This window comes from Lutra lutra, chromosome 12 (genome assembly GCF_902655055.1).
Source record: "Lutra lutra chromosome 12, mLutLut1.2, whole genome shotgun sequence".
NCBI classification, from domain to species: domain Eukaryota; kingdom Metazoa; phylum Chordata; class Mammalia; order Carnivora; family Mustelidae; genus Lutra; species Lutra lutra.
Genome location: NC_062289.1, coordinates 72,416,452 through 72,560,630, shown reverse-complemented (window position 1 = coordinate 72,560,630; position 144,179 = coordinate 72,416,452). Strand labels below are relative to the sequence as shown.

The 144,179-nt window shown below is 39.0% G+C and overlaps 1 protein-coding gene and 1 pseudogene across 3 annotated transcripts; both read left to right on the top strand.

The window, feature by feature from the left end:
* Positions 1-14,544: 14,544 nt before the first annotated feature.
* LOC125082595 (HIG1 domain family member 1A, mitochondrial-like) lies at positions 14,545-14,898 on the top strand (annotated as a pseudogene).
* A 12,919-nt stretch (positions 14,899-27,817) lies between these two features.
* Positions 27,818-114,958, top strand: HORMAD2 (HORMA domain containing 2). 3 transcript variants are annotated; one of them, XM_047698375.1, is made up of 11 exons: positions 27,818-28,001; positions 36,409-36,496; positions 43,516-43,657; positions 45,966-46,029; positions 46,627-46,663; positions 51,092-51,112; positions 51,897-51,923; positions 57,864-57,931; positions 61,152-61,300; positions 61,470-61,723; positions 113,972-114,958. In XM_047698375.1, exons 2-11 carry the CDS (start codon positions 36,446-36,448, stop codon positions 114,074-114,076), a joined length of 918 nt encoding a protein of 305 aa, XP_047554331.1. In that variant the 5' UTR covers positions 27,818-28,001; positions 36,409-36,445; the 3' UTR covers positions 114,077-114,958. The 3 variants fall into 3 exon arrangements, with proteins under 3 accessions (XP_047554331.1, XP_047554332.1, XP_047554330.1); XM_047698374.1 differs by having other exon boundaries at positions 27,830-28,001; positions 61,149-61,300; XM_047698376.1 differs by lacking the exon at positions 51,092-51,112 and having other exon boundaries at positions 61,149-61,300.
* Positions 114,959-144,179: the final 29,221 nt, after the last annotated feature.

Genomic DNA, 144,179 nt, shown 5'->3' with positions numbered 1-144,179 from the left:
TGGCTCAGTGGGCTAAAGCCTCTGCCTTCGGCTCAGGTCATGGTCCCAGGGTCCTGGGATCGAGCCCCGCATCGGGCTCTCTGCTCGGCGGGGAGCCTGCTTCCTCCTCTCTCGCTGCCTGTCCCTCTGCCTACTTGTGATCTCTGTCTGTCAAATGAATAAAAAAAAATTTAAAAAAAAAAAAAGAAATTAGGGAATCGAATCCATTTACAATAGCACCAAAAACCATTAGATACCTTGGAATAAACCTAACCAAAGAGGTAAAGGATCTATACTCTTTTTTTTTTTAATTTATTTATTTATTTGGCAGACAGAGATCAGAAGTAGGCAGAGAGGCAGGCAGAGAGAGAGAGGAGGAAGCAGGCTCCCTGCTGAGCAGAGAGCCCGATGCCGGGCTGGATCCCAGGACCCCGGGATCATGACCTGAGCCGAAGGCAGAGGCTTTAACCCACTGAGCCACCCAGGCACCCCAAGGATCTATACTCTTGAAACTACAGACACTTATGAAAGAAACTGATGAAGACACAAAAAGATGGAAAAACATTCCATGCTCATGGATTGGAAGAATAAACATTGTTAAAAGGTCTATGCTGCCCAGAGCAATATATACTTTCAATGTCATCCTGATAAAAATACCAATGGCATTTTTCAAAGAGCTGAAACAACCATAAAATTTGTATGGAACCAGAAAAGACCCCAAATCACCAAGGAAATGGTGAAAAAGAATAACAAACCTGGGACATCAAGTTGCCTGATTTCAAGCTATATTACAAACCTGTGGTCACCAAGACAGCCTGGTACTGGCACAAAAACAGACACACTGATCAATGGAACAGAACAGAGAGCCCAGATACGGACACTCAACTCCATTGTCAACGAATCTTTGACAAAGCAGGACAAAATATCCAATGGAAAAAAGACAGTCTCAGGGCGCCTAGGTGGCTCAGCGGGTTAAAGCCTCTGCCTTCGGCTCAGGTCATGATCCCAGGGTCCTGGGATCGAGCCCCACATCGGGCTCTCTGTTCAGCGGGGAGCCTGCTTCCCCCTCTCTCTCTGCCTGTCTCTCTGCCTACTTGTGATATCTGTCTGTCAAATAAATAAATAAATAAAATCTTAAAAAAAAAAAGTGCTTTAAAAAAAAAAAGAAAAGAAAAAAGACAGTCTCTTCAATAAATGGTGCTGAGAAAATCGGACAGCTATATATAAAAGAATGAAACTTGACCATTCTCTTACACCATACACAAAGATAAACTCTAAATAGATGAAAAACCTCAATATGAGACAGGAATTCATCTCCTCCTAGAGGAGAACATAGGCAGTAACTTCTTTGACATTAGCCATAGCAACTTAAGCAAAAATGAGCTTTTGGGACTTCATCAAGAGAAAAAGCTTCTGCACAGCAAAGGAAACAATCAATAAAACCAAGAGGCAACCCATAGAATGGGAGAAGATATTTGCAAATGACATTACAGATAAGGGGGTGGTATCCAAGATCTGTAAAGAACTTCTCAAACTCAACACCCAAAAAACAAATAATCACTTCAAAAAATGGGCAGAAGACATGAACAGACACATCTCCAAAGAAGATTTACAAATGGCTAACACACACATGAAAAAATGTTCAACATCATTAGCCATCAGGGAAATTCAAATCAAAACCATGCTGAGATACCACATTACGTCAGTTAGAATGGCCAAAATTAACAAGGCAGGAAACAACAAATGTCGGAGAGGATGTGGAGAAAGAGGAACCCTCTTTCACTGTTGGTGGAAATGCCAGCTGGTACAGCCACTTTGGAAAACAGTATGGAGGTTTCTGAAAAAGTTAAAAATAGAGCTACCTTATGACCCAGCAATTGCACTACTGGGTGTTCACCTCAAAGATACATATGTAGTGAAAAGAAGGGGCACATGCACCCCAATGCTCATAGCAGCAATGTCCACAACAGCCAAACTGTGGAAGGAGCTTAGATGCCCTTCAACAGACGAATGGATAAAGAAGACATGATCCATATATACAATGGAGTATTACTCAGCCACCAGAAAGGATGAATACCCACCATCTGCATTGACATGGATGGAACTGGAGGGGATTATGCTAAGTGAAATAAGTCAAGCAGAGAAAGACAACTATCATATGGTTTCACTTATATGTGGAACATAAGGAATAGCATGGAGGACATTAGGAAAAGGAAGGGAAAAATGAAAGGGGGGAAATCAGAGGGGGAGATGAACCATGAGAGACTATGGACTCTGGGAAACAATCTGAGGGTTTCAGAGGGGAGAGGGGTGGAGGATGGTGAGCCTGGTGATGGGTATTAAGGAGGGCACATATTGCAAGGAGTGCTGCGTGTTATATGCAAACAATGAATCAAGGAACACTATATCAAAAACTAATGATGACTAACATAATAAAAATTAAAAAGAAATAAAAAATAAAGGGGCACCTGGGTGGCTCAGTGGGTTAAAGCTTCTGCCTTCAGCTCAGGTCATGATCCCAGGGTCCTGGGATCCAGCCCCATGTTGGGCTCTCTGCTCAGCGGGGAGCCTGCTTCCCTTCCTCTCTCTCTGCCTGCCTTTCTGCCTACTTGTGATCTCTGTCAAATAAATAAATAAAATCTTAAAAAAAAATTCTTAAAAAAAAGAAATAAAAAATAAAAAGGAAATAAATGCTTGTTACTAAGCTGAATAAGTAAAAAATACATTTTTAAAAAAATACAATTATTATTATTATTAGCCCATCTGTCTGGCATGTGATAGAAAAGTTTGTAAAAAATGTATCAGAGGGACGCCTGGGTGGCTCAGTTGGTTAAGCAGCTGCCTTCGGCTCAGGTCATGATCCCAGAGTCCTGGGATCGAGTCCCACATCGGGCTCCTTGCTCGGCGGGGAGCCTGCTTCTCCCTCTGCCTCTGCCTGCCACTCTGTATGCCTGTGCTCGCTCTCTCTTCCTCTCTCTCTCTGATAAATAAATAAAATCTTTAAAAAAAAATGTATCAGAAATACACCTAGTGCACAGTTAGCCTTTTTTTTCTCCTTTGAAGAGACAGAGAGGGGGCAGAGGAGGAGGGGGAGAGGGAGAGACAGAAGCCCAAGCAGGATGGAGCCCAATGCAGGGCTTGATCTCACAACCCTGAGATTACAAACTGAGCTGAAATCAAAAGTCATATGCTTAACCAACTGAGCCAGCCAGGCAACCACTCCCTCCTCCCCACTCCCAACAAGGATTAACTTTAAGCAGACATCTTCAAAGAGGATATAAGTTGGTTTCTTCAGTAAACACCAGTGTCACTAAGAACTCCAAAGACACAGTAACAGTGCTGCTCAGAATGTTTAAGACTAGGCTCTTAACAGTAACTTTACATTTCTTTCTTTTTTTTAAGACTTACTATTTATTTGAGAGAGACAGAGAGAGACAGAGCATGAGTGGAAAGGCCAGGAAAAGGAAGAATCTGAAGCAGACTCCACACTGAGTGCCGAGCCCAGCATGGGGTTTGATCTCACAACCCTGAGATCGGAACCTGAGCTGAAACCAAGAGTCAGATGCCAAACCAACTGCAGCACCCAGGTGCCCCTAATTTTACACTTCTTAACTGAAAAATCTTTTAAATTTCTTACCCATTACTGTTCTAAAACTTTACTTTCTCTCAGACTCCCAGATCACACTTAACCCTCTTACTCTAAACAGATGAACTCTGAAAAAGAGAAAGAAAATACTTCACGCCCTCTCTCCTCTGCCTTCTTCTATCATCTGCACTCTATCCATCCCTACCACCTTCAATAATGTCTCAGAGGATAAAGCACCCCCCGATTCCCATGTCAGATATTCTGGACTAATTCTCTCCCTCTTCCTCTAGGATTTTATACCATAAGTCACTCTCCACACTATCCTTTCAGCAGACACTCTTTTGCCACAAGATTATTCCTAGTTTACAAACATGTATGTGTCTTCTCCAACCTAAAGCCTTGAATCTTTCTGGAAAAATTTTACTTGGTTAGGAAAAAGACAATGATTAAACCATATTTAGAAATAAAACTGGTATTGGGGTAGTTTAAATCTAAAAGATGGTGAGCTAGAAATGAGTTGTTCAGTTTAGGTGTTTCTACAGTAATCAGGGTAAGAAACAACTGGGACCTGAGCTAGAGTAACGCCATGAGAACAAAAGGAGGGACTAAAAAAAAAACTATGCAATTAAAACTGACAGACCTTGGAAAATGATTGAATGTGGGACAGAGGGACAGAAAAATAGAATAATTTTAAAGCAGAGATTTCTTATAGCCACCCATAATAAAGAATACAGATTTTATAGAATTAGTTTGGGAAAGTCACCAGATAAATAGCAATAACAAACTCTGGTGGGGGGTGGCCTGGTTTTCAGAGCTGCCACATTATAATATTTTAAAATGTCCGCTTTTCACCAAAAATTACAAGACATGCAAAGAAACAAGAATTATAACCCATATATACACACACATAAAAAGCAGTCAAGAAAAACTATTCCCGAGGAAGCCCAGACATTATACTACACAAAGACTTTTTAAATCAGTTCATAAAAATGTTTAAAGAACTGAAGAAAACCATGGACTACAGAACTAAAGGGAAGTATGAGAATGTTGTCTTACCAAATGGACAATGTTGATGAAGGGATAGAAATTTTATACACACACACACAATCTCTTTCTCTCTCTGTCTCTCTCTCTCTCTCTCTCTTTCTCACACACACACACCCCAAATAGAATTCTGGAGTTAAAAAGCAAATAGCTGACATGAAAAATTCACTAGAGGGCTCAACAGCATTTTGCTGAGAGAAGAATCAATGATCACTTGAGGTTATCTGGTCTCCCACCAAAAAAATCAATCAATAAACAGAATCACAGAGTACTGTGGCACATTTTAAGTATACTCATATATGCATAATGAGAGTCTCAGAAGGCCGAAAGAAAAAGAGGAAAAAAAAGTATTCAAAGAAATAATACCAGAAAACTTCTCAAAGTTAAAGAAAAACATGCATCTATACATCCCAGAATATTAACAAACTCCAAAAGGATAATATCAAAGAGATCTACACTTAGACACCTCATAATCAAACTACTGGTAGTCAAAGACAAAGAGAGAGAGAATCTTGAAAGCAACAAAGAGAAGCAAATCATCACACACAAGATATCCTCAATAACAGTAACAAATGACTAGGATGGCATATTCGAGGTAATGAAAGACTTTCAAACTAGAATTTATATCCAGGAAAACTAATCTTCAAAAACAAAGGAGAAATTAAGACATTTCCAGATAAACAGTTGGAGAGAGAACCAGTCACTATCAAAACTGCTGTACAATAAATATTAAAAGGAATCCTGCAGGCTGAAATGAGACGACACCAGATAGTAACTTAGATTCACATAAAGAAATAAATAAAACTTTGACCAAGGTAACACACAGATAACTATAAAGACAATATAAATGTATTTTCTGTTTGTAAATTCTTTCTCCTATCTGATTTAAAAGACAACTGTGGTAATTAAAGCTGTGTTGCAGGTTTATAATGTTTATGTATAATGTGTATGTGGGATAATTAACAGCATAAAGGTAGGGGGAGGAAAAGGAACTACATAAGAGCCAAGTTTTTGTAAACTATTTATTTTTTTTAAAGATTTTATTTATTTATTTGATATAGAGAGAGAGAACACAAGTAGGTAGAGAAGCAGGAAGAGAGAGAGAGGGAAGCATGCTCCCTGCTGAGCAGAGAGCCTAATGCGGGGTTCGATCCCAGGACCCTGAGATCATGACCTGAGCCGAAGGCAGAGTTTCAACCCACCAAGCCATCCAGGTACCCCTTTTGTAAACTATTTAAATGAAGTTGCATTAATCTGAACTAGACTGCTATAAAGATACTAACTGTAATCCCCAGGAGACCACTAAGAAAATTAAAAAAAAAAATAACCAAATGACAGGAGAATGAAAATGGTACACTAGAAAATATCTACCAAGAAGACAGTAATGGAGAGAAATAGAAGAATAAAAAGATAAGACATGTAGATGGGGCACCTGGGTGGCTCAGTCAGTTAAATGTCTGCCCTCGGCTCAGGTCATGAACTCAGGATCCTAGGATCAAGTCCAGAGTCAGGTTCTCTGCTCGGTGGGGAGCCTGCTTCTCCCTTTCCCTCTGCCTGCCACTCTGCCTAACTGTGTTCCCTCTCTCTTTGTCAAATAAAAAATAGAATCTTTTTCTCAAAGATTCTATTTATTTATATTTTTCTTAAAGATTCTATTTATTTATTTGACAAAGAGAAAGACAGCGAGAGAGGGAACACAAGCAGGGCAAGTGGAAGAGGGAGAAGCAGGCTTTCAGCGGAGCAGGGAGCCTGACAAGGTCATGACCTGAGCCAAAAGCAGATGCCTAACAACTGAGCTACCCAGGTGCCCAATAAATAAAATCTTAAAAAAAGATATAAGACATAAGAAAACAGTAAAATGGTAAACATAAATTCTACCTGTCAGTAATTATATTAATTATAAATGTAAATGGACTGAACACTCCAATCAAAAGGCAGAGGTTGCTCTTTTGAATGGATAAAAATAACATGACTTAACTATAGTCTATCTATTAAAGACATACTTCAGAATCAACGACACACATAGATTGAAGGTAAAAGGATGGGGAAAAATGAACCATACAAACAATATTCAAAGGAGAGCTGGAGTGACTATACTTATATCAGACAAAGTGGACTCTGACACAAAAAAAACTGTCACTAGAGATAAAGAATGACAAAAGTAAGTCAATTCATCAAGAATATATATAATTATAAACATATACCTACCTAACAACAAAGACTCAAAATACATGAAGCAAAGAAGTATAGAAATAAAAGGAGAAATAAGACAACAATAAGTACCTTACTTTCAATAATAAATAGAATTAGACAGAAGATCAACAAGGAAACAGAAGACCTAAACAACACTGGAAACTAACTAGACCTGAGGGACATCTGAAGAACACTCCACTCAAAACATTAGAACATACATTCTCAAGTACACATGGAACACTCTAAAAAACAGACAGTATGTCAGGTCTTAACACAACTGTCAATAAACTTAAAAGGACTGAAATCACACAAAGTATGTCCTCTGACTATAATAGAAAAAGAAATAAATAACCAAAAGGAAATGTGAGAAATTCACAAATATGTGGCAATCACACAACACACTTCAAAATAACAAATAGGTCAAAGAAGTCATTAGGTAAATTAGAAAATACTCTGAGGTTAATGAAAACAAGAACATAATGTGCCAAAATTTATGGGATGCAGCTACACACTTAGAGGAATATTTATTTACAGCTCTAAGTGCTACATTTTAAAAAAAAGATTATTTATTAATTTGACAGAGATCACAAGCAGGCAGAGAGGCAGGCAGAGAGAGACAGGAGGAAGTAGGCTCCCTGCTGAGCACAGAGGCCAATGTGGGGCTCAATCCCAGGATCCTGGGATCATGACCCAGTGGAAGGCAGAGGCTTTTTTTTTTTTTTTTTAAATTTATTTTCAGCATAACAGTATTCATTGTTTTTGCACCACACCCAGTTAACGCAGAGGCTTTAACCCACTGAGCCACCTAGCGCCCCTCTAAGTGCTACATTAAAAAGAAAAACCTCGGGGCACCTGGGTGGCTCAGTGGGTTAAAGCCTCTGCTTTCGGCTCAGGTCATGATCTGGGATTGAACCCCGCATCAGGCTCTCTGCTCCGCAGTGAGCCTGCTTCCCCCTCTCCCCCTCTCTGCCTGCTTGTGATCTCTGTCAAATAAATAAATAAAATCTTAATAAAAAAAAAGAAAAACCTCAAATTAATTACATACATAACTTTATACTTTAAGAAAATAGAAAAAGAAGTGCAAACTAAATCTAAAGCAAGAAGGAAGAAATAATACATTTTAGAGCAGCAATAAATGAAATAGCAGAAAACAATAGAAAAAAAAATCAATGAAATAAAAAGGTGGTTCTTTGAAGAGATCAACAAAATTGACAAATTATTAGTTAGAAAGACCAAGGGGAAAGAGAGAGAAAACGCATATTACTAAAATCAAAATGAAAAGAGGGACAGTATTAGTAACCTTACGGAAACAGATTTATAAAATAATTTTATGAACAAACGTAGGCTAACAAATAGGATAAACTAAAAGAAATACATAAATTCCTATAAAGACCCAAACTACTAAAACTTACCCAAGAAGAAAAAGAACATCTAAATAGGCCTATAACAAGCAAAAAATTGAATCAGAAAACTTCCCAAAAGAAAAGCTAGGAACCAGGTGACTTCGCTGGAAGTGTATTGAATGTATAAAGAGGAGTTCACATACTCTTGCAAAGTAATAAGAGGAAAGAACATTTCCTAGCATGTTTAAAAATCACAAAAAAATTAGAGATTGATATTCCTTATGAATATAAGGTGAAAAAGTCCTTAAAATGTACTAGCAATCTCAATCCAGCAATATATAAGATTATGCACCATGACCAAATGGAATCTATCCCAGGATTGCAAGGTTATTTCAATACATGGAAATAAATCAATTTAATACATCATGTTAAAAGCCTAAAGAACAAAAGCCACATGATGATCTCAATATATGTTACCTTTCATGATGAAAACATTCAACTTACAGGGAAATTTCATCAACCTGATTAAGGGCATCTATGATAAACCCCACTGAACATTATACCTGACGGTGAAAGACTGGATGCTTTCCTCTAAGATCAAGACAAGACAAAAATGTTCACAGCTCTATTGTGACAGCTCTATTCAACACAGTACCAGAGGTGGGGTGCCTAGGTGGCTTAGTCGGTTAAGTGGCTGACATTAGCTCAAGTCATGATCTCAGGGACCTGGGATAGAGTCCAGCCTGGGGCTCCCTGCTCAGTGGGGAGTCTGCTTCTCCTTTTGCCCCTCCCCCGTTTGTGCTCTCTCTATCTCAAATAAGTAAATAAAAATCTTTTAAAAAATAATATCTTAAAAAAAAAACCAAACTAACCAAAAACAACACTAAAAACCACAGTTTCAGAAGTTATAGCCAGGCATTAGCCAAGAAAACAAAAGGCACCCAGATTAAAAATAAGTAAAATTATCTCTATTTGCAGATTACATAATCTTTATGTAGGAAATCCACACAAACATCTGTAAGAATTAATAAGCTATTTCATCATGGTTGCAGGATACAAGATCAATACATAAAAGCTAATTATATTCCTATACAGTAGCAGTGAATGATATGCAAATGAAATTTAGAAAACAATCCCCCTTATATTAGCATTATTATAGACTGAACTGTGCCCCAAATCATATATTAAAGTGCTATCCCCAATGTGACTATTTGGAGATGGGGTCTTTATGAAGGTTTCTGGAGATAGGGCCTTTAAGAAAGTAATTAAAGTTAAATGAGGTCAAGGGTTAGGATCTAATACGATAGGACTAGTGTACTTACAGGAAGAAGAGACACCAAAGATTGATCTCTCTCTCTACAGATGCACAGAGGAAAAGCCACATGAAGACACAGGGAGAAGGTGGCCATCTGCAAGTAAAAAAGAGAGGTCTTGCAGAAACCAAACCTGCTGACACCTTGACCTTGGTCTTCCAGTCTTCAGAACTGTGAAAAAATACATTTCTGTTGTTTAAGCCACCCAGTCTTTGGTTCTTCTGTTATGGCAGTCCAAGAAGGCAAACAGAAGGATCAAAAAGAATAAAAAATTCAGGGATAAATTTTAAAAAGTAAATTTAAAGAAGTTCAAGACCTATAAACCAAAAACAACATCACTGAAAGAAACTGAAGAACTAAATAAATGGAAAGATACTCTGTTCATCGATTAAAACAGCAATACTCCCTAGTCTAGATCCAATACAATCCCCATCAAAATCCCAGTTGCCGTTTTTGACAACTGATTCTAAAATTATTGCAAGGGACCCAGAATAGCCAAACAATCTTGAAAAGAATGAAGTTGAAAGTGAGAGACTTCCAACATCCCTGATCTCAAAACTTACCACAAGGCTATAGTAATAAGGACAGTGTGGTAGTGGCAAAAAGTGGACATATATATCAATGGAAAAAAATATGAGCACAGGAATAAACCCTCACAATTATGGTCAATTAATTTTTGACAAAGAAGACAAGACAATTCAATGGGGAAAGAACAGTCTCTTCAACAAATTATGCTTGGATAAGTGGATATTCACATACCAAAAAAAATGAAGTTGGAGGGACGCCTGGGTGGCTCAGTTGGTTGGGCAGCTGCCTTCGGCTCAGGTCATGATCCCAGCGTCCTGGGATCGAGTCCCACATCGGGCTCCTTGCTCATCGGGGAGCCTGCTTCTCCCTCTACCTCTGCCTGCCATTCTGTCTGCCTGTGCTTGTTCTCTCTCCCTCTCTCTCTCTGACAAATAAATAAATAAAATCTTTAAAAAAAAAAAATGAAGTTGGATCTCTACCTCACATTATATATGAAAATTAATTCAAAATAGCCTGAAGATCTAAATATAAGTATAAAATTCTCAGTAAAAAGCACTGGCACAAATCTTTATAATCTTGGATTGGCAATAGTTTCTCATATATGACAGCAAAAGCACGGGCAACAACAACAACAACAAAAAAATCAAAATCGTCTGTGTATTAAAGGACATCATCAAGAAACTGAAGATAACCCACTGAATAGAAGAAAATATTTCAGAATTATATACCTGATGAAGGATTTGTATCCAGAATATATAAAGAACATTTACAACTCTACAAGAAAAACACAAATAACCCGATTTTAAAGTGGGCATAGGATAGAATACACATTTCTCCAAAGAAGAAATACAAATGGCAAGGAAGCACATGAAAAGATGCTCACCACCATTAGTCACCAAGGAAATGCAAATAAAAGCCGCAATGGCATATCATTTCATACCATGACAACTATTAAAAAAAAAAGCTGGGGGGATGGAAATGACGAGGCAAGAATGCGAAGAAATCAGAACCCTCATACACTGTTGATGGGAATGTAAAATGGTGCAGCTGCTTTGGAAACAGTTTGGCAGTTCCTCTAAAAGTTAGATATTAAGAGTTACCATATGATCCAGCAATACCACTCCTACATGTATACCCAAGAGACATGAAAACATATACCCACTCAAAAACTTGCACACAAATGTTCATAGCAGGATTATTCTTATTTATTTAAAATTAAAGTACAGTTGACATATAACATATTAGTTTCAGATGTATGATATAGCGATTCAACATTTATGTACATAATAAAATGCTCACCATAGTAAGTATAATTACCATCTATCACCATACAAAGTTATTATAGTATTTCGGACTATACTCTCTATGCTTCACTTTACATCTTCATGACATATTTATTATTGGAAGTTTCTACCTCTTAATCCCCTTTACTTATTTCACTTCATGCATTCCTCAACCCCACTCCCCTCTAGCAACCACCAATTTATTCTCTGTATTTATAAGTCTGTTTCCATTTTGCTTTATTTGTTCATTTATTTATTTATTTATATTCCACATATAAGTGAAATCGCACAGTATTTGTCTTTCTTGGATTTGTTTCACTTGGCACAATATTTTCTAGATCTGTCCATGTTGTTGCAAACGGCAAGATTTTATTCTTTCAATAGACGAGAGGGGAAGATGGCAGCAGAGTAGAAGGACTCTGGGCTCACCTTGTCCCACAAATACAATTAGATAATTATGAAATCATCTGAAATAGCCCAGACATTGATCTGAAGACTGGCAGAACAAACTCCACAACTAAAGGCAGAGGTCGGTCACATGGAAGAAAGTAGGAAGTGTAGACACACGGTTTGGGAGAGAAATGTATTGTGGCCCCTGCAGTAGGGAGGGAGCTGTGGTCAATGAGAAGGGTGAGAGACAGACTAGCATACAGGGGAGTGCACAGGGATAACATATCCTCATAGCAATTGGCTTGGAAAGTGGAAGGGCCCAAATTTCATAAATTCTTCCAACCACCAGGGCTTAAGCCTGGAGTTTTAAAGGTCAGTGTGCTTGGGTTTGGGAGAGCTCAGAGGACATTGGGGCTGCTCTTGGAGAAAAGGCAAGGCAAACAGCCCACAGACATTTGGCATGGAAACAATGATCTGAAGGGCGCCTGGGGCACAGAGTGGGGAGGTTAAACTGCTCACCTTGGAGCATGTCCCAGGGTGGCAGCATTCACAGAGAGACCCCTCCAGGAACAAAGGAACTGCCTGGGGCATTTCCCTTCTGCTTCCCTTGGCATAACCACAGTACAGGGACACCTATGTGAACCCAGCACAGACACACCCTACCTAGCTTGCTTACAAGCTCTGCAACCCCCATGGTCCAGAAGAACCACCCCTCCTAGTCACAACTGCAGTTCCAGTGCAGCAGGTCCCCTCCCCAAGACAACTAGCCCAAACCCCTGCCAACACCATGTCTCCTGACCCTGGAGTTTTGTGATGCCCCAGTTCCAGTGGCAGTGGAAACAAGTCTCATTTCACAAGCAGACCAGAGTACACCTATTTAAAGCGTACCACTCTCAAACCAGGGACCAAACATTGCCTACAACAGGCAAACAGAGCCTCTGTAGGTAACTAGCCTGAAGGATAAAGTGGCCAGGACATATTATCAGAGTGCATGCAGCACATATTGGAGACACTCCCAGAAGGGTGACATACTGGGGAACAGGAAACACTACACTGCAGGACCTCTTTCTTCACAAAGCCATTACTCTCAAGAACAGGAGACATAGCTAACTTTCCTAACACAGAGAAACAGGCATAAAGATTTAGACAAAATGAAAAAACAGATGAATTTGTCCCAAATGAAACAGAACAAGGCTACAGCTAGAGATCTAAGTGAAACAGATATAAGTAACATGTCTGATGGAAAATTTAAAGCAATGGTCACAAGTATACTCACTGGATTTGAGAAAAGAATGGAGGCTATCAGTGAGATCATTAACACAGAGATAAGAAATAACACAGCAGAAACAAAAAGCTCGATAAATAAAATGAGAAACACACTTGATGGAATGGAAGCCTAGAAGAAGCAGAGAAAGACACAGTAATGGAAAGTAACCAAGCTGAACAAAAGACGGAAAAAAGAATTATGCAAAACAAGAACAGACTTAGGGAACTCAGTGACTCCCCAAAACATAGTAACATTCAAATTATAGGAGTAAGGAGAGAAAGAAAAGGGGCTAGAAAATTTATTTGAAGAAATAATAACTGAAAACTTCCCTAACTTGGGGAAGGAAAAAAAATATCCAGATTCAGGAGGCACACAGAACCCCCTACAAAATCAACAAAAGTAGATCCAAACCAAGACATAGTGTAATTAAAATGGCAAAATATAGTGATAAAGAAAAAATGTTACAAGCAGCAAGACAAAAGAAGACAGTTATATACAAAGGAAACCCCATAAGGCTATCAGTGGATTTTTCAGCAGAAACTTTCTAAGCCAGAAAGGCATGGCATAATAAATTCAAAGTGCTGAAAGGGAAAAACATGCAGTCAAGAATGCTCTATCCACCAAGGCTATCATTCAGAATAGGAGAGTTAAAGAGTTTCCCAGACAAACAGAAACTAAAGGAGCTCATGACCATTAAACTAGCTTTGTAAGAATTATTAAAGGGGATGCTATTAGTGGAAAGACCAAAAATAAAGTATGAAGGTAGGAAACACAAAAGAAATAAAAAGAAATTTTTTTTTCCTTTTTCTTAAAGATTTTATTTATTTATTTATTTATTTATTCATTAAAGATTTTATTTATTTGAGAGAGAGACACAGCATGAGAAGGGGGAGGGTCAAAGGGAGAAGCAGACTCCTTGCCGAACAGGGAACCCGATGAGGAACTCGATCTTGGGCCTCCAGGATCATAACCCGAGTCAAAAGCAGTTGCTGACCTGAGTCACCCAGGCACCCCAAAGATTTTATTTGAGAGAGAGAGAGAGAGCATGAGTGCACAAGCAGGAGGAAGGGCAGAGGGAGAGAGTCAAACAGACTCCTTGCAGAGCAGGGAGCCTGAACTGGGGCTCCATCCCTGGACCCCAGGATTATGACCTGAGCCAAAGGCAGACACTTAACAGACTGCGCCACCCAGGTGCCCCTAAAAAGAAATATTCCTGTAAAAGAAAAAATCACTCAAGGAACTCACAAAATAAAAGGTTGTAGAATAGGACACTATTTATCTAAAATGTGAGGAGGACAGGAGTGAAGAATAGGTTCAAACTTAAACAACTATCAATTTAATACAGACTGCTAAATGCAGAAGATATATACAAAACATAATGGTAACCACAAATCAAAAACCATTAAAAACATGCAAAGAATAAAGAGAAAGAACTCCAAATATATGACTAAAGAAAACCAGGAAACGATGAAAAGGAAAATACATGAGAGAATCAGAGAAAATCTTTAGAAACAGTCACAAAACAAGTAATAAAATAGCAATAATATGTATCTATCAATAACTACTTTTAATATAGGGAGCCTAAGTCCTGTTATTATAGGAGGATTCTTCAGTCACTATGTCAACTGGCATAGATGTTTTCCTTTCTTCATATGATGAAGATCAGGGATCTAAACTTATCCGAAAAGTCAGAGGCACCGTATGTTCCCGCTGGAATCGTGGGGTTTGCAGCAATCGTTACAAATGGGTTATATAAACTGAAGAGCAGGGGAAATACTAAAATGTCTGTTCACCTGATCCACATGTCTGTGGCAGCCCAAGGCTTTGGTGTGGGAGCAATGACTCTCAGTATGAGCTATTCCACGCATAAGGAATTCTGGGCAAAGCCTAACCTTAGAATAAGAGAAGCTCTCTTGGTTTTGTTGGTGGTGCTGCTTTAATTAGGCATCTCATATTGAGTTTATATGTTTATGATGAAAATAAATCATTTGAATGGGTCACACAATTAACACAGTAATTTAAGTATTGGCCTCCTTTCTTTCAAGCTTGATCTGCCTGGTAACCAAATTACTAGTGACCAGGTAATTAGCTAGGTCATTCAGGAGAGTTAAATTAGCACATGTCACTTTTAAATGTACTTGATAGTGGTAAAATATGCTCCTTCTTAAACTTTTCTGATCAAATCAGTTATAAAGAGGACAATTTGCCAATCCTGAAGTACTTCCAGTTGCTGCAGAGTATCACAGCTGCAGATATCACATGCTTTTGATGTTATGTAGGAATCCTGTTTAACTGTGTTCCGCCTGTTCTGCAGACTGATTGAGTACTTCAGTTTTTAGGGCCAGTTGGCCCTTAACCCTTTCAGAACAGAGGATGGAATATAGTATTATAAGCTTCCCCACAACCAAAAATACGTGTATTTAAACCAAACCTAAAAGCCGATAACAGCTGCTTAGAAGGAGTACTTATTTCAGAATCATACTTATAAACATGAGAATAACTTAACTGTGGATCCCAGTTTAACTTTTTTGTAATTGCAGTTATACTTATGCTGCTATTGTAGTAGAATAATTTTTAAATGTTATCTTGAAAAATGTATATTTTAAGTACAAATGCAAAGGTTAAATGAAAAGTAACTTTTTAAATGTAAAAAAAAAATTACTTTCAATGTAAATGGACGAAATGCTCCAATCAAAAGACACACAGTAACAGAATAGATTTAAAAAAAGGGGCGCCTGGGTGGCTCAGTGGGTTAAAGCCGCTGCCTTCGGCTCAGGTCATGATCCCAGGGTCCTGGGATCGAGCCCCGCATCGGGCCCTCTGCTCAGCAGGGAGCCTGCTTCCCTTCCTCTCTCTCTCTGCCTGCCTCTCTGCCTACTTGTGATCTCTGTCAAATAAATAAATAAAATCTATAAAAAAATAAAATAAAATAAAAAATAAAAAAAAAAAGAGGGCGCCTGGGTGGCTCAGTGGGTTAAGCCGCTGCCTTCGGCTCAGGTCATGATCTCAGGGTCCTGGGATCGAGTCCCGCATCGGGTTCTCTGCTCGGCAGAGATCCTGCTTCCCTCTCTCTCTCTGCCTGCCTCTCCATCTACTTGTGATCTCTCTCTGTCAAATAAATAAATAAAATCTTTAAAAAAAAAGAAAAACAAGACTCATCTATATGCTGCCTACAAGAGACTCACTGTAGACCTTAGGACACCTGCAGATTGAAAGTGAGAGGAATGGAGAAACTTCTGTCATACAAATGGATGTCAAAAGAAAGCTGGAGTAGCAATACTTATACTGGACAAAACAGACTTTAGAATGAAGCCAAAAAGACGAAGAAGGGCACTATATCATAAGGGGTCAACCCAACAAGAAGATATGAGGACATGCACCCAACATGGGAGCACCCAAATACATAACACCATTAATAACACACAGAAAGGATAATAATACAATAATAATAATACAATGACAGTAGAGAACTTTAACACCCCACACATAACAACAGACAGATCAACTAAACAGAAAATCAGGGGTGACTTTGGCTCAGATCGTGATCCTAGGGTCCTGCAATCGAGTCCCACATCAGGCTCCCCCTGCTCTCTGGGGAGCCTGCTTCTCCCTCTCCCTCTGTTGCTCCCCTTGCTGAATAAATAAAATCTTAAAAAAAAAAATCAACAAGAAAACAATGGCTTTGAATGACACACTGGGCCAGATAGATTTAACAGATATATTCAGAACATTCCATCCTAACAGCAGAATACATATTCAAGTGCACACAAAACATTCTTCAGAATAGATCACATATTAGACCACAAAACAGGTTCCAACAAGTTCAAAAACATGTAAGTCATACCACGCATCTTTTCTGACCAAACACTATGAAACTAGAAGTCAACCACAAGAAAAAAATCTAGAAGGACCACAAATACATGGAGGTTAAATAGCAAGCTACTAGACAACTAATGAGTCATCCAGGAAATAAAAGAAGAAATAAAAAGTACATGGAAACAACTGAAAATGAAAACACAATAGTTCAAAACCTTAAAACAGCATACACCACAGAAATACAAGTATAAGATAATGTTATGAAAAACTACATGCCAACAAATTGGACAACCTAGAAGAAACAGGTAAGTTCCTAGAAATATATAAACTACCAAAGCTGAAACAGGAACAAACAGAAAATTTGAACAGATGGATTGCCAGCAAAGAAACTGAATCCGTAATCAAAAAACTCCCAAGAAACAAAAATGCAGGAGCAGATGGTTTTGCAGGTGAATTCTACCAAACATTTAAATAAGAGTTAAGGGCGTCTGGATGGCTCAGTGGGTTGAGGCCTCTGCCTTCGACTCAGGTCATGATCCCAGGATCCTGGGATCGAGCCCTGAATCGGGCTCTCTGCTCAGCAGGGAGCCTGCTTCCTCCTCTCTCTGCCTACTTGTGATCTCTGTCTGTCAAATAAATAAAATCTTTTAAAAAAAATAAAATAAGAACTAATACCTACTCTTCTCAAATTATTCCAAAAAGTAGAAAAGGAAGGAAAATTTCCAAATTCCTTCTATGAGGCCAGCATTACCCTAATACCAAACCAGGTAAACAGACCACAAAAAAGAGCTACAGGCCAATATCTCTGATGGACATAGATGCAAAAGTCCTCAACAAAATACCAGCAAATCAAATCCAACAATACATTTAAAAAAATCATTCAGGGTGCCTGGGTGGCTCAGTGGGTTAAAGCCTCTGCCTTCGGCTCAGGTCATGATCCCAGAGTCCTGGGACCGAGCCCCACATCAGGCTCTCTGCTCAGCAGGGAGCCTGCTTCCCTTCCTCTCTCTCTCTCTCTCTCTCTCTGCCTGCCTGTTTGCCTACTTGTAATCTCTGTCTGTCAAATAAATAAACAAATAAATCTTTAAAAAAAATCATTAAAAAAAATTCACCACAATCAAATGGGATTGATTCCTAGATTGCAAGGGTGGTTCAATATCTGCAAACCAATCAATGTGATACATCACATCAATAAGAAAGGATAAGAACCATATGATATTTCAATAGATGCAGAAAAAGCATTTGACAAAGTACAAGAGTCATTCATGATAAAAATCCTCACCAAAGTAGGTTTAGAAGGAACATACCTTAATATAATAAAGGCCATCTATGAAAAGCACACAACTGACATTATCTTCAATAGGGAAAAACTGAGAGCCTTTTCCTTAAGGAGAGGAACAGGCAAAGATGCCCACTCTCAACACATTTATTCATCATAGTACTGAAAATCCTAACCACAGCAATCAGACAACAAAAAGAAATAAAAGGCATCCAAATCAGTAAGAAAGAAGTAAAACTTTGACCATTTGTACATGACATATCATACATAGAAAACACAAATGATTCCACCAAAAAGCTGCTAGAACTGATACACAAATCCAGTAAAGTCACAAGAAATAAATAATATACAGAATATACAGAAATCTGTCACATTTCTATACACCAATAATGAAGTACAGAAGGAGAAATTAAGGAACCAATCCCATTAACAACTGCATTAAACGTATTAAGATAGCTAGGAATAAATCGAACCAAAGAGGTAAAGCCCTGTACTCTGAAAACTATAAAACACTGATGAAAGAGATTGAAGATGACATAAAGAAAGGAGAGACATTCCACCCTGATGGATTGGAAGAACAAATATGTTAAAGTGTCTGCCCAAAGCAATCTACATATTTAATGAAATCCTTATCAAAATACCAAGAGCATTTTTCACAGAACTAGAACAAATAATCCCAAAGTTTGTATGGAACCACGAAAGACCCCAAAGAGCCAAAGCAATCTTTAAAAAGAAAAGTAAAGATGAAGGCATCACAATTCTAGACTTCAAGTTATATTACAAAGCTGTAATAATCAAAACATATGGGGGCGCCTGGGTGGCTCAGTGGGTTAAGCCGCTGCCTTCGGCTCAGGTCATGATCTCAGGGTCCTGGGATCGAGCCTCGAGTCGGGCTCTCTGCTCAGCAGGGAGCCTGCTTCCCCCTCTTTCTCTGCCTGCCTCTCTGCCTACTTGTGATCTTTCTCTCTGTCAAATAAATAAATAAAATCTTTAAAAAAAAAAACATATGGTACTTGCACAAAAATAGACACGTAGATCACTAGAACAGAACAGAAAATCCAGAAATAAACCCTCAATTCTATGGCCAATTAATCTTCAACAAAGCAGGAAAGAATATTCAATGGAAAAAAGACAGTCTCTTCAACAAATATTGTTGGGAAAACTGGACAGCCACATGCCAAAGAATGAAACTAGACCATTTCTTACACCAAACACAAAAGTGAATTCAAAATGGATTAAAGACTTAAATGTGAAACCGAAACCATAAAATCCTAGAATTTCTGTGACATCTGCCATAGCAACTTTTTTTCTAGATAGGCCCCACAAAGGAAGGGAAACAAAAGTACAAATAAACTACTGGGATTACATCAAAATATAAAGCTTCTGCCCAGGAAAGGAAATAATCAACAAAACTAAAAGGCAACCCACAGGGCAGCCAGCTCTTGATTTCGGCTCCGGTCATGATCTCAGGGTGATGAGATCAAGCCTCCAGAGGGCTCCCCACTCAGCAGGGAATCTGCTTGAGATTCTCTCCTCTCCCTCTGCCCCTCCCTCTGCTTGTGTGCGCTCTAAAATAAATTTTAAAATTTAAAAAAAAAAAAAAAGGGAATCTATGGAATGGGAGAAGATATTTGCAAATGACATATCTGATAAAGGGCTAGAATCCAAAATATATAAAGAACTAAAACTCAACATCCAAAAAAGAAAAATCCAATTTAAAAATGGGCAGAAGACATGAACACATTTCACCAAAGACGACATCCAGACGGCCAACAAACACATGAAAAGATATTCATCATAATTTACCCTGCTGGGGGGTGCCTAGGTGGCTCAGTCAGTTAAGCCTCTGCTTCTGGCTCAGGTCATGATCTTAGGATCCTGGAATCCTAAGTCCCATGCTAGGCTCCCTGCTCAGTGGGAGACTACTTGCCCCTTTCCTTCTGGCCATCCCCCTACTTGTGCATTCTCTCTCTCTCTCAAATAAATAAATAGAATCAGGGGAATGCAAATCAAAAGTACAATGACATAGCACCTGTCAGAATGGATAAAATCAACAACACAAGAAACAACAGGTGTTGGCAAGGATATGGAGAAAAGGGAACCCTCTTGCACTCTTGGTGGGAAGGCAATCTGGTGCAGCCACTGTGGAAACATTATGGAGGGTCCTCAAAAAGTTAAAAATAGAACTACTCCATGATCCAGCAATCACCATATGGAATATGTACCCAGAGAATACAAAAAACACTAATTCAAAGGCATACATGCACTCCTATGTTTTTTGCCGCATTATTTACAAACTATGGAAGCAGCTCCAATATCCATCGACAGATGAACAGATAAGGAAGATGTGGTAATATATATACCATGGAATATTATTCAGTCATTAAAAATGAATGAAATCTTGCCATTTGCAAAAACATGGATGAAGCTAGAGGGTATAATGCCAAGTGAAATAAACTGGTTAGAACAAGACAAATACCACATGATTTCACTCATATGTGGAATTAAAAAAAAAGAAACAAATGAGCAAAGGGGAGGGTAGACAGAGACAAACCAAGAAGCCAACTCTTAACTATAGAGAATAAACTGATGATTACCAGAGGGGAGGCAAATGGGGGCATGGGTGACACAGGTGATGGGGATTAAGGAGTGCACTTGTTGTGATGAGCACCAAGTAATTAAAATAAAAACTTTTTTTTTTTAAGATCTTATTTATTTGAGAGAAAGCGAGGGCATGGGGGGGTAAGGGGCAGAGGGAAAGGGACAAGCAGACTCCCTGCTGAACAGAGAGCCTGATGTGAGGCTTGATCCGAGGACCCTGGGATCATGACCTGAGCTGAAGGCAGACCCTTACCTGAGCTACACAGGTGCTCCTAAATTAAAACTTAAAAAAAATTTTTTTACTCTTTTCTCCACATCCTCATTAACACTTGTTGGTTTTTTTGCTAATAGCCATTCTGACCCATGTGAGGTGATATCTCATTATGATTTTGATTTGCATTTCCTTGATGACTGGAGATGCTGACCATCTTTTCATGTGTATCATGTCCACCTGTATATTTTCTTTGGAAAATGTATATTCAGGAGGATTATCCTTAATAGCCAAAAAGTGGAAGCAAGCCAAATGTCCATCAACTTATGAAGAGATATACAAAATGTGGTATATCCATGCAATGGAACATTATTCAGCCTTAAAAAGAAATGAAGTCCTGATACATGCTATAACATGAGTATCATACTTTTAATTTTACACTAAATGAAAGAAGCCAGACACAAAAAAGCTATATATGGTGGGATTTCCCTTATGTGAAATATCCAGAATAGTCAAATCTATAGAGGCAAAAAGTAGATTAATTGGGGTGCCTGGGTGGCTCAGTGGGTTAAGCCGCTGCCTTCGGCTCAGGTCATGATTCCAGGTCCTGGGTTCGAGCCCCACATCGGGCTTTCTGCTCAGCAGGGAGCCTGCTTCCTCCTCTCTCTCTGCCTGCCTCTCTGCCTACTTGTGATTTCTCTCTGTCAAATAAATAAATAAAATCTTTAAAAAAAAAAAGTAGATTAATTGTTGACAGGGGCTAGGGGAGGAAGAAATGGGGAGTGACTGCTAAAGCATGGGGTTTCTTTTTGGGGTGATAACAATGCTCTGGAATTAGCGGTGATGATTACGCCACTTTATAACTTTACTAAAAACCACTTATTTGTACACTTTAAAGTGGTGAATTTTGTTTATATGTAAATAAAAGGTACATTTAAGAATGAGGATGTTTTTCTGTATGTATACTAGAATAAAAGCTAACAAAAAAAGACACTGATTTCAAATTAGGATAAATGGAAAAATAATACTAACAGAAATAGAAATTTGCAATGCATCTTTTCAAAGATCAACCCCATTATGTATAATTTGAACATACCCAGTACATCACTGGGATTATCTGGGATTCTTCTAACAACATATATGCATTCATTCGATGTGTGTTTATTGAGCATATCATATGTATAGGCACTCTTCAACAAAGGGGGAGAGATGCCCACAGATTATTGATAAGGTCATATTTTGAACTCTTTCAATGCAACTTAATATAGTAAATCTCTCTGTGGTGTGTACTGACGTGACCAAAGTTAATGTAGACCCTGGCACATTTGAGAATACAGCTTTCACAGGAATCTGGCTTTCTGGGACAGTTTTCTTAGGTGTAAGTCATAGAAAATCTCTAAATGATGTCTCCTTGAAATTCTTTCTCCCTCCCATTTTTAAAAGCTCTGTAGGCAATCTTCCTGTAATACCTTACTCACTTTCCAGTTGTTAAACTTTTTTCTTGGCAGAAAGGAATTGCTTTTTGTTTGTTTAATGAGGAGAGATGTTAGAAAAGCCTGCCCTGGGGGCACCTGGTTGGCTCAGTCAATGGAGCTTGTGACTCTTGAAGTCAGGAGTTTGAGTTCCACCTTGGGTATAGTGATTACTTAAAAAATAAATAAGTAAAAAAATAAGTAAATAAAGGGGCAATTATTTACAAAAAGAAAAGAAGAAAAGGCTGCCTTAGAAGTCTTATCCTTGCATTCAATTTGCTCTAAGGTCATTAAGTATTCTGAATCTTGAATTAAGGACCTTCAACCAGAGGTCATTAAAACTTAAACAATTATCATTGGGTTAGTATAAACTAAGAGAAGAAAAAAGGATCCCATAGGGCTGAGGCTACACGATGGTCTCACAGGAGTGTTAAACAATGTTTTTGGTAACTGTCATTTTCCAAACATCAAAATGTGTAGAAAGTAAAGGGCTTCAAAATATAGGCTATAAATACTGCAGTAAATTTTGAAAGTCACCTCGACTCAGATCTCGGTGCGGATGTACCAAGTAACAATCATGGAAAGCCAGTTTAAAATCTATTTCATGGGGCGCCTGGGTGGCTCAGTGGGTTAAGCCGCTGCCTTCGGCTCAGGTCATGATCCCAGGTCCTGGGTTCAAGCCCCGCGTCCGGCTTTCTGCTCAGCAGGGAGCCTGCTTCCTCCTCTCTCTCTGCCTGCCTCTCTGCCTACTTGTGATTTCTCTCTGTCAAATAAATAAATAAAATCTTAAAAAAAAAAAATAAAAAAAAAATAAAATCTATTTCATTTGAAACCTTTTCTATTAAATGATACACATTAGGAGGCATAAAATAATTCTACATGTCACCAAAACCTCATAGTCAGCAGAAAAGAAAACCAAGTAGCCAAATGAGCATTTCTATAATGTTTCAGAATTATTACCTTCCTTGACATCGTGTCTTAGGGTCAGGGCACTCAAGCAGGCAGCAGCTTGTCACTTATAGCCCCTGTCATTTCCTGTTCCAGTTCATTAAACCCTATGTTTTCCCCAGAAACATACAACCCACAAGGAGATTCTTCTGCCAGTTAGAAAAGATCAATTCAAAAGATGCAGAAATCAATATGCAACTCTGAATGGGCATGAAGGCCATAATAAATTGCCACCTACACACGGAATTATATTTTGTAGATTGTCAGTGTGTGGGCAGAAGCAACAGAAGCTTATGTTAGGATCTTATAGTTGGGCTTATTTTATATTGACAGGCTTATTTCATACTGACTGGCTTCTCTTTGGCTGCCAAAGAATGGATCACATTCAAAAGTTAAAGCCAAGTTGGCAATCCTTTCTTTTTGCCTTTCTCTCTAAAAATTACTCTAAACAGGGGCGCCTGAGTGGCTCAGTCTCTTGAGCACCTATTATCGGTTTCCGCTAGGGTCAGGAGGGTCTCAGGGTCTTGAGATCAAGTCCTGCCTAGGGCTCTGTGCTCAGCGGGGAGTCTGCTAGAGATTCTCTCTCTCCCTCTCCCCTTCAGCCCTTCCCTCTACCCCTCCACCCCCGAGTGCAAGCGCACACACTCTCTCAGATAAATAAATCTTTTTAAAAAATTAATTCAAAAATAAAAAAATAATTACCCTAAAGAAGTTAGGCAACATAGCCAGTTTATACATGGAGGCCTGATTCAAAATTTCAGTTCTTTTTTTTTTTTTTTTTTTTTTTTTTTTTTTTTTTTTTAAAGATTTTATTTTATTTATTTATTTGACAGAGAGAAATCACAAGTAGGCAGAGAGGCAGGCAGAGAGAGAGGAGGAAGCAGGCTCCCTGCTGAGCAGAAAGCCCGATGTGGGGCTCGAACCCAGGACCTGGGATCATGACCTGAGCCGAAGGCAGCGGCTTAACCCACCGAGCCACCCAGGCGCCCCCAAAATTTCAGTTCTTTAAGTCATTTTGCCTCTCTTCGCAGTGATACTTAAAATTCTAGGACTCCAGAGTCACATTCATAAACACATTTATAAATACCACTGACCCCCCCCCAACATACCACATGACTAGTACATGCCCCAATGGAGACTAGAATAAAATAACACCCTACTGTGGAAATGAGGGCTGGCACTCTCCTTTTAACCATGAATAAGGCATTTGGGATAGCTAAGACAACATTTAGCTTTCAAAAGCATGCTGCTACCAGGAATGGAAAGAAAGGATCTTACACCTCCTTTTCTTTCCTAAATCTAAAGTGGTGGGCAAAATGTCTACATTTACTGGTTTGAAACTGTCAAACCATTGCCAAAGAATGAGCAAAGCAAATTACATACACATGCTCTCCTCCTAAAATGCTACCTCCTTTGTGAAGCTGTCTCGATTCATTATCTAGCATGCATAGCTTTCTTCTCTACATCCTGTCTTATAATTTATACTTCGACTGATATTTGCATTAATATTTTCTCAATGAGTAATGTGTTTACAGGTATCTTCTCTTACTAAACTGTAAACTTCCACAGCTCAGAGACCAAATTATCATCTCTCTGGTCCCTAAAATGCGAAGCAGAGTGATTTATAAATGGCAGGTGCAAAATAAATGCTTGATGAATGAATAAATATGGTGGTGTTATGATTGGAAGTTACGATTTAAGAGTTCTAATAAAAGTTGAAAGTAAATACGGTAAAGAAAGCACCCTTCTTTTCTCTGTATTTGGTATCATGATTGTGTACACTGAAGAGGGAAATGCATCTAAAGATGTCCTCTTGAAAATACATTTTATATTCAATATGTCTATTTTTGACAACCTTCAAGTAAACTATCTTTAGGAGAAGACTGTCAAGCTCACACTGAACTTCATCAGGAAAGTTCCAATCAGTCAGAAAAATAGTATCTACTTCCTATGACGAAGAGTGCTATTAGAGGCCTCAGAAAAAAACTGCAAAATCCTAACAGCTGAGAGCATGACGCCACAAGACTCTACCAACCAGGTGCTGCCTATCTAAACTGATAAAGAAGAGAAAAAGAAGAAACCCGGAATTTAAATGAGAAGGAAAAATGGTCTTTAGTTCTCAAAAAACAAGGGCTTAACTAGGGACTGATTAATGAGGAGTGACAACTGTTTCAGGTACACAGAGTTAAGAAGCAGCACATGTGTCTAAAGAGAGAAAGGCAATGAAAATCATCTCAACTAAAAATTCCCTTCCCCACTGTTTTAATTTGTTTTGCATGTTATCTTACTATTGGATACAGGGTTTGGCCAAACTTTAACAACTGGTTATTTGGAAATTTCTACACAATGATCGATTTCTCCCACAATGTGCATTTTTTCCTTCCAAAACAAACAAGATACTTTGCTCTGACAGGGACAATCTCCAGGCTCTTATTGAAAGGTACAAGAGAAGATGGGTGACTGAATATCATACAACACTTTTGAGTTCTTTAGGCCATTATCCCCTGGGGTAGATTTAATCAAAAGATGAAGAGTACAAGTTCAAAAGCTTTTAGTTGACAAGAAGCAAGTCTTTGGCTTGGGATTTTTGTGTTTCAGTTGTAAGTCAGCTTCATAGAAAAGTAATCAGAAACTAGACTGACCAGAGATTAGAAAAGAGCCTTGAAATGAAAGGTGTGAGACCATGGGTCCTACTTGTGATTTGGTCTCTAACCAAGTGTAGGGACTTTGCACAAATTACTTAAAACTCTGATCTGTAAAGTAAGGGACTAGACTAGTAACTCCTAAAGCCCCCTGTGGCACTCTCCATTTTTCATTGTCTAATATTGTTCCTTAAGTCATAGACTGGTTCTTTCAACTATATGAATACCTTCAAAGAACATAATAAAGGACAGTTTCTGCCCTCAAGGAATGGATAAGTCAGTGAGAAAAGTGAAGACTCTACTCATAGCTTCTAGGTGCTCATTCATGCATTCAAGTTCTAAACAAAGGTCACAAGGAGCCCAGCAGGAATGAGAATGAAAAGGAGCAGAAGACACTCCATGGAAGCTCTTAGAAGGAAGAAAGGAATTTACTGTTTCAGTCTACCAATGCTTATTGAGTGATCCCTCTGTATCAGGCACTGTGCTGGGCACTGAAGAGCCTAGAGCGACCCAGACAGATCAGGCCTCTATTAAAGCTTATTTGCATTCTTAGTGGTGAAGAAAAACAGATTAGCAAATGAATGAAATCCAGATTGTGATAAATTTTAGGAAGGAAAACAACAGTAATAAAAGAGGGTGGGGTGGGATGAACTATCATTAGCATAGGGGTGAGGAGGAAGGCTCTTTGGAGACAGGAAGCTGACAACCCAGGGCAGATGGGAATGAGGACAACCAGCGTGGAAGGAAGTGGGTAAATACTGACTCCAAAAGGGCTGGAGCAGACAGACCATCTGCCAGGCTGGAGCTTAAACAGCAATTACTTCTGGAAAGTTTAGGATTTAAAGCAATCATTCTCAACCAAGGGCGATTTTGCCCCTCAGGGGATACCTGACTGCATCTGGAGACATTTTGGGTTGTCACAATGTGGCAGGGAGAGTACCACTCCAGAGGTTGAGAAAACCTGAACTAAAGAACCATTACAGCCCAAATTATGGTTTTTGTCATTCTGTTATTAACCCATGTTTTTACCAACTTGGGTCTTTTTTCCTTTACTGCAGAAACAAAGTAAAAACGGGTTTCAAGTGGGCCCATGCTTCAGCCACTCTCTAAGAAATCCCACCCCAGAGGTTCAAGGGACTCCGCGAACCTTTGAAAAGCTACACAAGGTAGTGACTATGCGCGGGAAACGATCTGAAGAAACCCACCACCCAACTGCTCACGAGGGTCACCCCTGCGCGGAAGGGACTGGATTAGGCGCGGTGGAAGAGGAGAACAAAGTCAGGTTTCATCTGCGTAATTAAAATCGATGTTCAATATAATGCAAACTGGGGCCCATGCTACGGAAGAAGTGGAGATGCCTCAAGGATTAAAACCTCTGCCCCAAGACCTCTAGCTCCTGCTGCCGGCTTCCGCATTAACACCCGTTCCCCAAGGTTCTAGACGCTTCTTCCCTCACACCGCCCTGCGCTGGCCTCCGACCTCTCTGCCCCGACCTCTCTGCCCCACCCCCTCGCCCCGGTCCGGGTCCCAGTCCCAGGCTCTCTCACCTGGCCCCGCCCGCGTCGACCCTAGGCCCCTCTAGGCCCGCGAGGGCCTCCCTGCCGCCGCCTCACCTGGGCCGTCAGGCGTCTCCCCAAGCTGTCCTCGACGTACCGGTTTGCCCAGGCAGAGCGGCCAGGAGCCGAAGGCCTCGCCAGGGTCTGTGGGTGGCGTCACGAGCCCCGCGCGGGTCCCTTAGGCCCGGGAGCGCGGGGCCAGCCCTCGGAAGGGCGAGAAAGGCGGCAGCAGAGACGCTGCGCCGGCAACCCGAGGGCATGCGGCCGGGAAACCCGGGCGAAGGAGGCCGGGCTCGGAGGACGCTGACGCTGAGGGGGCCGGGCCCATGAGGGGTCCGTTAGCGGCCGCTCGCCCTTTTTTGCATATTCATGAAGCCAAACGGGGGGGACCGCCCAGGAGGCAGGCAGCGGAGAGATCATGAATTATTCATGATAAGCGTCTCATCCCGCCCAAAAAAGACCTCGTTGACTATTCATGAGCCCGAGAGGGTTTGGGCTGGAAAAGGCCGTTGGGTAGCCACCCTTCTGAGAGAGGCGTCGACGAGCTGAGGTGAGGGCTGTCCAGACGCTAGGGCTCCGGAGAAAGAGGGCGCTTGAGCGTCGTCAGTGTCTAGGCTTAGGTTAAATTTTTTTCTTTCCTTTTCCTTTTCCTTGCGGCTTTTAAGTTTGATGTGAAAGTATTTCGCTGAAGCCCGAAGTACTCTGAGGAGAAACGGGAAGGTGGGGGCTGAGGAAAAAGACAAAGGGAAGCTTCTAGATAGCACCCCACCTCCTCCTTCAATTCCCGCCCTCAGCGCTCGACTTTGAAAAATTTCACATGTAACGGGGGGCTGGGGAGCGGAGATGGGGGGAAGAGCAGAGAGAATAGTAGTGGGAACACCGCATTCCCGCTATCAAGGTAGCTGTTGTATTCAGATTTGGGTGGAAAGGAGTGAGTCTTGGTGAGGAAGCAACAGCGGTAATTAGCGGCCAAGCAGTGGGTGAGGCCAACGATGTCTGTTTATTGCTGGAGGTCGGGAGTGGAGCTTTGGGGTGATCTTGGCTAGGTCAGGTTTTCTCCAGCCATGGATTTGTTCTGCCAAATCAATGCCTGGCGCAGACCCAAGAGGTGACAGAGCTGGGGATAGGTCCCCACGGAATGACCTCGGCTCCTTTGCTACCTTTTCCAGGACGTGCCATTTAATCTCCGTGGACTTTAGTTCCCCAAACAGTACAGGGGGAGAAAATGTCTTGAAATGCAAGATCAGCCAATCACCGACTTGTATTCAAATGTGCAGCGCATGGGACGGGGTGTGCAGTGCACGGTGCACTTGGCTGGTGAAAACGGAGATAAAGCACGGTTCTTGCCCCTACAGGAGTTTTTTATTTAATTAGGCTGAGTCTAATTTCTCCCCCACTGGATCATCAGTCTCTTGAGATGTGAGCAGTATTTTACATCTTTGCAATCCTACATGGTGCCTGGCACATTGTAGTCACCCAGTAAATGTTGAATGAATGAATAATTGAAGTAGCCCGAAGAAGATATTAAAAAACCAAAAGAGCATGAACACATATCCAGTTAATATAGTGGAAACCATTTTCTCTGAGTGAGTGTGGAAAAGGGGAATTAGAGCCAAATGGGATTTGTTAAAATGGCGAATAATAACTTAACAGAAGCAAACTCTGTGAAACCTCTGATTAACTGGGTGACCTCTGACAAACCAATTTCTTTTGTTGGACTTCACTTTCCTCTTCTTTATAGTTTTATATTTTACATTTAAATCCATGACCCATTTTGAATTAATATTTGTATATAGTGTGAGAATTAGGTTGAGAGTTTGTTTTGGGTTTTGGGTGTTTTGTTTTGGCCTATGGATGTCCTGTTGTTCCAGTACCATTTGTTGAAAAGACTATCCTTCCTCCACTAAATTGACTTTCCTTTTCTCTAAAATGAAGGGATTGGATTATATATTTCTTCTTTCCCTTCCAAGTCTATGACGCTGAGCCCATATATGTCAAAATGTACTTTCTTTGTGTAAAGCTGTCCTTCGTATCAGGCAAGAAAGGTCACCTAGTTGCATTTTAGAATCCAACAATTAGATATTGTTCATTTGATAGAAGGGGGATTTTCTTGTTAAAAAAGTGGTGTTGGAAGATTGGAGAAGATGTGTGGGGAGCATTAGAAAATCAACTATTACTGTCTTTGTGCAAACATAATAAAACTGGTTTATGCTTCACTCAGAATGGCCAAAGGCAGGGGGCAGGGAATAGCTTAGGCTTTAATATGCTGAACAATAGCTGGTTAATCTTTATCTGAATCTTGGATTCACACGTACAAGGGTAAAATAGTAAGCAATTGTATCACCATTTTAAATAGGGCAGTTGAGATGCAGGTCAAGAGGTAAACCTAGCATGAGTCTTTATCTGAGAAAGCACAGAAATCTTACCTCCTTCTCCAAATCATAATTCTTGTCACAGAGTGGACATATCAAGCATTAAAGTGAATGATTATTTTTTTTTAAGATTTTTTTTTTTTTTTTTTGTCAGAGAGAGAGGGAGAGAGAGCGAGCACAGGCGGACAGAATGGCAGGCAGAGGCAGAGGGAGAAGCAGGCTCCCCGCCAAACAAGGAGCCCGATGTGGGACTCGATCCCAGGACACTGGGATCATGACCTGAGCCGAAGGCAGCTGCTTAACCAACTGAGCCACCCAGGCGTCCCAAAGTGAATGATTATTGATGCCCTGTGAAGTTTCAGATGTTTGTGGGTCAAATACACAAATATATATAAGTGAAAGACAGTTGAAAGTTAGAGTTCTGCTCTTAAAATCCATAAATATGAAATCTCTCCTAAGCTTTTAGATAATGAGTTAGAAAAAGGTGATAAGAAAACATCAGAGTTATTCTCTGAGAGTACATGATCTGTAGTGTCATACCTCCTGGGGCTGTCAGCTTGTGAGCTTTCAAAACTAAACAAGAGTTTGTACTTGAATAGAAAACTTCCACAAAACACCTGCTCAAAGAGAAAACAACAGTAGCAACAGAATAATTAGAGGTTGAAAAGAGCCTGGTTATTTAAAAAAATTATTTAGATATGTTTTGCTTTTCTAAAGCAAGCTCATTCTAGAACAACAGAAAAAGACACTACTGTGTTTAGAAATAAGCAAGCAAGCAAGCTCTGCAACTAGGAAGACACTGGTAGTGCATCATTTTAAATGGAATGAAACAAAAAAGGAATTTCATTTTAGGGAGTCGTTGTAGAAAACCCCTAATTTGTGAGTCAAAGTTTCTTGAATTTTATTCTCAGTTCTACCACTAAGTGTTTGACCCTGAGTAAGTCAGTTGACTTCTCTGGACCTTGATTTCCTCATCTAGAAAATTAGATGTTTGTATTAGATGACATTTAAAGCTCCTTCTATCTCTAATAATTTGTAATTCTTTTCTAGATACTTAATACTTCCTTGTTCTTGTATTAACTCTCTATTGATCCAGCAAATATTTATTGAGCATCTATTTTGTTCCAATACTGTGATGGTGCTGAGGATTCAAGAATGAGCTGAACCAGATATAAGAGGTCATACATTACATGATTCCATTTATATGAAATGTTCAAAATAGGCAAATCCAGAGAGATGAAATGTAGATCAGTGGTTGCAAGGGGCCAGGGAAGGGGGACTGGGAAGTGATTGGTAATGGGCGTGGGGCTTCTTTTTAGGATAAGAAAAATCTTTTGGAATTAGTAGTGATGGTTGCAAAACTATGAATATACTAAAACTCACTAAATTGTACCTTTAAAAAAAAACAACGTAAAAAATAAAGAATGAGCTAGACAGACACAACTTTACCCTCATGGTAGCTCACAGGCAGGGTGGGATGGATGTATAAATGCAACCATGATAGTGTATATGTTACAATGGGCACATAACCCAACTTGGTGGTGGTGGCGAGTAAGGAAATAGTTCCTTGAGAACATTATACTCCATATCTAGGAGATAAGTAGGAATTGAGAATGGAGGAGAAGGTTTCAGGCAGAAGGATTATTGCAAAAACCTGAAAGCTGGAGAGAATATGGTTTAGGGTAACGAATGTTGATAAGAATAACTGATGCATAAAAGTGTAAGGGAAAATGGTTAGAGATGTGCCTAGGGAGGCATGATGAGCCAGATCTTGAAGCCACCTTAAGGAGTTTTAATTTTATCCTGAGGGCAGTGGGGAGCCATTGAAGAATTTCAGGCTACAGAGTTACATAATCAAGTTTGCAATTTAAAAAGAAAACTCTGGGGGCACCTGGGTGGCTCAGTGGGTTAAGCCTCTGCCTTTCGCTCAGGTCATGATCTTAGGGTCCTGTGATTGAGCCCCGCATCGCATTGGGCTCTCTGCTCAGCAGGGAGCCTACTTCCCTTCCTCTCTGCCTGCCTGTCTGCCTACTTGTGATCTCTGCCTGTCAAATAAATAAATAAAATCTTTAAAAAAAATTAAAAAAAGAAAAAGAAAACTCTGGCTGCAATACAAAGGACAGACTGGAGAAGGGCAGAATCAGTGACCAGCAGACTGGTAGCAAAAGATGAGGCTAATCTCATCTAAAGCAGAGATAACAACAACTTGTGTAAAGTGAGGAATGGACACATTTGATAAGTATTAAGAAGACTAGATGTGTAAGTGAGGGAGGGTCAGGGTTGAGTCATAGTTTTTAGGCTTGAGAAATTAGGTATTTGATGATGTTATTTGCAGGAAACATTGAGCTAGGGAACAGGAATAGGTTTTGGGAGAAAAGAATTGACATTTAGATGTGTTGGGAACATCAAAGTGGAACTGTCTCGTAGAGGTACAGATCTCTAACTCCCCAGAAAGACCTGGGCTTCTGACATTTAAGAATCATTAGAATGAAAAAAAAAAAAAAAAAAAAAGAATCATTAGAATGGATATAGTAATTAAAACAATGAAAATGTATTTGTTCATCCAGGGAGGGCTTGTTTAGAAGTAGGAAGAAGAAGGGGGAAAAAAAAAAAAAAGGAGCTCCTAGTACAGAGCCCTGAACACTAAACACTCAAAAATGTGCAGGGGAAAAAGTGTGAAGTAGAGAATGAGAAGGAACAACTAGAAGGCTGGTAGAAAACTAGGAGTTCAAATACTAACGTAAGATTTTAAAAACTAAATATGCTTTGTTACTTATAATGAAAATATTTGTCAGTGTTCCAAGTGCCCCATAAGTCTATGACTAAGTCCTCACAACAACCCTATGAAGCAGGTACTAGGACCGTCCTTATTTTACAGATGGGGACACTGGGGCACACAATTTGCCCAAGATGAAATGGTAAGTTAATTGCAGACTGAAATTTGGCTGTAGGCAGTGTGGGCTCCGGAAGAGTGTGTGTACTTAACCATTAGGCTATGTATGCTCTCCAGATGAATACATGCCCCCATAAACACTGTAAGAGCCCTGAGAAGTTGGATTTATTGTCTCTATTTTACAAAAAGGAAACTGAGGTCCAGAATGATTGGGTGAGTTAACTAAGTCACAGAGCTACTCAGTAGTTGAGCAGAATATGGGCCTACGTTCCTTAACCCCAAAGCCTCTTTCTACTATGTTATACTACTGGTTATTTCTCTCTTCATACACACATATATGTATATAAACTTTAACTTTACTCATTTTATGAATATTAATTTCTTAGGTATTTACCAAATGCTAATATGACTAGCTTTGAATCCTTTCTCAAAAGCGAGTGTCGTGGGGGACCTGGGTGGCTTAGAGGGTTAAGCCTCTGCCTTCGGCTCAGGTCATGGTCTCAGGTTCCTGGGACTGACTCAGGATCCTGGGATTGAGCTCCCCATCAGGCTCTCTGCTCAGCAGGGAGCCTGCTTTCCCCTCTCTCTCTCTGCCTGCCTCTCTGCCTACTTGTGATCTCTCTCTCTGTGTCAAATAAATAAATAAAATCTTTAAAACAAAAAATAACAACAACAACAACAAAAAAAGCACGTGCCCTGATTGCCTTGGAGTTTTCAATGATAGTATCAGTTTAATCCGGGTTATCTGTACATTCCAGTATAGATGTAATAATGCATTATGTTCTAATTGAATGATGCTTTTTTCAGGGCTTGATTCTCTCTCTCTTTTTTAAAGATTTTATTTATTTGACAGAGAGGGAAGAGCACAGAGGGAAAGTGAGAAGCAGACTCCCTGCTGAGCAGAGAGCCTGGCCCTGGCTGAGGGCTCGATCCCAGGATCCTGGGATCATGACTTGAGCAGAAGGGAGACACTCAACCAACTTTGCCACCCAGACACCTCAGGGCTTGATTCTCTAAAAATGCCACCAGAATGTTTTATGACCAGAGAAAAAAATTTTTAAGTTTATTTATTTGAGTAATCAATATACCCAATGTGGGACTTGAACTCAAAATCCCAAGATCAAGAACTGCATGACTGAGCCAGCCAGATACCCCCTTAGAGAAATTTTTTTTTTTTTTTAATCAGTGTAGTGGGGCCCCTAAGTGGCTCAGTTGGTTAAGAGTCTGACTTGTTATCTCAGCTCAGGTCTTGATCTCAGGGTTGTAAGTTCAAGCCCTGCATTGAGCTCCACACTGGGCATGGAGACTACTTTAAAAAAAAAAAATCAATGTAGAAATCTATTTTAAAATTCTTATTATTATTATTTATTGTTTCTAAGGCTAATAACTACCCCAGTAGGAGGCATTTATATGGTTTAATGGGCCAGAACTAGAGCTTAAACTCTTGTAGTTACTTATTTTGCTCATTTTATTACTTGAAGTTGCAAGAGAAACAGTTTCTGTGTTGAGTTAGATTTGAAGGTTATACATAGAAATGAAGGTCATATTCTGAAGTCAACAAAAGATACCTTGGAATCTTTAAGGACTGGACTAATAAGTGGTTTTCAGTGTCCTGTAAGATATTGTATAAGAGTGTCCCCTAGTGTTGCTCTGAAGAAATTGAGAGAAATTAAGTAGTACTTGTTTGTAATCTCTATCACCATCTTGTGGCAGCGTCCTCAAATAATTCTGCCTTCTTTTATTTGCAAAATCATCCAGAATCTTGCATTAATCTATACACCAAAAAGGTCACAGGCTATCCTGCGAGATCCAGAATGGAATTACTTTAGATGGGTTATTTTACAAATATATTGGTCAGAACTACATAAAACCTTGAAAAGAAGCCACAGCATAAATTAAATTAAGGTCTTTGAAAAGAAAAAGGGAAATTTGCTACTTCTTTTTTTAATGGTAGTGAAGCAATAAAAGTGAACTGGATGGATTTTTTTATAACTTAAAATAGAACTTTGTTCTGTTTGTTTATTTTATCTTTATTTTTGTTTAAGATTTTATTTATTTGATGGAGAGAGACACAGTGAGAGAGGGAACACAAGCAGGGGGAATGGCATGGGGAGAAGCAGACTTCCTGCAATGCAGGGAGCTTCATGCAGGGCTCGATCCCAGGACCCTGGAATCATGACCTGAGCTGAAGCCAGACACTTAACAACTGAGCCACCCAGGTGCCCCCTATTTAATTATTTTTTTACTAAACTCTACCCCTAACGTGGGGCTTGAACCCATGACCCCAAAGATCAAGAATCACATGCTCTACCAACTGCGCCAGCCAGGTGCCCCAAAATTAGATGTATTTTTAACATTAATATTTTTATTGTGTTAAAATGCACTTAAAATTCACTACCTCACCCATTCTCAAGTATACGATTCAGTGGTACTGAGTGCATTCATGGTGTTATGCAACCATCACCACTATCCATTCCTAGAAAATTTTTGTCATCCTGAACAGAAACTCCGTGCCTTTTAAACATCCAATTCCTTCCACCCTCCAGCTCTTTGTAACCTCTGTTCTTTCTGTCTCTATGAAGTTGACTACTTTAGGTTCTTCTACCTCATATAAGTGAAATCATGCAGTATTTGTCCTTTTGTGTCTGGCTCATTTCATTTAGCATAATGTTTTCAAGTTTTATCCATGTTATAGCATGCATCAGATTGTTGTTCCTTTTTAAGGCTTGTATATATCATTGTACATACCACATTAAAAAAAAACGTTTAACTGTTGATGGACATTTGGGTTGTTTCCACCTATTAGATATTTTATTTTATTTTATTTTTTAAGATTTTTATTTATTTATTTGACAGACAGAGATCACAAGTAGGCAGAGAGGCAGGCCGAGAGAGGAGGAAGCAGGCTCCCCGCTGAGCAGAGAGCCAGATGCAGGGCTCCATCCCAGGACCCTGGGATCATGACCCGAGCCGAAGGCAGAGGCCTTAACCCACCAAGCCACCCAGGCACCCCCACTTATTAGATATTTTAAATAATACTGCTGTGAACATTGGTGTACAAGTATCTGTTTGAATCCCTGCTTTAGTTCTTTTGGTTTATACCTAGAAGTGGAATTGCTGATTAATATGGTAATTCTGTTTAACTTTCTGAGGAACTGCCATACTGTTTTTTAAGGCAGCTGTATGATTCCCACCAGCGCAGAAGGGTTCCAATTTCTCTACATCCTCACCAACATTATTATTTTCCATTTTTGGGGAATAGCCACCCTAATGGTGTGAAGTGTAAATCTTAACATTTGAGTTACCTTTGAAAACCAATAACCCATAAAGTTAATTCAAGAAATGTTTTTGAGCCTCTGCTACATACAGAGTACAGTTGGACTCTAAGAGAATAACAATGATGAGTAAAGTACATTGTTAAATCTGTAGGTGATTTACAATTTATTTTTTCTTCTCCAAATGTATGTGGGAACAGGCAAATCAACCTAAATTATCACTGGGTGGTTGAAAAAACTAATCCAGAGCCCTTATGCTAAATTCATAGAAAATGGGTAGTAGAGATAAAAATGTTCATTAAACGAATTTTCCAAAGAATACAGTAAAATGCTAATTATATGTAGGTCTTCTTTGGAAAATTCACAAAAAGCATTATGTTAGGCAAAGTCTCTAATTTTTCTTTTCACCCCCCACAGGTTTGACCTGTCAAAAGAATCCTGATACATTATTACAATGGCCACTGCTCAGCTCTCTCACTCTATCAAAATTCACAAAGCATCTAAGGTAATTACTAAGAATTAAAAGAAAATCAATGGCTATTTCGTAAGTTAGTTCAGAATCATGACTTTAATCTTTGGTGTTTTTTTAAAACAGCAGTTTTATCAGTTAATTGGCACATAATATTTTGTCAGAGTATGTCTACATTTTAACTGTGTAATGGGCTGAGAATGTTCAAGAAATTAGGATACATTTCTACAAAGTAACTGGGTGCTTATTTCATGTTTATATATTTAGATTTTCTAGAGTGAAAGAAATCAGAAACAAAAAAGATGTTTAAAGAGAATTTTTTTTTGTTAGACATTTACTCTGAAGCAGTTAGGAAATTTCTGATAGGTACTATGATATAATTATAAGAACTGAGGAGAGAATACAGAGAGGAACTTGGAGGCTGGGACCTTGGGGTAACATGCCAAAGCCAAGGAATCTTTCTGGGTTCACAAGGGCAGATTTAACTTACCCCCAGACATTCATTAATGAATCATGCATTTATTAATTGAGAGCTCAATATTATATAATATATGTATTTACATATATATATATATGTGTGTGTGTGTGTTTCTCTATATATAAGATGGTGTTATTCTCTGAGAGAATAAAAAAAATCTTTATCTTCTAGAAGTTTAGAATCTGACAAGGGAATTATGATTTAGAGGAGTTAAGCCAATTTACAAAGCAGTATATGTATTTACATATATGTGAAAAAGAGTAAAGCAATACAAATAATAGGAATTTAGAGATTTTGTATAAACTAAAATGGTTTGTGAATTACTCAAGGAAATGTGACTGAAGGTGGACTTTGAATAATGTAAAGGATTTGAGTAGAGGAGAGAGAATTCTATGAGGAAAACCTACCAATGTGCCTTGGCTCAAAATGAAAAATGAACATGGCATATTTTAGTAAATAATGAAGAATCCATCCTTATTGGAGTTGAGAGACATCGTGTTGGACAGAAGTAGGAAATAAAGTTGAATGGGAACTTTGGGTACAAATTAATATGGATCTTAAAAGCCAAGCTAAGGAATTTATGCTTTATTCTTCAATCAGTAGACAGTCAGTGGGTTTGATCAGTAAAGTGAATAAAACAATTGTTTTAGGAATATTAAGCTGTACCAAAAAAGGGACAAGATTAAGGTTGAAGGAGAATTAGGGCAGAGAGAAAGCAGTCATCTTTCTGGCTCAAATTCAGTATACTCACTGGATTCCTGATCTCGTTTGGTTTCCTAAGTGGCTTCCTTCCTAGGGGAGATGCTGAGCTGGATATATGAATTGCAATCAGTTTGACAGTTATTTTTCTCACTATAAATTAACAAATTGAGTTTTTGATGTAAACAGATCTTTGTAGTTTGGGTTGTATGAACTACTTTTCCCAGGAAATTTTAAGTGACTGTATGATTTTGCTATTTAATATTTAAAACAAGAATAGCAATTATAGAAGCTAACATTTATTCAGCACTTACCCTGTACTGGGCACTGTGCCACAGGCTTTATATTATTATTTCAATTAAACCTCACATTAAGGAGGAAACTGAAGTGCAGAGAAGTAAAGTTAACTTGTCTTAGGTGGTGTAACTGGACAGCTAAGCAGTCAAACATCACTTATGTCATTAGCTCACTAACTTGTTAAAATAATTTATAATAGTGTTTTTTATTATCAAGTCATAGTATTTTCATGTATTAGACATTTTTTTTAAAGATTTTATTTATTTATTTGTTAGAGAGAGAGAGAGAGAGAGAGAGAGCGAGCGAGCGTGGGAGCACAGGCAGACAGAGTGGCAGGCAGAGGCAGAGGGAGAAGCAGGTTCCCCGCGAGCAAGGAGCCCGATGTGGGACTCGATCCCAGGACCCTGGGATCATGACCTGAGCCGAAGGCAGCTGCTTAACCAACTGAGCCACCCAGGCGTCCCTGTATTAGACATTTTTTTAAAAGATTTTATTTATTTGACAGACGGAGATTACAAGTAGGCAGAGAGGCAGGCAGAGGGGGTGGTGGGAAGCAGGCTTCTCGCTGAGCAGAGAGCCCGATGCGGGGCTCGATCCCAGGACCCCAGGATCATGACCTGAGCCGAAGGCAGAGGCTTTAACCCACTGAGCCACCCAGGTGCCCCTCATGTATTAGACATTTATAAAAACATTGATGATGACCCTTAAAGCATTAGATCATTGAGCTAAGAAAAAAAAATCTCTGGAGTATAGAGAAATAATAGAACTCTAGAGGGCTTTTTCAACTATTGATCTTCATTACTACAAATGGCTTTTTAGATCCTATATTAAAAATAAGTGTCTTTATACTTTCAGGTTATTTAATTCTACAAATGGTTATTACATTCTACAAATGGTTATTACTCAAGTATTGCCTCTAAGTTTTGGCAAGTTTTCAGTAAGTTACTATATATGCATGCCATGCCAGCTATTACTCAATTACTCAAAGGAACTGTAATTTCTCAGGATCTGTGAATACAAAAACAATTTTCTGTAAAAAATTTATTTTTTTTTTTAAAGATTTTATTTATTTATTTGACAGAGAGAGATCACAAGTAGACGGAGAGGCAGGCAGAGAGAGAGAGAGAGAGGGAAGCAGGCTTCTTGCTGAGCAGAGAGCCCGATGTGGGACTCGATCCCAGGACCCCGAGATCATGACCTGAGCCGAAGGCAGCGGCTTAACCCACTGAGCCACCCAGGCACCCTGTAAAAAATTTAAATGCACACACATACACATATGCACACCACATATACACCTAATGTCCTTCAGCTTCAATTTTTCCTACTTCTATATAGCTTAATATTAATTACTAAAATAATTATTTTACTCACTCTCCTGATCAAATCCACTGACTTTCTACTGATTGCAGAATAAAACATAAATTCCTTAACCTGGCTTTTAAGATCCAGACTGATTTGTCTCCAAAGTTCCTTCCATACTGCAAGAGTAATAATTTTATTATATATTTTTAATACCTGAATATAATATAGTTTGATCATTCATTTGCCACTATATGGTGTACCAAAGAAGAACAAAGCTTATAGAGCAAAATCTAGCAAAGACTAGAATGTCTTTGGAGTATAGAAGGCTTTTTTGGGGAGTGCCTGGGGGGTTTAGTTGGTTAAGCATCTGACTCAGTTTCAGCTCAGGTCATGATCTCAGGATTGTGAGATTGAGCCCTGTGTTGGGTCTGCTTGAAATTCTCTCTGTGTACCCCCCCCCAAATAAATGAATCTTAAAAAAAAAAAAGGGTTTTTTGGGGTACATGACTGTCTCAGCTAGAAGAACATGTGACTCTTGGTCTTGATGTAATGAGTTCAAGCCCAACACTGGGTATGGAGACTACTTAAATACATTTAAAAAAAAGAAAGAAAAACTTTTGGGAGCTCCTCTTCATCAAAGGCATATTTTTGGGTAGTACCTGCCTCTAAGTAACAGAATTATTAAAACTTCAACAGCTGAAGCTTTTTAATATAGTAAAAAGAGCTCTGAATTTGATTAAGATAATCAGAGACTTAACCATCCTGACTTCTGACAGTATAGAAATAGTAGTTTCATCTACTTTCATATCTTAAATAAATGAAGTCAATAGTAGTCACTTGTATCTGGTCTCTTTTATGTATGAAAATCATCAGTATTGTTAAGTATAGTTATAGATCATTCATTCTCATTTCTCTATAGTATTCCGTTGTGGGAATATGTTACAATTTGTTTATCCATTGTTTTGTTGATGGGCATTAGTAATTTCCATTTTGGGTCCATTATGAATAATAGTGTTATGAATGTTCTTTTGGTGAGGAGATGTATGCGTATCTGTCAGGTGTATACCTACGAGTGAAATAAGGGTCATGGAATACGTGTGTATTTAGCTTTAATGGATACCACTGAGCAAATTTTCCAAAGAGGTTGTGTTCACTTATTATGCTCCTATAACCAGTGTTTAAAAGTTTGACTGATTCACATCTTTATCAACATTTGGTATTTTCTGATTTTTAAAAATTTTAGCCTCTGTGTTAAGTGCATAGTATTATTTCAGTGTGGTTTTAATGTGCACGTCCCGGTGACGTTTGAGCACTACTTTTTTTTAGGTCATGGGAGGGATTGAGAGAGGGAGAGAGAGAATCCCAAGCAGGCTCTATACCCAGCACAGAGCCCAACATGGGGCTCAATCTCACAACCCTGAGCTCAGGACCTGAGCTGAAATCAGGAGTCAGAGGCTTAATCAGCTGAGCCACACTGGTGTTCCATTTGAGCACTATTTATTGGCCATTTGGATATCCTGTTTTGTGAAGTGTCTATTCAAGTCTTTTGTCCCTATTTTTCTTTTTGGCTGTCTTTTTCTTAGTGAATTTTAGGAGTTCTTCATATATCCTAGATATGAGTCCTTTGAAGATGTATGTATTGAGAATATCTTCTCCCATACAAGTTGCCTTTTTGAACAAAAGTTCTTAAGTTTAATATAATCTAATTCATCGATATTTGGAAAATACTTTAAAATGAAAATGTATTGACACAATACCAGCTGGAGTTCATGAGACATATTTTGTGCTTGGATTAAATAAGAGAGCGAAAAGCAGTCTCAGACTAATTAATTGTGACAAAAATGATCAAATTTTTAATTTTTATACATGTATGTAGTCAATACTAGATATGACAAACAAGTTGAAATGATAACTCGAGATACAAAACAAACTATCAACAAATACTTTATTTTATTTGGTAGACAATTTTTTTTTAAGATTTTTAAATTCATTTTAGAGAGAGAGCAGGGTGATGAGGGGCAGAGGGAGAAGAAGAGAGAATCCCAAGGGCATTCTTGGGGAGCCCGATGTGGGGCTTGATTCCACAACCCCGAGACCACAACTTGAGCCAAAACCAAGAGTTGGCATTCACCTGTCCCTGCCACCCCAGTGCCCCTAGATAATTCTTATACACTGAAGTAAAATTCACGCATCTGTCACGTCTTACGACATTCCTAATATAGCACACCATTTCTTAGGGCAGACTATCCAGTCATTTAAGAATAACTGTATAGGGGCACCTGGGTGGCTCAGTTGGTTAAGCGACTGCCTTCGGCTCAGGTCATGATCCTGGAGTCCTGGGATCGAGTCCCGTATCAGGCTCCCTGCTTGGCAGGGAGTCTGCTTCTCCCTCTGACCCTCCCCCTTCTCATACTCTCTCTCTCAAATAAATAAATAAAATCTTTAAAAAAAAAAAAAAGAACAACTGTATATGGGTGGGTCGCTCAGTGGGTTAAGCCTCTGCCTTCGGCTCGGGTCATGATCCCAGGGTCCTGGGATCAAGCCCTGCATCGGGCTCTCTACTCAGCCAGGAGCCTACTTCCCCCTCTCTTTCTGCCTGCCTCTCTGCCTACTTGTGATCTCTCTGTCTGTCAAATAAATAAATAAAATCTTAAAAAAAAAGAATAACTGTATATATTTTTCAATATATCATACACACACATATAAAATTTAGAAGAAACTACTGTTAATATTGATACATTTTGTGAGAGGCTGACATTTTATAGAACCTTAATATTCTGTTGAACTCTAACTTAAGCAAAGCACAAAAGTATGGAGATACATGGTGGTAGAATAGTAAATGAATAGTAGTTACATACAACTAGGGTAAGGTACACAGGAGGTGATAGGGAATAGGGGCAGAGGGCTGGGGTGGCAGATGAGGCAGGAGAGTTAGGCAAGGATAAGTCTTTGATAGTTCTTAGTGCCACACTAAGGTACTTGAACTCTATCTTACATGAATACTAGTCATGTCATAATAATTTTGTATTTTTTTTTAAGATTTTATTTATTTATTTGACAGACAGAGATCACAAGTAGGCAGAGAAGCAGGCAGAGAGAGAGGAGGAAGCAAGCTCCCTGCTGAGAAGAGAGCCCGATGCGGGGCTTGATCCCAGGACCCTGGGACGGTGACCCTAGCTGAAGGCAGAGGCCTAACCCACTGAGCCACCCAGGCGCCCCAATAATTTTGTATTATTTAAAGTTAATAATGATGGCACTATGAAGGACAAAGTGAATGAAAGGAACTGTTGGCAGGAAGATCAGGGTCTACCGCAGTAATAAAGGGGGAAAGTGAGTATGCCCTGAGTCAAGGCAGTGAGAGTGAGAAGGGAAAGGAGAAAATACATTTGAGAACTTCTTTACAGAGAATTATAGGGGTTAGTGATTAGAAATGGGGTATGAAATAAAAAGGGAAACCAAAGACAACTCTTCTTCTAGCCTGAATGATTGGCATGGAGGCTGATTCTTTACTCTGACAATGAAATTTGGGATCAAGATGATAGAGATGAACTGAGTTTGAGGGTCTACAAAATGGACTAGGTGTAGGGGTTCACAGAACAGAAACACAGAAGTGGGGCTCAGAACAGCCTGTATAGGCTATAGCCGAAGCAGTGAGACTAGATGAGATTACCCAAGAAGTGAGAACTATGCAAAGAGAAAAGGACTGAAGACAGAATTTAAATGTTTAAATGTCAGAAGAACTGGAAAAAATAAAAGAGATTGAGATAGATGTGGAAGGATGGGTGAAAAATCAAAAGAAAACAGTGTTATGGCAGCTGAACGAGAAGAGGGAAAGTGTGGGCAAAAGTGTCAAACACTGCAGAGAAGTTAGTACAAAGGACAGGAGAGGTCAATGATAGGATATACTTGATGACTTTGGAGAGAATAGTATAAAATGCAGGTTACAAAAGGCAGATTGCATTGCATTCTGAGGAATGTGTGAAAGGGAAGGAGATTATGTAATCTTAGTAAAACTCCAATTTTGCTTCAAACCCGTGGATCATTGTGAAATAAATTATACTAGTCTTGAATTATTTGGGTAACTCTCCCTGCCTTTCTGCTCTGCCTTGTCTGTGGAGATCAAATTGAATGCCATTTTCAAAGCCCTGTTTCCTTTTGATTACCTATAAAGGTATCAGATTTGAAGTCTTGAAAAATCTTCCCATCATTATCTGTGGTAATGGCATGATGGCTGAATATATTAAAGAATAACTAATCTTTTTCATCTTTTTCCCTCCAGGAAACCGTTTTTCCATCCCAAATCACTAATGAGCATGAGTCATTGATAATGGTGAAGAAACTTTTTGCTACTTCTATCTCATGTATAACATATCTAAGAGGCCTGTTTCCGGAGAGCTCTTACGGAGAACGCCATTTGGATGGTAAAGTTTAACTAGTTACCTTGCCTGTTGTAGCCTTTTCCTCTACTTGGCAGGAGTAAACCTTTCAGTTCTCACAGTGTGCTAATTCCAGTTCATGGGATTGTTCATCAAGATCAATTTGCTAATTCATTTTCCATTTTAATTTCAGTATGTTTAGTGGTTTTACTTACAGGAATCATTAGTTCCTGGCTAGATACCAAATGACAGACTGAGAAGAAAAATCTGTATAGACAAGCCCAGTAATTTTAAACCATACCTATGAAAGCAACAACTGGATCAAAATCTATTTGGGTGCTATAGCTCTGTGCTATTTTGTGCCTAAATTGAGTTTGTTCTTTGAGGTTTACTTTGGCATTGAGGCAGTTTGATGGAGCCAGGTGAAAAACTCTTCTTTCTGTTAACACTTATAAATATGCTGGAAGAACAGCATATTCATGCCAAACCCATTTGTTGATTAGCATTGATAGAAAATTGCTATTCTAATCAGCACTTTTCTTTTCTCAATTGCCAGGTCTTCTACTTTACTCCCTTTTATTTCTACATCTTAAACTGATGATCTCATTTCCTTATATTACAAGCAGTTTCTGGCTCCTTTCCTTGTCTTGGATTGAAAGATAAAAATGTACCTAGGACTCTTCAATTTTTTAGAATCGTATTATTAGCTTAAAAAGCTGGATTGTGATAACAATTCAGAAAATTTTGCTGTTTTGTCACTAAAATGGGAACTGTCATTTGGGATAATAAATGTAGAGGGCTATAAGTTTCCTTGTAAGATCTCACTTTTCAAGATCTAACTTTACTTTAAATTCCTCACATCTGTATTGTATTTAATGATATACCTTGGCCTCATTCCAATTGTATTTTCTTAACATTTCGTCCTCTCTACTAGCTAGCATCAATGAAGTGCATGTGTGCATGTGCCCAAGAGCATGACATTTGCAATCATGACAATTTCATTTGTGTCATGTCTTCTTTTGGTCTATAGAATATAAATCTGTAATAGTGAATATGGTTGCATTTCTCCTTGTTTGGAACAGAATTGGGAAAAACTGGAAAAAGACATGTTTGGGGTAATTAATTAAGGGCTTATTGTGTGCCAATCACTACCCTAGGCATGGGGGATGGATGTTAAAAAACAAAATTCAACCGAGTACATTTGAGGATCTAATTGGTTCTATTCAGTGATTCACAAAAAGTGTAGTATCCAATCTAGCAAATAGAAAGGAGCTCTGAGAAGCAGTACAAATTGTTAGACTGTTATAGGCAGAAATAGGGCAGGACAAGGAAGTCACTAGTGAGAGAAAAGAAAGGTTTATTTCAGGCAAGGTCACCTTCCTTGGAGAGGGAAGGGTAGGGGTCTACCATGCAGATTACTTCACAAGTATTCATCAGGAAATTCCAGACTGACTGGTTAAAGGTTACATTCCTGCAATTATGTTTTGGTTTGCTCCTCCTCGTTGGAGGCAAGTGACTCCATTTTAGGCTCCCTTGCTCTTTCCTTCTTCCTTCCCTCCTTCCTTCCTGCGTTCCTTCCTTCCTTTCAACAGAGTTGAAATAATATTATTATTTAGAGCTTTATTTTTTTGTGGTAGTTTTAGTAGAAGTTGTATGTCTCCCTCTCAGTTCTTAAAGTAACATACATCATAAAAATGCTCAGTACTCCTATATTACTCTCTTCTGGTAATCTCTAAATATTATACCAACAGGGAGTAATTTTCATGTACTTCAATAGAGATAGAAGGAGCATCAATTTTAGGAAAACAGTATGAAAAGGTGAAGTGACATGCAAAGTCATAAATGAATCAGGGATTGATTTTGGACTGATTTAAGCCAAAACATTTAATATGATTTTCCTAATCTTCTCTACCTATAGTAAAGTAGTTGAATTTCAGATGGAAATTAATGTTGGAGAATAATCCCATGGGAAAATTTTTCATCTTTATTTTCATTTAGGGGAGACAAATGTGAGAGAACTGACTTGAGATTGAGGTACATGTTTTAAATTGGAGATGGTCTCAGTAGTCCCTTATGATTACTTGGAATTCAACAGAAGCGAAGTGACACAAATTGTGCTGCATTGTAGAAGGGGCGACTACTAGACTATAATCAGAATTGGAACGAAGCTAGTTTTCAACATAGGACTTATTTTGAAAGTAGATATTTAGAGATTCAAATAGTTTTATAAGCTATAAAACTAAGTTATATAAATAAAATAGTTAAAGGAAATACCCTTTTTTAGCATGGACGATTTTAGTACAGTTATCTTTTAGTAGAGGAAAATAGACTGTATTTCTTTCTGTTTTTGTAGACCTCAGTTTAAAAATCCTTCGAGAAGATAAAAAATGTCCTGGGTCACTGCACATTATCAAATGGTAAGTAATTGATAGTCCACAAAAGTTGAAGAACATTATTTTTATCATGGTTGAAATTACCCATAAGATTTTATTTGGTAAGATTTTTCCTTAAAACCCTTCCTTCCTTTCTTTTTTTCCTTCTTTTTTTTTCACAGTTTCCTAGAAATTTACAACAACTATTCAATATAATTTTAAGATACTGATTTAGTTTTGTTTTTGAAAAAAAAATGGACTTGTATAAAGAAAGAAAAATATTGTATTCCTGAAGCAAATATTATACTGTATGTCAACTTCAATAACAAAAATTTTTTAAAGAGAAAAATATCAATCAAAATTTGATTACTCATCATATGCATGGCAGTATCTTAAACATTATGGGAGGCAAAAAGAAAAATAAGATGTGGTTCTCTACCTTAAATTGCTTGCCTGTTACTTATAAAGATCTACAATATATTAAATGGCATTGGGAGTTTTAAAAAAAGTTCAAGTGGGAAAGGTAAAATGATTACCAATTTAATGTACGTAAAAGCAAAAATTATAAATCAGTTCTATTCTTGGAATTTTTTGGCTTTTGCATCTTGTCCAAATTGATATCAAACATTTATTTCTTGACAGGATCCAAGGTTGTTTTGATGCTTTGGAAAAGAGATACGTAAGAATGTTTTTAAGTTTATACCAGTATTAAAGACTTATCTTTTATACCTTAAAAAAATTTTAGTTTTTATTTTGTTGTTGTGTATTAACAGTGCACTAGTGCCTACATTTGCATTTATGAAAGTTTCTTTTTATGTCTTTGTTGTCCTGTTGATGTCTTGTTTTCATCAATTAGAAAGGAAACCTTCATTTTTCCCTTTTACATACTCATATCTTTTGACCACAGAATTTCCTCTGAAGTCACTGGAAGAGATCCAAAGGATGTGGGACAGGGGAGACAAGAATCTCGCATTTAGCACATTTAACATGTTCAAAATAGTTGTGATTCAATTCACAGATATGAAAGGAAAAAACAGACTTGAATAATTAGTTTTTATTCTATGATAGTTATTTTGTTAACTGTATTTTGTGCCTTTATATAACCTGTTCCCTCAAATAACTAGTATTGTACCTTGAATTTTTATTTCTTTAAAAATTTTTTTTAAAGATTTTATTTATTTATTTGACAGACAAGAGATCACAAGTAGGCAGAGAGGCAAGCAGAGTGGGTGGGGGGGAAGCAGGCTCCCCGCTGAGCAGAGAGCCCGACATGGGCCTTGATCTTAAGACCCCAAGATCATGACCTGAGCCAAAGGCAGAGGCTTAACCCACTGAGCCACCCAGCCGCCCCTGTACCTTGAATTTTTAAAAATGCAGGTTGAATTTTAAGTGTATCAGATCTTTCTTGCTGCCCAAGACTGCTATGAAGGGTATAAAAATTAGAGGCTCTAGTTCTCGTTGAAGAGGCAAGATGTATATAAATGAACCTTCTACCACTGCTTCCCCTCCTTTCCCCATCTATATCTTCTTTTAACTCCTTCTCAATTCTCATTCCCTTAAATAATTTTGAGGTGAATAAGGCTTATATTGGATTATTTAGTTGAACTCATTCATTTCCTTTTTCAATGAACAGTTATTTTTTTATGATTTATTCAACACTGACCCGGGGGACTAAGGGATATAAAATTAAAACAGATATGGGATTGTGCACACAAAGATCTTCTAGACCATGGCAGAAGAGAAATGATACTTCATATGCTTGTGTGATGATCAGCTATTATACACTGGCCCAGCTGTGCCTCTTGTTAAAATATTGAAATACTCTGTATTGGGTGGTAAATAGCTGTTTTACTGAGACCCTGAGTGACCCTCATTTTCTCCCCCTCACTTCACCATTGTCTCTTTTGGGATCTCTCCAGACCTATCCATAATCTGGTAACTAAACGGTTAACATCTGGCCCAGGGGGAGCTTCCAGGAACCCAGTGCCAAGGCTAAGTAGGCAGTCTTTCTGATTGGCCTGTACCTGTGCCATATTGGGCTATAAATATTGACTTTTTTTGCATCAGCTTGATATTTTTGTGTAGAAATAGGAATTTTGACAATAACTCTATCATGAGTGTAAGTATCCATAATCCTCATTAGAAATTATGCATACTAAAGGAAAGATACTGCATGTGTGCAATAGAAATATCGAAAAGGAGAGGTTGTATCTAGTGAGGAGCATGAAGGAAATCTTTGGGAGAAAATGGCTTTTGAGGGACGCCTGGGTGGCTCAGTTGGTTAAGCAGCTGCCTTCGGCTCAGGTCATGGTCCCAGCGTCCTGGGATCGAGTCCCACATCGGGCTCCTTGCTCAGCAGGGAGCCTGCTTCTCCCTCTGCCTCTGCCTGCCACTCTGTCTGCCTGTGCTCGCTCTCTCTCCCTCTCTCTCTCTGACAAATAAATAAATAAAATCTTAAAAAAAAAAAAGAAAAAAAAGAAAATGGCTTTTGAACTTTGAAGGCCCTTAGTACTTGGATAGGTTTAAATGGAGACAGTCATCACCAGCATGCTGAACACTACTCATTCATTCTCCTTCATCCATTCATTTAGCAACATTTCTTGAACATCCATCATTGAGAGGCAGTGCAATATAGTTAAGAGCACAAGTTTTGGAATCAGTCTAAAGGGAATACCAGTTCTGCACTTAACACCTGTGTGATCTTGGGCAAGTACCTTAGTTTCTTTTACATACAAAATGGGGATAATAACAGAACTTCTTAGGGTTGTTTGAGATAATGAACTAACCTAAAGCACTGGTTTTCAAATGTATGCTTGCACTGGAATCACCTGGAGAACTTGTTAAAACATTGTCAGGCTCCACCCCAGAATTTTGATGTGAGAATTTGCATTTCAGATAAATTTCAGGTGATGTTGAGACTGTTGGTCTAGGGACCATACTTTGAGAACCACTGATCTAAAATATTTAGAACAATACCTGGTGCCTAATAAGTGCTATGTAAGTGTTAACTCTTTTTTCTCCCTCCCTCCCTCCTTCCTTCTTCTCCCTTCCTTCTATCTCACCTTCCTTCCTTCCTCTCTATCTTCTCTTGTTCTTTCCCTCCTTCTGTCCTTCCTTAATTCCCTCCCTTTCTCCCTTCCTTTCTTATTTAATTTGTGCCATACATTTACCTAAATAGTAGATGAGATAAGAATGAGAGAAAGATGTGATTCCTCCACTCAAGGAGGTCACAATCTAAGAGCATCACTTCTTAAATAACTACAATGTTACCTGTACTAAAAGAATAGTGTGATGAGAAAAGATTAGCTAGCTAGTTTGATGGATTAATTTTACTTAAATGACTACCTGTATGACTGAATCAATTAAATTTACTGTTTGGGGAGATTAAAAGACAATAAATTAGATGGATGACTTAGGCTGTTAATGGTATTTACATTTATTTTTCAGTTGTTAGTATCTTAAATTTCCTACTAGGAAATAATTAATGTGTTAAAAATAGTTTGAGTTGAGTCAAGTTTGAGTATCAAGATCTTGAAAGATAGTCTTCTGTTGAAGATGATTATTTCTGGTTGTGAAATTTTGGGTGATTTTACCCTGTTTTCTTTGTAGTTGATACTATGTTCAAATTCTTTAAAGTAAGTATGTATATATTTTTAGATAATTATTATAAGAAGAGACTATATTGTACCTAACCTCCTAATCTGTCTCCCTATTCCCATTTTCAATCCCCTGCCATTCCAACTCACTATCCATACTACATTCTTTTAGAAATCTAAGTCTAATTATTCCAATCTCTTGCCTGAAAATCTTGCACAGCTTTTAAAATAAAGTTGAGAGTCCGTCACAGAGAACCTGTATGATCTAGTCTTCACCTGCCTTTCCAAAAGTCATCACTCTCACCATTGCTAACCATATTCAAGCCACACAAGGATTCTAGAACATGCCAAGTGCCTTTTCGCTTTGTATGTATTGTTGCTTTTGCCTGCAAAATTCTCTTCCCTACCCATACATTTACCTGGCTAAATCCAATTTATCCTTCAGGTCTCAGCCTAAATATTTACTTTCTTAGAGGGGTCTTCCCTGGCATATACTGCCCCCACCTCAGCCTAGATTGTCCTTTTGTTTAATGTTCTCAAGCACCCTGTGTTGCTTTGTCATAGCAATTAATACAGTTATAATGATGTCCCTATCTGTTTGCTTTTTTGTTTAATGTTTTCTTTCCTGTTGGTCTGCATGTTCCCTGAGATCAGGGGCCAGTCTATTTTTGAATGAGTGAATGAATGAACTATTAATCAAATAATTAATATAGAGTTTCAGTATGTAGTCTCAAAATTATATTGTATGCAGTAACCAAAATAGCCACACTGTGTCACTAAAGTTTTAGTCCTTTGGGTGCAATAGGTGAATAATTTTTTTTTAAATAGGTGAATAATTTGATATGAAATTATGGTTGGGAAATTTTCTTTAAAAAAAAAATTTTTTTTTTTTTTAAAACTAGGCTCCATAACCAACACAGGGGCTTGAACTCACGACCCTGAGATTAAGAGTCATATACTCTAACAACTGAGCCATTCAGGCACCCCTGGTCCAGAAATTTTCTAGTTTGTATTCCAGTTTTTAAATTTTTATCAGAGGCTAGATTATATCTCTATATATTGTCTTACTCTTTCAAGCAAAGGGAATCTGTTTATAGTAATATGTATGTAGGTAGGGCAAGGGTTTTATAGACCTATCAGACTTTAAAAATTTTTACTTAAATTGATTAGTTTCAAAAAATATTTTTTGAGATACTGTGGCATATTTAATATTTAGTAAAAATGAGTTATTTTGTATATCTTTTGCCTCCCAAACTAAAATATAACTTTTAGAGAGTATAGAAAGTTATCTTTTTTTTTTTTTTTTTTTTTGCATCCCTCCTCTCCAGCAGAACCCTATATATGGAAATTTATACTTACTTGAATGAATGAGTGAATTAATATCCCTTTTTTAGGTCTTCTACCCAAATCTTAGGAACCTCTCTGAAATCATATTTTAATTAGCCTTTATTGAAAATAATAATAATATCGGTACAAGTATATAATGACAGTAGTTTTCTTTTCTCTTGAAGCTACACATGGCAGTACTTACAGTAAGTACACACTTAAAGACCAAATCCATGTCTCTACTATATTGTTTTTTGGCAAGTAAAACAATAAAACAGTACTATCCCCAATTCTCCCTGAATTTATCTGTCCTATGACATTTTAGAATAAAAAAAATAGGATCTACCAGAAGTTTTTAAAAAAGATTTTATTTATTTATTTGACAAAGACAGAGAGACACAGCAAGAGAGGGAACACAAGCAGGGGGAGTGGGAGAGGGAGAAGCAGGCTCCCCACCAAGCAAGGAGCCCAATGCAGGGCTCCATCCCCAGACCCTGGGACCACAACTTGAGCTGAAGGCAGATGCTTAATGACTGAGCCACCCAGGGGGCCCTAGAATCTACCAGAAGTTTCAATGAAAGATCACAAATTATATATTTCTTAGGTCTATTACAGTACATGGGAAAGTATATAGTATATACTACCTGCTTCACATATTGGTTATCAGGATTTCATTTTTTGAATTACTTTACACACTTGGGAGTTTTTTGTTTTTGTGGTTTTGTAGCTTTCTTGAAATTTTGTGTGCTTCTGAATATAACATGCTATGTATAGTTAAGAATAGGAAGAAAATGAGAAGATAACATGGAGAGTCTTAGATATTTGATTTATTTAAATATTTTTAAGCCATAACAAATTATCTTGAGATATGTATATCTCATTCCTCAATTAATAGAGCACAAATTGAACTTTTCACATAGAAAATATAATCTGTGAGGAGTAATCTAGTAAATTTAAGAAATTAAATGTTATTTATTTCTCCTTAAACAGCTTTACACAAATCCCAAAGAACCTGAGGTAAGAACACACATTGAGATGGAATTATATTTAATATATTTACCTGAGTTGAGGCTGTTGATTATGTTACTAGATTACTATATGAGCAAAGTAACTTGTCATGAGCTCTTTCAGGGTGTTTTGTTATAAACGTCACCAATTCTTTATTATGAGATTTTAAAAACTACTTAGAAGTGTTAAAAAAAAAAAAGCATAGAGGAGCCTATTCCCTAACATGTTAAAATTTAAAGTCTCTCCATGTATAAAACTATGTTTTATTATTTATTTTAACTGATTCCAAATCCTTTCTGTTTGTGGCCTTTTGGAAAAAAAAAAAACAGCATAATTCTAAACTTTTCCCCTTTTTGACAACTAAATTCTCCCTTATTTGACCTTTTCATAGATTTCAGATCTTCTTCTTTTTTGTAATTTCTTCCCTATTGAATCCTACTCATCTTCAAGGCCAATTTATGTTCAAATCTTCCATGAAATCCTCTTGGTCTATGCTATTCACACTAATTTCCTCCTCTAAATTCCTTTTCTGATGGGACCCCCCAATTTAATACTCTCAGTTGATTCATGTAGATTACTTTATCTCTTCAACCAGATTCTGAATTCTTTTTTTTTTTTTTTTTAAAGATTTTATTTATTTATTTGACAGAGAGAGATCACAAGTAGATGGAGAGGCAGGGAGAGAGAGAGAGAGAGGGAAGCAGGCTTCCTGCTGAGCAGAGAGCCCGATGTGGGACTCGATCCCAGGACCCCGAGATCATGACCTGAGCCGAAGGCAGTGGCTTAACCCACTGAGCCACCCAGGCGCCCCAGATTCTGAATTCTTGAGGACAAGTGTCTTGTCTTGTTTTCTATTCCCAGAGTGAATATCATAGTCCTGGACATGTAATAGTTACTTGTACTACTCTGTGGCAGTGGCATAGAGATGGAGAGAAAAGCCCTCGGTTCTTTCTTTTCATTCTATTCTCTGTACTTTCCTCCTAGTTTTCTTTCCTTCTTCTCTTTCCTTCTTCCTTGCTTTCAATTTTCCTTCTTAAGCCTATGGATTTAGCCTAACTGGTAGCATTCAAGACTAAATTAAGCATTTTTAGCCTTTCATATCCTTTCTTGGGAAGATTATAAATAACTGTTTGAACAAGTTGGAGGAAAACTGGTACATACAGGTGGGTAAAAATTCCTCAATGCCTGCACTACCCCTTTTTATCTTTGTCTCTTGTTTAGTTTCAAAATGCTTTTCTTTTTTTTTTTTTTTTTTTTACCTTTAGGTTTGAGGGGAAGTTTCCCAAACTAAAACTTTCTGATAAATTATAAATAAAGTGGTCATTTTCTTAATACAATGAATTATTTTGTTTTCTTATGTGTTTAAAACTCCTAATCTGAAAGCAGTGCTTTTGACGTAGTAAAATGCTGGGCATATTGGGCTTAACTACAGAAAACTCTTAGAGTGTGTGTGTGTCGGGGGGGTGCTGTTAAATAAGGTTTGATGCAGGCAAAGTAATGAAGTTAGAAAACAAAACCTTATAATATGAAGTGCTGAGCTATCATTTATAACCTAGAAAAAAAATATTTTGAATGCTTATAGATCATTCCATGTAGTAGTTATCTCTAACCTCTGTGTGTTCGTGGTACACTTTAGACTGGTAGATATTTTAGTGGCATGTTTGAGGGTATTAAAAGACTCAAAACACACCAAACAAGTCAGCAATAAGTACAATATGACTATGGAATAGCAACATTCACAATGTTTAAAAGTATCCATGGGATTACACTATTTTATAGTTGATATTTAGCATCAAGTTGCTGATACAATGACTTACCTCCCTAATCTCATTCTTTTTTTTTTGTTGTTAAAGATTTTATTTATTTATTTTGAGAGAGAGAGAGCAAGTGAGAAGAGAGCACACGCAGGGGAGAGTGGCAGAGGGAGAGGGAAGAGCAGACTCCGCCAAGCAGGGAGCCACCAGACGTGGGGCTTGATCCCAGGACTCTGGGATCACAACCTGAGCTGAAGGCAGACACTTAAATGACTGACCCACCAGGCTCCCCTCTCATTCTTTTATATACTCACAAAACAACATTCTCATGTAAGCACAGTCTTTTGGTGTTTATCTGATATTGTGCCATGTTTCTTGACTCCTATCTGTAGAAGTATTTCCTTCCCTAATCAAAACTGAAGAAACAATAGCAATATTAATATATACATGAAGCAAAAATATATTTTATACATGGATTAAAAATTGTAGCAATCTTGTGAAGAGCCTGTCATAGTACAATAATTGCAAACCTCTGTTTTATATAAGTGTGCTTACTGAGTTCAGGGGCCAATGGAGTTTTGGACATTGCACGAAGTTGTGGTATTTCTGTACTAGAAGTTTTGTTCTGGTTGCTCCATTTCATGACAGAGATGAATTGACAAAAGTCACTGAAGTAGTGAAGAGGGATAGTGTAGGTTTCCTATAGATAAACACTATGCATGGAGGGTATTAATAAGTTGTATAAACCAAAATGTAAATATGTTAAGGAAAGGTTCACACAACTCAGTGCATGATAGTATGGGGGGACACTGGGTGCTCAGTCGGTTAAGCATCTGAGTCTTGATTTCAACTTAGATCTTGATCTCAGGGTGGTGAGTTCAATCCCGGTGTTGGGCTCCACCCTGTACATGGAGCCTACAAAGAATGGCTATGTATCAATACTGTGAGGACAAAAATCTTACTGTTTCACCATCTGTTCCTTTGTGCCTATTGGAGGTGGTCAGCATCCATTTTTAATAGATTGTTTCAAGAACTGAATTATACATGGTTCCTGTTTCTAGCCACAATTTTGTTTTAGAAATGTTGTTAAAAAAAAAATCCTCGTAGGATGAAATCCTAATTGATTGTGAACTCTATCCTGACTGAATATTTAATCAGCAAATATTAATTGGGTTCCCTTTATGTGCCTAGCACTGTTCAAGGTATAAAAACACAGGAGTTAATGGGGTAGACAAGGTCCCTGCTCTCTGGAAGCTTGCATTCTTATATCCTTGGGGGAGAATAAACAATAAACAAACAAAATGAACAAAACAGTTTCAGATAATCCTACAGCTATGAAGAAAATAAAAGAAAGGTAATGTGCTGGAGAATACTGAGGCAGGGAATGGAGAAGGAAGGATTGGAATATAGTCTGTGGAAGGCCTTCAGAGCTAAGCCTCAAGGGCCAGAGGAATCAGCCTATGCAGGTCTGTGGGAGGCAATGGCATGTGACTGGCAGAATAGCACAGTGGTTAACATTGTAGGTGCTGGAGTCAAATTCCAGCTCTAACACTTATTAGCTTCATGTATAATGAGGATAATAATACCTATATCAGAGCACTGACTGCGTAAGAATGAATAAATGTAGAGCATTTAGGGCAGTGCCCAAATATCATCATCACAACTGGAGACAGCATGTTCCAGAGGGTAGCTGTGCAAAGGCCCTAAGCCAGCAAGGCATCTTGTGTGGTCATGGACAGAAAGGGTGCCCTGAGCCTGGAGCTTAGTGGGTAGGAGGGAAAGAAGCAGAAGATAAGGTCATAGAGGTAGACAAGGGACAGTTGTGTAAGATCTTGTGGGCTAAGGTAAGTTTTTGGATTTTATTTTAAGAAAAATGGGAAACTTTTGGGGTGTTTTAAGCAAAGGAGTGACATGGTCTGACTTGTATTTTCCAAAAACGCTTTTTGGCTATAGAACAGAGAATGAATTACTGAAGGAATAGTTTGCAAGCAAGGAGATCAGATGAAGAGAGATAGTGGTGGTTCGGACAGGATGATAGTAATGGATGGACTTAGAATATGCTTTGGAGATAGTCCTGAAAGGTGTTGCCAATGGATTGGAATGTGAAGGGAGGAGAAAAGGTTACATATGTTACTATTGCTTTGGTATCTGAATATATTCAGTATGATTAACAGAAACCATCACTGAATGGTTTAAAGGCCCATCTTTATGAAGCGACACATTAATCTGAAAAGCAGGAAAATGTTTTATGCAATATTTAAGAAGAGACTAATGCCTGCTGTAAATGTATCTTCTGTCATAATCAGAGTCAGATTGAAGTTATATGGAATTAGCATCTTCTGTAAAACTATTGTAAACATAACTCTCCCATGAATTGCTTCAGGGACCAAATAACATGTTAATAAAATTATCAGCTGCTAAAGGATCTACTCTTGTTATAATTAAAAAAAAAAAAAGATAGCTCAGAGCATCGAAAAGCTAGAGTTTGCTGTGAAACATGGGCAGGCAGGAGGAATAGACATTGTTTGCTTGGCAGGGCAATTACACGCAGAATGAACAAAGAGAGGATGCTGTGTATCTTGCCTATCTGGGGCGAACCTGTTGTGGTAGGCACCTCTAGTGTCACATACCTCTCCTACTATACTCACAAAACAGCCTTCTAAATTTTGTTTGATTTCCCAAGTACACTGTCTTGCTAGAAAAATATTTTTTTCTTTTAAATTAAGTCCACTACAGATCAGTTGTCTTGAGTTTAAGCAGCATGAGCCAATTTCTCCAGGACTTGATAACCTGCGATTAACCTGTTTTCTAAGGTTTTAAAATCAGTAGAGTGGGGGGAACAAGTCTTAGAGTAAAGTAAGAGAAGCACTGAGGCTTTCTGATCAATCTAACATCCTCATACTCATAGTATGAAGACCAAATATTGAAACAGATGACTGAAGGGCATTTTTTGTTTTCTGACTTAAACTTACACCCTTTGCCTGTCTTTCGGACCTTCTCCAGATCTGTGGACAAAGCTATACAGTGTATGTGGGCCAAACTTTGCTTCAACTACAAGACAATCATTTTACATGAAGTATGTCTCTTATGAGAACATGTGTCCCTCTTTATTTCTAGCTTTCTAAACAGTGAGGAGAGCAAATAGCAGTGGTATCTGAGTTTTTAGTGCAAGATCCAAAAAAAAAAAAAAAAAAAAGACCTGATGTCATAGATCCTGGTTTCTTTTTGAATTTTTCTAGTTTCTTGTTGCCATTCTGGTCTTCCCTAAATTACTGTAGTAGCCTCTTAATCGCTGTCATGGTTCCCACTTCTTCCTTCTTCACTATAATGATCTTAAAAACATGCAGATTATTCCCATGCTTAAAACACTTGACTGTATTTCTGGTTTACTTAGAATAAAATCCAAACCTCTTGTCGTGGCCAATAAAGCTCCACATCCTCATCTCCTACATTCTCTTACTTGCTTACTCATCACCAGCCACTTGGCTTCCTCTTTGACCTGAAAGAGGCTTGCTTTCCTGCTTTAGAACTTTGCACTGCTGTTCCCTCTGCCTAGGATACACTGCCCTCCCCCAGATCTGCACGTGACCCCCTTTTGTCACTGAGGCTCAGCTCAAGCATCATCACAGGGAGGCCATCCTTGGCCTTCCAAACCAAATCAGTACCTCTGCCTTCTACTCTCTCATAGCTTGTGCTTCCTGTTGTCCACAGTACTTACTACTATCTGAAATTATTTTATTTTTTTTACTTATTTATTGACTGTCTCTCTCACCAGGCTGTCTATTCCAGAAAAACAGGGACCTTTTTTGTCATGTTCACTACTTTGACTCCAGTGCCTAACACAAAGTAGACATTTGATAAATATCTGTTACATGAATGAATGGTTTCTCAAACTGGTTTCACTGTCATTTACGTATGCCAGGTCAGGTACTTGACGCTGTGTCTTAGTTTCTCCAGCTTTGAAAGAATAACAATAGAATTTGCCATCTAACTCATTTTTAGCATGGAGGAGAAAAATTAAGTTATCTTTATATCTGGAAATATTACTCCTGAATAATGTCATGCTGTGAAACAAAGAGGTATGTAAGTAGTATAGTAGGTATACAGTAAAAATATTCCTCACCTATTACCAGATAAGGTTCTGGACTTCTTTTTTGTAAGTAATTTCTTTCTCTATTCCCTTTGATATTTCTAGAAAGTGACTGAGATATACCAGTTCAAATTCAAATACACAAAAGAAGGAGCCACTATGGATTTTGACAGGTAGAATCTAATTGTTTAATGAACATGAGAAATAGGACTGAGGTAAACATAAGCTTCTTGAAGCCATAGATAGGCTTTATATTTCCTTTGTAACTTCCCCAATAATCTACAAAACCCCTCTGTTATTAATAATAGTAATAATTGTTTAAATTTCTGAAATCTGTGGGTGAAGTTGGTGGGAGTAGAGTCTTCCTTTGCTTCCTTTCCTCCTCTCCTCATAAGTGATGTTAGTGGGGTCTAAAGGCAATTAAGTTTGGTGGTTAAGAGTTCCATTTCCTAAAGCAGAGACCTAGCTTGGAACACTCCATTATTACTCTAACTTTGGACAGATTACTCAACCTCCCTAGATATTAGTATTTTCATCTGCACAGTAGAATTAATAGTATTTACATCATATGGTTGTTGTGACTATTAAATTACAATGCACATACAAATCTTTGCCCATGCCTGGCATGTATTAGAAAGCCAGTAAATGGTACCCTGTGGCAGTGGTGGTGATGGTAGTGGTCCTTGGAGCCACTGGTGGTTGGTAGGTGATGTAGCAGTAGAAATTATATTAATGAGACTGTCTACATGGTGTTGATTGAAGAACTTTGTAAGATTCTACTTAGATACTAACCTGAAGTTTCTTGCTATGCCAAGATATTAATCTCTTTTGCCCTCAATATAGCCAGACTGGATCTGGAGTAGATGAAACCCCTGAACATTATAGATGCAAACATTCTCATCTACTTCTCCCAGTATGTCATACAAATGTAATTTTTTATGTGTGTCCCTGTATGGAAAAGACTGAAAAGCGCTACATTTTCCTATCAAGTTTATAATGCCAAGTTTAGATATACTAATGGTTTAAAGAGGAAAGTCAAGGGTATTTGCTTAAAAAGATTCCCAGTGTAGGAGATGTTTTATTGAAGAGCAACATTTTTTCCTATCCCAGTAGCTATTAGATTCAGAAAGATCTAAGTTTTGCTGATGAGATGGAATAGAAGTGGAGCAGGTGGATGGTGGTGAAAAGGCCTGGGTGGTAGAGGGATCCCACTCAGGGGAATGAGTGCCCATGAAAGGAGCAACTCTGAAGAGAAATGTGGCCTAATTCTCAATTTTCTGCTATTAGCTCTGTCTTATCATTTACTGCAAGTTTGAGGATTTCTCTCTGAGATTCACTTCCTTAATTATCTTCTTATTTGTAAAACTTACAGACAGCACTAAAATGTGCAGAGGAAGTGAGTTTTAGGAATGAGAATTAAAATATTAATCATCATAAGCTAGCATTTATATAACATTATACAGATTGTACAGCACTTTTCATGCATATTCTCCCACATTAAACAGTTGCCTTTTACTCTCCAAAATTTAAATATAAGTGCTACTGGCAACCAGATTAATCTCTTTTGTTATGAAGGCACATATGCCAAGTGATGAGCAGTAAAACAGAAATGGCCAAATCTTTCAGCTATTTCAGAGAAGAAAATGCATATTACTAATTTCCTAGAAACCAAAGGTAGACATTTATTTATTTATTTATTTATTTATTTATTTTTAAGATTTATTTATTTATTTGACAGAGAGAGAGAGAGAGAGAGATCGCGGGTAGGCAGAGAGATAGGAAGAGAAGGAGGGGGGAGCAGGCTCCCCGCTGAGCAGAGAGCCTGATGCGGGGCTCGATCCCAAGACCCTGAGATCATGACCTGAGCCGAGGGCAGAGGGCTAACCCACTGAGCCACCCAGGGGCCCCAGGTAGACATTTATTTAAATGATTGGTCATACAAAATCACCTTATCACCTCTTGCCTTTAAAAGAGTGCAGGGAAGTCTTGAGTATTTTTTTACATGGATATGATTTTATAAATATGATGTATACTGAGAGATCCCATGAGCGAAATGCTATAGCCCTTCACTCAGGTTACCTATTTCAAATTGGTTAAATTTTTTTTTTTCAAATTGGTTAAATCTTAGTAGAGAAAACTTTGTTGTTCAAAATCAAAAAAGGAGGAAATGAATTCACTTAATAATGTCTGTTTTATGAATCCACGCTTCCTGCAGTAGCTCAGTTACTCAGGATTATTATTCACTATTGAGTGCTTATTATGTGAAAGGCATGTGCAAATATATTGCAGTGATAGTCCTTCCTAGAAGCTACTCAAATATGAGACCAATTTGGGAAGAAATTTTTGGAGAGAAATAAAAAAATATTTAGAGTCAGAAGGTAATTTGGTTCAACTTGTACATTCATTCATTCATTCCACAAATGTTTACTGAGTATTTACTCTAGCTGGCAACAAAAAGTACTGTGGACATGAAAGATAGAGCTATGCATAATCTAGAGGGGGGCATACAAACAATTATACATAGGAGTAATGTATAGGAATTATCAGGGAAAACTTCCTTGAAGAGGTCGCACATGAGCTCGCTATTAAAGGATGAATTCAGGAGAGTCAGGAAAAGAAGTGGGAAAAGCAAATACAAGCAAACAAAGTAAACAGCATATGCAAATACAAGTGAGTTAGAAGAAACTGGGCAGTAAATGCAGATGAGGTTGGAGGTGAGGGCGCGGGTGTTCATGAAAGGTATTGTACACCTACCTTCTTGAATTTGATTAAAAGGTGATGAGTGTAGTAGAAGAATTTTAAGCATGAGAGTGACAGGAGCAGATTTTCCTATTAGGTATATCATTGCAGCGGTGGGATAGAGAATAGCCATTGTTGCAATCCATGTAAGAGGAAGGGATGTCTCTGACAAATAACCAGACGGTAGAAAGGCCCAGAGCTGATGACCAATTTTCAAATAGAAAATCTGGAGAGGTGTAGAAATGTGTATAAGCTTATTCCACAAAGTGAGCTAACTGACCTACAGTGTCTAACTGACTTGACAAGGTCATTCAGTTAGTTAGCAGCAGACCCAATATTAGATTTCAAGTCTCCTAATTCTAAATCCATTGTTGTCACTACTATGGCATGTGGTTAGTTGTAACTCAGATTTTTAAAAAATCAGGTCATATTTAAAATGCCTTACAGAAACTTGCTACTTAAGAAATCCATTGTATATACATTGCAAAAAGTACAATCACTGCTCAAATTTACATTCTAAAAATGGTCTCAAGTGTCCTGATGTTTACTTTATATTTATTTGATCATATGGTAAAGAGTTCTGTTCTTTTTGAAAAGATTTTCAATATTATATATGATTGAAGTGTATGTTGTTTTTCTATATGGTTATAGCAGTAGTACAAGCTTCGAAAGTGGGACAAACAGTGAAGATATTAAGAAAGCCAGTGTTCTACTGATCCGTAAATTATATATACTGATGCAGAACCTTGGACCCCTTCCTAATGATGTTATACTTACTATGAAACTCCACTACTATAATGCGGGTAGGTGGATACCTCTAGTTAAATTCCTTCTTAAGTGTCAAAGTAATATTTTATAGAGAGAGATTTTGTAAACATCTGAAAGAGATACCTGTTGCTACACATGAAAGATTAATTTGGCTTCTATTGAAACTCACAGTTTTCTTGGTTTTCTGCCCTTTTCATTTTGCAGTGACTCCACATGATTACCAACCCCCTGGTTTTAAAGAAGGGGTAAACTCACACTTCCTCCTGTTCGAGGGGGAGCCTGTAAACTTGCAAGTGGGATTGGTCTCCACTGGCTTTCATAGCATGAAAGTAAAAGTCACAACTGAGGCCACCAGAGTGTCTGATTTGGAGAACAATCTCTTTCAGGAGAACAGCACTACTGAGATCGCTCATCAGGGTCTAGACTTTGATGAAGAAGAAGAAGAATGCAACAGTCATGTAAGGCAAAGCTTTATATACCCTCCATTGCTTCACTTAAACCCAACTAACATTTTTAATTCCTACCTAGGTTATATTACCGTAACAGTCCAGTGGAATATGTCAGGTATAAAAACTAAGACAAAATTAGCCTCTGACCTTGGGGAGTCTTTATTGTAAAAGAAGTACTGTCTTTAAGAAGGGAATATATTTCGAAATTCTCCATGACTAGGAGAAAAAAAAGTCTTTCCAATATACTTCTTTTATAAAAGGTATCCACAAATTTAGAAAAATTGGGTTTTTCTTTTTTTCATTTATAGGTAACATTTTTAGGATTTAAAAAATATTCTACATATTATTCATACTCACTGGAGGAATAAATAAGTTCTTGATTACTGGGATAATTGAGTGGGGGGATGGTGGGGGAGAAAAAGTTATGGATAAACTCAAGTTAGAGTGAAAACAATATGATAGTCAACTGTTGGTTATGTAGAGAGAGTCAAGCTTTGGGGCTAAGTTCCTGGGGAAGGCCAGGGGTCTGGAGCGTTTGGAGCCACTGGAGCCAGATAGGGCTCTGAGCCCTTTACTTTTCTACTTCCTCCATTAGAGACTTGGAGTTGAGTACTTGCTAGGGCCCCACTTTGCCCTACGTAAATCCATACCCTGTCATCCAGATAACAAAGTTTACTGTATGTCAATGTTGTATTAAAAGGGTTCTGACCTGTACCCCTGGGGATAAAAATATATGTTTATAAAAAATAAAATTAAAAAAAAAAGAGAAAAAAAAAGGGTTCTGAGTTAGACAAAAAATTTTCAGACTGCTCAATGGTAGGTGATGCTATATAATAATCTTTTCAGGAGCTATTTTCAAATTAGGATGCTAATTTATTTGCTTGAGATAATTTGAGTCCTACTTAAAGAGATACTGTAGTAAATAACTTTTGAAGATTCTTCTGGTTCTTTAAATCTGTGTTATATTTGATATATTAAAAAGAGGTCTTAATTAATATAAATAATATAACCAAACAACAGGATTTTGTCTTTAGTATTTTTACAATGTCACACATGCTGATGGCTTTAAAGTTTGATGCAACTCTTCTGATTCTGTTCCAGGAAAATACAGTTAACATAGGTTAGTTAACAATAAAGGTTAAGAAAAGAATGGGCATGTTTCAACTGGATTTTTATCTTTTAAAATTAAGAATTTATCTTTTACCAATGGGAATGAAAGTGGACAACTTGAGAATGAATAATTCAATTGATAGATTAAATAAGATACGTGATAACACTTTCCAAGCATATGTTTAGTAGGAACTATATATACAAAATCAGGACTTTGTGGTAAACTCATTCAATTCAACTTCTCAATTATATGAAAGAATTTATTAAGTCTAGTGAACAGCTTACTGACAGTTTGTCACTGAAAATTCTGTTGTTTTCCTTCATGGAACATACACATTCATACATAGATATACATATGTAGAACATTTTATGTTTTTAAAAATCGTTTTATTTTGAAATATCACTTACAGAAGAGTGTATGAGATAGTATGTACATTTAAAGAATAATGAGAACATCCATGTAGCCTCCATTCAGGTTAAGAAGTAGAACACTGTCACTTCCTCGGAAGCCACCATGTGACTCACTGTACCACTCACTGCACCACTTCCTTCTCCAAATGTAACCCCACTCCTAACTTCTATGATAATCCTTCTATTACTCTTCTTTATAATTTTACCATCTATGAGTATATCCATTTGTTTAAAACTTTTGTATAAATGTAATCATACTCTTAAGTTATTTTTCTATGATTTGCTTCTTTTGCTTGACCATTTATTTGTGTGTAGTTCATTTTCACTGCTGTAGAATATTCTACTCTTGATAGACATTCTTTCTTTCTTTTTAATTGTTACAAGCCTTCATGTACAAATCTCCTAGTATATATGTGCAAGAGCATCCCTAGAGAATATACCAAAGAATCCTAGGGCTTATACATCATCAACTTTATTAGTAATGTAGAACTGTTTTCCAAAGTGGTTGTTCCCATTTGTACTCCACCAATAGTGGAGGAGAGTGCTCTACATTCTTACCACCACTCAATATTATTCGAGTTTATGTTTTCTATCTACTGGATATAAAAGAGTAGTACTTCATGATTTTTATTTGTATTTCCCTGATTATTAGTGAGTTTGAGCATCTTTTCTTGTGTGTTGGCCATTCTGGTTCTCTTATATATAAAGTAACTGTTCAAGTCTTTCATTTCTTTTTCTATTGGATTATTTATCTTTTCCGCATTGATTTACAATATATGTTTTGATTAATAATTCTTCTTTGCTTATTTATGTTGTAATATTTTTTCCAGGTTTGTGGCATGTCTTTTCACTTTTTAAAAGATGTCTTTGGCAAAGAGAAGTTCTTTTTTTTTTTCCTGGTAAAGAGAAGTTCTTAGTCTTAGTATAATCAAATATTTTCCTCTAATGTGTGCTTTTGAATATTCTTAAGAAGTTTTTCTTTACCTGAGGCCATTTATAATACAGTAGTACCACCTTATATGTGATTTGGCTTTCTGCAGTTCAGTTATCCTCCATCAGCTATAGTCTGGTAGTAGATAATCCCCCCTCTGACATATTGTCAGAAGGTCAATAGTAGCCTAACAGTACATCACAATGCCTACATCTCTTATCTCACTTTATTTCACTACATAGGTACTTTATCATCTCACATCAACACAAGAAGAAGGGTGAGTATTAAGTAAGATATTTTGAAAGGGAGAGAGACCATACTCATATGACTTTTATTACATTGTTCTAATTGTTCTAGTTTATTAATAGTTATTGCTAATCTCTTACTGTGCCTAACTTAGACATTTAACTTCACTATAGGCATGTATATGTAGGAAAAAAGATAGTATATATAGGGTTTGATACTATTTATGGTTTCTGGCACCCACTGGAGGTCTTAGAATATATTCCCTGCAAATAAAGGGGACTACTGTATTCTCCAGTATTTTATTCTAAGAATTTTAGGCTTTTCTTTTTACATTTAGGTTTTTATTCCACTTCAAGTTTATTTTTATTTGTGGTATGAGGTAGACCAGACCCCTTTAAAATTTTTAAATTCAAGTATAACTTATAGAAAAACACATCATAATGATATAGCTCAATAAATATTCACAAACTGAACATCAGGATGAGGGTGAGGCAAGCAAAATGAGAGTAAGTGGGTTCTTAAATTTTGCTTCTTAGACAACTTGTTTGTCTCACCTTTGTCCCAGCCTACTGAATAAACATGTGAAATCAGCACCCAGATGAAGAAACAAAACACTACCAGTTTCTCAGAAAACCCAGTCTTACTTTGAAGTCATTCAACAAGAATATCTCTATCCTGACTTCTATTAGCATAGATTAGTTTCTCTTGTTTTTTATTTTATAGATATAGAGTCATAGAGTATGAGCCACTTGTACACTCAACATTATGTTGAAAGATTTATCCATATTCTTCCATGCTGTTGTACATCATTCTCACTATTCATTCATTGAGTGTTGATGGTCATTTGGATAACTTTCTGGTTTTGACTATTATGAATAGTATTGCTCTGAACATTCTTAACATGCTTTTCAATGAAGTATGTACACATTTCTGGTAAGAATAGAACTGCTAAAGGTAGATTTGCTAGGTCAAGGATATGTGTACATTTTAGTTTTAATAGGTACTACAAAACAATTTCCAAAGTGGTTGTGCCAATTTATACTCCCATCAGGAATGTATGAGAGTTGTGGTTGCTCCACATCCTCACCAACCCTTGGAATTTTCTGTTTTTTTTTTTTTTAATTTTTATTTATTTTTTTTTAAGATTTTTTATTTATTTGACAGGCAGAGATCACAAGTAGGCAGAGAGGCAGGCAGAGAGAGAGAGAGAGAGGAGGAAGCAGGCTCCCTGCTGAGCAGAGAGCCCGATGCGGGGCTCGATCCTAGGATCCTCGATCCCAGGACCCTGGGATCATGACCTGAGCCGAAGGCAGAGGCCCCAACCCACTGAGCCACCCAGGTGCCCCCCTTGGAATTTTCTGTTTTGATTTTTAATTTTAGCTATCCTGATGGGTATGTAATGTTATGTCACTGTGGTTTTAATTTGCAGTTACCTGATGACTAATGAAGATGAGCATCTTTTCATATGTTTGTCGGTCTTGTTGTATATACTTTTTTGTAAAGTGTCTTTTCAAGTTGTCATTTTTTTCTTTTGGGTTCTATTGGACTGTTTTTCATTCTTACTGATTTTTAGGAGTTCTGCATATATATTCTATGTATAAGTCCTTTGTCAGATACATGTATTGTGAGTCTCTCTTTGATTTTGTGAGTTTCTTTTTTAGTCTCTTAATAGTATTTTGTGAACACTAATAGTATTTGAGAAAACTAGTTATATTAATTTTAATGTACTCTAATTTATTAATCTCTTCATCCATATGTGGCAGTTTTTAAATTATATATAATGTATTATTTTCTTGGCAGTTTTTATTTACAAATTTTTGTCTGTTGGGGTGCCCAGGTGGCTCAATCAACTGAGTATCTGACTTATGGTTTCGGCTCAGGTCATGGGATCAAGCCCCTTCCTGGGCTCCATGCTTGGTGGGGAGTCTGTGAGATTCTCTTTCTTTCCCTCTCCCTTTGCCCCTCCCCTGATTCCTTTCTCTCTCTCTATCTCAAATAAATAAATCTTTCTTTTTTTAAAGATTTTATTTATTTATTTGACAAAGAGAGACACAGTGAGAGAGGGAACACAAGCAGGGGGAGCGGGAGAGGGAGAGGCAGGCTTCCTGTGGAGCAAGAATCTTGATGCAGGGCTTGATCCCAGGACCCTGAGCCGAAGGCAGATGCTTAATGACTGAGCCACCTAAGTGCCCCTCAAATAAATAAATCTTAAAAAATTTTTTTTTTGTCTATTCCAGGGGTGCCTGGATGGCTCAGTCAGTTAAGCATCTGACTCCTGTTTTGGCTCAGATCATGATCTTGGGATCATGAAATCCAGCCATACATGGACTCCACACTGAGCCTGGAGTCTGCTTAAGACTCTGTCTCCCTCTTCCTCTGCTCCCAACCCCCACTTGTGGTTTCTCTCTCCCTTTCTCAAAAAAAAATTTTTTTTTGTCTATTTTGAATTTCACAGAGGTATGTTCTATGTTTTTCTCTAAAAAGGGGAAATAATGGCAGAAACAAGAAATTTTTTAAATTATAAAAGACCTCTATGAATAACTTTATACCCCAAAATATAAATACCTGACATTTCTCTCCCTGACATTCAAATATTCATATATTGTGGTATGAAGTTACTCATGGAGGTCTCTTATAATTTAAAAAAATCTCTTTGTTCCTGTAGCTATTTCCCCATTTTCATATCTGGTTGCTGTTTGTTTGTGCCCCATTAGTTTTTCTTGGTTATATTTGCTAAAAATCAGTATTTTTTATTATTATTCAAAGTCATCTTTTGGTTGTCCTGATCACTTCTTCTTCTTCTTTTTTTAAAGATTTCATTTACCTTATTTGAGAGAGGGAGCAAGCGCAAGCACATAATGGGGGAGGAACTGAGGGAGAAGGAGAGGGAACCTGAAGCAAACTCTGGGCCTCGTTGCAGAGCCCCATGTGGGGCTTGATGTCATGACCACAAGAGCATGACCTAAGCTGAAACCAACAGTCAGATGCTTAACTAAGTGAGCCACCCAGATGCCCCTGTCCCAGTCACTTCTATGGCTTTTTGTTTGTTTTCTGTTTCATTCATGTTTTGATTTTATCTTTGCCTTCTATTTCTCCGGTTTGGTTTTTGTCTCCCTGACTTCAGATTGATCTTTCTAACAATATATAGACATATGTATCTTAAAGGTACTTCAATATCAACATCTCCAAATAGGATTTCAACTTCTGACCAAATATATTCTTCCTTCTCTCAGGTTCATTATGTTGATGTTGTAACCATGATTTTACCAAACAGCCTGACTAGGAATGTGTTCAACTTCTGTGTTCTCACTTCTTACATCCCTTTGGTTACCTTTTCCATTTGTGTTACCCTTGAAATATTTCTCAAGTTTGGCCCTACTGGTGTTGTGCTGATTCAGTCTGTCATCATTGCTTTCTTTGCAAATGACAGCTAAGAGTCTTCCTGATTTCAACATTGCCTCTCTAATCTGTCTTCTGGAGTACCAATGAATGAGGATACTAAAACTATGATAATCATTTTCACATATTTCATTTATTTTGTGTAATTTCAAAGGTCAGAAGAGACATGAAATGAAAATCACAGATAGTAAGAGGAGGTTGATTTTGGCTCAGTAGAAGGAAGAACGTTCTCTTAAAAAATTTGAAAGCAGGGGCACCTGAGTGGCTTAGTCATTAAGCGTCTGCCGTCAGCTCAGGTCGTGATCCCAGGGTCCTGGGATTGAGCCCTGCATTGGGCTCCCTGCTCAGCTGGAAACCTGTTTCTCCCTCTCCCGCTCCCCCTGCTTGTGTTTCCTCTCTCACTGTTATCTCTCTCTGTCAAATAAATACATAAAGTCTTAAAAAAAAATTGAAAGCAGTATTATAATGACATTAAAGTAATTTAAAAAGCAATGCAAATTTTCCAACTTTCCTACCATCCTGTTGATACTGTTTTCATTTTTGTATGTTCCATCACCTCCAGTTTTTTCCCACAGTTATACATATTTATGGTTTTTTAAAAAAAAATTTTTAAGATTTTATTTGTTTATTTGACAGACAGAGATCACAAGTGGGCAGAGAGGCAGGCAGAGACAGAGAGAGGGGGAAGCAGGCTCCCTGCTGAGCAGAGAGCCTGATGCGGGGCTCGATCCCAGGACCCTGAGATCATGACTGGAGCTGAGGGCAGGGGCTTTAACCCACTGAGCCACCCAGGTGCCCCTGTTTATGGTTTTAATCATGGTTTATATATCCATTTGTTTTACTTTTATACTTAATATTAACTTTATAACTATGCCCCACGTTATTCTTCACATTTCTAATTTTAGTGACCTTTTGTTTCATTTAGGTACCTACTCTGCTTTTCCATACTTTTAAACATTTTACATGCTCTCTCTCTTCTCTCTCTCTAAAATAAATAAATAAATAAAATCTTAAAAGAATATTTAGGCTAATTCCTGATTTTGCTATTATAGATAGTGTTTTAATAAATACTTTTGTATGTACGAGAGAATTTTCCTTGTTTTCTAAGGATATAGTATCAGGAGTGAAATGTACAGAACCTGAAAATTTGTATAGCTCTTTTTTTTTTTTAAGATTTTATTTATTTATTGGACAGAGAGAGATAACAAGTAGGCAGAGAGGCAGGCAGAGAGAGAGAGGAGGAAGCAGGCTCCCCAGCAAGGAAAGAGCCCGATGTGGGGCTCAATCCCAGGACCCCGGGATCATGACCTGAGCCGAAGGCAGAGACTTTAACCCTCTGAGCCACCCAGGCACCCCATTTGTATAGCTCTTATACGAGTATTACCAAATCATTTCCAAAAGCTTGCCAGCTTCTCTACCTCTGCAGGATGGATTTTCTGACAATGAAACTGTTAAATAAATCTGGCTGTCTTGAGAAAAGTGAACTCCTTGTCAGGTGATATATTCAAGTATAGATACATACTGTATTCAAGATAGGGTATAGGTGATTGTCTCCTTGGTGTTGCAAGAGAAAAATCACGATTTAGAGGAAAAGTTAAACTAGTTTGACCTCTGAGATCCCTTCTATGCTAAGATGCTCTGGGATATTTAAAAAATTCCTTTCAAGGGGCGCCTCGGTGGCTCAGTGGGTTTAAAGCCTCTGCCTTCGGCCCAGGTCATGATCCCAGGGTCCTGGGACCAAGCCCCACATCGGGCTGTCTGCTCCGCAGGGAGCCTGCTTCATCTTCTCTCTCTCTCTCTGCCTGCCTCTCTGCCTACTTGTGATCTCTGTCTGTCAAATAAATAAATAAAATCTTTAAAAAAAAAAATTCCTTTCAAGAGTAATGCTTACTAAGCACTGTGTGGAAAACAAAGACATATAAAATATAGTTTCTACATTTGGGAACTCTGGCTGAAGAGACAATACTTACATAATGTAATGAGAAATAATAGTGGAGAGTGTATGAATGATAGGAATAATACTAACAGCAGAGCATTGTTCTCAGGGTTTTCCATATATTATCACTTTTAACCTTTTCAACTATTTTATGAAGGAGATTCTATTATTTTCCTGATTTTATAAATGAGCAACTACAGACTTAGAGAGATTAGCTGAAGGCTACATATACAGTGAATAAGTAGCGGGGCCAGGATTCAGATTCAGGTGGTTGGACTCCAAAGCTTGTGTTATTACAATACAGAAATAAGGATAAATTGGCACTATGTGGGAAGGTTTCACTGAATTGGTGATTTTATGGATGAATTGTGTTTTGATTGGCAGAGATCAAGGCAAAGGATGTTCCAAGCAATTTGGAAAGTACAGTATAGTATAGAACTTCTGTCTCTGTGACTTGTAATTCCAATACTGAACTTTCCATACCTTTCCCTGTATTCTGTGGCTTTGCTGTAATCTCTATGTTTGGTAACCTCTAGCTCAAAGATTTCTTAAAACTTTTTTATATCATAAATTGTCTATTAAAATAGAACAAAATCTTGACCAAACAGCTTATACTGCTTTCTCACCAGTGATCCGTAGTAAAGAAGCAATTTAACATATCATATTGTTGTGAGACTGTTGTAAGATTGAAAAAAAAAAAAAGATTTTCATCCAATTTTCTTTTTCAGGTTATTTCTTATCTCAGTCCCAGAAAGAGAAATATAAAAAATTTTTTATCCGTAGTTGAAATTATTTAGTATTTATACTATTCATTGTCTGGTATGATCCTTAAGATCCAAGGAATGATGTAAAAGTGAGATTGTAATTTGACATTAAGTTCAGAAATGATAAAAGCACACAGACTTGAGGTTAAAAAATTCTTAAGGTATAAGAACTCTTAAAACCTCCACTTGGACACAGAACCCATGTAGGAGACCAAGGAATTCTAGGACAAAATAGAGTTATGTAGAAATGTCTGGAAAACTCTATCCTAAATGTGTTCTTATCATTTTATCTACTTCTGCAACACCTTCAGGACAGATCTTAATTCCTAATAGGGATGGTCTGGGCTTAAGATCTAGCTAGTAGACAAACACAGTGACACCTCAATAGTATTCTGGGAAGTTGGGCCTGTTTTCTCTGTTGTGGTCAATTGGACAGATGACAATAGACATATATACTAGAGACAGACACCTGGCCAGGTTTCTCCAAAGAACTCACTATCTGGTAACAGTCAACACATATTCTGGAATTGGATGTGGAATTTTATTTAAATTTTATGCTAAATTTAAATGCTGATGGAAAAGTACTTCTTTCTAATAGATTACTGACATATACAGACAGCTATAAAAAAAAAAGAGGGCTAATGTTACCCAAATCTACTTTAGAAACTGATGATTCTAGTTTATTAAACCATTATAGCTGTTTTGGAATTTGAATTTTTATCAGTTTTTTAGATAAGGGTTCATATGCCATAATTTTTTAATTTTCTGAGCTCTTTATGAGTCTGTACCTCCATGTTAGAAAGAGTTGCTAGATACTCTACACATCTTTTCTATTCTTTCCTTTGTACCTAGTAATCTTGATCCAGCGTGGTGTATTTTCTCATCTGGGACACATTAATTTAACTGATCCATAAATAATTAATACAAACGATGTTTTTTGAGGATTAGCTAAAGGCAGAAAAAATTTTTAATATAACAGCAATATTTCTTTTTCTTTTAAAGATTTATTCATTCATTTGAGGGAGAGAGAGAGAGAGAACATGCACATGAGTAGGGGGAAAAGCAGTGGGGAGAGAAAAGATCCTCAACCACACAGCTGAGTGAGGCGCCTGACTTGAGGCCTGATCCCAGAACCCTGAGACCATGACATGAGCCAAAACCAAGAGTCAGAGCTTAACTGACCAAGCCACCCAGGTGCCTCCAGCCACCAATATTTCTTAAAAACCCATTCAATAGCTTATCATTTTGTCTAGGTACAAAATGAGCATTTTTGGATGCCTTTCTTTTTCCTGTGTGAGGCCCATTTTTCAGCCTTTTGTGCTAACACATTTGATTAGTGCAAATGATTTGTTTTTGAGAAATTAGAATGTAAAGTACATTAGTGCCAAAGTAAATGGTACCATTTAAGTGTGGGCTAGAAAGATATTTTCTGAATTCCTTACAATTGCTTTGTATTCCAGCCAATGGATTGAAACAAGAGCCTTTTCATTCTGAATCTATATTCTCTTACTAAACTCTGAACTGAAGTTTTGCATTTTTGAAATATAGACTGATGATTTTCATAGCATCACATCTCATGAAGCATATATGCTTTGTTTGATACAATGTGGTCTTGGCAAGGATATCTTAGATTCTTGGAAGTGGACTTGATTATTGAAAACGTTGAAGAACGTACATTATCTACAGAAAATATTCAGTCTTAAAAACCACACATCATTCTCTATCATGGGGCTAGTCCTTTCCACAAAGTTTCTTTTTGTCAAATAGGAAAAATTTTAAACTAATTTTTGTTTTCCTTTATAGAATGTAATTGTTATCCTCTGCTAACCATGCAAGGAGGAATGAAAGTTGGTTGAATGCCCCATAATCCTTTAAATCATTTCTTTTTTTTATATGATCATTCTATAACATATTGGAGTTATTTCTAGTGGGAAGAGCCACACTGATGATCTGTGTATATTTCACTTATATAAAGAAAAAAAGAGTATATTGATATTTATTATAACAGAAGAAAAGTTGAGCATGGTGAGTAACCTTAGATAAGAATATTTTGGATGTATTCTTATTAAATCCTAGCATTAAAAGAAATGTTTTGTTAAAAAAAAAAACAAAACAAAGTAATACTAAGAATCTTCTGTTTGTTTAAAAAAAAAGATACCCCTAATAGTCTGAAATAATACAATGTTATCATTATACTAAAACCATTAAACTAAAACTAATATTAGGTTCTATTTAAATTAGGATTTTTTTTTTCTCTTCCCGTAAGTGGCCTCAGGTGATCTCTGAAAATGGTTCATTATTCACTTGGTCCAGAAAACCCTACCAAAGCATGCAAATTAAGAGGTTCAAATCTTTGTGTTCACTTTAACAACACAAGTGAAACTGCCCAGGCCATCAAGGGTATGCATAGCCAAAAAGCCACCAAGTATCTGAAACATGTCACTTTACAGAGGCAATTTGTGCTATTCCTTCACTACATTGGTGGGAGTTGGTAGGTATGCCCAGGTCAAACAGTGGAGCTGGACCCAGGATTGGTAACCCAAAAAGTGCTAAATTTTTGCTGCATGTGCTTAATAATGCAGAGTAATACTGAACTTAAAGGGTTTAGATGTAGATTCCCTGGTCATTGAGCACATTCAGGAGAACAAAACCCCCAAGGTGTGGCATAGAATTCACAGGGCTCATGGTCAGATTAACACATGAGCTCTCCCTGTCACACTGAGAGGATCCTTACTGAAAAAGAGCAGATTGTTTCTAAACCAGAAAAGGAGGTTGCACAGAAGAAAGATATCCCAGAAGAAACTGAAGAAACAAAAATGTATGGCCCAGGAGTAAATTCTACATAAAATAAATGCAAGTAAAAGTTAAAGAATTTTTTCAAAAGTGAAGACTTTGTTGAGATTTAGTCAACTGCACATTAGAAAAAATATAATGTTACTTGTATTTAGAATTATATTCAGTTGGCTGATTTTTCTAGTACTTGTTATATGTGCTTCTAGTTTTCCATTCGAGGCTAAATTATCTTTTGGTAAACAGATGAGATTATGGTTTGTAATAAATCTGGGTATCATAGAGAGAATAATTCTTTTAGCATTTATATTAGGATCTCAAAACTGAGATCTTAAGACTTCAGAAACCTGGTACTTCAGACAGTGGTAAGATGAACAAGAAAGAGGGGCACCTGGGTGGTACAGTCGGTTGAGCTCCTAATTCTTGGTTTTGGCTCAGGTCACGATCTCAGGGTTATTGAGACTGAGCCCGGTGTCCCCTGCTCGGTGCAGAGTGTTTCGGATTCTCTCTCTCTCTCCCCCTGCCCCTCCCAATCATGCTCTCTCTCTCTCTCTCTCTCTTTCTCTCAAATGAATAAATCTTTAAAAGAAAAAAAAGAACTAGAAACAGAAGTTTTATGTATATACCTTATAAAGCCATGACCTCAAGTTTGCTTCTTCTGCATGTTGGAGGGAACCTTCTTTGATAATCAAATTTAGAACAAGAAGAAACTTTATAGCTAATGGCACTATGTTGATATTTAAACAAGTCTACATGAAGCTCATTGTGAAGAAAGCTTAAAAGATACTCTAAAATATTCTAATTGTAAGTTATCAACATTTATTCAGTCAATAAACCTATATTGAAGCCTATCATACATGAGTCATTGTACATAGGTGGTGAGCACAAATAAGCCAAATCCCTGATTCAAAACTGTTTGGTAAAGAAATAACACAGAAACAAACAGCTGTTATATAAATATAAATAATAGTATCACCATTCATTAAGTCCCTACAAAGGGCTAAATATACATAGTTTCAACTAATCCCAACAATGACTTTGCATAACATTTTATAGATGAAGAAATGGAAGTGCATAGACATTAGTTAGGATGTCCAGTGTTGCCTGACTATAAACCATCAAAATCAGTATTTGAATCTAGGTCTCTATGGCTTCAAAATTCATACTCAATCCATTAAATCTTTTTTTTTATGATTTATTTATTTGAGAGAGAAAGAGAGAGCGCAGGGGAAGAGATGAGGGGAGGAAGAGAATCTCAAGCAGACTCCCTGCTGAGGGTGGAGCCTGACTTGGGGCTCTATCTCAAAACCCCAAAGTCATAACCTGAGCTGAAACCAAGAGTCAACGCTCAATTGACTGAGTCACCCAGGTACCCCTCAATCCATTAAATCTTACATTCATTCATAAAAGAGAGAATGTGAAAAATCCCATAGGACAGCAAAAATCCAATAGAATGATCAAATTCCACTTTTAGTCTTGAAGGAATAAAGTTAATAGACTTGTCCTGGTGTGAACGACTAGGAAACGAAAAAATACATGAAACAATTGTTTTCAGACAACAGAAGGTGCAAAACTGTTATTTCTGAGAGAAGAACAGGATGAGCCTTAAAATTGGCCTGACTTTCTGTCAGGAGGTACTTTTGGGACCACTGCCACGGAGAGGGAAGAACCCAAGCAGAAATGGCAGCCTTGCTGAGTTGAAGAAACAGAGATTGGATTTGAGGAAGCTGAAGAAGTTGGGAACAGAATACCAGAAAGATGGGACCTATAAAGAGAAAGAGCTCTAGAAATTGGCATAGGGATCCCCTGAGTCTGTGGTTGAATATTCAGTTTCTCAAATGTGTTTGAAATTCCGTAAGGTTGGACAAAGAAAACTATTGGGGAGTTTTCTCTCCAGGTGTAAACTAGACAATTCCTAAAGCTGTCATGGGGCTGGGAAATGTTCATAAAATTACCAGTTACGTGGAAAGAGACCTTGTTGAAAATCTCACGCATTCAACAGGGACTCCAGAAAGGTTATGCCTTAGCAGTAGAACTAAACCAACCCTCTAATGAAGGCCTCCAAACTTCATTTTAACAGCTTAAAAATAAACCTTGAAAGGATCAAACTTATTTGCCTGCCAAAATGGAATTCAACACTTTTAAAAAACGATTTATTTATATATTTGAGAGAGAGAGGTGCGAATGGGGGGAGAGGCAGAGAGCAAGAATCTTAAGTAGACTCCCCACTGAGTTTGGACCCCGGTCTCATGACACCTGAAACCATGACCTGAGCTGAAACCACGAGTTGGATGCCTAACTGACTGTTCCAGCCAGACACCCCCGGAATTCAACACTTTTTAGAGGAAGACAACTAAATCCAAACACTCTATTATATAAACTTACTGTCCATTATCCAGTAAAACTTTATTGATATGTAAAGCAGAAGGAAACATTCTTTTTAGAAGTAATATCTCTGCCCAGTGTGGGACTTGAACTCATGACGCCAAGATCAAGCATGGCATGCTTTACTGACTGAGCCAGCCAGGTGCCCCAGAAAATTGACTTATAACCCAAAAGAAAATCAGTAGAAGACCCAGGAATGTCAGCAATGATAAAAATTAGTAGATAGGGACTTTAAAACAGCCATTATACCAAATGCTTTATTTGTAATCTCCAAAAACTGGACAATCCAAATGTTCCTTAATGGAGGAATGGATAAACTTATAAAGAAACAAGCTGTTAATACATGCAACAATGTGGGTCAATTGCAAATGGATTACGCTAAGTGAAAGAAGCCAGAATCAAAAGACTACATACTATATGATTCTATTTATACGTTTTTCTTTCCTTAACAGATTTATTGAGTTATAATTAATATATTATGCAGTTTGCCCATTTAAAGTGTACAATTGAGTGGTCGTTAGTATATACGCAGACTTGTGCAACCATTGCCACAGTCTTGGAACATTTTCATCACCTCAAAAAGAAACCCCAAACCCTTTAGTTATCACCTCCATATTTCCCCCTTTGTCCTCTACCCCAAGTCCTAAGCAATCATTAATCTATTTTCTGACTCTGGGTATTTCATATAAATGGATTCATATAATGTGTAGTTTTTTTGTGACTGGCTTCTTTCACGTAGCATTATGTCTTCAAATTTCATCCATGTTGTAGGCTATATAAGGCACTTCATTCCTTTTTTCAGTGAATTATATTCCATTGTATGGCTATACAACATATTGTGTCCGCTCATCAGTGACAGACATTTGGGTTGTTTATACCTCTTGACTATTATGAATAATACTACTATAGCATTCATGTACAAGTTCTTTTTGAATACCTATTTTCAGTTCTCTTGGATATATACCTAGGAGTGCCATCGTTAGGTCATATGGTAACTCTGTCTTTAATATTTGAAGAACTCCAAAACTGTCTTCTTTTTTTGTTTTGTTTTTATTTTTTATAAACATATAATGTATTTTTATCCCCAGGGGTACAGGTCTGTGAATCGCCAGGTTTACACACTTCACAGCACTCACCATAGCACATACCCTCCCCAATGTCCATAACCCCACCCCCCTTCTCCCAACCCCCCTCCCCCCAGCAACCCTCAGTTTGTTTTGTGAGATTAAGAGTCACTTATGGTTTGTCTCCCTCCCAATCCCATCTCCCATTTATTCTTCTCCTACCCCCTTAACCCCCCTGTGTTGCATCTCCACTTCCTCATATCAGGGAGATCATATGATAGTTGTCTTTCTCCGATTGACTTATTTCGCTAAGCATGATACCCTCTAGTTCCATCCACGTCGTCGCAAATGGTAAGATTTCATTTCTTTTGATGGCTGCATAGTATTCCATTGTATATACATACCACATCTTCTTTATCCATTCATCTGTTGATGGACATCTAGGTTCTTTCCATAGTTTGGCAATTGTAGACATTGCTGCTATAAACATTCGGGTGCACGTGCTCCTTCGGATCACTACGCCAAAACTGTCTTCTAAAGTGGCTGCATCATTTTACATTCCCACCGGCAGTATATAAGCTTTCCAATTTTCCCTGTATTTTTACCAACACTCATCATGTTACTTTTTTATTCTAGCCATTCTAATGGGTATGAAGTAAGTAGTATATTATGGTGGTTTTTTTTTTAAGATTTTATTTATTTATTTCACAGAGAGAGATCACAAGTAGGCAGAGAGGCAGGCAGAGAGAGAGAGGAAGGGAAGCAGGCTCCCCGCTGAGCAGAGAGCCCGATGCAGGGCTCGATCCCAGGACCCTGAGACCATGACCTGAGCCGAAGGCAGAGGCTTAACCCACTGAGCCACCCAGGCGCCCCTATTATGGTGGTTTTGATCTGCATTTTTCTAATGACAGTTGTCAAGCATATTTTCATATGTTGTCCCTTTATATATCTTCCATGGAGAAATGTTTATTCAGATCTTTTGCCCATCTTAAAGTTAGATTTTTAATTTTTTTATTGTTGAGATTAAGAAGTCTTTATTTTTTCTAAGTCTAATTATCAGCTATACTGTTTGCATATAGTTTCTCCCATTCTATGGGTTGTATTTTCACTTTCTTGATGGTGTCCTTTTTTTTTTTTTTTTTTTAGATTTTATTTATTTATTTGACAGAGATTGCAAGTAGGCAGAGAGGCAGGCAGAGAGAGAGAGGAGAAAGCAGGCTCCCCGAGGAGCAGAGAGCCCGATGTGGGACTCGATCCCAGGACTCCGGGATCATGACCTGAGCCGAAGGCAGAGGCTTTAATCCTCTGAGCCACCCAGGTGCCCTTTATATGTCGAGGATACTTGGAGGGTGTTTTTGAGGAGAGTAACATTTAAATAGGTGAACTTTGAGTAAAGCGGATTGGCCCTCATAATGTGAGTCTGCCTCAACCAGTCAGTTGAAGGCCTGAATAAAGCAAAAAGATCATCCTCCTCAAGCAAGAGGTAATTCTCTGCAGACTGCCTTCAGACTTCATCTGTACCCTAGGCTCTCCTGGGTCTGCAGATTGCTGGTCTTCTGACTAGAATTACTTCATTGGTCCTTCTGCGTCTCAAGACTGCCAGCCCATAGGGCAGATTCTAGATTTGCCAGTCAGACTCCATAATCGTCTGAGCCAATTCCTTATAATAAATCTCTCCATATACATATACACATCCTATTCTGTTTCTATGGAGAACTCCTAACTAATATACTCACTGAACTTGTTAGTTCGAACAGTAATGGATTCCTTAGGATTTTCTATATATTAGACTGTGTCCTACAGATAAGATACACTTTTACTTCTTCCTTTTTTTTTTAAGATTTTATTTATTTATTTATTTGAGAGAGCAAGAGCTCAGAGGGGAGGGGCAAAGGGAGAGGGAGAGAGAGAGAATCTCAAGTAGATTCTGTGCTGAACACAGAGTCTGATGTGGGGCTTGATTCCACCACCCAGATATCAGGACCTGAGCTGAAATCAAGAGTCAGACACTTAACTCACTAGCCACCCAGGCACCACTACTTCCTTTCCAACCTGGATGCCTTTTATATCTTTTCCTTATCTAATTGCCCTGACTAGAATTTCCATTACAATCTTGAATAAAAATGGTCAGAGTGGACGTTCTTATTTTTTCTTGATCTTAAGGGTGAAGCATCCAGTCTTTCACCAAAAGGTATGTTATTGAGTATGATTTTTTTTTGTAGATGCCCTATGTTGCATTAGTTCTTGAGTGTTTTTTTAATCATGAAAAGCTGTTGGATTTTGTTAAGTGCTTTTTCTGCATCTATTGACATGTGATTTTTGTCTTATTCTTTTGACATGATGTATTGCATTAATTTTCAAATATTAAACTAAGCTTACATTTTTGGGAAAAATTTGGTCACAGGATATATATATATATATATATATATGACATAAAAATATATATCATATATATATATCATAAAATATATATATATATTATGTTCCTGGTATTGGTGTGCTAATATTTTGTTGAGAATTTTTATGTTCATATGTATAAGGGATATTAATCTATAGCTTTCTTTTCTTGTGATGTCTTTTTTTTCTGTTTTGGTATCAGGGTAACACTGGTTCCATAAAATGAGTTTGGAAGTGTTCACTCTTCTACTTTTTGGAGGCATTTGTGAGGAGCTGGTATTAATTCTTCTTTAAATGTTTGATAGAATTCAGTGGCTCTCTGGGGCTGGGCTTTTCTTTGTGGGTGGGTTTCTTTTTCTTTCTTTGTTTCTTTCTTTTTCTGCTATTAATTTGATCTCTTCACTTATTATAGACTTATTCAGATTTTCTATTTCTTCTGGAGTCAGTTTTGGGAGTTTGTGCATTCTAGGAATTTTCCATTTAATCTATGTTATCTAATTTATTGATATATAACTATTCCTAGTATTCCTTTATGCCTTTTATATTTTGATAAAGTCTGTAGTAATGTTTCCTCTTTTATTTAAGACTCTAGTAATTTGTGTCTTCTGTTTTCTTTTCTTGGTTAGTCTGGATAATGGTTTGTCAAATTTGTTGATCTTTCAAAGAACCAGCTATGGCTGTATCAGTTTTCTCTATTGTTTTTGTATTCTCCATTTCATAATTTTCCAATATAATCTTTATTATTTCCTTTCTTCTGCCTGATTTAGATTTAGTTTATACTTTTTCTAATGTCTTAAGGTGGAAATTTAAGTTATTTGAGATCTCTCTTCTTTCTTAATATAGGCATTTATACCTATAAAATTCTGTCTAAGCCCTGCTCTAGCTGTGTTGTGTTTTGTTATGTTGTGTTTTCATTTTTATTCATCTTGAAGTGTTTTCTGATTTCTCTTTTGATTTCGTCTTTAACCCATTGGTTATTTAGGAGCATGTTGTTTAATTTCTACATATTTGTGAGTTTCCTCAATTCTATTCTGTTCTTGATTTCTAATTTTATTCCACTGTAGTCAGAGAACATACTTTCTATTATTCTTTTAGATGTATTGAAGTTTGTTTTATGCTTTAACGTATGTTCTATGCTTGCATGTGCATAGTGCTGAATGTTCCATGTGCACTTGGGAAGAATATATATTCTGCTGTTATTTGGTGTGTGTTCTGTCGATATATTAGGTCTGGTTGGTTTGTACTTTTGTTCAGGTCTTTTATTTTCTTGTTAATTTTCTGCCTAGTTGTCCTCCTTACTATTGAAATTGGGTGTTGAAGTCTCCCAACTGTTGTTGAATTGCCTAGTCCTCCCTTCATTTCTGTCAGTTTTTGCTTCATGTGATTTTGTGTTCTATTATTAGATGTTTATAATTAATTTATCTTCTTGATGGATTGGCCCTTTTATCATTATAAAATGTCCCTCATTATCTCCAGTAGCAAATTTAATCCATTCACATTAATGCTGTTATTGATAGAGTTGGGTTTATGACTGCCATTTTACTTTTTGCTTTCCTTGTGTTTCAGTGTTTTTGTTCCTTTATTCCTCCTTTACTGCTTTCTTTTGCATTGAGTGAATATTTTCAAGGAGGCATTTAAATTTCTTTAAGGTTTTTTTTTAACTATATATATGTATGTTTTATTGGTTGCTTTGGGGCTTATCACATATCTCTTAACTCATCAAAATAAGTTTCAGGTTTATGCTAGTTGAATTCCAGGGAGATGTAGCATTATTATTTCTATATAGCTCTAATCTCCCCCCCCCATTTGTGTGGTATTATTGTTATACATATTGCATTTATTAGTGTTACAAGCCCAACAATGCATTGCTGTAATTATTACTATATCATCTGTAGCCATTTCCTTAGCCCAAGGCAGCTTTGCCCCCACTCACCTGCTTTGTGTTGATATCGGCAAATATGTTACTTTTCTTTATGTTATAGGTTGAAGAATACATTACATACGTGTTTTATACAATTGGTCTTTAAGTCATTTAAGAGAAGAAAGGAGAAAATATGCCTTTATACTGCTTTTTATTTATTATTTTTACACTGCTATTTATTTATTTATATATATATTTTTAAGTAATCTCTCAACCCAACATAGTTCTCAGACCCACAATCCCAAGAACAAGACCCACAATCCCAAGAACAAGAGCTACACCTGACTGAGCCAGCCAGGTGCCCTTATACTGCCTTTTATAATTATATAATTACCAATACCATTTCATTGTCTTTTGTTTTTTCGTGGCAATTTAAATTACCATCTGGGGTCACTTGCTTTCAACCTGAAGTATTTTCTATAGTATTTTCTATAAGATGAATCTGATGGCAACAAATTCTCTGTTTCTGTTAATCTGGGGGAAAAAAAAGAAATTTTATATATATATATATATATATATATATATATATATATGTATAAAAAACTTTTTTTTTTTTTAAGATGATTTTGCTTAATTTAGGATTGACAGTTTTTCTTGGAACACTTTGATTATGTTATCCTACTGCCTAACTGGCCTCCATTGTTTCTGCTGAGAAGTCAGCTGTTAACCTTTTGGGGTTCCCTTGTAAGTGATGAGTTGTTTTCTTTTGTTGTTGTTGAGATTTTTGTTTCCTTTTGTTGTTGTTAAGATTTTTGCCTCGTCTTTAGCTTTTAGCATTTTTATTTTGATGTTTCTGTTTGTGGTTCTCTTTGCACTTTTCTTATTTGTAGTTTGTTGAACACCCTGAATGTATACATTAGTGTTTTTCAATAAATTTGGACAAGTTTTCAGTCATTATTTCTTTAAATATTTATTTCTCACTCTTCTCTCCTTCATTATGTGTATGTTGGTGCACTTAAAGGTATCCCACATTTCTCTGAGGCTCCTGTCATTTTTCTTTTTTTTCTTTATTATTATTATTTTTTAAGATTTTATTTATTTATTTGACAGACAGAGATCATAACTAGGCGGAGAAGCAGGCAAGAGAGAGAGGAGGAAGCAGGCTCTACGCTGAACAGAGAGCCTGATGTGGGGCTCGATCCCAGGACCCTGGGATCATGACCTGAGCCAAAGGCAGAGGCCTTAACCCACTTAGCCACCCAGGTGCCTCTCTTTATTATTTTTTATAGGGATAGATTCCCAGAGGGGATTTTCCTTTTTTTTTTTTTAAGACTTTTTTTTTTAAGACCTATTTGAGAGAGAGAGAGAGAGAGCCAGCACAAGTGGGCAGAGGGGAAGAGGAAGAAGGGAAGCAGACTCCTCACTGAGCACAGAGCCCAATGCAGGGCTCAGTCCCAGGATCCTGAGATCATGACCTCAGCCAAAGTCAGACACTTTACACACTGAGCCATCCAGGAGCCCCTCTTGTCATTTTTCTTTATTCTTTTTTTCCCTCTGGTTTTTGGATTGCATAATTTTTATCTTTTTTTTTTTTAAGATTTTATTTATTTATTTGACAGAGAGATCACAAGCAGTCAGAGAGGCAGGCAGAGAGAGAGGAGGAAGCAGGCTCCCTGCTGAGCAGAGAGCCCGATGCGGGGCTCAATCCCAGCACTCTGAGATCATGACCTGAGCCGAAGGCAGCGGCTTAACCCACTGAGCCACCCAGGTGCCCCGCATAATTTTTATCTATCTGTCTTCAAGTTTGATAAATCTTTCTTCTGTCAATTCAAATCTATTGTTGAACCTCTCTAGCAAATTTTCCATTTCAGTTCTTTTCAAATCCAGAATTTCCATTCAGTACTTTTTATAATTTCTATCTCTTTATTGATATTTCCTATTGGATGTGACATTGTTGTCACACCTTCATTTCTTTAGTGTTGGTTTCCTGTAATTCTTTGATAATATATATAATGGATACTTTGAAGTTCTTGTCTGTTAAATTTGATATCTGATTACTTTCACAGTCATTAACTGTTACCTGCTTCCCCCCCACAATGTATGAGTATACCTTCCTGTTTTTCTAAATGTCCCATAATTTTTTTTTTTGAAACTAACATTTTAGATAATGTAGCAACTGTGGTTCTGGACCTTCCCTTGCCTCCTGGCTCATGTTATTGTTATTTCTTTGTTTAGTGACTGGCTGTCTTATTTTAGTGAAATCTACTTCTCCCCTGTAGTATTAAGCCTCTGATGTTGCTACTTAGATAATGTAGCCTTGTGGATACCCACAATTACCTTGATGGTTTTGTCAGGACTTTCTTTGTCTCTTTCCCTGACCTCACCAGCTATTAAACTCAGCTAATTGCTGGTGATTGTTTTCAACAGTGTTCCAGACATAAACTGCTCTAGAGACTAGTCCAATCAAATTTAGGCTCCTTTGAAGGGAGTTCCTGAGCTCAGTGTTTGTTCTTATTTCAAGAGGGCTCCTCCCACCTGTCTCTTATTTTGATTCTCTCCTGAAAACTAATTGGCCTACAGTTTAGCCTGTATCTCCAATGAATCTACAAATACCCTCTCAATTTCCTTTCAGCACAACCTTGATCATATTTAAGAGTGCCCTTTGCCTTTCATTTCTCCACGTTCTGTTGCAAATAGTCACTTTTCTTGGGAAAAGTTAGGACATATCTGTTTTATGTCCTGCTTCTACCCACTGGTAAAATCTCTGAGCCCCAGCTCTGAAGCTGGGAGTGGGGACAATGGCTTACATCTCTCTGCGTGACAGTCTTATTTTAGGAGCTGAGTGCTGGGTGGAGGTGAGGCATTAGACTTAGGTCTTCTCAATTAGTCTCTCCCAGTGTGGGACTATGGTCTTATGAGCCAGGGGAAGAGTGATTGTGTTCCTGGCTGCATCCAAATTAGAATCTTCGACCACCAGTGGGGGTTGGGTAGAAGAAAGGAGCCCTCAACTTTTGATCATAATGACATAGAATTTAGTCTCAATGATATATAGGTAGGGCCAGGATGAGAAATATGGATGTTTAGACCCTCTCATGAAGATGTAAGGGAGAGGGAGCTATGTGTACTTGGCTATACCAGTCTGAAGTGGAGTGGAGTCTCACAGAGCTCAGAGGGTGGAGGGAGTGGTTTTGGTTCAAATACCACAGACTTGTTGTTCTTACCAAATTTTAGTAAATTTTCTTGAATAGAGGTTTCTTCATTTGCTATATGTCTTTGGGACCATTCTGAGACTGAATTTTTAAAAATATTTATTTATTTATTTATTTATTTATTTAGAGAGCATAAATGGGAGGGGCAGACAGAGAGGGAGAGTGAATCTCAGGCAGACTCCATGCTGAGCTTAGAACCCAATGCGAGGCTCAATCCCAGGATCCTGAGATCACGACCTGAGCTGAAACCAAGAGTTGGACATTCATTCAACTGACTGAGCTACCCAAATATCCCCCAGCTGCTTCAATTTTTTAAAATAGTTTTATCAGTTTCTCTGAGAAGCAGGTTTGTGGAGCTCTCCATACTGATAGGCTAGAAGTTGATCTCTCTCAAAACATTCTTACAAAGGCAAAACTTAATTTTAAAATATATGTATAATTATATATAATATGTATAATCAGTTGCTCTGTGCAAAGAAAATAGATTAGTAGGTTCCAGAGCTGGGTGTAAGGTTTGGTCACAAAGGGTCATAGTGGAGTTTTGAGGGTAATGGGGCTATTTTATAATTTTATTGTGCATATGTTTGTTAAAATTCACAGAACTATATACTAAAAGGGATAGTTTTTACTGTATGTAAGTTATACCTCAATAAAACAAATGAGGAAAAGCTATGATAAATATGCTCAATGATTTAAAGAAAAACATGAATATAATGAGAAAAATGAAAAAATATTTTAAAAGTAGGGGCAGGGCCACCTGGGTGGCTTGGTTGGTTAAGTGTTTGCCTTCAGCTCAGGTCATGATTTCAGGGTCCTGTGTTTGAGCCCCAGGTCAGGCTCCCTGCTCAATGGGAAGCCTGCTTCTCCCTCTCCCTCTGCCTGCAGCTCCCTCTGCTTATGCTCTTTCTCTCTGTCAAGTAAATAAAAAGTAAAAAATAAATAATAAGATAAAAGTGGGGACAAATAGAGTTTGAGAACACTAAATATGAAATTTAAAAATATCATTAGTGGGTTTAACAGCAGATTAGACTCTACTAAAGAATAGATCAGTGAACTTGAAGATAGAGACAATAGAAAATATCTAAACTGAAGCATAGAGGGGGAAAAAAACCCAAACAAAACAAAATAGTGACTCAGTGACTTGTGGAACAATATCAAGCAGTCTAATCTGTATATGTCATTGGAATCCCTGAAAGTCAAGTGGAGATTTGAAAATATAGTGACCATAAATTTTATAAATTTGATGAAAATTATAAACACGTGTTTAGCAGAGACAATATAAGCCATAAGACAATGGAATAACATCTTTTAACTTCATGAAAAGCAAAAGCTTTCCACTTTGAATTTGTACCCAGCAAAAATAGCCTTTAAAAATTAAAGTGAAAAAAAGACATTTTTTGGCAAAAAAAAAAAAAAAGACAGAATTTGTTGTCAATAGAGCAGTACTACAAGAAATATTAAAGAAGTTCAAGGGGCATCTGGGTGCTGCACTGAGTTAAGCAACCAACTCTTGCTTTCACTCAGGTTGTGATCTCTGGATCATGAAATCGAGCCCCACATTGGCCTCCATGCTGAGCATAGAATCTACTTAGAGTTTCTCTCTCTTCTCCCTCTGCCTCTCCCTACTGCTTTCTCAAATAAATAAATAAGTAAATCTTTAAGGGGTGTGTGTGTGTGTGTGTGTGTGTGTGTGTTTTAATTCATTTGAGAGAGAGAGCAAGCAAAAGCACAAGCAGCGGGGAGGGTTAGAGCGAGAGGGAGAAGCAGACTCCCCATTGAGCAGGGTGCCTGACATGGAGCTCAATCCCAGGATCCCGGGATCGTGACCCGAGCCGAAGGCAGATGCTTAACCACCTGAGCGACCCAGGTGCCTCAATAAATAAATCTTAAAAAAAAAAAAAACACTCAAATTGGAGGAAAATTATATGAGATGTATACTTGGATCTATGTTAACATGTGGTTAAATTAAGAATTTGTGTCTTGTTTTTGAATTTCTTTAAAGACAGCTTCTGTTTAGAGCAAAAATAATAACAATACATTATTGAATTTATAACATGTAGGAGCAAAATATATGACAAGAGGACAAGAGGCAGGAAATAGGAGTACATTGTAAGATTTTTGCTTGATGTGGCACAATGTTATTTGAAAATTAATTTTTTAAGTCAGATATGCATTTTATAAACTCTTGAAGAAATCATTAAAAAGTAATATGATTTGTGGGCGCCTGGGTGGCTCAGTGAGTTAGGATGCTGCCTTCGGCTCAGGTCATGATCTCAGGGTCCTGGGATCGAGTCCCGCGTCGGGCTCTTTGCTCAGCGGGGAGCCTGCTTCCCTCTCTCTCTCTCTCTCTCTCTCTGCCTGCCTCTCCATCTACTTGTGATCTCTCTCTGTCAAATAGATAAATAAAATCTTTAAAAAAAAAAGTAGTATGATTAGTAAGTCAGTAGATGAGATACAATGAAAATTTCTTTAAACGAAATGTTCTTTTAAATGGTGAATCCAAAAAATGGCAAGAGAAAAGGAACTAAGAAGAGATGAGACAGTTAGAAACAAAGTGGTAGACTTTACGCCAATCACATAGACAGTTTAACTAAAAGTAAGATGTTTAAACACTTCAGTTAAAAGGCAGAGACTATCAAATGAATAGACAAATGCTATTTACAAGAAAAATACTTTCTATATAAAGAACCAGGTAACTTAAAAGTAAAATGATTTTTAAAAAAGGATATATCACACAAAGACTACTTGTTTTTGTTTTTAAAGATTTTACCTATTTATTTGAGAGGGAGAGCATGAGAGAGTGAGCACAAGTGGGCTTGATCCCAGGACCCTGGGATCATGACCTGAGCTGAAGGCAGAAGCTTAATGACTGAGCCACCCAGGTGCTACTATACAAACACCACATGTAAGAAAGCTGGAATGACAATATTAATATCAGACAAGGTAGATTTTAGGATAAGGAACACTACCAGAGATAGAGATATCACAAAATAGTAAAAGAATCCATCTTAAATGTATATACAGTTAATAACAGAGTTTGAAAATACATGAATCAAAACCTGACAGGACTAAAGGAGAAATCAATAATTACAGTTATTTCAGCACTCCTCTCTCAATGATAGAGCAATCAGACAATCAATAAGTGTATAGAAGACTTAATACACCATCAACTTGACCTCATTAACCTTATAAAACAATCCATCCAATAATTACAGAATACATATTCTTTTAAGTGTTTGTAGGGGCACCTGGGTGGCTCAGTGGGTTAAAGCCTCTGCCTTGGGCTCAGGTCATGATCCCAGGATCCTGGGATCAAACCCTACATCCGGCTCTCTGCTTCCTCCTTGCTCTCTGCCTGCCTCTCTGCCTACTTGTGATCTCTGTCTGTCAAATAAATAAATAAATAAAATCTTTTGAAAAATAAAGTGTTTGTAGAACCAAATTAGAACATAATCTGGGTCATAAAACATGTTTTAGTGAATTTGAAAGGATTATAATAATAAAGTATTTCTCTGACCACAGTGGAGTTATATTAAAAATCAATAACACATCTAGAAAATATACAAAAATTTGGAAAATATTGAAAATACCTATATTTGATAAACCTCTAACTAGACTGCTAAGAAATAAAGAGAGAAGACACAAATTACCAATATCAGGCATGAGGGATAGATATTGCTACCCATTCCACAGACATTAAAAACATAATAAAGAAATATGAAAATTATATTTTGTTAAATTTGACAACTTGGGTAAAATAAACGCATTCATTGAAAGACAAAAATTACCAAACTGACACATGGAGAAATAGATAAACTTAATAAACTTACATTGCTTAAAGAAATTGAAGTCATTACTAAAACCCTTCATATACAGAAATTCTAGACTAGAGGGTTTCATTGGTGAATTCTATTAAACAATTAAGGAAGAAATAATGCTAATCTTAAACTCCATAAGAGCATAAAAGAGAAGTCTTCAAACTCCTCTTTTGAGACCAGCATTATCCTAATACTAAAGGCAGACAAAGACATTACAAGAATAGAAAACTGTGGACTAAATAATATCCCTCATGACTACTGATGCAAATGTCCTTAGCAAAATATTAGCAAATCAAATCAAGCAATATGTGGAAAAGATAATGTTTCATAACTAAATGGGGTTTATCCTAGGAATTCAAGTTTGGTTTAAGATTTAAGAATCAATGTAGCGGCGCCTGAGTGGCTCAGAGGGTTAAGTCACTGCATTCGGCTTAGGTCATGATCTCAGGGTCCTGGGATCGAGCCCCACATCGGGCTCTCTGCTCGGCGAGGAGCCTGCTTCCCCTCCTCTCTCTGCCTGTCTCTCTGCCTACTTGTGATATCTCTCTCTCTGTCAAATAAATAAATAAAATCTTAAAAAAAAAAAGAATCACTGTAACTCACCATATTAATGTAATAGAGGAGAAAAACTATGTGATCACCTCTATAAATGTAGAAAAAGTATTTAACAAAATTGAATACACATTTGTAATTTTTTTTAAATGAAGCTTCTGGAAAATAAGGAATGGAAGGGAACTTCCTTGACCTTCTAAAAGACATTTACAAAGAACCTAAAGGTAACATCATACTTAACAGTGAAAGACTAAACGCTTCGCACCTAAGATAGACAATAAAACAGTATATCAACTCTTATCACTTCTATTGTACATTATAGTAGAGGTCCTAGTCAGCGAATTAAGGTAAGAATAAGAAACAAAAGGCATACACACTGGAAAGGAAGAAATAAAACTGAATTTCTTTGAAAATGGCATGACTGCATACGTAGAAAATCCTAAAAAATAGATAAGAAACACACTACCAGGGTTAATAACATGAATTTAGCAAGGTGACAGGATATAGGGTCAATACATAGAAATCTATTTTATTTCTGTATACTATTAATGATAAATTGGAAAGTGAAATCTTAAAATACCATTTCAGTAGCATAAAAATTCAAAAACTTAGAGCTAAATTAACAAGACAAATGGCAAGACCTGTATAATAAAAGCTATAAAACATTGCTGAGATAAATTAAAGAAAAGACAAATAAATGCAGAAATGTGTCATGTTGATGGATTAGAAGACTTGATTAAGAGGTCACTTTTCCCCAAACTGATCTGTATATTCCATAAAATCACAGCCAAAATTCCACAGGCCACCTTTGTAGAAATTGACAAGCTACTTCTAAAATTTAAATGAAAATGCAAGGGACCCCAAAACTCTATAATTATGAAAAAGAACAAAGTTGGAGAACTTACTCTCAGATATCAAGACTGTAAAAGTACACTAAACAAGATAGGGTGACATTGTGGTGAAGATAAATGTACAAATCGATGGACTGGAATGAAGAGTTCAGAAGTATACCCACATATATTTTATCAATTGATATTTTTATGAAAGCACTAAGGTAAAAGTCTTTTCAACAAATGATGCTAGAACACTAGATATCCATATAGGAAAAATGAACCTTAATCCTAACCTCTTACCACACACAAGATTAATTCAAAATAGACCTAAATGTATGAGCTATAACTATAAAAATTCTAGAAGGAACAAAATTTTCAAGCAAAAATTTCTTAGTTCCCCCAAAGCGCTAATCATAAAAGCAAAAAATTGTTGATAAATTGGACTTTATCAAAATTAAAAACTTTTCTTCCAAGGACATTGTTAACAAATGATAATGCAAGCCAATACTGGGAGAAAATAGTCTGAATACATACCTCTGACAAAGAAGTTGTATTCAGAATATATAACTTTTATATATACAGATTATATTTATACAGATTATTTTCAACTTAATAGTAAGATGACAATCCCATTTTTAAAAATGTCCCAAGAATTTGAACAGGCACCTTACAAGAAATATGTACCAATGGCCAAATAAATGCATGAAAAGATCCTTAATATTATTAGTCATCAAGGAAATGCACAATTAAGACCAGAATGAGATACTAGTACACATTCACTAAGATGATTAAAAACTGACAATACCTGGGGCGCCTGGGTGGCTCAGTGGGTTAAAGCCTCTGCCTTCGGCTCAGGTCATGATCTCAGGGTCCTGGAATCGAGCCCCGCATCGGGCTCTCTGCTCAGCAGGGAGCCTGCTTCCTCCTCTCTCTCTCTGCCTGCCTCTCTGCCTACTTGTGATCTCTGTCTGTCAAATAAATAAATAAAATATTTAAAAAAAAAACTGACAATACCAAGTGTTGTCAAGATGTAAAGCTTTTAAAATTTTCATATATTGTTGATGGTTGTAAAATGGTACAACCACTTTGGAGAATGTTTTGTCACTTTTCTATAAACTTAAGCCTACACTTAACTATATGGAATAGCAATTTCACTCCTAGCTATTTACCCAAGAGAAAAGAAAACATGTAATCACAAAAAGACTTATACGCAAATGTTCATAACGATTTTATTCATAATAGCTCCAAACTGGAAACAACCCAAATGCTCATCTTCAGATCAAGGGATCAGCAAATTGTGGTACCTTTGTACAATGAATTATTATTAGCAACAAAAAGGAACAATGAGTACTTGTAAAACTGCAAATGCATTTTTAAAAATCAGAAAAGTCAGATAAAAGTATATACTGTATAATTTCTTTTACTTGAAATTTTAGAAACAAAAGTAATCTGAAATGATAGGAAACAAATTGGTGTTTGCCTGGGTCAGAGTTGGGTGGGGATTTAATGCAAAGCAGCATAAGGAAACTTAAGGGTAATGAAACATTCTCCAACTTGATCGTGGTGGTGGTTGCAAAGATACATACATTTATCAAAGCTCATAAAAATGTACACTTGATATAGATGCAACAGTGTGTATAATAATATGTAAATTTTGTTTCATTACAGTTGAATTTTAAAACATAGTGATCACAGTGTTAATCATTAAAGCCCTAATGATAATTGTCCCAAGTTGGAAACAACCATGAAGGATTGATTCAATAAATTTTGGTAAACCAATAAAATGAAGTACTATGTAGCCATTAAGAAAATACTAGAGAAATAAAATTATTGATCTGGAGATAGTATCCATTCTTCTTTGGTAAATGAAGGTAAAATAAGACACCTTTTGGGAGGTTTATATAATTTGGGTTATGTCAGTAATTTGTGTTTATATTATTATAACTATGTAATTCTATACAGAGCTGAATTATGTAGTAAGCCACAATTGCTTTTCCTTTCTTGCATAAGTTTTTCATTTACTTAGTTTTCTCTATACTTATTTCTAATTGAACTCCAGACTTTTTTTGCTGATTATCTAAACTGCACTGTCCAATATGGCAGTCACTAACCACATGTGGCTATTAAAATTTACATTAAGATATATTAAATAAGGGACGCCTGGGTGGCTCAGTTGGTTGGACGACTGCCTTCAGCTCAGGTCATGATCCTGGAGTCCCAGGATCGAGTCCCGCATCGGGCTCCCAGCTCCATGGGGAGTCTGCTTCTCCCTTTGACCTTCTCCTTGCTCATGCTCTCTCTCACTGTCTCTCTCTCAAATAAATAAATAAAATCTTTAAAAAAAAAAGATATATTAAATAAAACAATAAGTTTGTTTCCTCAAAAACACTAGACACATTTCAAGTTCTCTGACTGTATGTGCAGATGTAGAATATTTCCATCATCACAGAAAGAGCTGATATGTAGTGCTGCTCTAAATCTCCTCTCAGATATTCAGAAAAAATAATTTTATCCTCACTGAGAAATTTCTCCTGGAGCTTTTCACCTTTGACCAAATTTGGATGATTGTTCTCTGGCTGGTGCCTCACTCTCATCCTGGAATCTGCCTCCACCAATTTCTGGAGAATTCTTTGCCTTTCCTGTGTTAGATCTCTTGGTTTGTTTGTAAGTAATCTATATGCCCAATGTGGGACTCAAACCACACTGAGATCAGGAGTTGCATGCTCTACCTACTGAGGCAGCCAGGTGTCCCAAGGTTCCGGTTTCTTATTCTTGGTTTGCTCCCTCATTTTTGTGGAATGTATCCTCTGGTAACTTTCTTAGAGAGAGGTCATGGGAAGTAAGTTTTTGAGATCATACATGTCCTAAAAATACCATTATTCTACCCTCATATTTAATTGAGGGCTTGGCTGGCAATAAAAATCTAGGAAGACATTTATTTTTAATAAGAATATTGAGGCATTGTTCCTTTCTCTCCTAGTCTCTGTTGTTGCTGTTAAGAATTTCCAAGCCATTCTGATTCTGACTTTTTGTATAATATCTGTTTTCTCCTATCTGGAAGATTTTTCCTCAGGTTTTTGAAATTTTATAATTTATCTTGGTGTAGGTCTATTCTCATTCATTATTTGTTCTTATCACTCAGTGGCCCATTTGAATCTGGTAACTTGGGTATGCCTTCAGTTTTGGGAAATTTTCTTGAATTATTTCCTTGATAAAAATTATGCTTCCTCAAATTTCTCTGTTCTTCCTTTCTGGGTTTTTAAAAATTCAATTTTTTTTTCAGTGTTCCAAAATTCATTGCTTATGCACCACGCCTAGTGCTCCATGCAATATGTGCCCTCCACAATACCCACCACCAGGCTCACCCTACCCTCCACCCCCGCCAAACCCTCAGTTTGTTTCTCATAGTCCACAGTCTCTTATGGTTTGTCCCCCTCTCTGATCTCCCCTAACTCACTTCTCTCCACCTCCCAATGTCCTCTGTGTTATTCCTTATACTCCACAAGTAAGTGAAACTGTATGATAATTGACTCTCTCTGCTTGACTAATTTCACTCAGCATAATCTCTTCCAGTCCCATCCATGTTGATACAAAAGTTGGTTATTCTTCCTTTCTGATGGAGGCATAATACTCCATTGTATATACGGACCATATCTTCTTTATCCATTCATCTGCTGAAGGGCATCTTGGTTCTTTCCACAGTTTGATGACTGTGGTCATTGCTGCTATGAACATTGGGGTACAGGTGGCCCTTCTTTTCACTACATCTGTATCTTTGGGGTAAATACCCTATAGTGCAATTGCAGGGTCATAAGGTAGCTCTATTTTTAATTTCTTAAGGAATCTCCACACTGTTTTCCGAAGTGGCTGTACCAACTTGCATTTCTACCAACAGTGTAAGAGGATTCCCCTTTCTCCACATCCTCTCCAATATTTGTCGTTTGCTGTCTTGTTGATTTTGGCTATTCTAACTGGGGAGAGGTGGTATCTCAATGTGGTTTTGATTTGAATCTCCCTGATGGCTAATGATGGTGAACATTTTTTCATGTGTCTGTCAGCCAGTTGTATGTCTTCTTTGGAGAAGTGTCTGTTCATGTCTTCTGTCCATTTTTTGACGTGATTATCTGTTTTGTGTGTGTTGAGTTTGAGGAGTTCTTTATAGATCTTGGATATCAGCCCTTTGTCTATAGTGTCATTTGTGAATATCTTCTCCCATTCCGTGGGTTGCCTCTTTGTTTTGTTGACTGTTTCCTTTGCTGTGCTTTTTGGGTTTCTTTTTTCTTTTTTCTTTTTTTTTTTTGATTTTATCTATTTATTTCACAGACAGAGATCACAAGTAGGCAGAGAGGCAGGCAGAGTGAGAGGGGGAAGCAGGCTCCCTGCCGAGCAGATAGCCCGATGTGGGACTCGATCCCAGGACCCTGGGATCATGACCTGAGCCAAAGGCAGAAGCTTTAACACACTGAGCCACCCAGGTGCCCCGATTTCTGGATTTCTTTTTTTTTTTTTTTTAAAGATTTTATTTATTTATTTGACAGAGAGAGATCACAAGTAGACAGAGAGGCAGGCAGAGAGAGAGAGAGAGAGGGAAGCAGGCTTCTTGCTGAGCAGAGAGCCCGATGCGGGACTCGATCCCAGGACCCTGAGATCATGACCTGAGCCGAAGGCAGCGGCTTAACCCACTGAGCCACCCAGGCTCCCCAAAATCATTTCTTGAAGAGCACCCAACCTAGATCAATGTAAAACAGAATACCCAGATTTTTAAAAAATTCCTTCACATTTTTTCATCTTTTGTTAAAATGTTTCAGTGTTATGGACACAGCCTCAGAATCACTATTAAGCACTAAAGATTATAAGTTCATGAACCTCACATTTTGAAGATGGTGGTTTCTGATGCCTAAGGCCCTTGAATCAAAATTAATTTTATCTTTTAAAACTGAGAAATGCAAATGTTTCATCACAATTACATTGATGTCATTCAGTTATACCACAAGACTTTGTAAGACAATGTCTACATTGAATTGATTGTCCTTTGAAACTTTAGAACTGAAACTTCTGCAAGATTGCCCTTGATAACCGTTTCACAGAGATGAAGCCGTGATGAGGAGTCAGGATCAAAGAGACTGCAACCCCTGGAGACTAAAATGTTCCCAGGACCAAAAAACCCAAGTTTGCCTCCAAATCCTTTAAAGATATAAACTAACCATTCCAAGAAGTAGCTTTCTCATTCCTACTCTTATTCCAAATTTTCGTTGTCTGAGAAAGGCGAATTTAGCCTTTCTTCTAAATCAAGATATGATATGACTGCACTTTTGTTTAATTCTAAGTCAAAACATTCCCAAACTCCCACTGCATTCCTGAGAAGCCCTAAATGCTGTTGAAGTTCTCTCATGGCCACGTCTCATTCCTTTAGAGAGCCTAGCACTCTCCATCTGTAGCTTCTCAGAGGCCATGAAAAGGGAACAGCCTCCGTGACTGCTCTGACCAGGTGGGTCAGATTAGCTTTTACAGTCCACTTACGAGGCTGCTAACAAGGCTCCTCTGTGGGTGTTTGAGTACACCTTACAAAACTGCTGATGACCTCATGAGCCAAAGAAAGCAGGTCTCACATTGTGGACTAAGCCTAAATATTAATACTACTTTATATTTATGTAGTGTCTTTTTTCCAAGGAGCTCCAACCTCTTTACAGACATTATGTCATTAATCCTCAAAGCATCACTGTTCAGTACATGGCAAATATTATCCCCCTCCCTTTTTTTTTTTTTTTAACTGTGATGGAAACTTGCAAGTCAGTGATGGAACCCAGCACCCTAGTTCTGAGTCTTTGTACTATACCATGAAAAACCAGATGAATAATTTTTCAAGCTTATTCGTTGCTTCTTGGGTGGGATTTGAGAGGATGTCTGCTTGTATGCATTTCAATTTTCAGTGTCTCTAGGTTCTGTGTTCCTCTTTTCCTTCTTCATTTTCAGTCAAGCATTTTCAACCATATGTAGTTCATCTTCCACTGTTGCATTTACAGGAACACCCGAAGTTTGTAGCTGAAATTTGAAATGAAAGATTTTGTTATTGAATATGTAATCTGGCTTATCTCTGAGAGATACTTTATACTTTTCATACCCCAAGATAAGTTAGATTTTTTTTTTTAAATCCCTTGGCCAGCTCAAGGGACATTTCATTTATAGCAATCACATATCACCAAAATCAGGTAATGTTCAACTAGATACAACCAATTTGTAATGAGTGATTAACATGTACCAGATTGGGTGCCAAACATTTTCAAATACATGATCTTATTTTATATATAATATTCCATGAGAAGCTGTTAGATTAAGTCTTATGTGTGTGGAAACACTCTCAGAGTAGGGGAAGGAAAAAAGACACTAATAGAAGTATGGCCTCAGCTGCTTTATCCCCCAGAAAAGAGCTCAATTAACTCTAATTCCCTTAGTGGAAATCCCCAGCGTAAATATTTCCACAAAAAGGGAACATGTGGCTAAATTCTAAAAACCACCAGGAATTAGCTCAATACCCACACGCTTAAAAAAAACAAAAACAAAAACAAAACTTTAAAAATTGGTTCCTGCATCCTCAACAATTAATGCAAAGCCCCAAAGGAACAAAACACAGCCATATCTACTGATGATAAATATTTCTTGATTTCACTTAGTTAGACAGTTCCTAGTCAGAAATATTAGTATCTGGGGTTAAGAACAATAGTGGAATAACTTTAAACACTCACAAAAATCAGTTTCACATCTTATCTTTATATGACCCACTGTCATGTTGTTTTCCAAATCGGTGGTTGTCTGTACATCGCCGAATTAGATAATGGAAGTGAAAAGAGAGATACTGGAGAAAAATCAGAAAAATTCTTCTAAAATAAGGAGAAACTTTCAACTTTTACTCATTAAATTATGAAAGCCTCAGAGTAAAAAAATGTGCCAGGTGCCCGGCAACAATAATACTATTCCACTCTAAATAATATTCTAAATAAATGGTGTTTAATTTGAAACTGAGCAGTCCTTACCCCATCATGGAAAATCTTTATAGGTTGGAAAATATGTACAGTATGTCATACTTTAGGTATATAATTTAGCCATATTCTGTAGCATAGCTACCCCGCAGTTTATACTCAACAACCTTGGGTTTTTAAGAAAATATATTCATAACATTCTAAATGTTTGTTTTTTCTTGTCATAGGAAATGTTAGCCAAAAGGAATACCCTGTAACTCATAAAAATTTAGTGATGGGGAAACTTAGAAAGTGGTAGTCAAAAAACTGATGTCTGCCTAGCGGACACAATCATGTTGATTGTGCACTGCACAATTCCAGGGATACTGAAAACATAGACAACACTGTAAATGGCAACCCCTGGAGGGGAACAATTCCTGGCATCCCTGATTAGTGAAGCTTTTGAAAATGCTCATGGGTTTTTTCTCTGATTCACAACCGAAGACCAGTTGTAAGCTTCTGTGGGACTTTTATTATTCTTCCTTACATTTTTGCATGTGTGCAAAGTTCTAAACTAATTTTTCCTCTCCATATTGGTTCCGAAAGGCTTCCCGGACTGATTGAGCTGCAGCACACTGGTCTGGCATTCTCCCAGCCCTAGGTTTTCATGAGTCAGGGAAAACGTGTGCAGTTCGAGAAGAAGCTTGTCAGACGTGCTCAACCAGCCATGGGCTAATTTATGAAGTCCTTCCCCCTGTTCTTCTTTTCCCTCCACATTCCTACAGCATACTGCTTTTAACTTTATTTAGCCCTTACTTCATCTACGTGTGTTAGATATTGGTTAGAGTTCATTGTTTACACATCTGTGCTCTTCACTACCTTGAAACACTGCTGTCTGTCCCTGCCGTGCCTTCCTAGTGCTCCCAACACCATCGCAGCACTTAGCATGGTACTCTGAATCTCTGCTTTCCTGACCCTCCTCTTTTACCCCTCCACTCTTTGGTTCTCTCTCAATTCCTTTAGGCAGGAGGAAAACATGTGGCATCTAGTTGGTGAGGATAACTGGAAGCAATGGGAAGAAGGCCCACCTTCATATGATATGAGACCAGGAGTGCCCCCACAGATAGGTCTGTTATTTGGTCACAACCCTCCACTTCCTTGTGTACTCTTACTGTGGACAGGCCCGGTCCAGTTTTAGTAAAGCAATTAGGAGAGAATGATTCTGGGAATTTTACAACAGTTTAGTGGTGCAGTAGATTTAAAAATGAAAACAAGAGTAACTGATAACAGTGGTTGCTTTCTACGGGGGGGAATTGAGTGGTTCAGGGATGGCAGGGAAAATCTCACTGTCTAACTTTATTTTACCTTTCGAACTTCTTACTATGTGATTGTATTAGTTAATAAAATAGATAAATAAAACCAAATACAAAAAGTAGATGTGAATACAAAGTAGATGTGAACTGAACTGATGCCATAGAAAATTCTGAAAGGATTAAAATATATTAAAAAATCAAAGTAGATCAGAAAGAGAGGTATGATTGTTTTTATTTTGTGTTAGAAACTGAAATGTTTCACCATTTGCTGGAAAAGTAATATAAAAATTAATCTTAGGGGGTGCCTGGCTGGCTCAGTCGGTGGAGCATGTGACTGTTGATCTCGGGATCTACACCATGTTGGGTGTAGATGTTAGTTAAAATTTTTTTTAAAAATTAAGTTTAGCCGTCTGCCCCTCATATAAAACTTATCCTTCCTCTCAACACCCAACTAGTTCTCTTTTGAGGTTTTCTTTTACTTTTTTCTTTTCCTCTTCAAATGAACTCAGGACCACTTTAAAGTGAAAATTTGACTTCTGAGTGAATGTGTCTTTGCCATTCTGCCTCCACCTTGTATGGAAGAGCTATTGGGGGTTGGGAGCAGAGGCCCTAAGTGCCATCTCCTTCACCCTCTCCTTCCTGCCAGTGAGATTAGGCAGTTATAAACTGAGATTTGGAAGTCACACCTATAGAGACCTTCCACTTGAGACACTCTTCATACCAGAGTGGCCCTTTTCTGTTCATTTTATGGGACCTATCTCTATAGTCATTTCTGTACTTACAGTTAAACTAGGTTCCTTTCGACACCTGCTAAAACACTTTATAGAGACTCATATTCAAGCAATTGACCTACATAGCAAATATATAAGAAGCAAGTTATCACATTTCCAATTCTGTATCTATTATCTCTTCATCTCTTTTTTGAAGAATCAGCAAACCCATGTCAAGTTTAGTACATCTAATAACACCATCATGTCATTGCCTGTAGGTTTCCTCCTACATGCCACAAACCAAGAAACAACTTTTTCATTTTTAAAAAAGATTTCATTTATTTATTTGACACAGAGAGAGAGCCTTCAAGCAGGGGGAGCGGCAGGCAGAGGGAGAGGCAGACTCCCTGCTGAACATGGAGCCTGAGGCAGGGCTCCATCCCAGGACTCTGGGATCATGACCTGAGCTGAAGGCAGATGCTTCTGAGCCACCAGGGCACCCCCAACTTTTTCATTTTTATAATTACTTCAAGTATGTGCTTGAATGTGTTTATATATGTGTTTTTTTTTTAAAGTAAACTCTACCCCCAACTTGGGGCTCAAACTCATGACCCCAAGATCAGGAGTTGCATTCTCTATCTACTGAGCCAGTGCACCCCTGTTCATGTGTGTTTTATGTGTCTGCCTTTAGCTACCACAGAATTAATAGTTAATCACTAAGACATTTGAAAGTAGGAAAGTACCTGATATTTTTCTATTGAAAAGTATCTAAATATTTTAGAATATTTTATAATTTATAAAGGTAAGCCAAATAAACTTGAAGTTTTTAAATACTCTTTTTAAATTTTTAATAATACACTTTATTTATTAATATATCAAATATTATAATTCTACCATGTAATAAATATGAAAAATTATGAAGTTTATATTTATATTCTTTGTCTTATATGTAGTCTACTTTATGTTCCTTTATTACCTTTCTAGTTTACAAACAAAAGTAATTTCATAATGAAACTTTTACCATATTGAAATAAAGGAAAGCAATAAGAAGAAATAAAAAGCATGTTGGTTGTAAACGTATCAAGTAATAAGACAAATTTTAACAGAATTTATAAGCAAATTAATAGGGAACTTCATATTTTTAGTATAACCTTATATAAGTTACACATGAATACATTCTCATAAATAAGTCAAAAACTACCCACAAAGATATTTCACACCTTTGACTTTGCATTTAAAATACACATAGGCGCGCACACACACACACACACACACACACACACACACACGATGTACTGTCCAATATGGTAGCCACTAGTTACATGTGGCTATTAAGCACGTACAATGTGACTAATTTGAGTTGACATGTGCTATAAGAGTAAAATAGACACTGGATTGTGAAGATTTGGTATAAGACAAAAAGAATGTAAACTATCCCAATAATTTTTACATTGATTACATATTGAAATGATAGTATTTTTGATATATAGGATCAAATAAAAGCAATGATTACCATTCTTAATTTCACGTTTCTTTTTACTTTGTTTTTTTCTTTCTACTTTTTAAAATACATCTACTAGAAAATTTAAAGTTATGTATGTGGCTTGTAATTGTATCTTACATTCTTTTCCTTTTTTGTTTTTTGGGTTTATTTATTAATTTTTTAAAAAGATTTATTTTTATTTATCAGAGAAAAAGAGAGCACAGGGTGGATAGGGACAAAGGGAGAGGAAGAGAGAGAATCTCAAGCAGACTCCCCGCTGAGCATGGAGCCTGACATGGGGCTTGCTCTCACAACCCATGAGATCACCACCAATGCCAAAACGAAAAGCCAGACACTCAATTGACTGAGCTGCCCAAGCACCACTAAATCATCTTTTAAAAAATTATCTTTAAGAAAAATGCCACTTTAAAAAATTGTGGTAAAATATATATATAACTATATATATAACATAAAATTTATTTATCATTTTAACTATTTTTAATGTACAGTTCAGTAGCATTAAGTTCATCCCCATTGTTGTAAAACCATCACTACCATCAATCTATAGAACTTCTTCATCTTCCCAAACTGAAGCTTCATATCTATTAAATAACTCCCCATTTCTCTCCCTAGCCCCTGGTAACCACCATCCTACTTTTCTTCTACAACTTTGACTAAGTGCTTCATATAATGTGAAATCATACAATAGTTATTCTTCTGTGACTGGGCTTATTTTCACTTAGCATAGTGTCCTCAAGGTTCACACATGTTGTAGCGTGTGTCAGAATTTCCTTCATTTTTATGACAAAATAATATTACATTGTCTATGTATGCTACATTTTGTTCATCCATTCATCCATTGATGGACATTTGGGTTGCTTCTATCTTTTGGCTATTATGAATTATACTGCTATTGACTTGGGTGTACAAATATCTGTTCGAGTTTCTGCTTTCAGTTCTTTTGGGTATATACCTAGAAGTGGAATTGCTGGATTATATGATTATTCTATCTTTAATTTTAAGAGGAACTTCCATACTATTTTCTTTCTTTCTTTCTTTCTTTCTTTCTTTCTTTCTTTCTTTCTTTCTTTCTTTCTTTTCCTTTCTTTTCTTTTCTTTTCTTTTCTTTTCTTTTTTTTAGGATTTGGGGAGGGACAAAGGGAGAGAGACAAGTAGACTCCTGGCTGATCACAGAGCCTGACAGACACAGGGCTCTATCCCAGGACCCTGAGATCATGACCTGAGCCAAAGTCAGATGCTCAAATGACTGAATTTACCCAGGCACCCCCATACTATTTTCCATAGAAAATGTATCATTCTACATTCCCATCAGCAATGCTTAAAGTTTCAGTTTCTCCATGTCATCCCTAATACTCTTCCATTTTTTTCTTTTTTCTTTTTTTTTAAAATATTTTATTTATTTATTTGAGAGAGACAGAAAGCATGAAGATAGGGGTGGAGGGTCAGAGGGAGAGGGAAAGCTGACTCCCTGCTGAGAAAGGAGCCCAATGCAAGGCTCTATCTCAGGACCTGTGATGGTGACCTGAGCTGAATGTAGACACTTAACTGACTGAGTCACCCAAGTACCCCATCAATACTTTTATTTTCTGTTTGGTTTTTAAAAAAATAATAACCATCCTAATGGGTATGAAATAATATGTGATTGTGGTTTTGATTTGCATTTCCCTAATAATTAGTGATGTTGAGAATCTTTTCATTTGCTTATCTGGCCATATGTGTATCTTCTTTGAAGAAATGCTTATTCAAAGTCCTTCACAGAGTTTTTTTGTTTGTTTTGTTTTTTTAATAAATGTTATCATTCTTTTTTTTATATTTTATTCGTTTCTTTGATAGAGATCACAAGTAGGCAGAGAGGCACACAGAGAGAGAGAGGAAAAGAAGCAGGCTCCCTGCTGAGCAGAGAGCCCGATGCGGGGCTCGATCCCAGGACCCTGAGATCATGACCTGAGCGGAAGGCAGAGGCTTTAACCCACTGAGCCACCCAGGCACCCCTTCACAGAGTTTTTAATCAGGTTGTTTTATTGTTGTTGAATTGTAGAAATTCTTTATATATTCTGGATTATTAATCACTCAACAGATATAATGACTTACAAATATTTTCTCTTATTTCATGGGTTGTCTGTCCACTCTCTTGGTAGTATTCTTGGATGTACAATTTTAAATTTGATAAAGTCCAGTTTATCTGTTTTTTCTTTTGTTGCCTCTGTTTTGATGTCATATCTAAGAAATTCTTGTCAAATCTAATGTCATGTGCTTCCCCCTGTGTTTTCTTCTGTGAGTTTTGTGGTTTTAGCTCGTATGTTTAGGTCTTCAATCCTTTTTTTTTTAAGCTTTTCTCTTTTATTTTCTTAGTTACTTACTTATTTATTTATGTATTTTAAGCAAACTTTACCCTCATGGGGTTTGAATTCAACAACCCTGAGATCAAGAGCTGCATGTTCTACTCATTGAGCCAGCCAGGTACCCCTCTTCAATTCATTTTGAGTAATTTTTGTATATGACATAAGGATCCAACTTCATTCTTTTACATGCAGGTATTCAGTTTTTTCAGCACCATTTACTTAAAGACTTTCTTTTCCTCATGAATGCTCTGGACACCCTTGCTGAAAACCATTTGGTCATATACGTAAAAGGGTATTTCTGGGCTCTCCATTCTATTTCTTGACCTATATGTCTGTCTTTACACCAGTACAACATGCTTTGATGGCTGTAACTTTGTAATAAGTTTTGAAATCTGAAGTATGAGTGTCCAAAGTCCTCCAAATTTGTTTTTCTTTTTCAAGATTATTTTGGCATTTTGGGAGCCTTTGAAATTCCATATGAATTTATGAATTTCTGCTCCAAAAAATGTCATTAGGATTTTCACAGTGATTGTACCCCATCTATAGATATTTTGGGGTAGTACTGATATCTTAACAATATTAAATCTTCAGTTTAGGAACATGGTATGTCTTTCTATGGTTTTATCATTTTATGTCTTGCTTGAGTAGGTCTTTCCAATACTGAAGTTATAAGCAACATTTTCTGTATTTTCTTCTAATAAGTTTATAATTTTGCTTTTTACATTTGCCTTCTTAAACTAGCTGGGATTTTTTTTGTGTGTGTGTGTGTGTGAGAATGTTTTCCCATTGTGTTGGTACTACGTGAATTTTCTGCCCTTTCCTGCTAATTCGAATGACACTTTTATCATAAGGTATAGCCCCATACATACATAGGTTTGTCTTCAGACTTGCTGTTCTATTTCACTGACCCATATGTGTATTCCCGTATTACTGCTGTAATGCGTTAATTGATCTAACTGTATTATGTTTTGCTGTCTGGAAGGGCAACTCCTTTCCCCTCATAGTTCTTTTATTTTTATTTTTTTAAAGGTTTTCCTATACTTTTTCTCTTCTAGGTGACTATTAGAATCAGCTTACTAAGTTCCAACAGACATACCATTGGAATTTTGAATGGGATTGCATTGACTTGATAAAATAATCTCGGGAAAATTGACATTTTTACATTTTGAAGAAAACTTATTTCTAATTTCTGTATTTCTATTGTCACCATGGACCCTGGAAAGTTTCCTGTTTACTTAGATTATATCCAGATTGCCACTGTAAAGCAGTTCTGTCCTATAGAACTTTCTGTGATGATGAAAATGTTTTATATCTGTGATGTCTAATATATGGTACTGAACATTGAAATGTGGCTAAGACAACTGAGGAACTGAATTTTAAATTTTATTTAATTTTGATTAATTTAAATTTAAATGGTCACATGTGGCTAATGACCTAATGGCTACTGTAATTGTGCGCTTTAGGATACATGAGTAACTGTGTAATTGAGCACTTCTGTAGATAGTAGAAGTAGGTAGCAAAAGAATTATTGATACCTACTGGGTGAAAGACACTGAGTAAAGCATTGCAGTGCAGAGTCTAAAAACCATAGTATTAATACAAATGAATTCCTGAAGAACTTAAACCCAGACCCATGTAAAGGACAAATTGTTTACAAACATTTACGCTGTCAGAAAAATACAATTATGAAAACACGATGGGATTTGCTCAAGAAAGAAAGGTCATATCTGATTAAAGGAGTAGGAAAGTCTTTATGGATGAAGTAACTTTTAGAGAGTGGGACACCTGGGTGGCTTTTTTTTTTCGGCTCAGGTCATGATCCCAGGGTCCTGGGATTGAGGCCTGCATGGGACTCCTTGCTCAGCAGGGAGTCTGCTTCTTCCTTGGCCTGTCACTCTCCCTGCTTGTGCATGCACTTGCACACACACTCTCTCTGACAAAAGAAAGAAGGAAGGAAAGAAAGAAAGACTTTTAGAGATTAACCTTGAAGGAATTATTCTAAGTTTAAAAGAGAAAAAGTCATAAAAGATTTCTGTTTTCTGAAGTGTAAGAAATAGTGAAGAGGAAAAAGAATGAGGTGTGTTTGGAGAATGTAACTATTAGTTTCGTAGGGCTGCTGTAACAAATTACCACAAACTTGGTGGCCTAAAACATTAGAAATCTATTCTTTCACTAGAGACCAGAAGTCCAAAATCAGTGTCATTGGGCTGACATACAGATGTGGGTAAATCCAAATTCCTTCTGGAGATTCTAGGGGACATTCTGTTCTTTGCCTCTTCCAGCTTCTTATGGCTGCTGGCTTTCATTGGCTTATGGCCATATTACTCCAGTCTCTGCTTAAGTGGTCACATTGTCATCTTTATCTATGTTCACGTTTCCCTCTGCTTCTCTCTTATAACTATACATGTGATTATATGTAGGGTCTACCTGGATAATCCACGATAACCTCTCCATCTCAAAATCATTAATCATACCCACAAAGATCTGCCCCCGCCCTTTACCATAAAAGGTAATGTTCATGGGTTCTAGGGATTAGGACATGGACATCTTCAGGCAGCTGATTTTTCAGCCTACTACAGCCATCCACTTTGGCTGGAGTAGAAGATGCCTGTGGCAGTAGGAATGGTAACAGCTGTCAGTCACTAAATGACTTGTATATGTCTGATGCTGTACCAGGTGCTGTATCTGTGCTATTCCATTTACTCATTACAAGAATTCTGTGTAGGCATTAGATGAGAGAAGAATCTAAGGTGACTATGTTTTCCACCTTTCATGACTGGGAAATGGTGATTAATAGAAATTGAAAAGTCATGAGGAAAAATTGGTTACAAAGGGAAAAAAAAAGAACTCAGCTTTGGCTGTCTTTAGTTTGAGTCCTGCTAAGTTATGCCAAAAAGGGTCAACCCCAGAAGAAGCCTAAGAACCCTATATAGAGATCTCCTGCAATTTTCAACTTGTGTTTTCCCCTTTGAAATGAAGAAATAAATTATAAGGAACACTAAATTTGAAATCAGGAGACTTGGGTTTAAGACTTACACTTACTGTGTGAACTGAACAAGTCATTTCACTTCTCTGAACTTCAATTTCTACATCTGTCAAAGAGGAATAAAAACCCCTTCCTGCACTCACACAGTTATTTGTAGGGAATAAACAAGATCGTCTTTGTGATGCTCTTACTGCAGTATATGGTCTATTGTAAGCATTTAAATGCAAAAAAGCAAAATTATTAATATGTCAGATGTTTTAATTTTGAGGTTAGATATCTTAAAGCTATCCAGATTCTAAGCAACAGTTAACATTAGTTTTAAATGTCTATTTATTGGCTGCTTTTCTCATTGTTCAAACTTTCACCACTCAAGTACCACTTAAGCACCACCCAAGACCAAGTCCCTCCCTTTCTAAGTGGGTGACCTAAATTCTACTTTGTAGAAATAATTATGGCCATCAAATATGAATCATTCGACTTCCTATTCCCATATTTTAAAATGTACATATATCTATATCTACTTTTACTTCCTTCCAGGCCTCAAGTAATATCCCATCTTTTGTCCAAAGCGAATATATCTTTCTGTATGTGCTTGTGATGCAGTTTCCTCCATCCTGAGCTCAAGGTCACATAGTCAATGCCCTGGGTGGACATCTTCATTTCAATATCTCACTTCTAATTCAGAATCCTTCCCACGATGCTACCAACACTCACTCCCTCAGCTTCCTCTGTTTCTTATCTTGGTCAATGCCATTACCAGAAACTTGGAGAATTTTTGTCACTTTTTACTCCTTTATTTGCCATAGTGTTCATTCACTAAGTAATTCATTCAAACACTAACATAACTAAGTTATGTTAGTGTTTGGCTCAAGCATTTGTTCTCTCTCTCCTCAGTCCTCTGCCTTATTAGTCCTCTCTTCTCTAACTTCACTGCTTCTCTTTTTCTTGCTCAGATCAGTTCTCTCTGAAATAGCCTCATTGCTCCTTGTCTTATTCCTGTCCAGTCTACCCTTTACTCTGCGGCCATAGAATCTATCTAAAACAAATCTGCTTTTAGATCCTTTCCGTGGCATTCCACTACAGTACAAAGTCCAAACTTCATGCACTCAATCCTTTTGTCACTCATTCTCCCATCCAAGTACTAACCAGGCCCAGCTCTGCTTAGCTTCTGAGATTAGACGAGATTGATCACATTCCGGGTAGTACTGTAGAAAGTACCAAGTTCAGAGAACTATTCCCAGTTCTCTGGAGGTACTCTGCTTTGTAACCCTGTGCCTGTGCTCCTTTGGCCTAGAATGTTCTCCCTGCAACTTCAATTTCTAATGTCATTTGCCTGGTGAAGCTCTTCTCATCTCGCACTAATTAGTGTAAGCTTCACATCCCCTTTGAAGCCTTGCCAGGCTTCCCCAGGAAGAGCTAATAAGATCTTTTTGGAACCTCTGCTGTACCCTATACATGACTGTCATTTCATCTGTAACCAGTTTGTTTCCCCTTACCAGATCCACACACGGGAGTGTGTCTTGAGCACCTTTGTACTGTTCATGCACAGTATTATCTGGCACAGAGAAGGTACCCCAAAAATGTTGTTTAATAACTTAATTAATTCTAGAACTCTTAAAGTTATGTGATGCTTTAGAACATATGGAGAAAGGGAGAATTGATATAATAACTTTTGGAGATTAATGGAAATATATGGTTATGACTCAAAGAAGAATACATATTTATCTCCTAAGTAGAGATAGCCATGGTCCAGAACCCTGGTGACAAAAATCAGGAAATCAAGAAAGCAAATAAATGAACAAACCCTTCATAAATCCCACTAAAACATGAGGCACTTCCCAACATATAAAAGAGCTCATAGCTCTGCTGGAGTTGGAGGGAAGTGTTCTCTTTAAGAATTCACTTTCTTGGGGCACCTGGGTGGCTCAGTGGGTTAAAGCCTCTGCCTTCGGCTCAGGTCATGATCCCAGGGTCCTGGGATCGAGCTCCGCATCGGGCTCTCTGCTCAGCAGGGAGCCTGCTACCTCCTCTCTCTCTGCCTGCCTCTCTGCCTACTTGTGATCTCTGTCAAATAAATAAATAAATAAATAAATAAATAAATAAATAAATAAAAGAATTCACTTTCTTAGGGTGCCTGGGTGGCTCGGTGGGTTGGGCCTCTGCCTTCGGCTCAGGTCATGATCTCGGGGTCGGTCATGATCTCAGGGTCCTGGGATCAAGCCCTGCGTCAGGCTCTCTGCTCAGTGGGGATCCTGCTTCCCCCACTCTCTCTCTGCCTTTCTGCCTACTTGTGATCTGTCTGTCAAATAAATAAATAAAATTTTTTAAAAAAATTCACTTTCTTACTGCTCATTCATCTTAATGTTAACTTGAACTACATTTATGCTGATAGCATTTATTTTGTAATCCCTGTTGAATTATCTTTCATTGTACAAAAACAAAAAAGGATAAATGTTTAGGGAGAAGAATCAAAACTAACCTGAGTGCTATAACTTACTTATAGGGACACACACCCTCTCTGAACCATAACAGTTCTTTCTTAATCTGGGAACATCCAAATCCAAAGATTCCATGCTTAACACTTGATTATAAATCTATACTGGTAAGGACTGGTTTTCTAAAGGGAAAACATTTTGTCAGATCTGACCTGACAAATAATTTTGAAGTAAGCAAAATTCACTGCATGCTCATCTCACCCCAAGCACATAAAGTACTCACAGTATTTCCTGCTTGCCTGGGGCTCCCTCCTCCCCCCCTTGGCTCCCTACACAGATCTATCTCCTAATGCCAAGTAAGTACTGTATCCTTCCTATATTGAAACTTATCTATCTGCTTTCCAAAGCCTGCGAGGCCCAGGTTTTAGCAGGCTGCCACTTGGAGACCATTTGATGAGTTAATTTACACTAACATCATATTGAGTAATAATTCCAGGGGAATTTATATTTTTAACAGGAGTGTATTAGAGGGGGTGCCTGGATAGCTCAGTTGGTTAAGTGTCTGCCTTTGGCTGAGGTCATGATCTCAGCGTCCTAGGAGCCTAGGAGTGGGGAGCCTGCTTGTATCCTCTCCCTCTGACCCTCCTTCCTGCTTGTGCTCTGTCTCTCTGTCTCTCACTCTCTCTCACTCACTCAAATAAAGAAATGAAATCTTGGGACGCCTGGGTGGCTCAGTTGGTTAAGCAGCTGCCTTCGGCTCAGGTCATGATCCCAGCGTCCTGGGATCGAGTCCCACATCGGGCTCCTTGCTTGGCGGGGAGCCTGCTTCTCCCTCTGCCTCTGCCTGCCATTCTGTCTGCCTGTGCTCGCTCGCTCTCCTCTCTCTCTGACAAATAAATAAAATCTTAAAAAAAAAAAAAGAAATGAAATCTTTTTTTAAAATTTAGAAAAAATTTTTAAAAAAGAGTGTATTGGATAAATAACACTTAACCCTAAGAGCCAATCTAATAAAGGGACATTTCTCGCTGTCCCATATATCTTCCATGTCTTTTCATGATTTAGTGTCTTTAAACATGCTGAACCTTCTGCCTAGAATGAACTTTCTTACCCCACCCCTTCACCATCTCCAGTCTAGTAAACTCCTACTCATTATTTAAGACCCAGCTCAGTGTCCCTCTTTGCTAAGAAGGCTTTTCTAAATTTCCCAGGCTGAGTTGGTTACTCCCTGTTGACTTTTTTTTTAAAGAGGGTAGGAGTAAAGGAAGAAGGAGAGCGAGAGTATCTTAAGCAAGCTACATGCCCAGCAACCAACCTGACACGAAGCTTGATCTCACAGTCCTGAGATCATGACATGAGCCGAAATCAAGAGTCCTATCCTTAACCAAATGAGCCACCTAGCCGCCCCACTCCGTCTTGACCTTTATAAAATTTTACATACTTGCTCTTAATTTCTTTTACTTCATATGTACTCTTCAGCTGACTTCAAGGTGACTTCTGCCCCTACAAATTCAATGCACTTTGTAACTTTCATGTGGCTAAATCAAGTGGATATATATCTGTCCTCCTCTTTCTTGACCTCTCAGCAACTGACACTACTGACCACCATCATTATTTCTCTTATTTTCTCCACTCCTTCTTAGAACTCTCCTCCCTTGGCTTTCTTTGCATGATAGACAGCTCGTCTTCTTTTATCTCTCTCAATCTCCTTAGTTGGCTTATGTTCCACATAATCTCTAAATGTTAGAGTTCCTTAAGGCTATGTCTTGGCCCCTTTCCCTTCTCACGCTCTGATCTCTCAATATGCAAACTCTTCCACGCCCCTGGTATTAATTAGCCTCCATATGCTGATGGCTCTCAAATTTACATTCTCATCACAGACCTCTCTCCTGGGCTCCAGACTTCCATATACAGCTGCCTATTTAATATGTCCACTTGGGATTACACATGTGGTCCAGAGTTTTGAACTCTGCAAGTTCAAAACTCCCATTTTTCTCTACCTGAGAGAACAGTACCTTCATCCATGAATTTAGCTAACCCAGAAGATGGGAGTCACAATTGGCTTACCTACCTGTTCTTTACTGTCATATCCATTTGGCTATCCTTCTGACTCTACCTTCTAAATATTTCTCTCACTGTTGACTTCTCTTTATCTGTACTGTCACCCAAGTTATCACCTGACTGCTACAGTAGTATGACTCATCACCCTGCGGCCACTTACTTGATGCCTCCTGTACCTTTCTACACTGCAGATTACTCTTTGAAGATTCACTCATCCATTTATTCATTGAGAAATATTTATTGAGTCCCTACTATGTGCAAGTCATGACCAAGACAGGCATGTCCTTGATCTCCTGGAACTTTATTAAGAACTTAAGATTGGGGGACCTAACTTAACTGGAATGAAGGTAGAGAACATTTCTTTGAGGAAATAATTTTTCATCTGAGATCTGAAGAATGAATACAAATTTACTAGGCAAAGGAGGTTGAGGGGAAAGAGCATTTTAGGTAGAAGGAGCATCGTATGCAAAGGTCTAGAATTGGGAAGAAGTCAGCTATGAGAAAACTGAGAGGACAGAGAGTGACAGATCAAGTGAGGAGGTGAGGGTGGTACTGCTGGGCAGAGCTAGGCCCTGGGGTGTAGTGATTCTAACTGAGAGGCATTCATGGGCCTGGAAGCCTCCTCAAGTAGCTTGCAATAGTGGATGAGTATGTGAGTTGCAGGTGTGAGCATTCTGAGAAGAAAGGTCATAGCCTTCATCAGGGTCTTATAGCCAACCTGTGACACCTCTCCCTCCCTAGAAATATAAAAAAAAATCACTGATGGTGTATAGGAAAACCAAGGTATTGACTTTGGACCTTGTCCTAAAAACAGTGAGATGCCATTGGAAATTATTAAGCAGAAAGTAGCACAGCTAGATTGTAAAATCCACAAGGCAGGGTTTTTTATCTCCTTTGTTCACTGATGTGTCCCGAGCACCTACAGTAGTACCATGCACAGAGCTAGCACTCAAGAAATAATTGCTGGATGAATGAATGTTTATTGTGGCTACTGAACAGCTATCTGTTATATCATATTGTATTATACTCATGTGCTTAATGCCCCTGCCTTATAATACTTGATCCTTGAAAACTACTGGGTCTTATTCATCTTTTTATCACTAGAGATATGGTCCTAGTACCTAGCACAGTACCTGACTTAAATTCAGCTTCAAAATGCATTCATTCATTCAGCCAGTAATTTAAGAGCATCTACCAGATGTCAGGAACTGGGAATACAACAATAACTAAGATACTGTCACTAACCCAGAGGAGTTTATCCTCTGGATGAGAAGACTGGCAAGTAGGCCTAATAATACTATGTAGTAATTGCCACAAATGGGTAAGAACAAAACATAGCCCTAGAGGTGTCACAGAAGGCCAGTGGGCAGAATAAAGTCCAGGGCTGACCCTAGGCATGGTGAGGAAGAGAAAAGGAGAGCACAGGAGTGGGCATTAAAGGCAAAGTCCAAAGGGAAGTGTGAAGAGCCATTTGGAGAACTGCGAGTGGCTCAGTGAGTCTGGGGCAAGATGAAGCAGCAAAGGGGGGTGAGGGCCATACAGAGTCTGATTTTATCCCAAGGACAATGGAAAATCCTTAGTGGATGGGTGATAAATCAGAAAAATGACATGGTCAGATTTAATAGAAGCCCACTTAGATTCCAGAGTAGAGAATGGATTGGAGAAGCAGTAGTAGTGGGAGTTCAAGACTTAGTACTTGGGATAGATGATATTGGCCTGGGCTAAATTAGAAACAGTGGCAATAGAGAAAAATGGATGGATTTGACAGCTATTAAGGAGGTGGGATCAACAGGAATTAGTGATTAGGTACATGTTAGGGTGAGAACGATGGAGTAGCCATGGATGAGTCCCAGGCTTTTAACGTGGACTCCCCCAGGGGACTCACCAAGAGTGAGAACAAAGATTGGGAGCTGGCATTGAGAAGCAGATGACAAATTCTAATTTGGACAAATTGCATTTGAGTTTTCTTAACATCCATGTGGAAACTTTTAGTAGGCAATTGATTACACACATGGATCTGGAGTTCAAAAGGAAGGTCTAGGCTGAATATATAGAAGTGTAAGTCTTTGTTATAAATGGTAACTGATTCCCAGGAGCCATACATGAATGTGGAGAAGGAGAAAAGATGGTCAAAGACAGAACTCTGGGAGAACATTCTGGTAACAAACATGTGTTTTTTTAGTAAATGAATAAAGGAATACACGATGAATGGAATAATTTAGACGAAGGGACCCCTTTTTGTGCTTTCAAATACTGCTACCAAGTCAGCTAGGTAACTTGTCTGTGCTTAAGGCAAAACCTGCTCTCTGGCTTCTCAAAAGAATATGTTACCGAACAAAAAATGGGAAGTAGGGAAATACCATATAGCAGAAAACATATCTTCAGGGTTTTTTTCAGACCTACATATAGATACTTCTGAGGTTCTATTGGTAAATGGATCATAGTAGCCTCTTGTTAGCCCATATACAAGGAACACTTTAAAGGCTGTTTAAAATATAATATGACATGCAGTAGAAATCATTTGATGATCCCCCATTGTTGCTCAAATCACCAAGATAATCTGTCTAGACTGCCTGATCACTGGCCCTTTGATTGCCTGGTTGGCTTTGGCATCAAATATGCAAACTCAGCCAGTTGGAATACACCCAAAAAATGTTTGTATGGGTAAATATTTTTGTTTATATAGTTCATATGGATTATTCGTCTTTGTTAGAAAGTGGCCTCTGACTGATCACATACTTGCTTTTGAACCCACTAGTTTCCCATAAACCGTTGAGAGTTCCCAGTCCTCACTGGTTGCCTTGAAATTGGATACATTATTAAAGATGTTTTGATTAACTCACTGCAATAAATTTACAGTTCTGAAACTTGTAATAAAACTCTGGTTTACTTTTGAGTAAAGAAGAAAAAGAAAACAAAACTATTAAACCATCAGAACAACTTGTCACTCTAGGATCTGTACATCCATCTTTCTTCCTTTCTTCTCCGTATACCCAAACTTAATTGAAGTTTGGGAAATTTTGTTTGAGTGGAAAGTATGCCCAAGCAACATTTCTAGAAAAACTGAATTTTACCAAGTGCTCTTTCTTACAGCCACACTGTAACAAATTCATCTCCTAGATAAAGAAATCGGGTTTTGTGCTTTGGGTTTTATGGTGCTATTTCTTTTCCTTTACAGCAGGCCATTTCAAATTTTTACATATCTAAGCAAACCAGTTATTTGATGAGCAGCTCTATTTATTTTCTCAGAGTTTTATTGTTCTATATAATCGGTATGTTAGTTTAAGCCAAAGAGAATTTGTGGCTTTTGAGATCAGAAATTCAAATGCTTTCTAAAACTAAAAAACTAAAACTAAACTTATATTAGCCATTCGTAGACCCAGTCTGTGGTTCTAAATGGTACTTAAGTGTTTTATTGACATTCCTGCTATTTTGTAGTAGTAACATATCAATAGTAACAATAGCCTGTATCTGTAACAGAAAAAAGGATAATGTTGGAAACTCTACTAGATATTCTAATGTGTCTTGCTTAAAAATATATGTTTTATTCCATTTTCCCACCAAAGAAAGAACAGAGGACATTGAAAAACCTTTCCTCCCATCTAGTGGCTGGAAAATAGAAAAACTCTGTGTTTCTTGGAATTCTAGGCATTAGGGATTGTCTGACAGATTCTAATACAACCATTTGTTTACTTAGTTAAGCAAAAATAAGCTTTAAAGTCTTTACCAAAGCTGAACCCAACGGGAAAATACATATTCATGATGATTTGCTGATTAACTTCATCAATAATGTATACTTCTCTTCCAGCAGAAAGAACGGCCATGGTCCTTCCTAATTCATTAATCTGAACTCATGATTAAAAAGGCTGTATATTTCTGCTTACTGAAATTGGGACTGCAGTTATATTTGCTTCTAAAGCAATCAGTGCCCTAGATCTGTCCTGACCCTAATTGCTTCTTGTTGGCCCCACACCTTGACAACTCTTCCCTTAAGAGTTGGATGTGGTGAATTCACCGAAGAGAGCCAAGAAACTGTCCCTGAAACTGGCTGCCTCCAGGACCTCAACTCCTGAAACTTGGAATGCCAGACTCTGATACTGGCAGCAGGGCCAAACCAACCCACAGGAAAGCAGGTTTAGATCCGTTATGCAGCTAGAAGGATTAATGCTTGGTCTACCTGTCTTGTATATGCCTTATGCAGACGTCAAAACCTCTGCTGAAATGTGCCTCTCTGGTGATTCTCACAGATTCAAAGAATGAATTTTGCGTACAGTCAGCAAAGTTCTGAGATCTCCAGGAAGAAGAGGAAGGTCAGCGAACCAGTGAAAGTCTTCATCCCTGACAGAAAATGAAAGTTGGATGTCTTCACTGCATTTACTCTAAAATGATTTTATTTTGCAACAAACATGCATGAAGTGTCTTAAGTAGGAAAGTAAGTTCCTATCACCAAAACCTTTTACTGAATTTGTTGCTCAACTTTTTTAGTCAGTTTTCAGTTTACTAAGTGCTCAATTACTGGGTAGGACATGGGTTCACTTTGCCAAAAGGAAACAAGGTCGCCAGGGCTGCCTTGGGATAGCAGTACTTCAAGGCTGAGTTAGAGACGAGACACCCTTTATATCTGTAAAAGAACCACAGCAGCTATTTCGAAAAGAAATAAGCTGTTGTTCTCAAAAGGAAGGAGGGTTTTCCTTGCATAACTAAACTCCCCAGGTATTTAGTCTACTGTGAAATGTTGCAACTTGTTGTAACCTGTGTACTGGAATCCCTCTATCGCTTTATTAGAATTCCCACAGAATTGCATAGGTTGTATGTGGTGGTGCTTATGCAGGTGTGATTTTTCTGTTAACTCCAATTACGAGATTGATCAACGAAGTGTTGGACCAAAATGTCCTCTCCCTGTAAAGTTCCTTGAATCTGGCCCTCCACCCCGCTCTGTTGGCCACCTGAGAAAGGCCTTCTGAAGTCTCATGTTGAATGCTTTCTGACAAACACTTCACTTTATCAGTCTATAACCTGCGGGTGATGTTATTAGTTCCCTCCTTATTTTGGGACATTTGATAAACTCAATGATTAGTATTAGACACATAATATAGGACTTAAAAGTGTTTTTATTATTTAATAACAAAGAATTTAAAAATTTAATTTAAATGGACAGGACCAATAGGTTAAATGTTGAATGTATGTGCTTTCCAGTTAAATAAAACCAAAACACAAAGTGTTTGTTTGTTTGTTTGTTTTTAAACTCATCTTTTTTTTTTTTTTTCTTCACTTAGTTTGGTGTTTTTTCAAATGGAGTAAGGACATCTGCACCTGGAGTGCTCATTAAAATATGGATTATTGGGCCTATTTCATTTCTCTGAAATCAGAATCTCAGGGGGTGGGGTCCTGTGGAGAACTCCCAGGATTCTAATGCACATGAAAGAATCCTGGACCTCTGACCCAGACTAAGAGGAGAATCTCTGGGGCCAGACATGTACTTTAGCCAGCAGAAGGCTGCGGGTTATCATAACAGAGAGGAAAGTATGAGAAAGCCTGCCTGTCCAGCACTACCCTTTGCCAGACTGATCTAGGGCCTGCCAGGGAGGAGCATTTTCCCCTCTCCCAGCGTGATAAATATACTCACATAGGCTTACTCTGCAAGGAGGAGGGAAAGGTATTGGGTTTATTATATCCTTGATAGAATTGTAGCCTGAGTCACCACAATTTCTTTTAAGAGAATCATTTATAAAGAGATTAGCTGTCTAGTAGAGGGATTAAGTTTATTTTGTGTCTCTCCAGAGAGTAGATCTAAGACCAAATTGGTGAAGCTACAGGAGGTCAATATGGCTTGGTATAAAGAGGAACTTTTTAACTCCACGTGTTGCCAAAATTTTGAAATGGTCTGCTTATGAGGTAGTTAGCATTCCTCCACTCTAAGTGTTTGAATTCAAAGGAATTTTACAAAGATTGTAGGAGTTCTTGACTCAAAACAAATTAGTTATGTGGAGTAATTGGTCAATCCAGATTTCAGGAGAAATAATTTTGTTTAAAAGGGGAATTTGACTCTCAATCTATATTTATAATTTTCATAACTTAGCCTAAGATATTTCAAGTCAAAGTATAGAATCTGAATTTGTCTAGAAAATTTCTATAGTGATTTTATTGTCTCCATTATAAACACCCCTCCTCCCCCAAAGGAACAGTCTTTTATCGATGCCAATAGGTGGAATGTGTTGTGTATAACCTGTGTGTGTGTGTGTGTGTGTGTGTGTGCGCGCGCGCGCGCGCAGATAGAAGTTGCTGGGCTATGCCCTTGGCTGGGCACAAGCACACAAAGAAGGAGATCTATTGTAAGAGGATCTGAGGGGCACTTGGCTGGCTCAGTCGGAAGAACATGCAACTCTTGATCTCGGGGTTGTGAGTTCATGCCCCATGTTGGGTATACAGAGTATTTAAAAATAAAATCTTAAAAAAAAGAGGATCTGAGATCCATGAAAATGTGAACTCGCCGATTGTCTACAGCAGAGTTCATATATACAACTAGCTATCAAGATTAGAGGGTATTCAATTCTATTTATTGAATGATTTCTGGTCTTAGATAGGAATGGAATGAGTAAACAAGTTCATCAAGGAGCTGGAATTTCAGTGAAAAGAACGAAAACTTGGACCCTGAGCTGGGGAATCTGAACTGTATTGCACTAGCCATTCCCTCACCCTGACTATGCTTGGTTCATCAGTGCGCTTAGAAAGACTAGATGACGACAGCTTGGAAACTGGGACATTGTTAAATTAAAAATGATGCAGGGGAAATTTGATTTCAGCTATTTGGGGTTTTTCTGTCTTTACAGAAAATTGGTTTAGCTGGAAAGAGATGGGGTTAAGCTCATGATTGCTGCTAGCCTTTGAAGCCAGGCACCGAAACCGCACCTTCATTTCCCCTCTTGCAGGTCCCTCTGGTGTCTGGTTCTTTCATTCTCCAGCTCACTTCTGCCAGGAAGAGGCTGGAAATGTTCATCAGTGTCAAAATTGCATTCACACAAGTTCAAAGTTGTGTATGTGTTTCAAAAATAACCCCATTAGAGCCAGTTTGTTAGAATGTATCTTAGAATTGTCAATTATGGTTGCAAATCCAATAATACTGGATCTTTAGAGATTTCCACAGATTCTTATAGTACAAATAATTCTCAGTTATAATCATCACCATTCAGAAGGAAGATCCAGTTGATAAAATGAGGCTTAGCATACTGCTTGTAAGAGGTAAGGCACGGTCCCCTGCACTGTATGAATCTAGAGTCTATACAAGTGAGAAAATGACTTTGTTTATCCCAGATGTATCCTCTTTTTTTTTTTTTTAAGATTTATTTATTTGAGAGAGAGAGAGAGAGCATGAGCAGGAGGGGCAGAGAGGGAGGGAGAGAGAAACCCAAGCAGACTCCATACTGAGTGCAGAGCCCCATATGGGGCCAGATCTTACAACCCCGAGATCACAACCTGAGCCAAAACTGAGTCGGACACCCAGCCAACTGTGCCACCCAGGCACCCCCCAAATGTATACTCTTTAGAAATTATTAGCTTGTGTTTTTTTACTTTAATTTTTTATTTTTTTATTAACACATAATGTATTATTTGTTTCAGGGGTACAGGTCTGTGAATCATCAGTAGTTTGTGTTTAAAAAGGCAATATTTTAACTATGATTTTATGTTGTGTAATGAGACCCTGGCTGAGAGTTCCTATGCACTTTTCAGTTTCTGTAGGGGATGAGGACACCCTTGATGGCCTTAATTAACGGACTCTTGGGTTATGCAATGGTAAAGCCAAGAAGCTTGAGATACTCATCTGGTCATGTAACTTCCCCTTGGGTGTACTACATCTCTGCAAATAAGGTTTTACCTTCTGGGAGTGTCAAGTTGTCGAGACTGACTTTTGTAGGAGGTGGTGAGCTCACAAGAACTACTGGCTGACCATGCGGGAGGTGGTGGGTAAACATCCCTGCAGCCTGGCTGGAAATTGCATGTGAGCCTTGCTCTGTGGGGGACCCTGGGGGGAAAGTCTCATTAAACATTATAGTCTGGTCTTAATCATGCCATGAGGTTCAACAATACTGGGGTTTCCTCATGGCAGGGGTTGTGGGGGCAGACTGACTGAGATGGTCAGAAATGTCTAGGACAGACTGATGGATCATGGAACTTTCCTTGGGAACTGAAATATTTAGGGACAGAAACAAGTGAAGGAGTGGACTTTTGGGGGTCATTATTTGGGTATTGCAGAACTCCTTAAGGCTGCAGAAATCCTGGGCTTCTGAGTTCCATTTAGATAATTACTGGTCAGCTTTGGGGTAAGCAGGCAAAGTTAGGTCTTCATCTTCCTTTTCTCAAAGTAGTATAGGAAAAGCCTAAGCTGCTGGCTTCAAAACCAGACTGCCTTTTTCTAGACGAGTTATTTCACCTTCTGGCTCTCAGATTACTCAATCTGTACATGTAGATAATGATGGTACCTACCTAGTGATCCTGTTGTGAGGATTAAGCAAGGTGATGAAAGTTAGCTTGCCAGCATACATAGAGCCAGTGCTAAACAAGTGTTCGTTGCTTTTGCTATTTTTTAAGTCTTGGCATGTCCCCTTCCTTAGTCTTAGGAACTCATGATCACTGCTTTGCTTTTTGGCCACCTGGAGATCCTGCACCAACACTCCATCCAAACCTGTGCCAGCAGTTGAACTGTGCTCCCAGCTGCCTCTGTTCTCAACACCCTCCCTGCTCCTTTCCCCAGATCAAAACTACCTTTCTCTCAAGACAGTGTGATGGCAGGGAAGCATCAGATTAGGTTTAATGTGGGGCATCTGGCTGGCTTAGTCAGTTAAGCGGCTGCCTTCAGCTCAAGTCATGATCCCACAGTCCTGGGATCAAGACCCACACTGGGCTCACTGCTCAGCTAGAGGGGTCTGCTTCTCCCTCGCCCTCTGCCCCTCCTTCCTGCTTGTGTTCTCTCTCTCAAATAAATAAAAAATCTTAAAAAAAAAAAAAAAGATTAGGTTTAATATGGTGCCCTCCCACATTTGCATTTTAAAACAAGCTTGTTAACAAAAATGAATCTCACTTAGGGAATGCGATCTGAGAACAGATTGAATAAACAGGGAAGAAGAGAGTCTAAGGAGAAGTTTGTAGCTGTCTTCAGATACAGATGGGGCTGTCATGACATGTAGGGAACCACAGATGCAATCTGTGCTCCGAAGAGCGGAACACGACCCAGTGAGAAGTTGCAGAGAGGCAGATTTGGGCTCGGCATATTGAAGAATTTCTATTCCATGCTCTATTCCATGGCACGTGGAAGGCAATCAACATTTTAGTGTTTTTTGTTAACAATTAGAGATGTCAGCTAGTGACTACTTCCGGCTGTAATGAGTTCCTCATCACTAGAGGTGTTCAAGCCAAGTAGTCAGGATGTCGTCCTTTTGGATAAGAATTGAATCCAGTGAATACTGAGATCTCTTCCACCTGTAAAATTTTATCACAATTTTAATTTTTTTTTAAGATTTTATTTATTTATTTGACAGATGGAGATTACAAGTAGGCAGAGAGGCAAGCAGAGAGAGAGGGGGGAAGCGGACTCCCTGCTGAGCAGACAGCCCGATGCAGGGCTTGATCCCAGGACCCTGAGATCATGACCTGAGCCGAAGGCAGAGGCTTAACCCACTGAGCCACCCAGGCGCCCCGACAATTTTAATTTTTAAAAAGATTTTTTTATTTATTTGTGGGGGTCAGAGGGAGAGGGACAGAAAGAATCCCAAGCAGACTACCTGCTGAGTGCAGACCCTCAGCTCAAGATCTGGTTCAGTGCCCCATGACACTTTTATTAACGGTAGAATTTCAACAGCTGTTTTGGAGCAAAGGGACATTTTATAAATCCTGTTCTCAAAAAGTAGTGAAGGGGTTAAGACAAAGGGTTCTGGGGTTAGACGTTACCTGGGTTCAAACCCTGGTCATCTGCTTACTAGCTTGGTGACTCTGGGCAAGTTATTTGTTCTCTCTGTACTTCAATTTACTCATCTGTAAAATGGGGCCAATAATAGTGTCTTCATCCCGAAGTTATTATGAGATGTGAGTGAGTTAATACAGGTAAAGGGCTCAGAAGCATGTCGGTACCTGGAAAATTAATGCCCAGTACTTGTTAGCTATGAGGTATCATCTGATATCCTTGCTACTCTACACTTTCGATGTCTTTTCAGTATGTGGAAGGAGATCCTTTGTAGCATATTGACCCTGACCTGGTTTTTCCCTAAATCATATGCCAGCTGTGACCGGTGCACTTTCAGTCTCCTATAAGCAAGCCATAGAGCTAACCAAGCAGACAGGGCCCATGACGCACTGTTTGTGAAGGATCCTGCTGATGAAACACCATGATGGCCATGGATACGTTAATTCTGCTATATGCTTGGCAAGTGGTAGGTGCCCAGTAAATATTTGTTGAATGAATAGGTGAATCTGGCAGGGTTCTTATTATTTCCTATGTTTTATTTATTTATTTTTGATTAGGTAATACATCCACATGATTTAAAATTCAAAAGGAACAAAAGGTTTTATAATGAAAAACATCCCTCCCACCTTGTCCCCAGCCACCAAGTTCCCCTCCTCGTAGGGTAACTAATATAACCACTTTCTCATATATCTTTCCAGATCTATTTTAGGCATAAATAAGTAAACATACTAACATATGCACTTTCATTTCTTTCCCTCTTTATTAAATAAATGGCAACGTACACCATTCTAGGCCTGTGTGCTGAAGGGGCCCCAAAGCGGGTGAGCATGGGCACGTTAAGGAGGAATTAGAGAAGGTGCTCATAGACAGAAAATCAACCAGGAGACTTTCGCGTTAACCCATTACCCATACCCATAACGCATTAACCCAGATACAGAGTGATTAGGGCCCGCACTACGACCTTAAAAAGAGTTTACCAGGGAAAGAATTGTTTGAGTGGGTTTTTTTTAACTTTACCCCAGGGTAACCGCCACCACAATCAAGATATAGAGCGTTTTTTTGTCACTCCCAGAAGTTCCCTCATGTCCTTTTGTAGCTAGTGCCCCTCCCTGGGCCCACACGCCCACTCCTCTGCTTTGTCAGTTTTTCAGCCTCAGTCAGTGTTTCGGGCCTACGTGGAGTGGTGGGACCTCCACTCCGCAGAGCTAATCACCTTATTAGTCAACACTAGGGGCGCTGACTCTGGGCCAGTCACTCTACTAAGCACCCACACGTGCGCATTCATTTGATCCTCTCCAAAACCAAATGTGGTAGGTACTGCTGTTATCTCGATTTCAGAGGAGATACTTAAGATACAGAGAAGTTCAATCACTTGTCCAAGGTCACTCAGCCAGTAAATGGCAAGAGGCAGAATGTTGAACCCAAAGACTCTGCTTCCAGAGACCATATGTGAAAATAATCAAGAAAATATTCAAGCTCCAACACAAGGACTTCATTACTATTTCACAAGATCAAAGGAGGCAACAAAATCCTTAGTAGGGTAATATAAAATGGATTTGTCTGGCAGCCTTCAAGTGTGCCTCAAATGACTAGTGGCCTTTTCTCATAGGCATACGCAGGCAGTGGGCAGTTTCATTCCCCTACCCTAAGTGCACACCAGCCATGCTGCTTTCTTCTAAGAAATTATAACATTTAGAACTACTTCTTTATGTTAAAGAACTGGTGCGGTCAGGGCATTACTGAGAATGACAACTATCTCTGCCTATCTATGGGTCCCAGAATATGCATGTCATTCTGAAACCGCAAGGAATGTGGTTAAGTCTCCTGGCCACATCTCTCAACAAAGATTTATCTGTTTCGCTGCTGCCTCCAAAGAGCTTTTCTCCTGGACTAAGATGTTAATTCCTAGTGATGTCTACTAATGGGCCTTCCCTAAGGAGGAGCCTATTAAAGGAATTAATTGCATTGCAGGTTCAGAAACTCACTAGCATAATGAAATGGCTCCCCAGCTGTAAGAGTATGAGAAAGAAGCCACTGAACTAAGTCATAAGGCAGACAAGTTCCTATAAAGTGAAAGGCAAGTTTGCTAAGATAACTGCAGACCCTAGGAGAAACAGAATGGGGGAAAAATTAATAATGAAGCCAATTTTCACTCACTGATGGGGTTTTATTAAATACAGATCATATTTTTCCAAACATTTCAAAATGTTTATTACCACTTGCACCTCTCATTTGAGGCCTATGTTTGCCATTTATTAACATTGCCGATTAACCTAACAATGCAATTTTAATGTGTTTATTTTAATAAGAAAATAGTTATCTCCAGTCAACATAGAATAAAAGAGAATAGGCTTGGGATGCAGTTGGTGTGATCCGAATTTGAGAGAAGGTGGTAGAATTATCTTTTCTGGAAGTCTGGATTGGTTTCAGCACAGTGTGCCTAAAGCCTGGGGAGTAGATTAGATGATTCTCTGGTCTTTTGTTCCTCTCTATGGTCCATCTCCCACTGTCTAAATCTCCAGAAATAACAATACCAGAAGAAAAAGATAATGGTAGATTAACTGTAGTGCTAGGAATTATGCTTGTTACTGGTGAATCACCAAGCCCTTGATTTCTAGGTTGATTGGGGAGGGTGGTGCAGAGTAGGATAATGTGGGGAATTTACTAGAGATTTGTTAGTCAAATTCTGAATTTTAACCTTTGTTCTCCCTTTATTTCTGGACAAGACATTTATCTCCTCTCTTCCTTGGTTCCTCTTCTTTTCTTCCTTTTTTTTTTTTTTTTAGATTTTATTTATTTATTTGAGTTCTTAGAGGGAGAGTAAGAGGGGAGAAGCAAACCTCCAGCTGAGCAGAGAGCCCCACATGGGGCTCGATCCTAGGATCCTGAGATCTTGACTGGAGCCCAAGGCAGACGCCTAACCGACTGAACCACTCAGGTGCCCCTCCTCGTTTTCACTGGATGGTGATCCACCTGGGGTTTTTAACAACTATGAGGTAGAAGCAGTGGGTGGGAACAGTCTACTCTAAGTCTGATGTGGTGCCTGGAATCCCTCTGCTTGGGCTTTGGGTTAGCTTGGAGGAGAGATGGAGAGCTCCCTTGGAGGGCTAGCCCATTCATCAGTAGTTCTAGAGAACGCCTAATCCTCAATAGCCAAGGGTGACCAGACCAGTTCTCTGGCCTCTCCTCCCGATATTAAGATTATTATGGAGCAAAAGTGAGATTCGTCTGAACTTAGTCTTATGGTTACCTGAAACATGGGGCTCCTTTAGAATGAGCTCAGCCTTAAGGATGGGGCTTGGGGGAAAGTTGTGTTTGTTGTTGTTGTTGTTTTATATTAATGAAGCTCATTTACAATTACAGAATACACAGAACAGCTGTTTGCATGCTAGGAGGAAAGTATGGTGATGACACACGGTGTAAACTAACTTTTAAAAAGTTAGAGGTTGGGGTGCCTGGGTGGCTCAGTGGGTTGAACCTCTGCCTTCAGCTCAGGTCATGATCCCAGGGTCCTGGGATCAAGCCCCGCATCCGGCTCTCTGCTCGGCGGCGAGCCTGCTTCCCTTCCTCTCTCTCTCAGCATGCCTCTCTGCCTACTTGTGATCTCTGTCTGTCAAACAAATAATAAATACAATCTTAAAAAAAAAAAAAGTTAGAGGTTGTAGGATAATAAAACACCTTTCACTACTTTGCTATTGCTTGGGTTTTAAGTGTTTCTTAGAATGGACAAGCTACATAAAATCTAACCCAGTTCTAGCTAAAGGGCTAAGAGTTCTGATGGAAACTGTTAAACCAATTCTGTAACCAGAAAGATAAACATTTTAAAAGTGTCAGGTATCAGTATTATTGTAATATTCCCTTTATCAAAAACCTATAACTGAAATTTATAGGTAAGAATTTACAGTAAGCAGCAGGCACTTGGAAACTTGTCAGTTAAGGTTTCCCATTATACAAGAACTTCTGCTGTAAGCCTTTTAACCCTCCCAAGTCAGAAATTAAAAAAAAAAAAAAAAAAAAGCTTTCACAATTAGTTTCTAAGGAAATTATAGAAGTGTCATGATACTAAGAGAAAAGCTTTAGATTGTCATTTCCAATAGGACATACATAGACTCCTAAAGAAAAAAACAACCTCTTTTCTTCTTGTGTGGGGGTAATATATAAATAACAATCAAAATCTATATTCTTGACACATTTCTAAAGAAGATGGTTGACTAAATTACTTAAAAGTGACTTCATTTCCTGCTACTCCCCCAACCTCCTTAATATTGAGAATACAACAAATATTTGCATAGGTTTATTATTCACATTTAATCATGAATAATTCACTTTGTACAGACAGCTGGGTAAACAAGAGATTCGGAGTTTCCTTTTTCTAGGCTATTTTTCCCTCGGCTCAAAGGAAACAGCATCAGTGTGGTTTTATAGGATTTTCAGTACCATCTTGTCCTCCCACCCACAGGCAGGAGGCACTCTCCGTTTTGTGCTGCTTTCTTTCCAGTTTATTTCTTTCTGTCATTCTTGGGTTACAACCCACCAACACGGAGCTCAGTTCTTCAGTCTGTACGACAACACGTGTTAAGTTTATGGATTTGCTTTTGAGTAGATACTCTTGATGCTGGAAAAAGATCCTGCTGAACTCTTTCTGCCTTGTCATTATATCCTTCGTCCTCTCCTATCAGTCATTAACAATTTCACAATTATTTGACTATCTACCACAAAGCCGGTTCTCATTTCCCTCTGCTCCTCCCAGGCCTACGTGAGGAAGTGAAGCACGTATCACTTAACACAGGTTTACCCAGGGCATTTCAACCTGGGCAAGGGGGCAGAATTTACCAAAGGTCAAGGATCCTTCCAGTTGTGTGAATGTCATCAGCCAAATTGTGATAGTATAACTTGTGGTTTAGGAGAGAATTAGGCTTGCCGTAACTCAGTTACGACCAAATGAGGGGAGGGGAGGGTCATAGTATACTCTTGGGAAATTCCTGTTCTTTGTTATGGCCTGGCAAATAACTTTAAGAATTTCAGCTACCCCCCCCCCAAAAAAAAAAGAAAAGAATTTCAGCTACCCATCAAATGTCATGCATCTATCCTAACTATATCAGTTGAGGACAGACATAGGCATAGGGATATATGTATCCTCCATTCAGCAACACCTATAAAATATGAACTCTATAGAAATATGGCCAGTAACATTCTAGAGAAAGTTAATCATAATTTGACTAAATTAAAAATTACTCTTTTTTCATTTAACAAATACTTGGATAGTGCTTACTATGTGTTAGACATTTTCTAAGCACTTTGTACATAGTAACTCTCTAATTCTCATAACAACCCTAGGAGAGGAATATGAGGCACAGAGAAATTAAGTAATTTGCTTAATGTCACCACAAGAAGTGGTAGAGCCAGGATTTGAACCAGGCAGTCTGGCTTCAAAGTCTGTGCCTTGAACAGAACATCATGCTCTATTACGAGTATTATACCTGCTTACGGTAGAAAGTTTGAAAAAATAAGACAAGTATAAAGAAGAAAAAATTACCCATACTCCCCCAGCCATTATAGAATTTTACTGTGTTTCTTGTATGTGTGTGTGTGTGTGCGTGTGTATACAGAAGCATAGAATTTAATAGAATCTCTCTCTTTTCAGTTAGCTATACCTTGTGAACATTCTCCCGTAGAAAGATATTAATTTGATTGAACATTCAGACAATTTTCATAGTCTCCTTTGGAAATACCAGCTCAGCCAAGTGGGGAAGCATTTACCATGATTGGTGGGGTGGGGGCTGCTGATTTAGTAGATGTATTATTTCCCCAAGCTCAAAGAGCTTCCTTGAAAATGGTCTCAGCATGATTTCTCTTAAGAAACCTGAAGAAAGTATCGTAGCCTAGAAACATAGCGTGACTTTTCCCATGAAAGCACTTTATGTTGTCTCTACTTTGTATTGTTCGGTTTTCTTAGGGGCGGGGTGGGGGCTGGTGAGTCTTGGTGCAAAGGAAAATGTAGGCTAGTCAACAGGAAACCTGAAGTCCTTGATATGGCACAGTAGCCTCTAATCATAACTTGGCATGGCTGCTTTCTCTTTCTTTGATAGGTGTTGCAAAAATAATAATAAACTTACAAAAAAAAAAAAAAAAAACCAAAACCATTTACCTGGTAAACAAAACTGTGATTATATGCCACAACATTAAAGAGCAGTCTCTGAAGCCAAGACAGTAGTGGTCATTGCCATGGTCAACGACAGCTTTTGGCCAAGTCACATGCCATCCTGTTAATAGCCAGAGAGGTAAACAGCCCAGACATGTGCTGACCTAACCTCAAAACCTCTCAGGAACACAAGGAAATTGGCTTGAAAAGACCGTTTCTCTCTCTTTTTTTTTTTTCCTTTTTAATTGAGTTTCTAGCTCTAATTAAAGAGGCAGAAACAGAAAACAATAGTCAAAAGGGAAAGTCAAAGAATGACCCCCATCTCTGAAAAACAAAACAAGTCATTGCATTAGAAACACAGTTGCACCAATCCTCACTCTTTCCTTGAGCTGTGCTACCCCTTTGCAGGTGAGGAAGTGGAGAGGGGGGGCAAGGGCCAACCTTTTCAAAGGGCCTCTCTGGGCATTTCTTTCTCTTTTTCTTTCTTTCCTTTCCTTTTCTTTCTTTTAAGCCTTTTACTTTTTTATGATTATATTTTCAGTTCAATTGAGAACCATTCCTTTATTTATTTGTTTGTTTGTTTTAGCAGGGGAGGTGCAGAGGGAGAGAGAGAATCTTTTTTCTTTTTTTATTTGTTTCAGGGGTACAAGTCTGTGATTCATCAGTCTTACACAATTCACAGCACTCACCATAGCACATACCCTCCCCAATCCCCAGTGTCCATCACCCAGCTGCCACACACCACCACCACCACCACCACCACCACCCCCCGCTGAGATTAAGAGTCTCTTATGGTTTGTGTCCCTCTCTCATTTTGTCTTGTTTCATTTGGAGAGAGAGAATCTTAAATGGGCTCCATACCCAGCATGGAGCCCAGCACAGGGCTCAATATCACAACCCTGAGATCATGATCTGAGCCCAAATCAAGAGTCAGATGCTTAACCAACTGAGCCACCCAGACGCCCCCAAGATTTTTTATTTATTTATTTATTTATCTATTTAAGATTTTATTTATTTATTTATTTGACAGACAGAGATCACAGTAGGCAGAGAGGGTGGGGGGAAGCAGGCTCCCCACTGAGCAGAGACCCCGATGTGGGGCTTAATCCCAGGACCCTGGGATCATGACCTGAGCCAAAGGCAGAGGCTTTAACCCACTGAGCCACCCAGGTACCCCAGATTTTTTATTTTTAGGTAATCTTTACACCCATTGTGGGGCTTGAACTCCCAACCCTGAGATCAAGAATTGCATGCTCCACCAACTGAGCCAGCCAGGCACCTCTGGGAATTACTTACGAATGCACATAAATTTCCACAATAAGTACCTTCTGGAGTTTGCATGCAACTGAGTTACTCTGTCAAACTTCCTGTCCAATGTTCTAAATTGAGCTGTGCTACCAGAAAATCAGGTGTATCTCAAGTGCTAAGTCAAATTTGTTTTTTTTGGGAAACCGGAACTCATTCCCTTGAGCCCCTAAATCCACTGCACCCCCATTTTCCCCTTTAAATTGCCTTCTACTCACAGTCACTGGTGCTTAGGTCCTATGGGAGGTACTGTAGGTAGGAGTTGTTTGAAATTTAAGATGTGATATCAGGCAGACAAATGAATAAGATGAAGTTTTCCTTTGACCTAAAACTAAGATCAAATCTGTATTCTCTTCCTTTCTCTTGTGAGTGTTTTGAAAACTAGTTCTACTTTTTTCTGTCAGAATCTTCTAGTCCTGGAGGAACAACAAGGCATCAGGAGAGGGAACCAATCAGCTCTTCCAATCAACAGCTTGCCACTGCTTCTCTCAGATTTACAGAGATTCCTTCAAGGGAGGGGTTGAAGAGCTGGGGAAAAGTGTGTGGTCGAGGACCAGATTACTATGACTCAGGTCGATAGAGAACTCACCTTTACCTAGGATTTACAAAGTGCTTCCCAAGTTTCATAATTGTGTCATGGGGCAGGTAGGGACCACTCTCCCCAGCCCAGAGAGGTTGTGTTGACTACCCCAGATCACACAGATGATGTAGAATCTGGGTCTGAGTGCTATGACAGGTGCACTGTGGCCTCGCTCTCCCTTCACCCTTGTCCACACCTTGTCCAGCTCTCCTGTAGCGCCATATGCCACATTCAAAGGCTGTCTCTCCAAGGCATACCGGTCTGTTAAATAGTGTTTGATTTTGATGTCCCTCGAACCCTGTCTGAAGGCTCCTTCTCCTGAAACCCCCATTTCCTGCTGTCCCCCATACCTCCCATTTTTCCAGGACTCCCCAAGGCAACACTATACCCAGGCCTGTTCTCCTAGATAACCACTCGTGCCTTGAACCTAGACCTCTTCTCCCACAATTAACCTCACTTACTCTGCCTCTCATCTCTCTGAGTCCTATGAGGGGGGAGTTTGTGCTGAGACGCTAAGAACTGGCACTGCCAAATAGTCTATTACCCCCACCCCTCACTCTTTGGGACCACCTGATGGCTCTCTGAGCTTGAGCAAGTGTGTGAGCTGAGCCACACCTGTAAAATGGGACAATAAATCTTTACAAGTGAGGAACAAGTGAAATCAGCTGGGGGTTATATAGATCTCAGTGGAATTCCTTGTTTCCCCCTAATCCTGTCTTTCCCTCCTAAAGCAGGGTTCAGGGCACCCTCCTGTTTTGCCCCAGTTACTACAGCGGCCTCGCTTTCCTCCAGACCTGGTCCCTGCCACACATCCTCCACCCTTGGCTGAAGATATCATTCCAGAATACAAATACGACCAGAGTATCCCCTGCTTAAACCCCCCAGTGGCTCTACAGGGTCTGAGTCAAGGGCAGGCTCCAAAAGTCCTGCATGCTCTGTCCCTGTTCCCCTCACCAGTCCTCAGTGCTCGCCTCTCACGCTCTGCGCCAGGGGTGTGTCACGCCCTCCTCTACCTCTGGGCCGTTGAGCAAGCTGTTCTGTCTTCTACAACTCTCCTTCCTCTTTCTAATTTCTAACTATCCTCTTCATTCTTTCATTTAAGTATCATTGCCTCCTGGACATCTTCCTGACTTGGGTCAGATGCCTTCCTCTGTGGCCCTCTCCCGTCCTTCCTCCCATTCTAACACCCAGAACACAGCCTAACTTTAGCCTTGCTGCCTGACCCTCCCTTGCCCATAAGCTTTTTTGGGGTCTGAAACACATGAGTCCCCAGCCCCTGACTCGGGGCAGGCAAGAAAGCAGTGAATGAATATTTCTGGCCCCTTTCCTGTAACACATAAAATGCTCAATTATTTTTTCAAGCGTGTGACTCTTACTTGAAAATATTTGCATTTCAAACTCCCCACCCTCTTCTTTGCATTTGAAAATTCCTCCTGCCTTCAATGCCTTATTTCAAATAAAAGATTAACTTTGGGATATTGAGTCTTACCCACAAATACAATATTTTTTAATCCAAAGAGGAAAAGGGAGACTCAGATAATAATAATGATACCATAAGAGAAATTAGAATTAATACTTCTATGTCATGCTCATACAAATATCTCAATTGATTCTTATAATACTATGGATTGTATTGGATTCATATTTTACAGTTGCAAGTGGCAGAAACCATCCTTCGTTAGCTTAAACAAAAGAAGCAGAAGGGAATTTTTTAAAAAGATTTTATTTACTTATTTATTTATTTATTTGAAAGAGTGTGTGGGGGTGGAGAGTAGAGGAGGAGGAACAGAGAGGGAGGGAGAGGGAGAAGGAAACAATCTCAAGCAGACTCCACACTGAGCACGGAGCCCGATGTCGGGTGTGGAGCCGATGTTGGGTGTGGAGCCCGATATGGGGCTTGTTCTTACAAGCCTGATTTCATGATCTGAGCCAAAACCAAGAGTCAAATGCTTAACCAGCAGAGCTACCCAGGTGCCTCATGCAGAAAGAAACTTATAACAGAGCAGCGGTGTCCCATGGAACCCAAAGCACAGAGTCAGTCATTACAAAGCCTTTGAGGTTTTTGCTGCTTCTTTCCACACTTGTAGCTCATTCTTCTCCTCATTATGCATTTTTGATACCCAGTCCATTTGGCCAAGATGGCCGCCCATGGCTCCAAGGTCAACAGTCACAGGCCCAGCCATATGAGGGGACTGACAGACTGCCCTTGGATCCAGGCACAGGCCCACAAGGGAGCTGCTCTGATGCCAGCTGAGTCAGGTCAGGGAGTGACTTCAACAACAGGGCAGGGTGGCAATTGCATCGCACAGATGCCCATTCTCCTGAACCTGTAGCAATGATAAGGGAATCTGGGAAAGGAAGGAAGTTTCAAGAGAAAGGGGTCCCCTACAAGAAGGTGAAGGGACTTGTCTGAGAGCAAAGGAGGCCCAGGTGAAGCTAAGATGAGAGTAGGAGCCAAACATCGACTTTGCCCAAAGATCTCTGATCATGATTTATAATTAAAAATTAGAAATGTGGATGGGGCACCTGGGTGGCTCAGTGGGTTAAGCCTCTGCCTTCAGCTCAGGTCATGATCTCAGGGTCCTGGGATCGAGCCCCATGTCGGGCTCTCTGCGCCACAGGGAGCCTGCTTCCTCCTCTCTCTCTCTCTCTGCCTGCCTCTCTGCCTACTTATGATCTCTCTCTGTGAAATAAATAAATAAAATCTTAAAAAAAAATTAGAAATGTGGAGATTAGTTATGACATATGGACTGAAATGTGCATTCTATAGTGCCCATGTAGTACTAAATTTACAGAAATGGGGGCACCTGGGTGGCTCAGTTGTTAAACATCTGCCTTCGACTCAGGTCATGATCCTAGGGTCCTGGGATCAAACCCCACATCGGGCTCCCTGCTCAGCGGGAAACCTGCTTCTCCCTCTTCGACTCCCCCTGCTTGTGTTCCCTCTCTCATTGTGTCTCTCTCTGTCAAAGAAATAAAATCTTTTAAAAAAAATTTACGGAAATGTCCTGTTGGCAGCTTGGCAGGAAAAACATCCAAATCTCTAGGGAAACCTTTCGCCAGAGCTTAAAATTAAATTAAAGCAACCTTATGTTAAATAGCAAACAAGACAATCCAAAACCAATTAAGTTTGTAAAACAATCATGTTTAAAGCCCAATGATCATTAAAAAAAAATGTAGTAATTTTGAGATTCATATAGTTTCCCTAGAAGTGGCTTTTAATATAGATTTTACTGATTTTTAAATTTGCTTTTAAGAATTCTGTAGACTCTTAGAGGCACAAGAGATAAAGCAAGAAGGGACGGGGACCCCAAATCCTGCCTTTAAATTTCCCCTTTGCTCTGGGCCTCACACCCATCTACCTGGGAGTCCCTGTTTTCCCTCTACAAAACCCTGGCATTCTTCTGAGCAAGGGTGCAGCCCGGTTTGAAAAATCTGATCTAGCCTAGGTGAGAGAAAGAGGCCCAGAGCAGTAGTTCTCAAACTGAAATATATGAAAATACCTGGAGCTTTTTTTAGAGGTGCAGATTCTCGGGTCCCCACCCTTAGAGACAGAGTCAAGGAACTGTGACCCGCCCAGGTAGCCCAGCTGGATCTTATGCAGGGGCTCCTCAAACCCACTTCAGCAGGAGCCATCTGTCCAAGGTCAGTAGGGGCAGAGCTGGATCTAAGACCCAGGTTTCCTAAAGTCCTCTTCCATGCTTTTCTTACCATATTTCACTTACACAATGGAATATTATTCAACCTTAAAAGGGAAGCAGATTCTGACACATCTTATAACATGGACATTATACTAAGTGAAATAAGCCAGTCACAAAAGGACAAATAGTGTAGGATTACACTTACAGAAGGTACTTAGAGTAATCAAATCATAGAGGTGGACAGTAGAATGGTGGTTACCAGGAGCTGAGGGAAGGGGGGAAAGGGGAGTTGGTGGTTTTTTAAAAAAATTTATTTATTATTTTAGAGAAGGGGGAGGGACAGAGGAAGAAAGAGAATCCCAAGCTGACTCCTCACCGAGCACAGAGCCTGACATGGGGCTCAATCTCACAACCCTGAGATCACAACCTGAGCTGAAATCAAGAGTCAGACGCTTAATTGACTGAGCCGCCCAGGTGCCCTGAGTTGGTGTTTAATGGACACAAAGTTTTAGTTTCGGAAGATGAAAAAGTTCTGGTCGATGTTGGTCATGGTTGCACAACAGTGGGAATGTACTTAACACCACAGAACTGTACGCTTAAAAATTGTTAAAATAATAAATCTTGTGTTATGTATATTTTACCACAATTTAAAAAAAAGAACACAATCAAACTTTTCTCTGCACTTCAAGATTTCATTTACCATTTTGTAGATGGGAAGACACATTTAGAAATCAGCTGACTCCTGGTTGTGGGTTCTGGACAGTGAGTTCCCTCAACTGCTTTAACTGTATGCCTTTGGGCCCCTTCTCCTGCCCTCCTCCCTTCCCATCCCCTCCCTCCCCTCCGGCCTGAGAATGGTTCTCTCTTGTGGTCTCTCCCTTGGTGCCACCTTTTGAGTCTCTGTACCATGACCTGCTCATGGCTGAGCCTAACACCTGCTAAGAGAGTAACCCGGCAGCATGCTAGTGAGGCTCGAGGCACTCACCCTAGAGGGAAAGGAGAGCAGAAGGAAATGGGAGACCGAAAAGCGAAGCTGGAAACAACTCTGGAAATGGTGAACATGGACCTAAGAATTCATGGAGTGAGAGCTGGGCAAGTGTTAAGATGGGAAACTTTAATGTGGCCCCTTTTGGAGAAAAGCTGTAGCATAAGAATTTCCTTGAAATATGGGTAAACCTGTTTGAAGACAGTGAAGCCTTGCATGGAAGTAACTAGAAACCAGGCTTCCTTCTGGTTTCGGAAATGTCCCATCACTGAGAAGTTATAAGAAAGAGAAAGCTGGGGCGCCTGGGTGGCTCAGTCGGTTGAGTGTCCGACTCTTGATTTCTGCTCACGTCATGATCTTGGGGTCAGGAGATGGAGCCCTGCATGGGGATCCCCACTCAGCCGGGAGTCAGCTTGAGATTCTCTCTCTCCCTCTGCCCACCCCTGTTTAAGCTCTCTCTCTCTCAAATAAATAAAACCTTAAAAGAGAGAGAGAGAGAAAGCTAAGAACAGGCTGAGAAGCCACGTGTAAGTTCTTGGTCATAGCTGGGAACACAAATTCCATTCTTAGTTGAAAAGGAGGGCGTGAATTGCCACGAGCAAGAAAGGGGAGCAAGGAGAGAGAGAGTGAAAAAATAAGAGAAAGGTCAGTGCCAGCCTTTGAGACTGATGCTATGATGAGTTTTCTTGCTCTGCTCAGCAAAGAAGTTTATCTGGTAGTTGTAAGTTCATGGTGTTGGGCAACTGTCCAAACATTTGGGGAAGTTACTCATGAAGAAGAAGCCAACTCCAGACAGCTCGTTGAGAAATGTGGAGAGTCAGTGCCTGGGTGGCTTTCATGCTAATCCAGGATTTATTAAAACTCAGAAAGCAAGCAGCAGAGAGGGTTTTCGTGAAGAGCCAGAGTCATCAGCATTTTGTCAGGAAGGCTTTTTTCCCCTGGTCTGAAGGAGGTGGCAGGTCCCAGGAGGCTACGAAGAGGAGGGGGCTTCTTCTGTGAGGGCTATAGGAGGTCCCAAGGACTCCAGCAGTGGCAGCCCCCTCCCCTCCACGGTAAAGAGTTTTCTGTTGCAGTTGGGAGAAATTGGACCCCATGATCTAATAGAGCTGAGTTTTTCCTCTCACATACAGTCTGATGTGACATCAGCATCCCTGCCAGGTTCTGTTGCTACCCAAGGGAAGTTAAATGCAGGTGGACTGCATTTCTAACGTTGATTTATTCCTCCAAAACTATATGAAAATTAAGTCGTTTTAAATCTACCCAGGCAGTTAAAGAAGCCCTACTTGAAATCTTTTAGAAATCTAAACACGCCGCTGAAAAGTGAGTAAACAACTTTGAGAATAGTTCACTTGTGGCTCTGAATTTTGCTTTGTCTCTTTTGCTGGTGGAACATTCAGGATGTTGTAAACGTTGTTGTTTAGGTTAATCATCTGTCACTCTCTATCTTGATGTCCCAGAATGTTTTATCAAACAGATTGGTTTCTTTTAGTGTGAAAAATATAGTAATCCTACAGCTTCCTTGGAACTTTCTAATACTTTACCAAACTTTTCTTTTAAAAAAAATTTTTTTTTTAATGTCCAAACACATTAGGAGATCACATCATCTGGCCCTTGAACACAGCTTAGGTAGAAGTTTTGATGAAAGGCTAGTTCCTGGGCGTAAGTGGATGGCAATTTTCTGTGGCCAGCTCAACCCACATGCCTTATTGGGAGAAGGTTCTGTGCAAGCACAGGCTGGGCATCAGGACAGGAAGGCCTGCACTGTTCAGAAAGTCAGCCCAAGCAGTAGCACCAAGCCCTCAGGAGAGATGGGGTCCACAAATGTCACAGGGACTCAAAGCATAGACAGGCCTGCAATGTGAGGGACAGCTTCCTAGAGGGGGTGACTTTCCAGCTAGATCTTGAGGGAAGCTCAGGGTCCGGATACTCCAGAATCAGGAATAACGTTTCCTACCAGGAAGGAGCAAAGGAGAAACTGCTCAGAGGCATGAGGATGGAGGAGAGCTTGGGGACAGAAGATGGACCCATGTGGCATGGTTTCCAGAAAGGAGAGGAGGGTAGATCCTGGAAAAGTTTCAGAAAAAATTATGAAATAAAGGTTTGTAAACATTTATGAGAGAACAATAATTGTTAGGAGTCACTGAGCATAGATTCATTAAGAACTAGTCATTTCCTGTTTTTTATAAGGTTACTAGGCTGGTAAACCAGAGGACGTAGTCAGGGGGATCCGTGTGATTGGCTGGAAGTTTTTATGGTCCTGTTCAGGAGTGGAACGGAAAGCCCTGAATTCTACCATGTGTCTCATTTCAGTAGGGTCTCTGACACAGACAGGTGCAGTGAGATTCTTGCTAAGAGTGTGGTTTGTATGACTAAACATTCATCCCCAAAAAGAGCTGAGGAGAGATGGTTGTTCGGAGAGGGCGGGCTTCAGTACTGACTGGGCTCCATGGTTGGCCCATTTCTTTTTTCCATCTTGCTCGATGTTTGCCAACAACGTAAGGAAACACACAGGACACATCTTTAAGAGTTTCCAATATTATACAATTGGAAGGGAAAAATAAATGTCCACTGATATGTCGAAAAAGATCTTTTTCGGCTAGAATAGTGAACAAAAACAAGTAGCTAGGGGCGCCTGGGTGGCTCAGTGGGTTAAGCCGCTGTCTTCGGCTCAGGTCATGATCCCAGGTCCTGGGTTCAAGCCCCACATCCGGCTTTCTGCTCAGCAGGGAGCCTGCTTCCTCCTCTCTCTCTGCCTGCCTCTCTGCCTACTTGTGATTTCTCTCTGTCAAATAAATAAATAAATTCTTTAAAAAAAAAAAAACAAGTAGCTAAAATACATTAGGTATGAATGCAAAATACTGTAAGTAGTGTTAAAATATCAGCTACTCCAGAAGCAGATGGAGAAATATATCTTGACAACAGTCAACGTGGAAAGAGACCTTTTAGTTTACCACGATATGACCTAACAGAGTGATGTGGTTGGAGAAAAACACTACTTAGTAAACATATATTGTGTATATGTTCTTTAATCCAACAAATCCTTGTTTAGCTCCCCCTTGGCCCCCCCCCCCACCAATATGGGTCAGGCTCAGGTTGGGCAGTGAACACACTGGAGAACAAGACAGGCAGAGTGCCTGCCCTCAGGCAGCCTATAGTTCACTAGGGAAGGACACAAACCCACAAAAAATCACTATAACTTGTAACAGAGGCCTTAAGGTCAGAAAGAGTGTGATGGGGGACCCCCTTTTCCTGGGGTGGTCATGGCAGGCCTCTTTGAAGTAGTGACCATCAAGCTGAGGCCACATGAAGGGAAGGTGAGGCAAGGGGGCAAGAGCATGCCAGGCAGGACAGCGAGCACGTCAGCCCTGAGTGCAAAAGGAGCTCTGTGTGTTCTGGGAACTGAAAGATCCATGAGGCTCGTCCATATTTGTGGTCACCAACATCCATTGTCTCATTCTTGTGACACAGTCATGGGGCACCTACCCTGGGCTGCCCGGCCATATTGTTTCCCAGAGTACCTTGAAGTTGCACAAGGCCATGGGACTGGGTTCTCGCTGGTGGAATGCTAATAAATGGTCTGTGTTGGGAGCTGGTGCCCATAAGAGGTGTGTACACAGTCCCCCCACCCCATTTTCTCTTCGTCTCTTCATGGCTGCATCCAGGACTTGGCAGCAACCCAGCTTGGACAGGAAGACCCCAGGGTATAGAAGAGCCCCAGTTGGGAGGCGTCTGAATCCCTGGATGACTGGAGAAAGCAGGGCACTTGCTCAGCTGGGTCACTTACCTCAGACGGTTACTTGAGAAAAAAAACAAAAAACAAAAAACCTCGTTAAACAGTTGAATTATTGCCATACCTCTTACCTAAACCTAACTATTACAGAAACAAAGGAGATACTACGCCCACCAACCGGTCCACGTTTAGACACTGCATTTGGTTCTAAAAAGAGACACTGGCCATTTGAAGCTTATCCACGGAAAAGTAAGAACCATTTAGGAATCAAGAAACCAAGTCAATGAAAATCTGTTAAAGATGCTGTGGTTGTTTAGTCTGGAAAAGGGATTTCTCGAGGTGACATGATTAATGGCGAACTTCAAACACTGGGGAAGAAGAATGAGGCTGAATTGGGGTAGCTTCTCTTGGACCTGTGGGCAGTAGGGATTTACAGTGAGGCCGATTCTAATTCGATACAGGGGAAAAGCTTCTAATGATGAGGGATTCTTAGAAAATTCCAGATTGCTTTGATTGTCAACAGCTTCTCCCCCAACTGTGTTCAAGCAGAGTCTGGCTGCCCCACTCGTGCGAAGATATTTACAGAGGCAGTTCTGGCATCGCTGTGGGGATTCTGGTGATTCTAGGGTTGGGGGATTAATTAATGCAAACCCAAGTCATAATGGGACTGAATGTCAGTTCGTATTGAATCCTGGAGGCAAGGGGACTCTTAGAGGTTTCTGAGCAGAGGAGCAACACAGTAAAAGCAAGGAACATGGCTTTGGCCAACACAGGGGGAGAAATCCTGATTATGACAGCATGTGTTGGTCATTTGGTGTTTGCCTTCCCTGAACCAGTAGCGATTTAAGAAAAGACAAGAGTAAACAATATTGATATTCATTACTCTATTCTTGAGATAATCCAAAAATATTTGGAGGCTAACTTTTTTTTTTTTTTTTTTAACTTATCTTCCAAGATGAGTGATCTTTTTAGTCAAGCAACTCAAAGTACTTCACACCCTTGTCTCATTCTTGTCACATATCTGAACTGCTATGTCAGGGGCAAGATTGTCAAACCTCCTCTCTCAGATAAGGGGAAGGCCTCACAAAGAAGGCCAGTGAGTTGTTCAAGGTCACAGCAATGAGTCAGTGGCAGGGCAGGCTTCTTGACTGAGGTCTGCCACACTGCCCAGAGCCCATGCTAAGGGTACCCTCAACTAGGAATGTCTTCCACGTACCAGAAAGACCAGCTTGAACCAGTGGTCTCTCCAGCATTGGAAATGACCTGAGACATTTCAGTGTCAACCAATTTTACTTCGCCGGACAGAAGAGGAAGGTGAGACTCTCCGAGGCCACACCGGCAAAGGCCTGGCTATAACTTGAACTCAGTTCTTGGGTTCCTGGCACTAGATCTTACCATCCCCCCTATCCAGACAATGGTGGGCTCAGGAACAACCCTCCACACCATTACCTGGAATCATCAGGGCCATCGGCATTTGCTCCACCGTCTGGAAATGTAAAGGCTCATACTGGCTTTGGCCACCAAAGAGAGGAAACATTCTGCAATCCTTGAAATCTCACAGCTGAGGGGGGCGGGGAGGATTGTTTGAGCCTTGTAACTACAAAGTCAAAAGGGAAAACATGTGTTTCACATTTGTCTTGGGATGGGAAAGAAAAACTTTTCCTTTCACTTAATCTCGGTTTAAACAAACAGAGAGACAGCCCCTTTTGTAAACTCACCGAACGTCAAATATTGTTCGCTAACATGGCATCAGTTTACTAAGCCACTACGGAGTCACTTTCCTCACGTAATCCCCTCGATTAGAAGGCACTTCAGCTGAAAGAGGGGCAACTAAAATAATACACGTTTCCTCGGATGAATTGGATGCGAGTCAGACGATGGAGTCAGGTTTCCAAATCTATAACCTCCCGGTTTCAGCCAGAGACCCGAGGCAATACGGCTTCAGTCATGACTCAGGATTTTGGGAGTGAAAGCAAGCACGTCAAGTGATGTAAGAAAATTCCCCCACTCCCCCATCCCGCTGGCTTCCTCCTCCCCGGGGGAATTCAGTCTGAGCCGCACTGTGGGGGAGGGGTTGCCAAGTCACTGGGCGCTGAGTTGCCCCGCGCGCCTCCCATCACCGTGGCCGTGGCCAGCGTCAGCACTTGACAAAGGAAGTACTCAGTTACAATGACTTTCCTGTTGGCCTGCGAGCTCAGATAATTGCTTTGCGATGTGTGTGTGTGAGAACCTCATAAAGTAAACCAAGAAACAGAAGGGCCAGGTCTGGGCTAAAGGGAAGTGTCAAGTCGGGGGGGAGGCGCGTGATGCAAGCCTACCTTTGAAGTCACTTTGTTTGTGAAAAGTCTGCTGGGCTCTCTCTTAAGGAAACTCCACTGGAATGAGGTTTCTGTGCATGTGGGGTTTAAGGCTATTGTTTTTGGCTCCCATTTTCACCTCAAGCCCTAGCTAGGACATGTATAAATCCCATAACAACAGCCTGACATGAAATTGCTCACCCTCTCAGAGCATCAGGGGACTTTTACTCAGGCGGATTTTGAATGCTTCATTGTTCAATAGGACAGGAAGTTTACTCTCAATGTAAATGAGGAATCTTTATTATTATTTTTTCTCCTTACCTCCTTGGAAGATTTTCACAGAGGACTGCCTTGTCATCATCCCCAGTCTAGCTCCTTCCACAGCAGCTGCGGCCTGGCAGAGCTGTCCAGGTTCCTTCTCCAAAAAGGGGTTTTCTTAGGACCAGGGTTTTGGGACCAGTGTTTCCCTGGAGGTGACACTGGGTGGTGGTCTAAGGGACACCTAGAGACAGGGAAGAGTTGGGTTTCCTTTTTCAGTGTCTTCAATTCTGATCTTGACCTAGGTTTGTTTCTTACACATACACAGAGGGAAGCCCCCTCCCTAAACCTTACAATGAGTTTCTTCTTAGGACACACCACATGGTGACCAGCTCACAATTGGAACATCAAACTAGGACTCTGATGTCGGAATGTGTCCAGTTAACTGGCATGAGCAAGTAGATGCTTAATTCAGAACGATGACCCTCCCCTTCACTGGAGCAAATCCCTGAGAAGACTAGGGATGGTGGCTTAGTGGGTTAAAGCCTCTGTTTTCGGCTCAGATCATGATCCCAGGGTCCTGGGATCGAGCCCTGCATCAGGCTCTCTGCTCAGTGGGGAGCCTGCCTCCCCCCCCACTTCTCTGCCTGCTTGTGATCTCTGTCTGTCAAATAAATAAAAATCTTAAAAAAAAAAAAAAGACACAAGAAGAACCTTCTCAACCTTTTGTTGATGCCCCTAGTCAAGAGACTGACCAAGAGAGACCCTCCAAAAAGAAGGGGTTCACAGACATAACTACATCTAGTCAGAGGAAACCACATAAGGATGATGAAGAGGTAAGTGACAGTGACACTGACCTTGTAGGATGAGTAAGACCTAGTTTGTTTGGTTCTGTTATCTCCAAAATCTTGTCTTTTCTACATATCTGACAAGAAATCAGCTTTTCTGGAAAAAAAAAAAGTGAGCACTGCTCATAAGACCTAGAGATCAGTCTGAAGTCAAAATACCATTGCAATTGTCTTCCGAACCTTCATCATCAACACGTTCCCCCAGAGTCATGATGGTACCAGACAGCATACATGCTAAAGACTTTTGTTTGTTTGAAATTGCGGTGTTGACCAGGCCTTTCCCATGTGTGCGTGTGTCTCTGAGCGTAGTACGTTTCCATTTGCACCAGGTCAAGTACCATTAAGCAAGAAAGAGTAACATCCCTCCTGGCTGGGGCTCTGTTCTCAGACCCGCTTTCACATAAGAAACCGTGTAGAGATTTGTCTCCAACACAAGGAAGCCTGAATGTCTCCGTCAGAAATTCTGATTTGATGGGGCTGGGCTGGGATCTAGACACATTCCTACCTCCATGGCCGTGTGCCTCTAGTCACCATCCACCAAACTGGTCCAGCCCCTAACACAGCCTCCCTCCACTGGCCCCCAAGGCCCAGAATCACCAGCTGCTGGGACAACATCCTTCTGCTGTGACATTTGTTTCCTTTCCCAGGTGCTAACCCTGGCTTCCCCCTAGGCTTCAGCATCTGGGATCTGGTCTCCCCTGTGACCATCACCGTGGCAAAACAGCTCTCCAAAATGCCTCAAGTAGAAACCAACATTCTTAGTTACTCCTTCATACTCAATAAAAATGACTATATTTGTAACACATCTGGTCATCCTTACGTAATGAGGTGAGGAACGCCAAGCTGTACTTTGTGACACCTGACCGTAAGGGCCCAGGGCAAACCCATCCCATGTAAGTCACCCATAGTTACATGTGGTGAACCTTCAGGGCCCAGGGCCCAGCCCAGAGCTTGGCAGCTCATTGATTCTCAGGAAACTTCTGAGGAAACTCACAACATTAAGTCTGCAAATTCAAGGTGCTTCCCCAACTTAATATGGTTCTGGAAATTCAAACGACTGGATTAAGAAAAAGATGTCTGGGTGATTACGGACCCCTTCTCAGAGAGCACAGTGAGTGGCAGAACCTAGCTGAGGAAACGCAGTGGGTATTAGCAGAGACGTCGGTGCTCCTTACCCTCCCCACCTGCCCCACCTTGAAAGCTAACCTTAGAACAGCATTGTATGCCATTGCAGACACAGGACTCGGGTGGGGGTTCCTTTCCACCAAGAAAGCAAACAAGTTGATGGGTTATAAGCCATTCCTCTGGGTGAGGATGATGTTCTGCATTGCAGATTGTCAGTGGTAGATTCTGGAATGTTCTTCAATTTGTGTAAGCACCCAGGTGGCTCAAATCTAAAGTTGCCATTTCGTCATCTTTGAGCCCCATCTTGCCCACCACACCCATTTGGAACCCATTTCTGGAAGGGGGTAAGAGACATTGAGGCAACATCTGTTGGTTTGTGGTACTATTTTGGTCATACTCACATTTTCAATGTCTGCTAGGACATTCATACTCATATATTCAATGTCTGCTAGGACTGGCCTCTCCCAACCTCACCTCAGCTGTCTTTTTCAGAATTGTCTTTGTCATTCTCTCTCATCCATTCAATGTCGATCTGTTTATTTATTTACTTTTGAAATCAATGACTCTTCTGGGCTTTCTATTGGAATTACAATGAATCAGCAAATTAATTTGAGGCGAAAGAATTTTTCTGAATTGAATTTCCCCACTTGCCAAGACCTATTTTTTTTCACATCTTTTAAAAAATTTCCCATTAAAATGGTGTCGGGTTCTTTCCTGGGATCCCAGGTGGTTTTATCCAGAAATGGTTTATGGCTTTAGGTAACACCGTGACCAGGGTTCTCAGTAGCTTACTGGCATAGAAGAATGCCTTGACTTTCGCGTATTTATCTTGTGTCCAGTCATTTTTCTAAATGTTTTTATTATTAATTCCAGTAATTTTTATCTGGTCCCTTTAAATTTTTTAAGAGAGCAACCACAGGGTTACAAAGAATTGGTGCTTTGTATTGTTACATGAGTCAAGGGGGTAGTGGTCTAATATGTTCGTGCCACAAAGTAGGTGGCTTCAAACAACAGAAATGTATTTTCTCACAGTTCTGAAAGCCAGAAGTCTGAAATCTAGGTGTCAGTAGGGTTGGCTTCTCCTGGAGGTCCTGTGGGAGAATGTGTTCCAGGCCTCTATCTTAGCTTTCCCTATTTGTCAGGGATCCTTGCTAGGCAATCCTGTATCACTCATCCTCTACTTGTGTTTTCACATGGCCTCCTTCCCCGTGAGTATGTCTGCATATCTCCAAATTTCTTTCTTTGTAAGGTTATCAGCCATTGGATTTAGGGCCACCTCTAATCCAATATGGCCTCCTCTTAATGCCTCTTAACTCTATCGCCAAATAGGGTTACATTCACAGGTACCAGGGGTTAGGACTAGAACATGTCTTTTTGATGGGACACAATCCTGCAATAGCCAGCGTGCTTGTCTCTGACCAGGTTAATTCCAGAGTATTGGGTCCAATTCATGAACCCTATTTTCAAGATGTCCGTTGGAAATACTGTTCATAGTCCGTGTGATATAAGGGATGGTTATGGTGACTACATTCAGTTTGGATCCAGGAGGCACTGAGAGGAGCGTAATGTCTGCTTTCGCTTCATTACAGGGCTTTGGTGGTACCCAGAATCTGTGTTGTTCCAGAGGGTGACATTCAGAGGGAAGCAAATTTTGGCTCAGTATAATTTAATCAAATCCAAGGGATCTTTGGATTAAGGCTGTCTTCCAAGGGCCGAGGGCCGTCTATCTGCAACAGTAACAAGTTCCATCACCCTTCACCCACCTGACAAATATGTACTGAGGCCAGGCATGTGCCGGGCAGCAGGCCCTGAGCCAGACACCAGGGCGGCGACAGGATCCAGAGAGACCCAGGCCTTGTCCTCAGAAGGCTCACAGTGTAGTGGCCCCAGAAGGGCCCAGGCAGGTTGGGTGGGAGCAGCGCTCAAGGGGTCATGAAGTAGAGTCTCTCTGGAGAGAAGGTGGTTAGATGACCGTCATATTCCCCCAGAGCTAAGGCCCTGGGGTCTTAATGAGCCCTGAGGCCAACTGTAAAGGAAAGCAGAGGTTTGGAGTGGGAGTTTGGGGGTGAAATGAATTCATGAATGAAAGAAAAAAGGCTTTAGATGAACCCAGAGGGGCTCTCCCTGGCAGAACACATGCAGGAAAGCAGGCTCCCTTGCTCCATTCTGCCTGACTACCCACAGAACTTTATCTAGGCTCTCCTGCCTCCCACTACAGTGTTCTCAGCCTTACACCGCCCACCCCGAGGAGCAGACGCTCAACAAACAAACAGCCCAGACCCACCATGGCTGTTCCAGCTGGGGCCACCTCTGTGAGGAAACCAAATCCCTTTCCCCAATGTCAGCAGACAAAACAGCCTGGGCCCTAGGTGTTTCCCCTTCTTTCCCCAGCCAGGGAAAGCAAAGCGAGAAGCTCTAAATCAAGTGTTTTCCGCAGAACCAGGCCCGGGGGTGGAAGGGAGAGGCCTCCGCTCTCAGCGGCTCCTCCTCCTTAATGAGCCAAAATAAAGCCAGTGCCAGGGAAGTTAATCTGCCCTGAGATAGGGGAGCCACACCCTGAGGTGGAGAGGGAGCAGGCCCAGGGCACCGCAGGCCCAGGAAACTGGACCTGTGCGTCGGACCTCGCCAAGGTAAACGTGGGTCTCTGATGCCCGGGAGGGAGGGAGCAGGTCCAGTCGTCCAAGAAAAGAAACCCCATCTTTGCTTGATTGCTGCCCTTTGACCACGTGACGAGATAGATACATTTTTTTCAAAAGATCTGTCATCAGTGCTGGGAAACGCCTGGTACTCGACACCAGAGAGGTCTCCCAAGATGAAGAATCCATCTGGTCGTGATCAGTGTTCCTGCCCCCACTATCCATCTGCTTCCCCATGCATGTACACATGTCTTCACATGTGAATGCACACGCGCATGGGTGCACGGGCTCTGACATCGACGCACACGTGGGCACACCCACGTCCCACTTGTACATTCGCCCTAAGCTTCACCCTTCCACACACGCAGCCCCACACACATGCTTACACGTGTACACATGCGCATTTACATGAGTGTGCCTGCCTCTACCCTCGCACCCAAGAACACACATGTGCACCCGGATATGCAAACGTGCACAGGCTCACACGTCCTCATGCAAAGCACACATGTCCTCACATATGTTCTCACGTGTACATGTATTTCACACAAACAGCCTCACATACACACAACTCTATTTTAAGAATGCTTCTCCAGGAGTTGATTTAATCCTCTGCTCTGTGATCAGGCAAAGCCAATGACTTCCTTATTGGGCCAGATTTCAGGCTGAAACCCATGGCCTGATCCCCAGGCAGACAACTGGTCACAAAGGCCCAGAGCCTAGGACATACTCAGGCCATGTAGGATGCTCCTGCCCTCTGTCTGTCTGGAAAGAGCTGGGGCTTTGGAGTGGGGGGAATATGGTTCTCAGTGACCTTGGACAAGTTACATAGCCTCTGCAAGTCTTAGGTTCTCAAAAAAGAGGGGAGCTAATATCACCCACTTCATGGGTTTGGGAAGAGGGACACGACCTAGGTGAAGCGGCCATGTGGCTTGGGTGTTCGGGAGAAAGCTTGA

What these genes read in the sequence shown, in the direction of transcription:
- HORMAD2 (XM_047698374.1), top strand. Translation starts at nt 36,446, where the DNA reads ATGGCCACTGCTCAGCTCTCTCACTCTATCAAAATTCACAAAGCATCT. An exon ending in CGGAGAACGCCATTTGGATG is followed by an intron (nt 43,658 to 45,965) that starts GTAAAGTTTAAC and finishes CTGTTTTTGTAG; the next exon opens with ACCTCAGTTTAAAAATCCTT. An exon ending in CAAATCCCAAAGAACCTGAG is followed by an intron (nt 51,924 to 57,863) that starts GTAAGAACACAC and finishes TGATATTTCTAG; the next exon opens with AAAGTGACTGAGATATACCA.